The following is a 141,506-nucleotide window of genomic DNA, read 5'->3' on the forward strand; positions in this document are numbered from 1 at the left end:
AACACTATACAAGCGCTCAATCAAAATTGAAGATGTGTTGATCAAAATCCCAAGCTATAAGCAACCTCGCGGTCTGGATTGCTTGATGCATAATAGAATCAGCAGTAGCAGCTTTATGTTGGAAAATTCTCTGATATAACATACAAATTGTAGCTCCAGATTCAAGAAGTATATCCCGTTTGAATTGCTATCTTCTAGAAATTTTATTAAAAAAAATATTGTACTGATTTTATGTATGTGAAATATGAAATTGAGTGAAAAATGTAATCACGGATAAGAAGGTCACCAGACTGGATTTTCTCTAATGTGTTAAGAAAGCCACCAGACTGGAAAAAACCTGTCTACCAATCAAGTTCCTGCTTGCGTCCATACACGTCACTGTAGATCAAACAACACTCCACATATAAGGTGAAAAAGCACATTTGTAGTTTTTTTAAACAGTGTAATTTTTATTTTTTCACTAGACTGAAAAATCACATTTGTCAGATCAACTGTCCTTGAATAGTGTAATTTTTTTTAAACAGTTTGTAATTCTATGTGAATTACCGGTAATACTTCACAACATGCATGCAATTATTATGCATAGGATTCACATGAACACTAGCAAAATATCATATTTCTATTGTAAGGATGTATAAACTGACCACGAGAGTAGGCATGATTTAAAAAAAAAAAAAAAAAGGATGTACAAACTGTTAAGAAAAAATCACAATTTATACCGACAAAATGTTACACCATTCAAGAACGATTGACCTGACAATCCTCCCTGCTCCAAGTTCATCACCTGATTAGCCCATCTTTAGTAGCTAATCTAATCTTACACACTGGCCCCACAATGAAAGAAAGTCTGGGAGTACATCTTTTAAACCAAACCAGCTTATATCATGATACTTCAGAGTTCTATGTGGGATACGTAATTATGTATGTGCCAACGCGCGGACATTGTTGATTTCTGGTCTTTAGTTATCATGGAGGGCGATATTGCCGGATTCTCTAGAAATTGACTATACAAGGATGAAAGGATTCTTGACCGAGAAAATGAATGCACGAGATGTATTAATTGAAGATTGAAACTAATACTAGTGTAACAAATTTTTTCAAGATAAATTTTCTTCATATCCCACAATCCGAGGCTCCGTTTTGCTCCAACTGTGAATTGTGGAGTGTCGACACCTCGCTCTTGTTTATAGGCTTATCCAAAAGGTCAAAATTGCTTATTTCGATTTTCTCCAAAGATCAAACGCTTTGTACGAGTTTGACTTGAAAAAAAACACTATGGACAATTGAATACTTGAAAAAAAAAATTATGGACAATTATTTCGATGCGAGTACTGTATCGACTTGTGATTTTAGGAACATGTCCTAATTTATAGGGGTAATCGGGATCGAATTCATTCAAGCTTTGCGGTATAAAAAAGAATTACTTGAGTAAAGTAAGCATCTCATCTCTAGTGCCTTGAGGCCCGTAACATGGTGTTCTCGTCCATACGTGGCTTTGCGCAAAAGCTTCTGTAGAGAAAAATTTTCCAAAATCTATACTCATGTAGTATTATTGTTCAAATATTGTTTGATTTGTGTAGTATTTTATATTAAAAGAAGACCAATTTTTCCATTTTAAAAAAGGAGTCAAAATCAACTTATTTTGTTTTATTTTTTCTTTCGACAACGATAACAATTGTATAAAATATTATATTCTAATCTACAAGAGAGGAGGAGCCTAAGAGGCTTGTGTGTTAGAAATTAGTAGCTATGCAGACCTAATTAAATCAAAAAAGTGCTATGACACCACATTTAAATTTTTTTTGCTGCAGGTGAGATTTTAACATCCATCTACCGTCCAAGAAGGGACTTAAAGTCCCTGTTGGTGGCCACTGAGCTTACTTATTTTGTTTTAGTCTTTTTTTTTTTTTGCCAAATCCAACTAAATCAAAAGAGTGCTATAATACTACTTTTAGATTTTTTTTTTGTTACAGATAAGATTTTAACCCTCACTTACAGGCCATGGAGTGAGTTAAGCCCCTCCCCCGTGGCCAAGCTCAGTGGTTACTTATTTTGTTTTAGTCAAACAGAGAGAAGTTGTTCAATGCATCTTACGTACAAATCAGTGTCAGACAAAATAGCCAGTGATGCTGCTGGGCCACTAGTTCCAGCAGTCAACGGTCAAAATAGCTGCCAGTCAACAACATTTGGATTAGGGATAATTTCAAAAACCTCGCCTGAGGTTTTTAACCATTTAACTGGCCTCCCCTTAGATTTTAAAAATTATATTAACCTTCCTTAAGGTTTATTATCTTATAACATCTAGTTCCAATCAACTACTACATTGTTCAATTAATCTAATACCAACCCAAACATTAATAAAAAAAACATTGGGATTTGCTATTTGTTATCAGGATTTAAATTACATATGGCATCAAAAATAGTATATCATTTTATATATTTCACTTAATGCAAGATCCAGACTACTCTTTTCATTTATTAACCCAATGTCAAACATGATCAATAATAAATAATCAAAAAATCTACAAACAAAATATTACAAGGAGCGAACTTTATACCAGAAAAATCTCAATAACTAACTTTATTATATTGACAAGAATATTTATGATGTTAAAGTTTGTTCTCTGTAATATTTTAGTTGCAAACTTTTTCATTATTTGCAATTGATCATGTTTGATAATGAGTATGAAACTGAAAAAATTAATTTAGATCTTGTATTAAATGAAAAATACAAAATGATATACTATTTTTAAATGTTATATATGATTTGATCCCTAATAGTACTATTTTTGGTGCTATATTGAAACCTTGAAGGAAACCAGTGAAATAGTCAGAAACCTTAGGAGAGGTTTCTGAAATTATCCCTTTGGATTAACATAATATCTCCAAAAAAAAATTTATATTTCCTGTCAATACATTTTTCAATCACGTTTTTATCTTACAGACATCAAATCGTTACAATACTTTTTTTGTATATATATATATATATATATATATAAAAACTCGAAAAAGTAACAATCCAAAAGGTTGAAGAACCAAAAACTTGTAAGTGGATTTTTTATTTTTTTTTTAGCATTGTTTGATTTACATCACTGTACTAATGGTAGATTAAAGATGCACTAAAAATTACAAATCTGTAATCTATCAAATGCAATAGATTTGAAAAATTATCAATGTATTTGAAAAATATAAGAAATTTCACAACTGTCTTTTAATAGATAAATCACTATAACTCCCTTATGTGCAAGTTTCAATCGCTAGATCTGCTAATCAGTGATACTAACTTCAATAATGATGATGAGATTTGTCGAAATAGAGTCAAATCCCAAAAATTTTCAAATTTAATAACCAAATTTGAAATAAATTTAGATCTAACAATAAAATAAGGAAAAAAAACACAAAATATCTATAGGAATCCCTAAAAGAATAGAAAATTCTCAATTGGAATTTGTAGGAGAAACAGATTACAAAAATTAGGAGAGACTTTATTAGAAAAATAAAACAAATGAATGCTACTAGAAGTATAATGTGTACCAACACCAACTAGAGCTATATACCAATGCCAACTTTGCTGGAGGAATGCTACAAGTGTACAATAACACTAGATTAATGTTACTTTGGTCTTCATCATCAATCAACTTTGGGTCAAAATCAGCCAAGTTAAAATAACCCAAAATCTAGATTACTTTTTGCCATTCAACCACGGGGAAAAGGCAAAAACTTGGATAAGCTTGATCTTGTAGATTATATGATTTAAATTTTATTACACTATCAATTCTTGAATCATTGAGATGGTGTTGCAAAATGGAGGACACATCCTCTCAAGTGTTTGCGGAAGGAAAATTATCTCGACAACGCTATCGTTTTGGGAGTTCTTTGTCTATCTTGGGGCCAAATAAGTCACTTCGTCCAAAAAAATATCGTTGAATGCTGAAAAACCTGACAATTATCCTCCAATCTTGCAAATTGCGTTGGAATTTGGATAGCGAGTTAGTGACCTCGTTAAATCTTGGGCGTAAAAGTCGTCGAAATATTTCCTACGTCCACAAAATGTATTTGTCGAGAAACTTCAGACATAACCACTGAGTTTTGACTCTATTCCCATCAAATATCTTTGGTTTGTAGGTCGGAAATTCGAACCTCACCTACCTACCCTACTGACTTCATGTACACAATCTTTGTAGAGTGCTTGACATTAGATGTAAAAGTTCTTGACTAAGAGTTCATTTGGATTGTTATTTTTAAAATTTTTGTCGAAAAGTATATTATAGAACTTGATATATGTAAGATAAAAAAATAATTAATGTATTTACGAAAAATATAAAAAAAAATTTGGATAAAAACTACAAAAAAATTAATTTACAAAAAAAAAAAATTTTTTACTTGCATAACAAACACATTTTTCTACTAACTTTTTGTCTCACATACATCATCTCATAAACAAATATTACAATAATATTTTCAAATAATCTCCTATCCAGGCACACCCACATTATTGTTTACATGAAGGAAATGATTTACTCTTCGAGATTTTCACTGCCCAATAGAATACAAAATGATGCTGGTCTTTGTGTGTCGAGGTATAGATTTGTTTGGACTGTGATTTATTTGCTAATTTTTATTTGTTTGCATTATCAATGCATTTTTCAACCATATTTTTTATTTGGCATATATTATATCAAAAAAGTGTTACAATATTCTTTTCTCCAAAAAATTATTCTAAATAATCTACTATCCGAATACACTTCTGATTTGGATAGCTAAATTTTTTTTAAATGATATTTCATTCGCATTATAAACACATTTTTCTATCCAATTTTTCATATTCTCAATTATTTTTTAATCTCACATATATCACATTACAAAAAATATTATAATAATTATGTTAAATAATATTTCAAATAAACTCTATCCAAACAAATTCAAATTCGGGCATTCTTTATCTGTCATGGGGCCAAATAAGTAATAGCATTTCCAACAAAATATCGCTGAAAGTTGAAAATTATCCTCCGATTCTGTCACATTGAGTTGGGTAGTGAGTTAGTGACCGCTTAATTCTTGGGTGTAAAAGTCGTCGAAACATTTCCTACGTTAATATTAATGCATTTGTCTGACAAATATGACTATCTGAAAACTGTCAAGAACCCCTTTTATCGTTGAAATTTCAAAAGATAGAAGCTTCTTCTAGGTTTCTGTTAGAGGTGTCAAAATAGGTGACTTGAACGGAATTGATTTGGTTAAAATGGGTAATGAATATAAATGAGTCAATCCATTTATACCCATCTAATTAGATGAGTATAAATGGATAAATCAAAAAATGAATTGGGTAAGCTAATAGTAATAACCCATTTATAATCCATTTATTTTAACTTTTTATAAACTCATTTAATTTCATTTTTGCAAACTAAATTATCAATTTATACCACCCTTTGCACCCATCATTAATTTTAAATATTTATTTATAATGATCAATAAGTCTAATTACCAATTCTATGTCACAAAATTACATATTATTTACTAATGTTGCTAGGCGATCATAGTAAATTCAAGATGTCAGTGCTAAAGGGATAATTTCAAAAACCTCTCCCGAGATTTCTTATAATATCACTCAACTTCCTTAAAGTTTTTAAAATCTCACTTATCTTCCTTGGATTGACATTTTTTGTAACATTTTAACTCCTTTGGAGGAAATACAAGAAAGATAAAAACTTTTGTTCTAATGCTACACTTATATTATCCTACTGATGAAATTTATAACAACAATAAAAAAATAAAATAAGGTTAAATTTTTTATAAGGTGTAAATTTCTTGACTGTTTATTTTAAACAATTGACTAAATTGGCTGGTCTGTTTTAATCGACAAAATAGGGATAATTGCATAAACCTCCCCTGACTTTTATAGTAATAGCACTGACCTCCCCTATCAATTTTGAAATAGCACTGACCTCCCCTATCAAAAGTTGGAGGCAATTTAATAGGCAAAAGTGGATCAATTTACTAAAGTACCCCTGACATGATTTAATTTTACCAAATGAATGTGATGAGTATTTTCATCAAACCCAACAAAACATTTGTTAATAAAAATTACACTAAATTAACTATTTCTGCATAGTTTAACTAATCAACCAATTAACTAAATAACTAAATAACTAATAATCTAATTAATTAATAACTAATTATCTAATTAACTATTAACTAATTATCTAATTGTTAATAGTTATTAACTAATCAAACTATTTCTGCATAGTTAAACTAATTAACTATTAACTAATTATCTAATTAACTATTAACTAATTAACTAATTAATTAATTAACTAATTTCTATTTATCTAATTATCTAATTAACTAATTAACTAAAACTGTTGTCTGTCCGAAACTAACAAACTATTTGCATGTAAAACTAATTAATTGCTTAACTAATTAACTACCTAATTATCTAATTAATTAATTAACTAATTTTTGTTTATCTAATTAACTAATTAACTAAAGTTGTTGTCTATCCGAAACTAACAAACTATTTGTATGTTAAACTAATTAACTAATTAACTGCTTAACTACTTAACTAATTAACTAAAGCTGTTGTCTATCCGAAACTAACAAACTATTTGCATGTTAAACTAATTAACTGCTTAACTAATTAACTAACTAATTATCTAATTAATTAATTAACTAATTAACTAATTTCTATTTATCTAATTAACTAAAACTGTTGTCTATCCAAAACTAACAAACTGTTTGCATGTTAAACTAATTAACTAATTAACTAACTAACTAATTAACAAACTATTTGCATGTTAAACTATATGCAGTACGCATTATCTATTTAAAGTATCGGCTCTTTATGAGTATTTTACTTTCAAACATTTAATTTATGATAAAAAATCAATGTTTGTAAGTAAAATTCAAAAAGTGTTACTGTAACACTTTTTGTCAAGCAAATAATAATTGTCAAGCAAGTAAGGGCAAAATTGGAAGAAAATTCTTATCTCACTTCTACAAAAGCTGTCAGGGAGGTTTCTGCAACGAATTATTACTGTTCAGGGGAGGTGAATGCAATTTCTAAACCTAGAGGGGAGGTCAGTGCAAATGTCAGAAATCTCAGGGGAGGTTTCTGCAATTATCCCAAATAATAGCAAATCTTCGAATCCCAGAAGTAAAGATGACAAGAATATTCAGTACAAATTTGAGCCCTACTGGTTATGATCAAGATTGAAGGTGGTGAAAGTCTTTGAAATTGGAAGCAATAGCTATTAGAAAACTGAAGTGGCCGAAAGCACATCGATACCCGGGCCGAGCACGCAATATTCACTTAGTACTGCCTTTGTTCTTTCTTTGTTTTAGCCCAAAACTGATTGACAAAAAAAAGAATACATATGAACTGGCCCAGCCTGAGCAACACAAATCAATCTCTTGCCCACTGCTGAATTGTACATTTTATCAGCCTTAGCACGTTTTATCATTTCGAAGGAGGTTTTTACATGGGAAGCAACACTGCATGGCTATTATCTACATCAGATTAAAATGCTGCAATTATTCCTGCACGAAACAGGAAACAAATAATGCTGTGCTCTGGCACTGCATCAAGAAATTCAACAAATGAAACTACTATGACATGCCTACCAAGCCTAAACTCAGGGCATTCAGCTAAAGGTTAACACGCAAGTCATATATGCAAGAAAAAAGAAAAAACATAGCAACAAATAGAACTGGGTGTCCGAGCTAAAATCAATTTGAGAACTCGATCATCAAGAGATGATCATGGACCAACAAGCGAAGACCATGGATCATCAAGAGATGATCGGCCAAGCCACACAGGTCAGTTGTTCATTCTCCTTTCCTCCAAATCCTTGACTCTGTATCCTCAACCTTGATTGAGCTTGAATGCAAAACATATGGTCCTATTTAACGCATTGACATCAAAGTCCTAACTTTCTTTTCCCTCTCTGCCTTCTTTGCAATGGGAGTCCTTTTCAATTTGTGCAGTTCCTCCATTACCACTTTCTCAACTGTATCAATGGAGTTCAACAGCTTCTTTTCTGGAGTGAGAAAAGCTGTCTCTCCAGCATTCTGGTTGGTGATATCAAGCAATATCTTCGGCACTTTACCGACAGATACTGGACAGGCTCTACTTCTCATTGTTGGATATGGAGTGATCATAGAAATATCGTGCTCGAGTTGAGCACCTGATGTAGACACAGTAGGATCATGAACAGTCTGTTCCTGGGGGATAGGACTCTCAAGTTGATGGCCTTCACCTTCCCTCAAGCTAGCTCTTCTTCTTTCAATTGCCTGTAAAGAGGATCTTTACGAATTCAGCTCCATCCAATACAGTACCTTTTAATGGAGAACACCAGCTATTTGCAAATTGAACCACAAAAGGAAAAGAACCAAGTATTGATTTTTATACCCTTTCATCTAACTCAGAACTTGAAGAAGGTAACCCTAAATGATCACTTTCTAACTTAATAACTTGGTTGCCAAAAAGCACCTCAAAGTGAAAAACCAAAATACAACTGACATACAAGAGTTTCAGTAGTTGTAGCCTAGATTCTAACAGACAACATGAATACATACATTAGCTGAGCACTTGACAACAGGTCTGGACATGTTCAAGAGAACTTCAAGTTAGTTTAAGGTATTCAATCAGCATTTGGAAGGATGGAACTCGTCTCTACCCTTTCAGATACCACCACAGATATGCACATCAGGTGACTGGTAGCAGTTATTATTTAAAGAAACAGTAGAATCAATGGCATTTGCACTAGAATGAAGTCCAACATATGTAAAAGTTTAGGTTATCAATTCACATGAAAAAGCTTTAATCAAAGCAAATTCAGGAGCATTAAAAAACAAACCAGGGTACATAAATTGTAGGCAATGGGTATCGTCATGGAAAGTTGGCTAAATTAATGGAAATGCCAATGCCAATGAAAATTAGTTGGTTGACCAAGATAAGATTGAACCAGCAGATGCAGAACTATTTAAAACTGAGATAAGTTCATTTAAATAGTTTGGTATGCTAAAAAACTCGTTTGAGAGAAGTTAGTTTTCAGTAAAAGGACCAAAAGCCTATTGCTACAAAAAGGTCAGCAAAAGAGATGCATTTGATGTGATCTAATAAATTCAAGAAGCTCATTATATTCCATAGAAGATCTTACAGTCATACACCGGGGGTTTTACACCAAAAAAGATCATCTTACACTTATAACCATTCAGTCATCTAGTGGCATAGACGGTTATATGGTGCTACAAACAACTTAGTAAACCAAGTGTGATTTAACAAGATGCATACTTAAACAGCACAGATATGGATATGAATCATAGGAAACATAGAATGCCACTTCATCCAAGATTTTACCAAAACCCTCTAATAGATCAAAACTGAACAAGAGATAACAATAGTTGACTCATCAGACACCCTTTAAAATGGACCATTTTCTACATTTTGCACAATCAAATAAACCAAAATAAGCCTAATATATCTTGTTCAAGATTTTTCTATATCTTCCTTTTCAGTTTGTGACTGAGAAATTGGGCGACCGAAGCCTACAACGAAATAAACCAAATGCCAATTCCTAGGAGTAAAAGATACAGAAATAAGTAAAAACACATATTTAGCTCATATACTAGATAATTAATTTCATAATGAAACAAGTTCATAAAATACAATGTTTTATCGTAAATCCTTACTAAATCATCAAGGCTAGACAAACAATAAAAAATATAACAGCAATTTATATTCATTACAAGTAATACCAAGAATTCTCTCTCATATCAAGAAAAAGACGAATTACCCTCACAATAGCAGTGACATCCTGAAGGGGAGTTCTGGGGTACCAATTGGGCAAAACACTACCACCACGACCCCTGCCTCGACCTCTAACCCGGCCTCGGCTACCTCTGACCGTAGGAGACATGTTCTGCCTGCCAATAACTCTGACTGGAGACATCTGCAAATGCCTGCCACGCCAAATTCTTGGTGTTCCCAGACTACCCCTCTCAAATCCACCTCCAACAGAACCATCGGCCACTCCCATTCCTCCTCCACGAGTTGCCGTCATAGCCATCAACCCCCATCGGAACGGAGTCGTGGGACCCACATCCATTGCCTCATCAGGTAAAACACTGATTCTTCCGCCACTTAAATTGCCATTTCCGCTTCCACCTGAGATTATTGACTGTCGTCGACGAGTGTAAATGGCTGCCAAGTCCTCTGCCCTAGATATTCTGTCTCTGGCCTCCGGCATTGTACCAAAACCTTTCAATCAAGAATACAAATTAAGTAAATAAAAACAGGGGAACCCAAGATGAAACAATAAAATGGATGTTCTTTGATTTTCCAGAAACGAACTCCCGAAAACCTGTAGTTTCCGGCGACTCATTGATCAAATCTTGACCAAAGATGAATATTCTCAACGACCCAAATGAGAAATTAGGCAGAAAGGAGCAAATTCTTGGAGAACCCGGATGAAAAAACTTCATTTTCGGATAACCCAAGTAAAAAACAGTCATTTTCCGGCTACACAAACATCACATTTCAGGTATAAAGACGATTAAATGGAAAAATAACCACATTTTACATACATAAAATGAATTGCTTATTAAAAATAAAGTTGAAAAATGGAGCTACCTTCAGGAATCTTGTGGATTTTAGGGAAGTTCTGATGAAGATTCACAATGGTTATGATGATGATGATGATGAATGTGAGTGGCTTTGCTCTGTGGGGCTGTTTTCTTTTTCTTGGGTTAATAGAAGAGTGAAAGCTTTGAGATAGGGCAAATTGGCAATTTTTTCAAATGAAATTTGGGCGGTACTTTATACTGGTAACTGATAGTTTCTGGAAAAATTTTAAAAAAAGAAATTTTTGAGAAAATTATGGCGAAATTGAAAATGAAAATTTGAGGGTGAACACATGGGCTCGGGAAAAGTGAAATTTTCAAATTTCAAATTTTTGGTCATGGGAGGGAGGGTTGACCTCATTCTTTTTACGGTTTTGCTTGCTGGATTTAACTGCCTAAAAAAAGTTAGTATTTAGTAGCGCAATTAAACCTTTTCCAGAATTTTAAGCCCATAACAGCCTGAAAAGCTGTTGTGCTACTTGTTATTGGGCTTTCATGTTTTCTTTGCCTCTTCGGTTCTGAAGAATGGCAATTGGATATTGATACATGATCCATTCAAAGACAAATCCGAATCAGGTTGACGATGATTGATGAGAGCTAAAACGGTTTGTTCTAATGACATTGTATATAATTTTTGTTAATTTTGGTTACGCAGTTTTTTCTTGGAAGTGTCTTATGGGGGTTTCTTAGTGTCTGGTTAGCAATTCTAACCAACTCTGATTAGGGTGAGTTGGTCACCAGGTGAACCATAAGGTACATGTCTAGTTGCAAGTTAGGAGTTTAAACTTCTGTACTTGCACCAATATTCAAAAGGTGTACAGTAATGCATCCCTTTGATTTAGAATTGGACCCTCCTTTAATATAGGTTAGGGTAGAAGTAGGGCTGCAAACGAGTCGAGTTTTGACCTAATCGAATTAAACCTTGATTTAGTTTTATTGAACTCGAACTCGAGTTGAAACTTGACGAGCTGACAATTTAAAGAGCTCGAGCTCAAAAAAATAAAAAATAATTATTTTATTTTTTAAAAAAATAAATAAAATAATATTTTTTTCTTAATAAATAGTAAAATATTAAGGATATATATGTAATTTTACTATTAAAATAATATATATATATATATATATATATATATATATATATATATATATATATATATATATATATATATATATATATACTTGAGCTTAATATTTTGAGCTCGAGCTCAAGTCGAGCTTGACTCGAGCGGTTCGGTTCGTTTGCAACCCTAGGTAAGAGATGCCAATCGACCAAAAAAAAAAAAGGGGAAAAGAAGTTAACTGATGAAAATTTTTTGCCTCCGCCGAACCAATAATATTTTAGCCCTCCCAAGTGCTAACATTTACATACTATTGAAAGACAAAGAAATCAAAGCAAATTGTCCCATATTGTCCCACTGGGAGTGTTTGTATACCTCAATTATTTCAAATAATATTTTGCTTGCATCACAAACACATTTCCCAACCTGCCTTTTTATATTTCCAATCACTTTTTTATCTCACATACATCACATCACAAAAAGTGCTACAGTAATTATTCCAAATAATATTTCAAATAATACAAAATATGCATTAAGGCTTGTACCCTTGGTTAAAGAAAAAAAGGTAATTTTTTATGCATAATTATTCTTTTCCTTTTTTTTGGGTTCCTCTATTTTATAAAAGTCTGAATTTCCTTGTTAAAGTTTCTTCAATACCGGGGTTGATAATAATATCTAAAATTTATAGTGGATCCACCTCCCTATTTTGCATGCTTAGGACACAAGTTTAGAAAAATCTTTTTTTTTTAGTAATATGTGCAGTAACTTTGGATTGACACATTGCTTTACGTAGTGAATCAAGGAAAATATTATCATGTACGACACATACGACTAGATACAAATGAAACAACGTAAAATTGCTTCCTTGAGGTTTTTGAAGGTTTTTTTCAATACAAAAATTTTGGACGACTCCGCCCAAAACCTTCCATGATCTTGCGCCCAAGTTCTTGCACAAGAGCATCAATAGCTTCACAGTACTCGTGCATTATTTCCCTTCAACAAATCAAGAAAGTTAGTCCATCAAATACAACATAATTCAAAATTAATTGCAACCTCACATACATCGTATGTTAATATATTATTATCGTTCTACATCATATTTTAAAAAGTGTGACAGTATTATTTTTCTAAAATGCTTCAAAAGAGTACTAAAGATCGCAATCCAAACAAAGTGGTAAGTTTATGCGTCAATCCAAGAGTTTCTTAGGTCAAGTCCATTTTACATGCCAATTCCAGAGTTTCTTAGGTTTACCTCTGTACATTTTCAAGTGTCTTCCGTATAAAACTCGTAAATTCCTCTACTAGAGTCTCTTGAGGTTTTAATCATAGACTTGAAATTAATGATTTCTGCCAACTAAAGGTGGATATGGATTACCTTTGATGAGGAGAAGCATCAAGTTTATCACAGAATCGATCCACGGCCTCAGGTGGGAGCATGTCATACGCTCCAAGGGCTTCATAGAATGAATTGATAGTGTTCCTAGGAATGTACCCCATCAAACGTTGAGGATAAACATTCCTTTTCTTGATTTCAAGAGGAAGATCGAAAAGGGAAAGCGATACTGCCTTCATATCAGACATCAAAGTTGAGGGAATCCCATGATCAAAGAGTCTGAAGCATCCCCACCTCTATAATGCTTTTACAACTTTGTCAAGCTGCCCTGATATTCCTTGCATATCAAGAACCGGAATACAAGAATTAACCATGTTGTTTCATCTCTACAAAGATCTCGATTCTGTTATGTTTGCTGCTATTGAAGTCTCCTTTCCCTTTATATAACAGGAATTCGTCGCATTTCAGTTGTACTTATTTGCCACCAACAGTGACAGTTATGGTTAATTTAAGCTACTAGAATCAAATATGGAACTGCATTCTTTTTGTCCTTGTGCCTCATTATGTTGTGACTTGTGAGGATCTCCAGTTCCGTAGTTGACCTTCAAAGGGAATCTGGACTCTAGCCCCGGTTTAAGAGAAAAATTGAAAAATAATACCAAGAAAAAAGTATCAAGTTGAATCATGAATGGTTGCACATTGGTCTGACGTTAGATATTGCATCAGAACAGTTGCTTCATGAAGGTTAATTTGTATTTATGCCACTTGAGATGTGTTCATATCAGCTGTAATGGTGTAACCTGTCAACTGCAAGGGTCTAATTTATATGAAAGATTTGTAATACAAGCTTACAAATCATGCAAGAGAAGCTATTTTTACTCTCACAATAACAGAAAATACTCTCTAATTGGGCAAACTTCAGTAGAATTAGGTGTCAAAATTTATCTTAATGTGTTCCTCTTGTTCATCACCATATGTTGGGAGTTGAAAATCACAAGAGCTGATGCCCCGGAATGCTTGCAGATGAAAATAAATTACTTACGGCATAACACTATACTGTCTAGAGTCCATGGCACAGTCCTGGAAAAATGTGATCTTGATTGGTTGTTATTGATGCCTTCCCTAGGCAGTTAATTACTGTATACATAGAATTAGGCAGATCCAATTACTGCTACACTTTTCATCCTATGTGTTACTAAAATATCATTTTTACACCTTGACTTTCCAGTCAAAACAAGCTTTGCTACCTAAACAACTAAATCTGAAGCGGCAAGTGAAGAAAAGATAAAAGTTCAGCATTTCTAAGTATAACAATCATGAGGACCTGCAACAGCCGGCTTTTCTACCACCAGGATCTGAATCTTGGCCAGGAACAATGATCCTTGTTCCTTTCAAAGATGCTGACTTTTCATATTCAGAACCATCAGCTGCATTTAGTGTTTTCTTGCTTATGATGCGGTATATTTGGGTTAGGACTGTCATGAATGCACTTTCGACGTTTGTGGATTCAAGTGCTGATGTCTCCATAAAGCATAAGTTCTCTCTTTCAGCAAACTCTTGAGCATCCTCAGTTGGTACAGCTCTAAGAGACCCCAAATCGCATTTGTTACCAATAAGCATTATAACAATATTTTTATCAGCATGGCCTCTGAGTTCCTCAAGCCATCTAGCCATGTGGTCAAATGATTGCCGTTTTGTCATGTCATAAACTAACATTGCACCAACTGCTCCACGATAGTAGGCACTTGTCACCGCTCGGTACCTGAAGGAGAAGAATGCAGGATAACAACAGGTTAGATGCCCAGAAAACCATTTAACTGCATTTTTTAAACAATATAAAACAAATCTTGGCTGAACAATGAGTCACTGAGAACATGTAAAAAATGACAGTCAAAGGTGTTCTTTTGGTCCAATCCTTAGTTCATTTACCTACAGCTAGGACCTTAAAAAAAATACTGTTAATGAGGTAAAATCACTTCTTAACTTTCTCTGAGAGACACAAACTATAAGTCAATATCCCATAGACTCCCCCTTATCATTGGTAAATCGCATATCAGCTTGTCAATGAAGGGTAAACTGGGCATGAAAGTAGACTTTTAACAAATAATATGGTATGCACATCCTTGTACAACTAATAACTTGAGATGCTTTTGAGTCCTTTAGAAAATTCTCATCTTATTGATGCATTAATATGTGCAAAGATGGAAAGTATGCTATCGTAAATTGTGATAGAAGTTTGCTTCGTCGGAACATAGGATTCAATAACTTCCATCCAGCCCCAACCCCTAGGGTAGAATGAAATCATTTCAGAGAAGTTCACTTTCTGAAGTTTCAGCCGACTATGCACCTGTTACATTTGAAGAGGATCCTCACATTGAGCATCGTGCAGAAAAGTTCTGGCATAAGTTCAACCACAAATGTCAATGATAATGAGAACTAATCTTGACAAATCCATGCATCTAAGGCAGAGTTTCAAGGTAAAATGAACCTTGTAATGCCCATACTTTAACTGATACAGTATTACACGGTTCCCTCGCACTGAGCAGACCAACATAGGAACATTATGTTCACTCGTTACTCAGAACAGAGGTACTTTCTTTTGTCTTTAGTTTCAGGATCAGAGTACTAATTCATCATATAAAGCCACGCAGAAGGGAAAAGGTTTGTAAGTTCAAAAAATTTATAGAGGCTCTTAGGAAATCAAGGTCATTTGTTTCAACAGAAGCTGGAGATGATTGTATAGCATTTTATAGGATAATCCCCCAACACAAGTTTATGAGCAAATTATCTGTCTTAAAGTTGTCTTCTTATTTACACGTTTAGAATGTCAATCAGTCAACTGCTTTAAAAGCCGGCAAGACCTTCAAAGAGTAGTAGCATGATGACCATAAGCATGATAGAAGATTTTAAAGCTTCAGATTTTACACATCAGAGATTATGGTTGCAGCACCTCAGACAACCATGTCAAATCCTTACCAATGTAGCATGAGCATTTTCTCTTCAAAATCTTGGTGAAATAAATTAATACTAGATCACAACTTGATGCTCCATATCCAATAAGAATTTCCAAATCCAAAAGTTGTTAGTCACCTAAACTCAGCGCTTTTCATGATGATAATGTTCTTGAATGTGGTTGATTTCTCGACTTAAGAAAATCATTTATAATGATAGAAAGCCATTTGCAAGACACCAAGCTCTAAGCTGGAGCTTCTACTGACATTTTTAAAGGCTGTTACAATTCAGGGAAATGGACAACATTTTTATTAGTAATCTTTCATCATGTAATCCTAGTCTTGATCATAAGAAAACAAAATAACCCAATCCAACATCCTTAAGTGGATCACAGACAATAAAGGAAAAAGACAACCACAAGCCTATACAACATGCTGTTAGGCACACTAAATAATGTATAGGGTAAAACATGCTTCAAGCACTAACCAAGCAGAAACTTAAACTCACATGTTACAAGCACAAATAGTCTTCAAGAACCAGGCTGCTAAATTTTGCTTAAAATGAAATCAACTGCTTCATACACATTAATTGGTAACTACCAAAATAAACTGCTTCATATCCGTAATAAAAAAGTGGAAAAACAAAGATATGTCAAATCGTTTGATTTGCAGGGAGAGAAGCAGCATCAAGCTAACTCAAAGGACCTCCATTGGTTCCCTTTAAGCTTACTCCTAATTGCCATGATCAACATTTCACTCTATAGACCGAAGCTTAAACAGACTAATATAATACTAATCAAAACCAATCATCTACATCTATTTACTAGCCCTTTTTAACAAGATCTGCTTGCAACCTATATATCATTATCGGTTGATCGGTAAGTAGACAACAATTGACTCCACATTTCATGAATAACTAAGCTACAGCAGGTGATTATGTTAAAGTAAAAGAAAATATTAATAAGATGCATGTTTGCCAAATAAAGATGAAAAGCCAAGATGTAAAACACACCTTTCTTGGCCAGCAGTGTCCCAAATCTGTGCCTTGACGGTCTTTTGATCAACAATCAGAGTCTTTGTTTGAAATTCAACACCAATAGTTGCCTTTGAATCCAAACTAAATTCATTTCTTGCAAAACGAGCTAGCAGTTGAGATTTCCCTACTGCAGAATCTCCAATCAATACAATCTTGAAAACATAATCAATCTTTTGATTAAAATCTCCATACAAGTTCGACATCATTAGGAATTCCTAATCCAAATCTTGGCAGCCTCTCCTCTTCAAGCACAACCCTTCAATGTCGTACAGATTTTACACAGAAATCACTATTACATGAACCAAAATTCGTCAGAAAAAGGAAAAGTGGCATTCATTAGATCGTTATAAAAAAACAAATTTTATGACCCAAATCCTGATTTCTCGTGCACCCATACATTAGAGAAAAAGGCAATAACCATTTCTGATTAGAGACATTATGTAACGTGGGTTGATCAAGGGAACCAACAGATTTTGGCTAATAGTATAAGCTCATCGAGTTGTCCGGATTAAAGAAAAAGAGGAAGAAATTTTCGACATGGGATTGTTCGAAGGTAGTTTTCTGGGAGCTGGACGAATGAGAAAACTTAGGAAGGACAACGGTTAGTGTGGGACCCAATCAACAGTTTCGTTGGAGCATTAGAAAAGAAGAAATTTTCTCATTATTGCACGTGTAGCTCTGGGGAACTTCTTTTGGTACATTATTCACAGAGCTGTGGTGCTGTGGGGTGATCGATCCATTTCGAGCCTGAAGGCGTGGTTCAGCAGCAAAGTTTTCTTGATCTCTTGATAAAGGCGCTGTTGGAAGCTGTCAGGCGATCACGCCTTCCGTTCACGTCAATATGTGATTTTATACCTGATTCCCCTCCTCGCAATTATTTCAACTGCCTTACAGGCTAAAGGCTAAGGCTATATATTCACCGGATCAGCTAGCATTTAAAGGCTTTTATACTCCCTCCCTCAAGTTTTGGCTTTTCGATTTTGTGTTTAGTTTTTTCAACATAGTAAACTCAGTCGCCCACTGTTGTTAAAAGCGTGAACCTAAAAGTGAAGGGGAAAAATATAGAGGGATTAAGAAGCGTAGACTCTGAAGCAGCTATAAGAAGCGAAAATTGTTATATGTAGTTCATTTTTTAAAAGAAATAAAGAAAATTTAGAAATCCGTTTAGAAGTAAGATCGGGAATCTTTCTAATTTCTAATTGAACTTTTGTCCACTTCCATCTAGTTATATAATTCATACAACATTTGGTGTAGCATAATCGTGAAGTTTATCAAATTATACAAGAGCAAATTATCTGAATGGCCACCAAATTTTTTGGAATTATCAAGTTTTGATCATTGAATTATTAAAAGTCTAGTTTTGACCACTGAACTATCTAAATTTTAGATTTTAGGCGATTCCATTGAATTTTATCGGCAAATTTGACAAATCTGAGTGCTTGCACGATTCACGAGACAAAAGAAAAAGACATAATTAACAACTAAAATTGACGAAATGATCCGAAATCTAAATTTTAGATTGTCCAGTGGCCAAAATCAGATTTTTAATAGTTCAATAGCCAAAACTCGATGATTCCAAAAGTTCAATAGCCATCCGGATAATTTGCTTTTTATACAATTAATTTACAATTTATATTTTATCAACTCACACAACTAATTCGGTGGCCAAAAGTTGTATATTTTATCAACTCACACAACTGGACTTTAGATAGTTTAGTAGTCAAAATCAAACTTTTAATAGTTCAGTGGCCAAAACTCGATGATTTCAAAAGTTCAATGACCATCCGGATAATTTGCTTTTTGTACAATTAATTTACAATTTATATTTGATCAACTCACACAACTAATTCATGATTATATCAAAGTTGTATAAGTTTATGCCAAAAATTATTTTAAAAAAATTGAGCCAAATTAGACAGAATCAACTGATGAAGCCGATCCTTATAAGTAAATAAGTAATGCAATAGAAGTGCCAAAAGCTTGTACCAACAGGTTCCCTTTGCACAAGTTAATGAAAGAGTACCATCGTTGTCCCAAGTAGAAAGACAGTACACTTAAAAAGAAGGGATATTGATACAAGAATACGTAATTACCATATTCAATACTCATTTAAAAGCTTCCAATCGAATTATGGCACTTGACATTAAATTTTATACATTTTGTCCCTAAGTTTTCACTAAAGTAAATGATCTAAACATCCACATAACATTTTAACTCATAATCATTTTCTCAAATTTTTAACAAAAAAAAAAAAAAAATCTCAAACATGATGGCACTAACAAGAAATATTTTCTCAACGTACTAAATTTTTAAGGCAATTAAAGAAATCAATATTTTGGTTAAAGTGTAAATATCTATTTTTCAAGAATTAGGCAAGAAATTTATGTATGATAATTACATTTTTAATTGACTTTCAAATATAAATTATTTGATTTTTAAAAGTGCTACACATGCATAAAATGTAGTACCTTTTTACTTAAAGCCCCAAAGATGTTGTAAATCATATAGGCATTCACCTAAAAATAAATAGAATAAGGAAGGAACAGAGGATTGTTATTTTCTGAAGTTTTTGTTAGAAAATATACCGTAATGATTCGATATATATGAGGTAAAAAATTTATTGAAAAATGTGTCTACAGAAAACATAAACATTTTTCAAAAGAAAATGGCAATCCAAACAAAGCAAAGCATATATATGAACTTTTTTTTTAATTTAATTTCCGCGCTCTAAAAGTGGAAGAACCCGGTCCATTGCAACTCCAGCAGACACTAACTGCTGTGGACCAAATTCTGCTTTCTTGAAACTTCCTCAGAAACCAAACCCCACATGACTGCACAACTAGCCATTTCTTCCTCTTCTGCGATAAAAATACAGATGAACCGTTGAGAAAGAAAATATCTTTCTATGGGTGACGATGCCAACTTAAATAAGCAGAGGCAGAATAGGGAAGTAGATAAGGTTCCCATTATAGGAGGAACTGACACAAAATTCACCAGAAAGGATGTTGAAGCGTAACGAATCATGTGGGCTTTGGATTCCAGAGATATTTATTTGAACATTGCAGCAATCAAGCAACAAGAAATCTAACATCTATATCTTGGTTGGCCTAAACATAGACAAAAGAAGAAGAATCTAACCTCCAACATAGGAATAATACTGGTGCTTAATCATAGTAAGAATCTTCACATAGATTTGTTAATGAGAAACAAGATTATTACATTGAACAAGGATTGTAACTTTCACATGCCCTGTACAATTGATTTATACTTTTCTTTTTTTTTTCTCTTACCCAACTTTGCTGTAGGGAACCTTGGTTATACTAGTCTACAATATATCTGAATCTTAGAATTGAAAAATACTAGAAAATCACAGTAGTATCTGATACTCCTATCCTTGGTGCTTCAAAAGAAATTGAAAATTATTAGTTGATTGAACTGCTTCTCCATCCAGTCCCTTTGTAGTGTTTTTTACTGTACAGAAGCAATCAAACCATTTGATCTGGAACTGGCTTCTGCATGGCTGAGCATTTGCAATTTGCCCGAATATCGCTGAGTGTCTGCAGATAGATAAGATGGATGTCTCTAAAGTGTAGCATTGATGAATAGGAATGTTTGGTTTAGTACAGTATATTAGCATAATACTAGGTTCTATCCCTTGATACCTTGTACTGTTTTTGGAGATCTTTAATGTAGTCGACAGCCAAATCTAACATGTCAGCTGTGTTGGTTTGCTGCCAACAAGATATACCACAACTTTTATTTCTGCAACCAAATAGTGCTTGAAGACTATTGGATGAGGCGTACAAAATCTTACCTTGTCCATGTTTGGAACAAGATCCTGCAATTTCCTCATCCTTTCACTGATCCGGGTTCTTCTTACCTGAAAAAACAGTAGTATTTTTTTTAATTCATGCTTTAATCACATTATCCGATCAAAGGTATGTTAAACTTCTTGTGTGGTCTTGTGGGTTGTGGGGCACGTACTAAAGAATAACTGAAAAGAACCCAAAAAAAAAAAGAACTTTTGTTGCAGGATTAGGTTCAAGACAGTCCAAAAAAACAGTTTTTGAAAGTGAAGTTAAGATCAAAACCGAAATCAAATATGAGAACAAATTACCCTCTCTGCTATACTTCGTGGATGAGTAGCACAACCTCGTTTGGCACGGATTTTGCAAGGAACTGTGTCCTGGAATTGCATTAACTTGTCCATAGCAGCAAGTTCAGCTGTATTTGGTAAACTTAAGTGGTGGGACAAAATATTAGGCCGATTTCTAGGCTCTCCACCCTGGTTGCAGGCAAAAGTTCTAATACAAATCAAAACTATCGATGAAATATCACAATCAATGCACAACACAACAGAAATTGTTACCTGACTATCAGAAAATAAGTTCTGATCATAGTCAATTTCTCTCTTAAGGCCGGTTAAGTTCTCAGCGAATTTTGATGAATTGTTCCAAGATCCAAAACGGAAGCCAGAGCCATACAATTGAGTATCCCCATTGGTATTTCCTAGTTTGTCATCATTAGAGCCGTCAGCACCACCAGTCTCGTTCTCAACTTCTGATATTCTAGACAACATCCCTAACGTCGTCGGACTCCCGGATGAGAAGCTCATCGGTCCCTTGAACCTATTTGAAGATGGACTTAAATCTCCACTAGCTCCATTTGTCAGTCTATAATTTCCAACACCTCTCATTGTGGCATAGCCTGCATATTGCTGATAAAATTATAGTAGCTTGCTTTAGGAGTACAAAAATTCTTTAAGAAGCAGCAAGACGAAAACAGTAGCACTGAGATCACACAGTAGTAATTTTCATGAGGTGAAGCTCAATATGCCACCTTCCCCTTCAACTTCATTTTATTCAACCTGGTTTCCCCTCATCATTTATTTGATAACTAATCAGGAAACTGAGTGATAGATATTGATCAATCTTTCACCAATATTTTGATGAGCATTAACTTGAGATTTTGGTGTCAAGGTACAATCTTTAGGTGCAAACAATAGTAAGGGGGCTTGATAAATTTCATGAAAATTCCTTGAAGAAGAGGAAAAAGCCAAAGAAAAAGGGAAAACATCATCCAAACTAAACACTGAAACACGGACAACTAGAAAGGCCTGCTGGAATTGCCAATAAATCCCACAGAAAAGGCCTCATGAACTTATTTCACATCCATACACTTTTTGTTAAACAAATCATTTATGTCAGATAAATCCAAGAATTCAACATATAAGCATTACCAGATTGAGCAGTGAGGTGTGAGAACAATTCAGCAGGTGAACTATTTTGCCTAGTAAGAGTAGGACTCATTTTGGGCTGCCTTTGATGATCCATTGCCATTGAACCTGGAACTCTATACACTCCATTTACAGAGCCCAGTTGAGCAAGTGTTCCTCTTGATGCCCGCGGATACTGAGGTGGTAATTGTGATTTCAGAGTGTAACCATTAGTACTACTACTATGAGAGACTTGATTGCTCTGTGCTTCACAAGAACTATTGAATCTTGAGGTCAACCCTCGATTTTCAACACTGCTTTTCACAATCTTATCATCAGCACTTAAGCTCTCCAACAGAGAACTTGGAGCAGACCTAAATCTTAGTAGCCCAGAACTATTTTGATTAGCACTAGTATATTGGTTGTTGAACTCAAGACTATTATAGTTTGTACTACTAGCAGAGACAGAGTCCATGAATAACTCTCTGCTCTGTGCAAATAAGGCTTCTTTAGCATTCCAGCTTGAGTGAAATATAGAGCTGTCGTCAGAAGATAATGCTTGGGAATCGCCATACATTCCTTTAGCGTTTCTTCAAGAAAATTCTGGGGTCTTTTTCTTGAAATCTGCTTCGTTGTTAAGCAGTTTTTCAAGTTCAGTCTTGTAGTAGAAGCAACTGAGGATATATTGGTTCTTTTTCCTTATCACTTGTATGTGCAGAAGAGGCTTAGATACATAGATCTTTGGCCACTTTTGTGGGGCTTTTTGGCCTCAAAGGGGAAAAGAGAGGAGAGCGTGTAGGCCTGTTAGGATGATAATGGCGGCGAACGAGGGAAGGTGTGCTAATTAAGCGGGATCTTTGAGGGCCCTTTGTTATTAAGTAGAGAATGGAAAATAGGGAGTGACTCAATTTTGAAGTGATAATGACACCAGCTGCAGGTACATGTGTCCTCACTCTGTTCTATTGATATTTGAGGCAATGAACCAAGTGAAGCATCCCTGCCAAAAAGGCAAAAGGGATAATTTCAAGAAACTCCCCCAAGGTTTTTAGTAATTTCATGCCCTCATGAAATAGTGAAGTTCATTTTACTTTTTCATCAAAATCTTTAAAAATTTGGAACATAGACATCATAAGCCCATTTCAATTCTCATTTCTACCGTTTTAAATCTTTCATATTCTCATATCCCAAATCAGTACCACTATCTCCATGACCATCACCACAATTAGCCCCTCCATAACCATCTTTTCCTATTCATCTCCAAATGCTTCAACTAAAGCCAAAATTAATTTGTAATGTTAAAATTGTGTTTAGAACATAATTAGTTATTCTATGAGTGAATCTTGTTTCTATTTCATTAAAGTCTAATTGTGTAAAATGCATTTATACGCACAAGATTGGGAGTATATTGTTTAATTGTATGAAAAATATTGACGTGGTAAGGTTATTATGATTATAGGGTTGAGGGAGGCAAGTGTAATATTGAAAATTTCAAGAATATTGGATAAAATTGTCAAAAACTTCAAGGGAGGTTACTCAAAGTATCCGAGAGGAAAATGATGCAAATAGCCTCTAGCATATTGCATTTGTGTGTTTATAGTCCTTCACTTCTAAAATGATAGAAATTCGTCCCTTGCATATATAAATAGTACCATTTTGACACCTATATCCATTTCAAGTGACTTTTTAACAGGTAAAAGGCCACGTGCCACAATGAAATGGATATATTCATGTACCTCTTACTCATTTATGAGATGATCACGTATGGCAAAAATTATTCTGAGATTTGATTCACATAAGAATGGACATATTGTTGTTGTGAGAGTGCGTGTAAAAGAATATCAAACTTATACCTTTTTTTTTTTTGGTAAATGAGAGGATTTTAATCTAAAATATCTTAATTACAATCCCTCCCATCTTACCATCCAATTCAATCCTTCCCTATCAAATTTATACTAAGAACCTTTTTGTAGAACAACATTTAGATGTAAATCCTCTTCGATCTTCCATTCTCATGCATAGGGTGGGAAAAAAAAACCCCATAATCGTACTTAACTGAAGGTGGAATTGATCGGCCCTTTGTGTTAAATTTTTTTCTTCTAATTTTCTTTTTGAAAACTTTGAAAAGGAAAATATATACACACATACACACACACTAATTCTACTTTTTCTTCTACGATATTCTTGTTTTCTTCTTTATTTAATATTAGTGTCAAAGTTACCTTTTTCTCTAGAAGATCACATTGACAAAATCTTGAAAAATTATGGAGGTAGGTTGGAACAATTAGAAACTTTCTAATGGTGAAAGTTAACAAATCTAGTCTTTGAAGGGTTTGTTTATGCATAGAGTACCAAATTGACAAACTTATCATTAGATGGCTCATGGACAAACAAAAATTTTCATAGAGGGACATAACCTAAATAATTAACAGGAGCGGAGACAAAGTCAAGAAGAGATTGCATTATCCTCGTTATTCCCGTGGTACCTTATCTCCAGATTCCAAGTCCATCATGCATACGCCATACTTTTACAATACTTTTTTTCTGACAATTACTAGTAATTTAGCATTAATTCTTCCACTTTGCAGTCCAAAAAGACAGTTCAATGGAAGGCAATTTCAGTAATTGGTGTACTTGAATTTTGTCGTACGTGGATTAGAAAGTGTGTTTATTCGGGGCTAATGCCCCCAACAAATTAAGAATGAGGAGAATCTTGCACCTCTAAATTAATCCTGGGAGAATGTCTGATTCTGATATTCAGATTCGTTTTTTCTTCACATACATGTGGAATCTTACAAAGTGCAATTCTTATGGCGCATGCCCTCGAAATCCTCTTTCAAATTTATAGCTTTCTTGTCATAAAGAATAAAAATATTGTTGGAGGGGAATGAACAAATGGTTTTAGATAGACCGTAAAAGAGGAAACAAGAAATAAACGAACAAGTAGTTCTTGATCAAGGAATGGGATCGATTCATGTAGGAATTTGTGCTTAGATTCCCATATACATAGTTGACTTGTTAGGACATTTTCGAAGATGAAATCAAGAAGGATAAAGGCTAACTAAGGTAGTCAGGGACCATATCATCAAATAATATGTCAGTGTTCCAATTGGTAGACAAATTCCAGACGAGAATTGGATCAGGAGGATGAGAAGAAAAACAAGCGAATAAGGAGAGTACTTGAGTATAGAATCTATATTGATTGAGTGATTCCCCGGTGGATAAGCACAAATATTAGGCGAATAAGATAATTGTTCGACTAGAAACATGTGGTATCCAAATCGACTTGCAACTTCATTATGCACAAGTTGGGAAGTATTTGCTTGCAACTTCTTAAGCATTTGTTAATATTCAAATTAAGAATATCACAATTCAACCTTCCATTTCTTAGTTGAACTAGGGCCTATTTGGCACCCTAGTTTTTTACCAAGTTTTTTAGCTACTAGTTTTTTAACAACTTTTGCTACAGGAACCCCAAAAAACTTTTCAAAATTTTTTATCTACACACTTCAAAAATCTATACACAAAAAATTTCCCAAAAACTTTTCTTCCTCCCCCACCCAACCCACCACACCAGCCACTACCTCTCCCGGCGCCGGTCACCTATTCCGGCGCCGGTCACCCAAAAAATTTTTGTGTCTCTCACCCTCACCCCCTCTCCTCCCCTCCCCTTTTCCTCTCTCCCTCCCCTTTTCCTCTCTCCCTCCCCCGCCACCCTTCCCCTCCTGCTAGGTGCGATCTGGTCGCGCGACCAGATCTCAAAGGGGGAGGGGAGAGGGCTGCGATCTAGTTGTGGTCTGGTCCCAAATCGTAGAGCAGAGAGGGGGAGGGTGGCGGAGGAGGGAGAGAAAAAGCAAAAAAAAAAAAAAATAATGCACAGTTGCCTGCCTTCCTCGGGTGTCGGAGTGCGAGGGAGAGGGGAGAGGAGAGGGAGACGGAAGAGGGGAGGAAAGGGGGAGAGTGGGCAGAGGGGGTGACGGGGGAGGGAGAGAGAGGGGTAGCGAGCCTAGGGAGGTGGCGGGCAGAGGAGAGAGGAAAGGAATGGTAGAAAAGTTTGGAGGTGGTGGGGGAGAGGGGAGGAAAGGGTTGGCAGGGGAGGGACAGGGAGGAGGGAGAGGAGAAAAGCAAAAAAAAAAGAAAAGAAGAACAGAGGTGGTGCTGGCGAAGGTGCTGGAGGTGGGAGGCAGAGGAGAGGTAATGGGGAAGGGGGAGGGGGAAGGAAGAAGAAGAAGAAGAGGAGAGGAAAGAAAAGAAAAAGGAAAGAAAGAAAAAGAAAGAGAAAGAGAAAGAGAAAAAAAAAAATTTTCACCTTACAAAAACTTCTACAAAATTTTTTTCAAAAACTTCTACATTGCACTACAGTAAAGTTTTAAACAAATTTCCAAAAAACTCAGGTTTCAAACAGCCCCTATATATGGTACACATAATTCTCACAAAAAAAAAAAAAAAAAGAGAGCCGCGTTATTCAGATTTAATACGTGTCTATTAACTTACAGATTATTTGTCGAATTTTTTAAAATAAAAAGATGATTAAAAGAAGGGTCGATTGATCTCTTTTGCGGGAAACTCGCAATCCAAACAATGGCACATCTCCCCAGCATCCTAGTGTTTTTACCCCCCTTTGGATCTTTACAAAGTCGATATCATGCAGACATGCAGCACTAGCATTATAGAAGCATGAGGAACATGGCTGCGCCATCAGTCAAACGCATGATGATTAGGAGATGAAGCCGGGCGTGCACGGACATGGCTGCACCCGTCGATTGGGGTAACTTGCAAAAAGTTGCAAAAGGCCAAAAAGATCTCTTTCAAAGATGTAGAGAGTAGGAGGGCCTCAGCCTGTCAACACTTCAATTACAATACTCGTACATTATTAACCTTGAAATATTCTATTTGGGAATGTGATTTCAACATGTGGAAAATAATCGTCCTAGCGATTTATTTTTACGTAATTATTGAATCTTTAACTTGTATTAATTCAATCGATAAAGACGGATCATTTTTTTTAAAAAAAATTATAATTTTAAATTCCCAATTAGGTGAATTATGCTTGTGGATGGTGATCGAAGTCAAAATTAATCGAACTTTTAATTATTAAAATATTTTCTTGGTTGAGTCTTCAATTCTAGTGTGGAGTGGTCCCTGCAAAACAATCTTGCAGAATTAAGTCGGAGTGAATTACAAATACAGATAATATTAATAGTCCATTCGTCAGCATGGCAAAAGGAAAATAATAGTACGGGCTGGTAGTGAAAGATACTAGACAGAGGCATTCACATTACTCTAGCGATGTTAGTACTACATCCCTAATTAAAAGTGGTGCAGTGTTCGTGTGGTGGGAAACAAGTACACGTGAGGCAACATTTGGTTCAATGCCCTTGTTCTAACTTGTCTCTAACCAAGCTTGTCAATTGTCTAGTTTCTTCCTCACTCTTTCTCTCTTTCTTTTTTTTCCTTTCTGCATTTTTCGTTTTCTGATCTTATGCCGCATAATCATTCATTTGGAGATCGACATGCATAACGGATAGGACTGTCAATAAGATCGGGCCAGTCAAGCCAGATCCATTCGACTCGATAAAAACTTTGATGAGCCTAATAATATTAATGAGTCGGGCTGAGCTTGGATTTCAAAACTAGGCTCACATTCACATTAAATATGAGCCGAGTTTGGGCTTTATTAGATTCAAATCCAATATAGGCATGGTCCTATATATATATATATATATAATATTAATATAATATAATATAGGTAATATTTATAATATTTATATTTTGGTAATATAATTATATATATATATAGGTATTATATATAATATTTATGTTTTGGTATTATATTATATACAATTAATCAATTCTATATCCAATTATATAATATTTTCGTTGAGTAAATTTTTTGTTGAGTAAATTTTTTCTTATCGTTGAGTAAATTTTTGTGTTGGCATAATATTGATTGATTTCTTTTTGTGTTGGCATGTTTAGATTCAAGTCACAAGGCTATGAAGAAGTTTCAATACTTGAAAATATATTAGCTTATGATCACATATTTTATTACTATTTTCTATGTACTTTGAACGAATTAGATATAAATATTATTGAAAAAATTCTTGATTTATATACTTTTTAAGAACTATTACTCGTTCATATTTAGTTTTAATATTGTAGTCTTGTGAATGTTAAATTAGTTTTACAACTTAATAGTTATAACAATTATATTAAGAAGATTGAATAATAAGCGAGTTTAGATTAATCTCGAATAAGGCTCACAATTCGAATATTATATGAGTTGAGTATGAATTTCATATTTATTAACTTGAATCTCATATCCCGAAATTCGAAAGTGTTACAAATTAAATAAGTTGAATTTGAACCTATAAAATCTCGACTTATTAGGCCCGATTTGAGAGGCCTAATAACGGAAAAGGTCAAAAAGTATTTGACCTTCTATTTAGGGATGGCAATGGGGGCGGGTGACCCGCGGGAGGCTAATCGGGAAGGGGTTGGCGCGGGGGTTGGGGCGGGGGCGGGGGAAATTTTTTTCCCCCCGCTTAGAAACGGGGTGGGGGCGGGGGTACACCACCCGCTTTAAAAAAATAAATATATAAAATATATATATGTATATAATTATATATATAATTTAATTAGTTACAAACTTATGATAATGATATTATTAGTTATATGTATTATATAATGTCTATTAGTGTATATAATATAATTAATATTATTAATTATATTAATAATTATATATGTGTACTAATACAAATTATTAATTGGTTATACTAAATTTACTAATACATTTATACTAAATCCCTAATTACACTTAATACAATAACATTTTTTTCTTAAAAAAAGCACAAGCACAATAATGAATTAGTGATTGTGTTTGTGCCAAAAGTGAAAACTTGACTACTTTAGTTATATTTATTTCATCATGTTGGATTGTATTCAAATAATTTTTGTTTGATTGTTTTTATAAGTTTCAATTGTAAAATTACAATGAATAATAATTTGATGATATGTTGATATTTTAGTACTTGATTATTTGCTAAAATTTAACCATAATAAAATTATATAATAAATTTTTATTAACCCCGCAAGAAAACCCGCCAGAGAAGCGGGGCGGGGCGAGGACGGGGGATGGGGCGGGGGCGGGGATCCCGTTGCCATCCCCACTTCTATTTGAAGCTAAGAACCAACTCCCCGTAAATTGGCCACCAAGCAAAGTATGAAATGCTGACTTAACTACGGATCAGCGATTCAAATCTCTATACCTAATGAAAATTTAAAAGGTCGGCTGTAATATACCAGAAGGGATACGTGAAGGTATATCCAACGTACATGTGATGTGGATATGTGAAGCTAAGAAGACTTGGGAGAGTAGAGTATTAGGCGCTCCGCACTGAATTTCCTGCAGCCACTTTGTTTTTTTTCGGTGTGTCCGTAAGAAAGATGGGAATTGGGGACCAGAAAAGCAATAGAACTACTTTTAAAAAGCTTTTTTAATACGCTCTAATATTTGCTAGTGTATTTTTTCTTTTTGTGGTCCTTTTAAGACTTGAGCAATTGTCATTTCTTTTGTCTTCTTGCCTCTTGGGTATCTGTACATTTATAGCAACAATCTACTACCTAGATTTACTCCTCATTTAATGTGATTGTTCCTCTTGTTCCACTCCCGCGGGACTTGAAAATTTTTTTAAGGCTTCAATTGACAAAGGGGATTCCGTTTTTTAGGCTAAAATAGAGATCAGAGTAGGCCAATGATATACATATTATATTTAGTTTAGGTTGGTGTTATATTCTGAAAGATTTTATTTGCACTTCCTTTTTTATTATTTTTCACTCCCACCATTTATTTTAAGTATCATATAATATCATTATCATTACTATATAAAAAGTATAAATCTTGGTATTAGGGACTGAAAGTGTAAGCACTTTTTTATTTTAGTTTTTGTTATTTCTAAATTAACTTCATGTCTTTTAATTAGAATTATTGCATTTTAATGTGGCACTAATTAAAAGAAATAAAACACTCCAATTGATTACATCTTAATAGTATTGGTAATTATAATTAGAAATTGCTGTTTAAAAACTATTTACTTGCCTTTCGACTCCATCTCCAATTATTATACGTATCAAAATTTCTCAATTGAAGCATGAAAAATTTCTCAATAGTAAGTAGTTCAGATTGTAAAAAAAAAAAAATTAATTTCAAAAAATAGATACTCTCTAGAAAATGGAGAAATATACAAGGAGAAAAGAACTCTTATTCATATGTATATCTTCTTACAAATATCACGAGTATTTACAATTATGCACTTTTTACCAATATGAAGAATTTTTTCATGTTGCACCCGATGGAATTTCAATATACAAAAAATGATGACATTTTTATAACTGAAATAGCAGTATTAAATTGGAAAAAAAAGAAATCTGAAAAAGTACCATACAAACCACTATTATCATTAATAGCAACAGATCAAAATAAAAAAAATTGAAAAATTTTGAAAACTATTATAAAATGACATAAAGTATATAGCAAATGAATTAAAAAGGTAGAATGCAATTCAAATAATACCAAAGACAACATCCAAATTATTGATATCTAGGGAAAGACAAAAATTGTTATTGACAATAATATAGTAATGCTTCATTTGCATTGGTTTGAGCAAATCAAATCCATCCATCAAGTCAGAAGCAGTCTCCAATGATAAAATAAGAATTATAATAATAGTACATTTAAAATGAAATGAAGAATGATAAAATGAAAATGATATCCAAATTATTTTTTGTGATGTCCAAAATACCCTTATTCTTCTAATGATTACATATATTTATTGTATTGTAATATTAGTGAACAATGGAAACGGTTATGAAATGAAAAGATTTAAAATTAAGTACATTTCATTTATGGTGACAATTGTAATTAGATAGATTTAGTGCATTCCAATAATTGATAATAATAATAGTGGTTATGGATTAAAAGTTGAAAATTAAAAAATAAAACACTGCAATATACAAAAAATTAATATTAAATTGTTAATTAGCCACAATTCTCATTCCAATTCCATGATAAAAAAAACTGATACTAAAACCAAAAATATTGTAGACTTTTTGCTTTTGCTTTGCATTGGATATTTTGCTAATAATATGAATAAAAGAAAAGGAAAATAGAAAAATTCCAACTATCTCTATCTATAAAATTTTAATTGTCAGAATGTGCAAGCCAAAAAAATGTACCTGGTGGATCATTTATACTCCATTATTGACAAAAATAGAATTAACATAATACGAAGAATTTAAATTACACGTATGTTTATTTTTCTAACTTAATTATATTCTTCGTTTATAAAAAATTGTGATGATTGTGGTTTAAATATAATAGAATCATGAATATACAATAATTTTGATAAAACATGATATTATCAATATTTGATATATTAGAATTCAAACTATAAATCAAAAAGTGTTTGTTTCATGATTCCAAATTCAATCTTAAGGGACATGTCAACTACATTGGAATGTTTTCTATCTCTTTTCATTTAATAAAATTTTTAAAAGTAACTAGCTTAAAAAAATAAATAACATAAAAATACTATACTATGATGTTGATGATCAAAATTTCATAAAAAATTTTTAGTATTTGAAGAATAATATATTTTAAAATATTACAATCACATGCAAAGCAGGTGAACTGTTACTAGTAATAAATAAAAACTATATGATTAAAATGACAATGGAAGTATGATCAACAAAAATGAAAGTGCGAATAACATTTTTCTATATTTTCATGCCATAGTTATTTTCCATTCTTAATAACACATTATGCTTCAATCTGTTAGGGTGTTGGACGTGAAGCAACAAAGAGGAGAAGACAAACAATAATCTTGCCATCTTTGGACAATAACACATTATGGCGTATTTCAAGAACTGAGTTATGACCATTTAAAGTTTGTTATACATTTTAGACTTCTTTTCACCCAGCTCATCTTTGGACAATCCTACAATACTCAATTAAGTTTGGACAGTTTGTTCTACATTGGTGTGTAGATTTGCATTTACCATTGACCATTTAAAGTTGTTATGCATTTTAGACTTCTCACCGCAGCTGATCACCTTTGAACAATCTTGCAGCGTCTAACATGTTTCGACTGCTTGTTTCACATCGGTGTTTAGATTTGCATTCTTAATTAAAATGATTATAATCGGCCATAGAGGGTAAAATGAAAAAAAAAATCAGCCAAATTTCTAGTATAATTAAGCGTGTTTTAGTCAGGATGGGGATATATAAATAAATGGGGCAACCCATTTGGATTGCTATTGTTTAGAATTTTATTAGAAAAATATACAGTATCAATTTAATATATCTGAAATAAAAAAATTTATATGAGTGTTTGGATACAAAACTTATCCCAAATAATATTTTGCTTGCATCATAAACACATTTTTCAACCCACCTTTTTATATTCCCAACCACCTTTTTATCTCACATACATCACATCACAAAAAATGCTACAGTAATTATTTCAAATAATATTTCAAATAATACCCTATCCAAACAAAAAAATTTCCCGAAAAGCGTAAACAATCCAAAAAAGTTTGGGACCTAGGTATCTGAATAAGTTGTGTAAATAGATGCATATTCCTAAGTACACCCTAAGACTGTCCAACGCTAACCTAGACAAACCTGTCAGCTTTAGCTTAATGCCAGATCACCGAGCAATACTTCATACCAATTAACCACCAAGAAAATACTACTTAAAACCCCTGAATCCTGATCAAGGATAATCAGCAGGGAATTGATTTCTAGCTAATGGTCATCCAGAGGGGAGTTCGGCGGAGCCCCCTGGATATACCTTTAGATCAAAACCAATTATTTTGGTGGAATTGTCAGTATGAGTAGGGAAAGGACATTTTTAATTGCCTGTAGAATAGTAGTGGCATTTGGATTTGGTAGACCCATTCTTAGCAGTAAACTGGTACCTTTACTTTCCGGCAGGGACTATTATACCGATCATATGAATTTGACTACTACTTGAAAAGGGATTTTAGCAATTGCCGCACCAAGTTGTACGACTCAATCCCATGGTATCCAATCTGGTGGCTAAAAAAAGATAAATATGCGAAGCCACGGACCCCATAACAATGGAATTTGACAAATCAGGATTTGGGGTGTCACCTAGTCTGGCCTCATGATCTGGTAACCTATCAAGAAACAGCTACCACTCTCCAGTTTCCTACCTATCAGAATTCAAGAGCAAAAAATGTGTGTGTAATTTCCAAGTGTTTCTAATCTAATTGTGTGTGTGTGTGAGTTTATTCCGTTTCGAAAAAATGAGCAAACATATATGTTTGGCGAAGGTGTGCTCGGGGGGAGGGGATAGGGGGTGTCCGGACTTCCGTCCCACATCGCTTGTGTGTAGGTTCTTCAACCTGGACTTCAGTTCCACGGGGATCTTGTCCTGTCACCAATTGGCTGGACGTGAGTTCTCCGTGAGATCCGCTTAGATTTAACGGACGTAACTTCCGAGTGTTTCTAATCTAATTGTGTGTGTGTGCGAGTTTATTCCGTTTCGGAAAAAAGAATTCAAGAGCAAAAACTTCCAAGAGGCACAGTTATATTCACAAGGAATTAAAAACTATTCTACATCCTAGGAGATATTGCAACAATACACTAGCTACAAAGTTGAGATGACAGCAAAAATCTGTCCCTTTTTTGACTTTATGACAACTTGATCCGATCAAGACTATCGGAAACCATTCTCATCCTGGGCCGAAGTTCAGGATCTAGTTCTGTGCAATTGAGCGCAATATGAAAAGCTGCAAGTACTTGCTTTTTCGCATGAACCTCATGGAGAAGAGCAGGGTCTATAATCTCAGACAAGGGCCGTTCCTCGCGGAACACCTTCCTGACATTGCTCTCGAGCCCCTTGTCATCGTCATCCAGCCCACCATGTGGTAATTGACCAGTTAGAATCTCCAGAAGCAAAATTCCAAAGGAGTAGACATCGCATTTCTGTGTGAACTTGCTGCCTAGTACTCGAGCTTCAGGTGCTGTGTACATGACGGATGAGGGAGCTGAACTTGTTGGGCTCACCGTGATTTGGCTGGAGCTCTGCCTTCTGGAAGCAGCATTCAAGGATTTTGTCGTGCCCGATAACAGACGAGTCAGACCAAAACCAGAGAGATAAGGCTGCAGATCTTCGTCTAAAAGGACTTTTGAGGATTTTATGTTCCCGTGAACATATTTTCGAGGACTGCATTCATGAATGTACATTAGTCCCCTGGCTGCACCATGAGCAATTCTTAATCTTGCTGCCCATGACAATGGTGGCAGCAAATTGGCAGGCCCTCCTGAAATATCAAAAGCACAAAGAATTAAGTTTACTAGTTGCTGGTGCCACGCAACCAGAATAGTTACATGAAACAGTGAGGAAAAAAGGACAACCACTCATACCCTGAATGCGATTAGAGAAATGAAAGCAATGAGAGATGTCCTCACAATATGAAGATCTGCTCAATTAGCTTATATCATGTACAGATGCTTCAATTATTTGCACACTTTAATAGTTAGTTCCAAGTTGTAGACATTTCTGCTAAGAACGCAGTGAAATATAAAACAAGGGGCAACACAAAAACTTGGCAAATGACCAGTGAGAAGGCATATATATGGAGGATTCTAAGAAGATAAAACTTTTGTTTACCCAGAAAACATTTTTGAAAAACAAACTCATGTTGCTAACTTGTGTTAAAATTTCAAGCAGCTAACCACTGTTGAGTGAAGAAAGCTATAAACATCAAGTTCCAGAAATAGAAAGTGAAAATGTGTAAAATTTCATCAATTTACATACGTCACTACATCAGATTTTGAGTTCACGTCCATCAACTCTTTGTGATGCCAGACGCATTAAAATTATGGTTGCTTTTTGTGAATATAAGACAGACTGTGAAGGCTTGAAAATTGAGGAGAGAAATCAAACAATTAAAGAAGTAGGGTGGTAGAAGAAAAGAGATTGCTAAAGTGTTACTAATAAAACGCAACCCTTATGCATACAAAAAATAAAAGAGCAGATCACCTACATCATGACTGTAACAGATCAAATGGTACAAAAATGTGTCACAAAATAACTTAGCTCTTATTTAAATTACAATCCAAATGATTGAAACAGGCAAGACTTCAACTTTCATTTGCTGGCAACTTAGAAGGTCCACTTTTAAGAGCACCTGAAAGTTTTCTCCCCTGTTAAATGCAATTTAGTGAATCAAGTAGCTTTGAAGGCCTCAGCTTCAAATTGGTTGGAGAAAATCATTTATTAAAATTGCACGAATGCTTTCCGTAATCAAACTATTCAGCATACTAACCGCATGGTGAAAAGAAAACTGGAAAAATTTCAAGATGGATCAGAAGTTAGTGCTCAAAAGATTGGTGTCATGTATGCTGCTGCCTTTCTTTGATGGCAAAAGAAGGGTGTTGGTACTAGGAATGAGTGGTGTACTCCTCGTGTGTACATTGAAAGGAAAGTCGCAAAGCTGTTGGATCCCAGAGGTAGGTTGTCATGACTTAATACGCTAAAGAATCTTAATATGGGAAGAAAACTATGTCAGAGAGAGCTTAGAATTCGCACATACCACAATCCAAAAGCTACTAGTTTTTCTGGTATGTCCCTTGTAGTATTTCAATCATCTTCACTATGACCTTGTCCGAAAGGTAATTTTTTCTAAAGACGGTAGATCATATCTTATTTTGCATGCATGATCGCAATAGAATGTTTCTTGACAATTTATAAAAATAAATCAGAGTTGACTTAACATATAATGCCTCAACAACGGCGTACTTGCATTTAGGACATATGAAACTGTTTAGAACTTGAAGAGTAATCATTCTATAAAACACCAGTAAAACAGTGGGATACTAGGATGACCATCACTCGTGTGTTCACCAAATGCGTGATGCCATGTCAATAACGCCACAAAATGAGACGACGATACAAACTCATGGTTATACAAATCACCAGTGTCTGGTAACATAATTAGTATCCTCAAGTTTTAAGCTACATTCTTCATTTTTGTTTGACATACAAAATACACAAGCATGATTTCATGATTTTGCAAAACACATAAGCAAATTTTCTGAAATCAGCTAACACCTGAGTATAACTATGTCTAACATTTCTAACCAAATCCCTAAGCAAATTAGCTCCCCCTTCAGTCTTCACCAACAGTCACTTATGACTTATCTCTCCTACCAATTTTTGGTGTACTGTACCACTCTTGTCAGCAATTCTGTGTATCCAATCAATGTGACGTGCGAGCTCACTGTTAATCAAATCCTCAACCATTGTTCCACATTCCAAGCTCAACACATCTAATTATCTGATTAACTAATTAAAAGAAGATAGACTAGTTTGTGCCATGTACACATCCTAACATCGGTTTATTTAACTTTTCTTTTGCCACTAAGCAGGGATTTTGCACAATACACTAAGCAGGGATTTTGTAGTGAACCTTGGCTTTATGGTGGATACAAATTTTTACAAGATAGACAATACATGGTAGGTAATGTGCAGAACTGCCAAACAAGTTAATCAGTTAAAATAGTAACATAGTCAGCAATCACGTAGCATTACATAAAGGATTCCAAAAATTTGAAAACGAATTAAAAATCTAAGTTTACCATGAAGGGCATTGTGCAAGCTTCCATTGCAGATGAAATCAGAAACCAGCAATTTTTCATCACTAGCATAATAGTAAGCCCTCAACCTCACAATGTTGGGATGTTGAACCCTCCCTATAGCTTCCATCTCAGCTTCAAATTCCTTGAACTTCAATATACCATCTCCATCACTCAGCCTCCTCACAGCAACAACAGTAGAACCACCCACACCAGCTCTCCTCCCAGCACTCCCCCCTCCGACCACCTTATATACGATACCACTTCTGCTCTTCCCCACCACATAAGCAGATGCCCTTAACAAATCCTCTAATTCCAACCCAAGCCCTTCATCTAATTCCACAAATTTACCCTTTCGCCCCTCCTCAATACCACCTGCAAAACCAATATCCCTCTCCATCTCCTTCTCTTTCTCGAACTTTTCTCCTCCCGTTTTACCCTCCGCAAGATTCAACCTTTTCCTGAACACCCACATTGATACAAACACCACCCCAATCACCACTGAAACTCCAGAAATTAAGGGAATCACCATCGACCCACTTTTCGTTTTCCCTTTCGCCACTACCCCATCTGATAAAAGACTCGGTTTTTCCGGGTTCGGCAAAATTCTTGGATTTTCAGCAGCTTCAGGCTGAGTACTGCATGGAATCTCCAGTGGAAACCCACAAAGGGAAGGATTCCCAGAAAAAGCAGTGGGGCCCTGGTTTAACAATGACCCCACCTGAGGTATCTTTCCAGTCAGATTATTCTCCCGGAGGTCCAAGCTCAGAATCACCGGAAACCGGCCAAAACTCGCCGGAATCTCGCCGGAAAATCTGTTGCATGAGAAATTTAAAGTCCCTGAAAGCTTAGTCAAGCTGCTTAAGGCCTCAGGGAGGGACCCATTGAGCTGATTTGAGGAAAGATCAAGATGAGTGAGGTTCTTGAGGGAAATGATCTGGTGTGGCAGGGGTCCAGAGAGGTTGTTATGGGAGAGGTCAATCGAGCTCAGTGAGGTAGCATTGAAGAGGTGAAGAGGGATAATTTTGGAGAAGTTGTTGAAGGAAAGAGTGATGGAAGAAAGTGACGGCAGTGCACCAAGCTCAGAGGGAATGTAGCCGGTGAGGCCTTTGTTGGAGAGGGAAATGGAGGCAACATTTTGGTGGGTCTGATCACAGGTGATCCCAGCCCACCTGCATGGGGTGGAGTCTGATTCTTTCCAGGTGGAAAGAACATGTTTTGGATCTGTGGTTATGGCTGCTTTGAGAGCTAAGAGTGAAATACCATCTGAATTGAGTGAAGAAGTTAAAGAAATGGAAAATGTGAAGAAATAAACCAGCTTAAAGCCAATTACCAGCAGACTTCTACTAATTAGCTTCATGGTTTGGAGTCTACGGAATAATAATGGCAAAGTTTCAATCTTCACTTTCAAACAAGTATGCATGCATGGCATCTGCAAACACGAGTTGCAGAAGAAGTTTGTTTGTGAGGAAGAGGACTGGTGTTTTGAGTTTGATTTGAACTGTACTGGGGTTGTTTTTCCCAAGGAGGAGCTATGAATGGTGGACTAAATATAAAGTGGCTATACAAGTTTGAATTTTTTTTAATGGCTAATGTCGGTTTGGTAGGATTCTTAGGGAGTTGTTTGATGGATTATTTTATGGATGTAATTATTCTGGTTGACAGATCTCTGGATTTGAGATAACCAATGAGGATTACATTGGGATGGAGAATGGCAAAGGAGTAGTATGAGAGTATCTTTGATTTATTTGATTCATTGTTTGAACGTGGTTTGAACTTTGAACAACGTGGTTTGAACTTTGAGTCAAATTACCAAAGGAAGCTGGGTGCAATTTGAATTACGTATTTTTTGAAATTTTTTTTAGAAGACATGTATCCTCTACCTCACGATTTTGATATATATATATATATATATATATATATATATATATATATATATATAAAATAAAAAATCATTAAAAATATATTTATAAAAATGTAAAATTTTTTTTGTTAAAAATATTTCAATTCAAACAACACTAAAATGTAGAATACCTTTTCTTGTTTCAAACAAAAATTAGATAAGTGCTAATATAACTTTGAATCTCAAACACCTTTTTACTACTAGTCACCTTTTGTGGAACCAAGATACTGTGTAAATGTTTACTTAACTACAAAATAGTAAAAGCACCTGAATAAAAGCAGGCAGACCACTTGAATATGTGTAGGTTTATTGCAATGAGTTGAAAAAAAAAATTAAATGCTTTTCCTTTTTTTTTTTTTTTAAGAATAAGTGGAAGGATTCCACCTTTCATTTACAACAACTCACCCTATCGTTCCCCCTTTCTGTTAAATGCAATAGTAAAATTACTCCCTGTAAAAAGGAGACGATGGCATTTAAAAGTGATCACCTCTTTTGTGACTACTCTCTAAATTTAAGTAATGGTCTTTGTGAATGGCATTTTTCAAATAATTAATCTAGTCCTCAAAAAAATGAAAAATCCTTGCTTAATAACAAATTCTGAAAATAAAAAAGTCCCCACAAAACGAACCAGATAAAATAATTTACTTTTAAAACCAACTAAATAAAAAAATTCCAAAAATTTAGAAAAGATATAGCTTAAAGATTTCAACAATTTGAGAAGGTTTTCTCTAAGATAGTTGTACCATATATTTTTTCAATAAATCATCTTTTTATGAGACTTCTTAGATTGGTTAATCGTAGTTGTTAGCAGGATAATTTTCTATGTAACCATAAATATTTTTCGACACCAGCTTGTTTGGTTTGTTTTTTTTTAACAGTAAATTTTAATATTTTTCGTAAACACATTTTTCTAATATCCTTTCGTTACAGTACATTTTTCTATAAAAACTTCTAAAAATAACAATACAATCGAGCTTCTAAGCACTACTAATAATTATGACCACTTACTACAATTTCTAGTGGAGTTCCTTAGTAAACTTACAAGTCTAATTAGCACTACTATTGATTGAATTTCATTTTTTTTGAATTTTTTCTCTATTTAGCATGAGCAATTTCAAACTCATGTTGTGGCACGGAGATCAATTATTTTGACTGAAAATAGACAAAAGAATATGGAAGCATGCTTGCAAGAACTAGTTTGTCATTTACCATAAGAGACATCATATCTTAAAGCCACTTTCATATAAAGTTTGTCAGAAAATGATTCAAAGTAAAAGGACAAGACACATGCAGATCCTCTCTTTTTCAGAGTACCACCGGTTTCCACTTAGAGGGGTGTTTCGGTAAATCTGCCAAACATAAGCAAAATCCACCCAATAGGACAACTAGAATCATTACGCAGCATTTTCTCTCTGAAAAACTACTTCCGCCACTGTCTCGGCGTTTGGTTTCACTCTGTATCTTGACAAAGGACAAAAGAGAAACAAGCCCAAAAACTCTAGAGAAACAAATATGGAAAAAAACATTTTCCTTGCACTAAAATTAGAACTGCCAAAAAAAAACATACGATGCAGTATACTTTGTTTGGATTGCATTTTTCTAAACTTTTTGTAGAAAAAAATACTATAACGATTTGATACATGTGAAGTAAAAATGTGATTGAAAAATATATTTATAAAAAACGTGACAATTTGAAAAATTACAATCCAAACACCACGTAAGAATTCAAATATTTGTTCACAAGTGAGTTTAGAGGTGGGATTCAAATAATTGTTCAAAAGTGAGTCTCTTCTTTTGATCTTTCTTGACGCAGATAGGCCTGCTTTTAATGTATATTAGAATAAGAGTAGTGTGGATGTTACTGATTAACTAAAAATTTGTATTAGTATAATACATTCGGTTAAAAAAATGGAAGTAAAGAGTTAAAGAGTTTATTAGTGGCTGTTGAATTTTTGTTGTCCAATTATATAGACTTTCCTCAGACCTATTTATATTGCTATTTTTAGGAGTTTTTGTAGAATAATTTACTGTAACGATTTGATTTGTGTGAAGTAAAAATGATTGAGAAATATATTCACAGAACAAAACGTAAAAATTTTTCTCTGAAAAACTATAATCCAAACACGGCCTTAGTATCCAGGTTAAAACAGGTCATCTATAGATTAGAACTACAAGGCTTGTGTTTCTCTTTCAGTGGTTGCAGAAACAGCACAAGCCTCAGACAGTGGACCATGATGAGTGGTTGTGGTCCTGGTCCATTTAACCGCAGGGCCTCTTCATTTACCAATTTTAAGGCTCGCGACCATTAATGGCGACGCATGGGTCCAAAAACAGCACTGAATAGTTCTCTGCAAGCAACATGGGCCGAACTAATATTCAGTGAGGGGGATCATTGTCAAGCAAAATCCTACTACAGGGGTGTGAAATAACTGCACCTCTTTTATTTCTTGCTGCAGGCACCTGCAGCTGGACAATAAATTTGACTTTGACCATTCATCTACCTTCTTTCATCCTAGTTACTATATCCATATTTTTCTGTCACAATTATTTCATACGTCATTAGCTCTATACCATCACAAAACCAATAAACACCATATTACCTTTCTTGTTAATTTGTTATGATGAAAACTTTGTAGTCATGTTAATTAGTCACAATAAAGTGGTGATAGTTATGATTGGTACAGACATAGAGAAATGATCATCTTCACGGGTGATACCAAAAACCTTTGTTTGGTTCATGTGACTATGGGAGCAATTCATCTAGTTCATTTGGGACAGAAGCAATTCTGCAGATTAGAAGGGAAAATTAGGGTGTTTGAGAGTCAAACAAAAGACTTTAAAGTTACCTAATTAACGTCTTTGTCCCTATCAGCTGAATTGAATTTTGAGGGCGAATTCATCTTCTTCAAGAAGTGCATCTCTAACTGCTTATTAGCAAAGCAAAACCCCAGTCCCCTTGATCCTTTTTTTTTTTTTTTGGGCCGAAACGATAATATTCTTATAACCTAATCTATCCTATTATACAGGAAAGAAGAGTCTAAAGAGACTGTGTAAGAAGTTAGCAGCAGGTACACAAACCTGACTAGATCAAAGAGATGCTTTACCACCTCCTTTAGATTTTTTTTCACTGCAGGTGAATTCGAATCCCGACCTCCTTGATCTAAGGTTTGTTAAAAAGGAAACAGTGAGAAAAGGCAATCATTGCAGGCAACTTTGCCCTATTAAACATGATGGACCACCACTGGAGGACTTGAAAGATAGCAGATCATATAGGTGCCCCATTTATAATCCAGCATAGTGTTAGACATCCTCTATTATTGTTTTATTTTTTTTTTGGTCCTACTGACAAATCCTACACTCCTGAGAAACATGCTCCCACTATTACTATTCAATTCGCAATTATGACCCAAGCCCAGCTTACAGAGACATCTTAACATGTCTATCAAGTAGAGCAACTAGCAAGGACTATACATTGCATCCTATGTGATAAAAGTACACAATTTAATTGAGAATCCAATCATTTGCAATTAGTTGCTGGATATTTACTCATTGACCATAGTAAACCTTCTCGTGCAGTCTATATATACTGCTTAAAATTCAGAAGTTGATCTTGGAACAGCTTTGTAAAGAAGCATGGACTACTAACTTCACGAATAATTCAATTTAGTTTATGTAGATCCTGTGATCTCATTCCCCTCAACCTGGATCTCTACAAGTTTTGACGTACATCTACTTACCTGAGCATGCAAAGGAATAGATAAATACAGCCATATAACAGCAAAATCTCCTTAGCATGACTCCTCAGTATTGTTTTCAATGTCTAATTTCAGTCGATTTAACCAGAAAAATTCCAAATGAAAGCACCAATGGCAAAAAGCTTTATATGGTCACAAAGAATATGGTACAGATCATGACAGGCTGAACTCATTCATTTCTAGCAACAGTTAGAATGACAATATGGGAAAAACCTGCTCTAAAAAACCATCCAATTTTATGGCGTGAAGAAAAGGAAGTGCAATCGACCATGAACCAAATCTAATTTAATTAGTAGCATTTAGAAGAAGAGTTTAAAGTCTAGATCTTGCACCAGTCTTCCTAGGAATATGCAAAGCATCATAATGACCAAAGCCATGATACAGAACTTTAATGGGATCATCCTTCCCATATTCTTGCCCATACTCAGCAATGGATATCAAACCACCAGAGTCTTGGTCACGCATGTAGACCGTGATTGGCATCCTGAATTCATATGAAACATTCACCTCATAGCTATGGAAGAGCACTGGAAATTTTCAAACTCCTAAAGGCCTATACAAACTAAAAGAAGCTCATCTTATCTAAAGGTAGAAAAAACGTGTGAACAGGATTTCGCTTTGGAAGAAACTTAAAATAATCTCTGCTGTGAAGTTATTTACCCAAATATTGATATCTTTATTGGAAATTAAAGAAATATTGTTGGTTTTACTTGGGTTCCCAACATAGCGACATCTAACTTCTTCCTCTTCTTATTTATCCATTTTCTTCTGCTTCATTTGATCCCCTCCCTCTTCTCGTCTTCTCAGTAAATTCTCTATTGACATATGGAAAGGGAAGAATAAAGTAGAAGACCAGCCAAACAGCACATCTTGTGAGACACACCTCCCCCAGCATCTTTCACTGTTTGGTTGGAAGAACGGGAGAAAAGACTTGAGGAGGAGTGGAAGGAGTTTGAGAAGAAAAGGAAAAACAGTCACTCAAGAAAGGGGAAACAGAGAAAAAAAAGTAAAAACAAGAAGTAGATTTCTATAAGATCGACTTAAAAGTTGACTTCCTAGACGTTGATTTCTCAATTTTGGGAGCCCCAGTAAAACCCACAATATTTCTCTAATTTTGAAAGGTAAAAAAAAAAAAAAATTCAATACTCTTATAAGCCAAAAGGCATGCCAGACTTTCTAGAATAAGCACAAAACTCATTATTGCCGTAATTAAGAATCTCACAATGTGAACTGTGAAGGCCGACTAGATCTAACGCTAAAGATAAGTGGCAAATGAGATGCACAAAGAGACGCGCAGAGTTACATGGTACAACTAGAAAGAAAAATGTACTCACTGCAGAACATGAGCAGCCATCAACAATTCTGGTTCACCCCCCCATACATGAGGTTTCCTCATATTTGAAACATAGGTGTCAAAATCACCTTCTATGAACCTGAAAATAGAGTTATACAGTGATTAATCAGCTAAAAAATGCAGACACGAAGGATAAGAAGTAATACACTGTTGCTTGTAGATAGAATGATACAATCACGCAGAAGTAAATCCAATGATGTCTTTTTATCATAACAATTACTGCAGATATGGTTAAATACAGTCATGCAACTTCCGTGCCTGTAGTAGGTATGATCTCAACTGTAGGAAAATGGTATAACACACCCACATGGAAGGAAAAATCAGTCAAGTCTTATAATTAGAGTACAAATATTTTGCTCACCATTCTGTCTCCTTGCGTCTCTTGACAAACTCATCCGCCACCTACAACATCAGCAGATCCAAAATCATAAGAGTGTCCATGGAATGCGTTTGAAAAGTTCAACCTCGAAAGAGACAAGCAGATTGTAACTGATATAGTTCAACAAAATTTTAACCCCTAAGTCCTTCATCTATAAACAGGAACTAACAACCAACTTCCAATGAATACAAGCATGAGAGTGTTTACCCAAGGAGAGGTCAATGATCAAGAGAAATACAAGAAACACACAATATGATGTTAACCTGTTTTAAGCTATAAAATAGGCCAGTAGTATGTGGTTTTGTAGCTCTTAAATACTGATGTTGAGCTAATACACGTATTTGAACTCTTGTGCAAGATATGAACGGACATACATGCATTAGAGACAAGTTATAAAGATGAAAGCTCAAAGATGAACTACTCATACAGCCTAGGGTTACATCTTTTAGTGAAGACGGTTAATTGTTGGAGTTAATGAACCTTAAGGCTAAAATATAGTTTAATGTCCAGATCATGTCGAAAGCTTTCGAAAGTTCAACAGAATATGCATGCTGAAGTTTCAAGTTCACCAAACCACCTGCAGAATCTACTTACTACAGATGTCTTAACACAACACTCCCCTGAATAGCTTATATCAGAAATATCTCAGCAGCCGACAGTTTCCAGCAATAAAATAGGGTTTTTAAACTCATATTTAGTTAATCAAAAAGTGGATGAAATTTTTGGCATTTTTATCAGGAACAAGGTCAATAAGAAAAGCAGAAATCATCTCTTCCTCCAACTCAAGGGTTGACTTGGACACAACTACAGCTCTTAATCTGATTTTGGCAAAGAAATTCTACATCAATTATGCAGTCAAAAAGAGGAAAGAAAATATACTCCGGCTCGTAACTCGTCTGCTAGTTCCCTCTGACATTTCTCATCTGGAGCAGGCTTTCCTGCTCTTAAACAAGCCCCATGGACAACAGAACGAAACAAGCATCTCCCATCTCCAGGAATGCCTGCAAATTGTGGAGCATTTGTCTTATGACAGATCCAATGCAACTAACATCACCCTCTATAAGCTAGGCAATCAAATAACACAGAAAGGAAAACTACAACTTAATTCCTTATGTATTCCCAGAAAGTATCATTATGGGTCAGCAGACGGATCACTGCACAACTGAGATTTTATTTCACTTTCTATTCACTTGCAATTCGGAAATTGAGTTTAATCAAAGATGTAATTCAGATTCTCAGACTGAAATTACATGAAGAATCAACTACATGCACCCCTTAACTCTCTTGCAACCCACAATTCATGCCCGAGGATGTGGAAGAATCCCGGATGGAGCTCAACTAAATTTTCTGTACAAATTTTTACCAGATCTAGACAATCCTAACAGTGACACTTGGTAGTGCATCAACTTAGAAGTGAAAGAAGTGGTGCTCTTTCATACTATCTCAGCAATGCAGTATAAATCAGCCATTATTTTGCTCCATTGCAAAAAGTAAGATTTTGGGAAATTTCCAAGCCCAGTAATAAGGAGATTCTGCCAACCTGACCTACAATTTGAACTCTTATTGAGTAGTTTCAGAAGGAAGACAACAAGAGCTTGCAGCTCACCAATTACAGAATAGTCATTACAGACTATTTTCCCGTGAGAATAAGATGCTTCCTGGTGCTGCTTAGCCTCAGGTGCATCTGCATGAACAGGTTCAGAACTCGAACAACAAACCAATCCAATGAATAGCCCTGCAGATGCTAAGCGCTGTGACCACTGGATTCTGGTTCGACTAGGAGCCAAAAGCCGCACATTCAATTTTGGGGACCTGAGTGAAATTTCAAGGCATGATTTCACCAAAGATCCATGGTCATGCCTGCTTCTAACTGTTAAGGAATGGCCTTTGCTCAGCGGCTTGGAGATGCAAGACCCAAAACAGCTTCTTTGGGAGGCTTGGAATCCAACAGGAGACGAATATGAGCTTGTCCTTCGTAGAGGCATGATTGCTGATAATTTTAGTTTTGGATGCTTTGTAGAGACGTGCAAAAAGCACAAATTCGATGGTGCACGCAAGGTGACACTGCAATAACTGTTGCTTATCTGACTGTGGACACTCCCACTGGGAAGGACCATGTTTCTCACATACATGCTGATGGAAGAACGAGCCATGATGTTCACATGGGCAAACAAGCAAGCATGACAAGAAAGGCTGTATCAAAGACTTACACTACAGCCAATTTTCAGTCACCTGGAAAACAAAAGTTTAGTCACTCTTCTTGCTTAGCTTGCAACACTCTTCCCAACACACATAGAGTTTAAAATCGAAGTCTACTTCCCTGAGAAAGATACCATTTTCACTCTTTAAGAATTCAAAGTATTTCATTAGAAGCACCAAAGAGGCACATAGGAGAATACATTTGAAAACAATAAACTGTTGTAACAAAGTTTCATTTCAAGCACAGGTATGTATGCATGAAGTTGACAAGAACAGACATGTTTAGAGGATCTTCTTGCTATTGCAACCCTTTTCTGCAGTATAGCATCTCCAAGTTCCATGTAAGAAGAAGTAATCTAAGGTATTTTGCTTACAGCTAGTTTCTTGTTCATGAAAAGATGATTGCTAGAGTCAGCAGATACCCATACAGATCCACCTTTCAACATTAAAAGTTTTGCACTTCAGGTCATCAGTAAACTTTCCTAGATGACTATCAAATATAGCTAACAGTTGCATCTAGCGGCAGTGGAGCACTAAGCCCGGCTATGCATTAAATGACAGATCATCTGGGGAAATTAGCTCTTACTGGAGCCAAGATATCACTTACTATAATGACTTCCCATCAAAGCCAAAAGTAAGGAAGTTTGTTGAACACATTCAAAAGGCATGAAGTTAAAAGGACTTACCATACATATCCGTACCATACATCAGTACCATACATATCCGTACTAGGAATCTGCTAAAATACGGCCATTTAATTGGATGCAAGTCATTAAGAAACTTATATTTAAAAGGACTTACCACATTGTCTTATTATCTATGCTAATCAAACACCGCTTTAACCACTGCAACAATTTAGAGCTGAAAAGTGTTTATTCTCTAGAAAGTCAGGTTATCAGTTACCAGGAATACCAGAAAACCGGGAGATGAGTCGAATAATTCCAGCCTAGCCAAATGAACAACCAGGGGAATCAACCCAGGTATGAGATATATCATTGAGAAGTTACATACAAAACACCAACACCAAGACAAGAATTTCAAATGCATTAGTGTTTCATGACATCTAAACCTTAATCCCGAGAAGTAATGAACAATAGAAAACATCAAAGAAATCCACAAAATATTGAAAAACATCATTACACACTTATGCAAGGAAACAGGCAGAAGCCAACATAAGTATAGGAAACGAGCATGAGAAAAAAAAATAAAACACAAAACCTTCTCAAGAAACCAAGGAGAAGTCAGTTGTTAAAAGCAAAAGAAAATAGAGAAGAACCCACATCAGGAAATGCATATGAATTGAGTTTGCCAGCGTGATTGGAATAAAAGATAAGCTAAAGAAACAAAAAAGTGGAGAATAGAAGCATATCGAAGTAAAGGATTGCTGATTTATTACCAGTGAGTAGATACTTTGGACATTCCAGATTTTACTGAAGAAGAAGAAGAAAAGCATAACTAGAGGCTAGAGCATAAGTCAGGTTTCGGTTGAATTGTGATGAAAAGAAAATGGTCTAATTTGGAAGCTTCTTCAACCTTCTTCAAGTCTTTGCTCTGGAGTTGGGTGTCTGCCCAGAGCTTGGATGTTTTTGAAGCAAAATGACACGTATCAAACGTCGTCGTTGACTCGATCAGTTTGCGACGCGATTGGGCTCGGAGGATTTAGGTAGGTAGGTGGCCGTTTTACGCTTCTGTGGGATATAAACTGGAGTTAGGGGTGGTTACGGTTCAGTTTTGAACTGGAATTGATCATTTGATCCGGGAATTTGTTAAATCGGAATTGGAACAAATCGAAGTCATAATCATAACTAAAGGTTCAAACTCAGGTTTACCAAAATTTTGAGTCGAAACCGGAATCAGTGATTTATGGCCTGCTCAAATCATCTAAATAAAACATTTGCTACTTAAATTTATTTGCCAGTATAGAGTTTATTATCAATAATAAGCATCTAATAGGGACAGTTCCAGTCCAGACGCAACAATCTATTGTCTCATTCTGTTAGTAAGTCTATATCTCATAATTAATCTAAATTCAAGATCAATCTAATGTAATCAATAATAAGATTTTTTTCATAGAATTTGCATCATTTTTTACTTTTCCTTGCATATGATAATACAATTAAGTTTTTTTTTTTTTTTTTTTTTACATTCATCATCATTTTTTTTAAAACAATTTTATAAGAACAAGTATTTAAACATAACTAAAAGAATTGGACCGTAATTGAAAAAAATTGGAATCAAAATTAGAAATTCAAGAACCATAACTGTAACCGTCTCTATAAGATTCAATTTAAATTCCAACTTTCAAAAGAATTGAATCCATCGATTTTTAAACCAAAACCATCGGTTTTGTAGAACCGTGGTCATGTCTAGTCAAAGTTGTTTTTGTTTTATCTTTATATGTTTTCTTTCCTTTTTTTTTTTGTTTGTCTTGTCTTGGATATAACTATTTTTTGGACTTCAAGATTCCATTTTAGCTTTTGATCTTGTAATGAAGACAAAAACAGAAAGTTCTTGCATGATCATATTCTAGAATTCGTATATTTTTTTTTCGCCTTTAAAATTTTCAATATTATTTTTTTCTCACCGTGATTTCTACTCAATATATCTTCATACGGTAGGACGTGAAAATGTAAAATCTACACGTTGGCACAAAAATGAAGTCGTGGATGCTATCCGCTCTAAACCCCTAAAAAATGTTACTACCATTAATGACTGGGGTTCTCAAATCACAAAATTCCTCCCATCAACTCTTATACAAAGTTTCCTCATGCAAGAGAATAGAGTATCTTTTATTATCTCAAACAGTGGTGCATGAGAAAATTTTGAACTTAGGTTGGTTATTCTGAGGTCTTTTACTTGGTAAACATTCGTCCTATCTTTGGAGATCAAGATGACCCGAACTTCTGATGGTCATCCACAGGATTAGGATATGATGGCCTCTGCTTTTTCTGCTATAGTAGTGATAAAAATACCGGAGAAAAAAAATATAAAATCCTTCCAAGGACAGCAAAATGGATGATATGAACAACTGGAAACTGCAGGCCACTGGAGAGTTACTTCAATTATGCACTAGCATATTTATGAGTAACTTTCGAGAACAATTTCCCTTGAGCTGAATGCTATTATCTGGCATTGTTGGCAGAACTGTGGGATGGACGAACATCTCTGAGGATAACAAGCTGAGTTTTCTTTTCTATAGAATAGGTGTTCAAGAAGTTAGGAACTGGTCGCATGCATCTTTTGCAAGCAACCATAATACAATGTCCATTTGAAACCAATTCTTGAAATAGCATATACTTTTTACTCAGCCACACCTCAAGCAACCAAATCAAAGTAAACAAGAAGATATCACTCAACTTCCCAGCTTCGCATCCAAAATACTACTGACTCCGGTATCATCAATAGGCAGCTCAACAATTCTGAAATCTTAACTTTAGTCACTATATCAAGATCACTCTATCAGGGTCTCATCAACTTAATCTCAATTGCAAAAGTTCCTACAGTTGATCATAAAATATATTGGATTAATCTTCCGTACATTGACACTATACACGCTATTACCATTTGTTGCATGACATCCGAATTTATGTTTGAAATATAAATTTTGCATATGAATCACGCATCGAATGACAAAAGTGTATACGCTATCACCATGTAAATACACTTATGTAAATTAAATGTATTAATATAATTATCTAAATAATGTAAAATAATTAGAAGATAAAAAATATGCAAAACTTTTTTGTTAATTTGTGGGAGAGATAAACAGTGTGCTTGGATAGTAGATTATTTGGAAAAAAAATTACCCTAACACTTTTTTGATATAATATACGTGAGATAAAAAAAATTATTGAAAAATGTAAAAGTGGATAAAATTTTACAAATAATTGACAATCCAAACATAATATAATCAAAAATTAAGGATTAAGAAGTCACCTTTGCTACGTTAATGATTCTAATTTTACCTTTTCCCTTTAGGCACAGCCATTAGAAAAATGGAAATCACGCGGTAACCACCCAAACGGAAGAAATGAAAAAGGTAAGAATGGAAGCCTCCTAGTTCGATTCGTAACCTTTAAGGCTTAAACTGAGCTAGTGCCGAGTGATAACTCATAAACCCTTGCAAAGAATCCTCGAAAGCTTCCTTCATTTACTATATCAAACTTCTTCTATTTTTTTCAGCACAAGAGTGATTAGCTAGTTTTAGAAGAATCGATGGATTTGGAACCCCTTCTCTGGATTATCTTTTTCCTCATGAATATGGGTCTCATCGCATTGAATCTCTACCAGGTACCTTTTTTTTTTCTTTTGTTTTCCTTAATTTTTAAGGAAACCCCTTTATGTACCTTATGCTCATTCGCACTGTTTTCATGTAATATTACTGGAGAAATTTTTGTGGTTTTGGGAGGAAGGGCAATGCCATTGTTGCTTTTTCTACTTTCTTCTGCTTAACGATAAAGAATTCTCAACACTAATAAAAGGGGAAAAAGAGATCGATTCTGGGAAATTCTGATGCTCAAAAGCCTCTTTTTTTTTTGAATTTTTGTTTTGTTTTGGTGTAGCATTACTTTCTGTTTGTTTGGTAAAGAGATCAAGGGGAAAAAAATGAAAAATAGAAGAATAAGAAGAAGAATATAAAAATGTAAGTTATAGAAGATTGTACTTTGTCCCTGGCCCGGTTTTTGTTGCTTTTCTTCTCCTCCAAACGAATTTGATTCGAGAGAAAAAGGGAGAAGTTTTTTGGTTTTTGATGTGATCAGGTGTCCTTTTCAGCGATAAGTTTAAGGGAAAGTTAAAAATCTTGTGATTACGACAAATGCATGCGGGGTTAAAGCAGTTATAGAGAATAAACTAAAAGAAAGGGGAAGGCTGGATTTCTGTTAGTGCCTATTTACCTCTTATATACTGTACGTTGTCAATTGTCATGTTTTTGCTGAGAGAATTAAGGGACAAGAAGCCTTAAGTTAGTTAAAAGAAAAGCCTGATAGGAGCTAGTGATGCTGCCTTTTGTTATTACTACAAATCGGTATCCAAATCAAAAGACGTGTCAGTGGAGGACACACTTGCAAATTACCTCTTCAAACACTCTGCTATGAAGGCAATTTTTCATTTTATCCGCATTTTGTTTGTCTATATCTCGTGCTTAACTGGTTGAACATTTCTCATATGCTTGCCCGTTCTTGGACAGATTCCAGTTACATTCTTGTATATTCTTGCTATTAAGCATCTATGCCTGTATCTCAATATTGTAATGGGTTTCTGTAGATTGTGAGTTTATCAGATTTGGAGGCTGACTACTTAAACCCATATGAATCATCATCTCGCATCAACCATGTGGTGATTCCTGAGTATTTGCTGCATGGCGCATTCTCCATTCTATTTCTTCTGTCAGGGCACTGGTTCTTCTTCCTGGCTACTCTTCCAGCAGCTTACATCAATTTGAGGAAGTAAGGGTTTTAAACTATCAGGTTCTAGATTGGTTGATTGTCTGGCCCGTTTATGCATATGCTGGAGTTGTAACTTATAATCTGAACTGCACTCTCTGTAATTCTGCATTTATTCCATGCTATCCTGTTTTCTTTACGTGAACTGACTGTCTTTTTTTAACTTAGTCCCATGAAAGGTGTTCTCTGTTGAGCGAAATATGCTTTGTCATCATTTATTGTTTCATGAAGCCATTTAGATTTATGTGCAATGAACTCCAAATTTTTTCTTTGTTGTCATTTATGTTGTTTCTTGTGTTTCAGATTTATGAAGAGAGAACATCTTATTGATGTAACTGAAGTTTTCAGAGTCCTTAGTGTGGAGAAGAAGCTTCGGATTGTCAAGCTGGGATTCTATTTACTTCTCTTTGTACTCGTCATGACCAGGTTTGCCCCAAACTTTTTTTTTCATGGAAGCTGGGGATGCATGCATTTCTTGTTTTTAATTATGCTTAAAGACTTGGTGTTTGCTTGTAGAATATATGCTGCTGGGACATTTTCTGTTGTGATGTCCGTCTTCCATTCAGATAATGAAGAATTAGATATTCGCTCTTCCATTCTGGAATTTTGAGGAAAAAGTTGATATTATATTAGCTCAACATATTGTAATAATTCTTCTTAGAATGATTAGGGGACTGATGATTAACTGTTTGCGTGAAAATATTCTTTCAATGGATGTAAATATTAAATTTTGATGTAAACTGAGGACAAGTTACGCAAGTAGTTATTCTCATCTTGTATTCTTCTTTTTGGGACCTTTTTCATTTTCTATTTTCTTTTGCATAGTATGATTTTACTGGTATTACCCAGGAAACTTGAAGCGTATCTAGAGTAGACAGTGAGCTTTCTTATGTAACACTTTATGCAACATGTTTGCAAGCTAAATTTCAGAAGTATTATCATCTTGGGGATTAATTATAGCTTTGCCAGAGATACAATGGGTCTTAAAGTCTTTTATGATTTTCAAATCTGCCATACATATTCAAGAAGCCTAGTATATCCCCAGGCTAGGTTGACAAATGCTTTGGTTTAAATTTGGGTTGGAGAGTGGTGTAACTTCCGAAGGAATGGATTAAGAAAAGGTAAGCCAGAGGCTAAAGATGATGAAGGCAATTCTTAAGGTGAGAGAAGAGGAGAACCAAAGGAAAAAGAAATGCTAGTGAAGGACTTAGCACCGATAAGATGCATTGGATTATGAAGGAATTGTAATCTTTTCGGTGATGACCTAGAAATTACTGACCAAGTGAAGGAAAAAAAGAGAGAGATTCCTGAGAATGTCAATGGCCTTAAGAAGATACTAATTAGAGTAACAAGCAGAGTACGGAGAAGTTGGCTTCGTCTGTTGTTGGCACATTGGTATCATCAACTGGGTTTAAAGTGGTCTAAGTCGTCATAACTTTCAGCTTATTATCAGGCTTGTTGTTTTTGTCAAATTTAGGACCGAAGTAAAGATGGTGTATGTGCAACATAGGTACAGCGGTAATTGCTAAACGTTATCTGTGATCTTTGTTAGCTGTTGGTGCTTTATAATCGTGCCACCACATTCTTCCGAAGTTCTGGTGTTCATTGATAGAGTTTTTTAAGGTTTTCTGGGCGTGATGGTGTTTTGCTTTTCTAAACTTGGACTGATGCCCTTTAATTGCTGTTGCTTGACATGTGCATGCTTCAACTGAAGTAGACCTCTACCTTTTTCTGTGAGGATTCTAATTACTAAACTAATTTGCAGGCTTGTATTTGTTACTATCAATTCTGCAGTGGATGAAAGTGAAGCTACTCACCTTTTTGGCTTGTTCTGAACTCTTCCAGCTTTAGTGATGTGATTTATCTCTCTTCCTACTGGGCAGAAACATCTGTGAACCTGGATTTGGAGTCTGACCAACCAAACACATAACTCTCAAATCCAAGTTACTAACATAATTTTCTAGATGGCTGTGGAGTTATTAACCCTCTCGTATTACTATTTGCATGATGATGCATAACACGAAGCATGTATGATTAAGAACCGCCTATAGGTATTAGAGCTACCGATGTGGATTGCAACTTCAGCATAATCATTTCTTTTACCCATCTTGACTTTGAGTGGGTACACTTGATCTTATTAAAGTGCGTAACACAATGGTGTTTGCCTTGCCCTCTTTGCCGAAACGAACCTTTGCCATGCATTACAGAAGTTCAAAAACCAGTTACATACAGGAGGTCAATCTTAATGTACAGAACCATCTAATAAATCAATTTTTCTTTTCGTACTTTTGAGGGAGAATTGATTCCAAAATTGGTCAAAGCCCAAATCAAATTGTGATTTTTGGACAACTTGTTTCTATAGGATAGCCGTGAAATTGTTGCATTTGCCTCATCAGTCTGGTTTATTTGGTTTTGTTCTGATCTCACTCACTGTTTCTGCGGAGCTGAGAAACCATTACCATCTGGTTAATCCCTTATGCAGAAGCACAGCATGATAATTTTCAGTTTTCACTGATTTCCTGCAATACAACTGTCCTCGCAAAGTTGTAATTACGCAATTTCTTTCCAATGGAGCCTTATTCTCACGACCCCCCCCCCCCCCACAAAAAAAAAAAAAAAGAATTAGTGAGTCCTAGGGTTGTAAAAGAACCGAGTCCTTAATGAATAGTTCAGACTAGACGCATTAAGGGTTTAATTCGAGTTCGATTTTTGGTGAGGTTGAACTCAAACTTATTTATGCATGTTCAACTTATTTAGGCTCGATTTGATTCGATTAATTTCTTTATGTTTTTCAGAAATATGTATTTATTTATTATTTTGTTATATAAGGATTATGTATGTATTATTAATAAATTAATGATAAAAATAAGAAAATAAAAAATTTTGAGCAAGTTTGAACTTGTTGAATGCTATATCGAATCGAAGTCGAACTCAAATTTTAAATTCGTATAGGATTCAAGTTCAAAATTTCTAGTCGAGCCTAACAGTTCAAAACTTTGATTCGATTCGTTTACAATTCTATCGAGTTAGTATTTTAACTCTTAAAACTTAGGGTACATTTGATAAAATTAAAGTTTGAAAACTAAAATATAAAGTCTGAAACTAGAATTCATTAGGTTAATTACTAAATACTAAATTTGATACATTTGAATGTATATCACATTAAGTGATAAGTGAATAGTTTATCACTTATTGTTTGGAGCAAGTTTTGTTAGGAAATTTAGTGTCACTTAATTAATTTAAATGTTCTATTTTTTATTATTAAATACATTGGAATATGTTAAGATCTGAACACATTAAATTTAAATGCTAAACTAGATTATTAAACTAGGTCCTGGTGTCATTTTATCACAAAAAATTAATTATCCAACCTATATTTTGGAAACTTACCCAATAAATCTTCAAACTAATTAATATATTAGTTGAATCATTAACCATGGTCACCAAAACTCATTGTTTTGAAAACTGGACCGGACCGCCTAGTTTGATTGGTCGAATCGCAAACCGGTCATAGCTCCGATCCGATTCATATCTCGGGTTGATTGGATTTAAAAATCGGTAAGAACCGTTTGAACCGTTAAACCAGCGGTTTTTTTCGTTTTTATCTATTAAATTGAAATATATATATATATAAATATATATATATATAAAGAATAGATTTTCCTTAACCCTAAAGACTAATTATTAAATGCCACATCCACTCGCTTTCTTCTCATTTTTTGCCTTTTATCAAGTTTGCATCTCTATTTTCTATTTTCCTAACTGGAAAAATCGCCAATTTAGTCCTCAAACTATTTTACTAAAGCCAATTTGGTCCCACAACATTTTATCGCATGAATTAAGTTCCTTAACTAAAATTCTTGTGCCAATCGAGAACCTATACGGTGTCGCTACCCAAAACACATGTATCTGTACAGAAACCGACGGCGAGGCAGGGGCTTTTTTGGAAGTACACAATAGAATTTCTACGGGAAGCAAGACTGAATTTTTTATGGTGATTTAATTTGTTGTGGGTAAAAAATTTCCTTCCGAAAAAGAAATTCTTACAATGTTCGGATTCCACATACGAACTCGTTCCTTGGATTCTACAATTCCGGCGGGTTCGCCGAAACCAATAGTGGGAACTCCAAGATCCAGCAATGAAGGCTCTCCAAGAACTAAGGTGGGAGAGGTGGACACCAGCGCTCCATTTCAATCTGTCAAGGCCACGGTTAGCTTATTCGGGGATGCTGCAACCTCGCCTAGGTCCAACAACGACGACAACAACAAGAAGCAGCCCCTTCTATCTAGAAAGCCAAAAAATTCCTCTGCTGCTGATGAGGTATAATGTCCTAGTATTCTAAAGCAGCCCTTTTTTCTTTTTTTTGAACATAGAATCTATCGTAGTATCGAACAGCCAGCCACCATCACTTTTACCTCCATGGAATAGTGATTTTTTTTTTTTGTTAGGTGGGGAGCAGAGAGTGCTCGAGAAAGAATCCGTTCTTCACTTGGCCCTCAAGCAACTGGAGGACTTCAGGGCACGACTCAAATGCACAGAAACCACAAAAGCTCAAGCTTTCCGGGAACTGGAGAAAGCCAATAGAACGCTACAGGAACTGACAAACAAGCTCGAAATCATTAGTGAATCCAAGCAAGCGGCTATCGAGGAAACAGAAGCTGCAAAGCAAAGAGCCAAGGAGCTCGAGGAACACAAATCCAGCAGACAACACCTTGGGCATCGATGCTTGGAAACAGGACGTCAACAACGAAAGAGAACTATACAAGGCCTCCGCTGTTGAGCTCATTTCTGCTAAACAAGAGCTTACAACCCTCCGACAGGATTTTGATCAAGTCCTCGAAGCAAAACTAGCTGCATTTCAAGAGGCTGCGGACGCCCAGCACCTCACCCAAGTTTACCGAGACAGGCTAACTTGAATTTCCAGTGAAATCATCACCTTACGCGATACACTGGGAGAGGTCAAGTTGGCCACTCTTCAGGCGCAAGAAGAAGGAAATGAGCATCGTGAAGAAAAGCAGGCTCGCTTCCAATCTCACCAAACAACCAAGGAACAAGTAGAGCTGAAAATCAAATCCTTAAAAGAAGAATTTGATGCTAGCGAAATTCTCGAGGAAAAGCTCGAAGAAACAACGGAGGCAATCAAGCTTTTGCAAGAACAGCTGCAAAATGTTAGAGAATCAGATATGTTCTCTCTGAAAATCGCCACAGCAGAGCTTGATGATGCTACAAGGAAACTGCGAGAAATTGTGCAGGAACAAAACTTACAGAGAAGCTCAGTAGATTTCCTTAAGGAGGAGCTTGATAATGTCAAGAGGGACCATTCTGAATTGAAGGACAAGGCATCGGAAGCAGAATTAACAGTTGAAACTTTGCAAAGTGAATTGGAGAGATATAAAGCACAGCTCGACGCAGCTCTTGCAGGAGATCCCCAAGGAGAGTACGATGATATGTGCTTAAAACTCCAGCAGTTGGTGTCGGAGGCTGAAAATGCTAGGCAGGGAGCAGAAGAGATCAGGAAGGACATCTCATTACTTAAGCAAGATGCTGAAACAGCACGTGAACCAATTCCATCGGAATGGAATGGAAAACTGCTGCCATTCCTCGCTGCGGAATATTCATCCTCGAGCTTTTCCTTGCTCTGTTGTGCTGCCCGTGAACCAATTTCTCCATTCCACTCTGTTTTCGTCATCTTATCTCCCTCCATTGATGGCAATTTGCATCGGTGGAAAACCCCTAATTTCTTCCGCTATTTGGATGCAAAATGGGTTCTGTCTTGGAAAACCCCTAATTTCTCAGGTTTCCTCCAATTTGGATGCAAAATGGGTTCTCTGTCTTGCTTCCTGTAGAAATTCTATTGTGTACTTTCAAAAAAGCCCCTGCCTCGCCGTCGGTTTCTGTACAGATACATGTGTTTTGGGTGGCGATACCGTATAGGTCCTCGATTGGCACAAGAATTTTAGTTAAGAGACTTAATTCATGCGATAAAATGTTGAGGGACCAAATTGGCTTTAGTAAAATAGTTTGAGGACTAAATTGACGATTTTCCCTTCCTGACTTCCTCCAAACTTTTTTTTTTTTGTAAGTTGCAATTTCTAAATTCCAAAAACGTGAATTAAAAATTTAAACTCACAATGTCTAATTCCTATGGACGCGAATTTTGTATAATTTTAGAATATTGTGGTATTTTTGGGTTGGATTTAAGATTTTTTTTGATAGATACAATTGAAATTGAGATAAAATTTATTTGTTGCAACTTATAATTTAAAATGTTTGTTTATGAAAATCCAAGTTCTTTGAAAATATTAAACTTTTCATCATATAAAGTCTTAAATTAGTCCATTGCATATCTTATTTTGTACATATATATTTATATAAATTATTTTTAAAAAAAATTATTGAATCAGGATTGAACCAGTCCGACTGATTGACCCGAACACCTCGCTGGTTTCAAAACATTGCCTAAACTTTCTACTGAAACCGAAACAAACCAAACCATAGGCATTCAAAAAATGGAAACAGGGTGCTGTGCATTGCAACAGGTTGATTTTAAAGGACCAGATCCCATATTGGGCCCTTAGGTGACCTCCAAACCCTCCAAAATTGGACCCAAAAATCGTACAGGTCCACATTAACAGTGAAGATTCTCATTACTTGGGCCCACTCTATCTGACAACTGTCAAAAATGGCACATCCAGCCTGACCCGACAGAGGATGGGCTAACCCCCTCAAACACATTGGTACGGTGCCTTTCTCTTGGAAAGTCAAATTTCAGTGTCAATTGATAACGAATCCGATTGGGCCTATTTATCATCTCATAATGCTCAATGGACCCTACTAACACCCATTTGTTCGGGTTCAATTTGAAGAAGCCACAAACCATATAAAGGAATATTACTAAATCAACACACAAAGAAATCAATAGCCCACATTGGTCTATATGATCTAGTAATATTGGTAGGCACCACCCAAGATGGTGATTCTGCACTATGAAAACCATTAAGATCATTATGTAACCAATTTGCCATTATAAAGTTTGAAACTCGAAAACCTTACAACTAGAGTCGCCTCTTAAGGTAATGGGCTTGATCTTTACACGCCATAGCTATCCATGGTTTTAATGGTTTAAAGTAAGTTTTACTACGACTCGGGTGGTTCCACGCCATGTCTATCCATGGTTTTAATGGTTTAAAGTAAGAGGACGACAAGATGGTACTTATAGGCTAAACATTTGTACTTAATTGTAGGCCACGTAAATAGGGGAATGGGGCCTGTGATTGGATTTTTTTAATCCCACTTGATGTGTTTGGTCCTTGGCCCTCTCTACATCATGTTGGGTCATTGTCAGGGCCTGGACTGGACTGGAGTTGTCTTCCTGTTTGCAATGTGGGTCATAGTTGCCCAATATCATTAATTTCTGTTGGGTGTTCTAAACGTTGGTATCGTACTAGATGGGTCATAGTGTATGGGCCCCAACCGTTGGAACAATATCCATGAGATATCTTCCGATGTAATTGTACAGCTGTTGTTCATCGTTCATAATAGCGACTTTTAAAGGGTACAAAAAGCCATTTATATTTTGCAAATACATCTCCACGTATATATTTGCAAATACGTGGTCAAAATATACTACTTAAAAAATTATCGCGTCTTATTCACTAGAGCTGAAAAATGAAAAACAAATGAAGTTATTCAATGTTCGAATCTAACTTAGCTCTATTCGACTTCATTCGAACTACACGAACTCAGTTCGATAAAAATTTATTTGAATTCGAATTGATAAATGAACAAGTCAATCTTGAACACAATTTTAAGTTCGTTAAAAAAAATATGCAAGTTTGAACGCTCGAATGTTTAATTTGATTAGATTCAGTTATATTCCTACTGCTTGCAGTACTATATTTGTGACATATAAATAAATAACCTCTTCATAAGGATTACAAGCCAAATATTATACATGTATATATGTTTAAATAAATGAACTTGCTAGCATTAATTAAGACCCCAAAAAAAAAAATACTATACATCAATCGTTGGTAATTCAATAGTTTGTGGCAGGCGTAGTGGTGACTCTGCAATAATTAGTTGAATTTTAATTAATACAAGTATTTAAGCTCATTGGATTCAAATAAAATAGGTTCAGTATGCAATCACATTGTAAATTGTGCTGATCATTTAAGCACAATAATATAGAATATGGAATCATCCGATTACTTAAGTTAATCAAGATAATAAGCACTCTCTTGAATTAGTTTGCACCATAAAAATATGTCATGTGAAATTCGCTACTAATTAATATAAAAAGAAATGCTTAATTTATTTTTCTTCAAATTATTTCCTCAAAGTCAAGAACATTTAGAGTTATTTTGTTTCTATTCCATTTTTTCAGAATATATTCACAAAATATAAATTTTCCATTTTTGCCATCAATTATTTTATTTTCACAGTCTAGTAACAAATATCTTTTGCAATTAGTATCCTTAACATGCATAGCCAAGTACATGGTGCGATCTGGTCCATTTTAATCTTACCATGTTAATGAGTACCATATCGACTAGATCATTTTTCATTAGTGAAAGCTTTCAATTCCCTTTTAATTTTCTTTACTTTATCCATTAAAACATCCAAACATGATAATAGATTCTCCTTTCTCTCACTTTGCCTCCAAACTCCTCTTCCATACTAGGCGTACATATAAGTGTGAAATGTCATTTTTAATATAGTAGGAATTGTAATGAATTGTTGCGATTTTAGTTTCATTTGGTTTTGTATGGGAATGCCAAAGGGGAGAAGAAAAAGAGTAGCAAGAAGGAAAAAAAAAAAAAAAAAGGATCCTTTAGAACTATCATTTCGCTTCTCGAACGTTTAATTACTTTGTTCAAGGAGCAATTGACGACCAAAATCCTGATGTAAGCCCAAGAAATGACTGAATACCCTAGTATTATTGCTCAAGGACATGAACAAGATACAATTATTAAGAACCTAGCATATGAAGCTTTTACATACATACACATATATATATATTTGTGTGTATATATATGCACATATACATATGTATGTATATTTATTTATTTTGATATGGAAAAATTTTATAAATAGCTAGTTTTTACAATTAACGAGCTCGACACATTGCATGTATAGCCTATAATGAACTATGAAAAATCCTATACTGAGCAACAATACAACTTAAGCAATAGAAATAAATTAATAGATGGTTCACCTCCTTGATTTTAGAGATTCTATGTTTGTGTCTATCATTTAGAGTTAAAAGATGACTCACTTTTTTTATTTTAAGGATTCTATATTTGTGTTTATCATTTAAGAATGTTGTGATTTTAAATTGCATATATTTTGCAGCTAAACTCATGAAATATGTACTTCACATTGAGTTCGCCTATAAAAAGCGACTCTAAATCACAAATTATTCATTAGTTTATTTCTATCTCTTATGTCGTATCTCGCTTAATATATGATTTTTCTTTCACATTAGGAATCTAAATCCCCTTCCCAATTCATATTTTAAGAGGAGGATTACCCCAACCAATTACTACAAGTTTTTAGAAACATATCTCCTGATCAATAACACTTATCAATTTAAGAAGCAGTTGTGCAATAAGTGCATCAGGGAGACGTGTAATAGAAGAACCCAAGTCATTTGATCCTTAACAATTGATACTCAAAATGGGGTAACTACTCCAAGATATTGATTTTGTGCACTTTGGACTGCGGAAAAAATTTAAGATATCAGCAAAGAATTCTGCTGAAACCTGAAGACACACTCTTCAGGTTTCAGGCAGAAGTAACCACTGGGCCAATGGCTCAGTGGCCACTAGGGAGGGGCTTAAGTTCCTCCTTGAGCTGTAGGTGAAGTTGAAAAAAATCTAAGGGTTATGTCAGAACACTCCCTTGGTCTAGTTAGGTCTGTATGCCCACTAGCCCCCCATCACAACTTCCTTAGACTTCCCCTCCCCCTAGATTATGATAGAGTAGGTTATACAAATGTATCGTTGCTGACAAAAAAAAAAAAAAAAGATTTCAGGCAGAAGCCCTGATGTAAGGGTGAAGAGAAAAGAATCCTCTTATTGATGCCCCTGGTGAAGGAAGATCAGAATGGGTAATGGCTGTTGCCTGTTGGCCATACATATCGATGGAGGAAATTAAGAGGTCATTTTAAAGCATGCAATGCAATGAATAGTTGCACAGTAGAAAATACCATGTACGTCGACAATAGGGGCCATGCTCATGTGAAGGGCACAATCAAATGGGACCACTACTATGGCCAGCTCCCAAAACAAATTAAAAAAAAAACGAAAAACATATTTTCTGGTAGTATCTTTTATATTCATATCTTATTATGGGACAGAAAATGTGGGTTTCTGGTCCAACTACTTAAAACTTACGACCATAATTGAAAATTTAACTTAATCAAAAAATCCTTCATGATTTAAAAAATAAATAAATATGAAAAGAAATCCGCATTGTTAAATGCAGAATTTGTCATAACTTGGAAATCTTTTGAAAAATCTGCTGCTTTATATACCGATAAATGGGTTTTGTAATTTGGATAAAAGATTATTCAGAAACCCTTTTTTTTAAAATTAATATGTAATACTTTTTTCTGATGTGATATATGAAAGATGAAAATACAGTCATAAAGATGACACTTTTTCTGATGTGATATATAAAAGGTAACTAACAACACATTTATATGTAATAGCAAAACCTTTGCAAAAAAAATATATCGTATGTGCAAATCATTCTTGTTTATCTGTCCACTTAACTACAATTATCTGGTACATAAGCTGATCAAATTTATGATTAACAATATATAACATTTATTTTTTCACATCATTTAGTAGGTTCTCTTTTTTTTTTTTTTTTTTGTCGACACTGGGGTGTCCGGGTCAAGACCCGAAGGCGGCCCGACTAATCCCCAGCGGCCTGAGAGGAGAGACCCCATCCCCCCAAGCACGGTAACCCTGCACGACTCGAACCCCTGGCAAGCGCTCCTAAGGAAGCGTGCGCTGCCAGATGAGCTGCCCAGGATTTAGTAGGATCTCAAGAATATGAAGTTTTGCTTGATAAATTCTTTTTACCATAACCATCATTGTGCGGGACAGCATGACTTGCGTTTAACTTGCTAGTGTTTGATGTCAACTTGGAAGTCCTATTCCAGAATTTGTACTTTCTTTTGTTTGGCCACTTTGCTAAATGAATATATACCTCAAGAAAAAAAAAAAAAAAGAAGAAATGTATACCACAAGAAGTGGGCTAAAAGATTTTATTCTGAAATTTTTGTCACAATTCGGAGAAAAAAAAGAAGAAAAGCACACTTGGAGACAGAGAGCCTCATTAAATTTGCAGCAAGGGATGAGACAAAAAGGCATTCAATACATCAAAGTAATATGAATGGAAATTGTGAACCCTTTTTATTTGAAGTCGGACGATAAATGCTTCATCCTTTTGGCTAGCTAATGTATTTAAAAAAAAGATGAAAAATACTTGGGTGGAAAATTGTAAAAGCACAAAAGTCAAAGAAATATATGATTGTTTCACATTGAGAGCTGCCACAAAATCAATTGTGGATTTGACTTGAACTTTTAGGTCCACAAACACCCAAAAAAAAAAAAACAATTAATCTTTGTAACGGATTTTTAAGTATCATTCCCTCTATTTCATTGAAAATACCATGCTTTTCATTTTCGAATATTTCAAAATATTTAATATTCTATTAAAGTCAAAATTAATTTTGATCCCTTTTCCCAATGTAATCAACACATTATTTATATTTCATACTGAATTCATATTTAAAATTTGAATTTTCAAGAATAATCTTAAAAATAAGTTTATTGACATCACCGTCGAGTTACTATTTTTAAAGAGTTAAAATTCTGCAATGCGACAGATAATTTGGGACGGACAGACGGAGTAATTAATTAAACAGTTGCCCCGTCTGAGTTTTCAATTCGGGCAACAGTTCTCCATTAACTTTTGCCATTTTTTAAGTTCACTTTTCTTCGCCTTTTGTCAACCAGCAATATGAATCATGGCCAACTCATGCTCTTCCCAGAAAGGACTTGGCAAACCGGATATGATAGGTGTCAATTGGGCATCTCATGAATCATGATTAGTTAGTTATTTATATGCATAGTAGAATTGGTATGGGTTGGCCCCCATTCATCATCAATGGAGCAACTGCTTGTCTCCCAAACTATATGTTCAGTGGTTTGTTGGATACGACAGCGTTACTATATCATCATCTTCTCCTGCCTCCTTCGATTCCCAAAAAATTTCAGAAAAGGCGTCATTTCCCGCCTCATAATTGGAGCTAAAATCATTCCTAAAAGTATTTTAGTAGTATTATATTCCCAGGATTCTAATATCCATAATGACACTCATTAATGAGAAAAGACAGGAAAAAATGAGGTGGGGCTTAGCGGAATTTAAACTAGCTCCGCTGAAAGTATTCTTGGCAAAAATCAAACTGAAATTTCAGTCGAGATGTGTATTAAATAAGGAAAGCCTACCAAAGATATTTGATCCATGTCGTGGACGTTTGTGTGTTTTTCAATTTCTTTTTCATTGGTTAGAGTTAAAGATTTGTCTAGAGAGATTAAGAAGTTAGTTCTCCTTAATTGAAAAAAAAAAATTCAAGGGGAACCATCCACTGAAAAAAGATAATTTGAAAAAAGAATATTTAGAATAATACCATAATATATTATTATTTTTTGTAATGCGATGTATGTCAGATGAAAAAATGATTAGAAATAGAGAAAATTGATTGAAAAATATGCAGACGGTACTATCAAAAAAATTAAAGAAAAAAAAAATCTAAATAGATTGCGGTAGAAAGTGCAGTTGTCACAGGCGCGGCCCATCACCTTGGCTAAGAAAATCTAATGAGTTTCTTTGCCTAAAAAATAATTCAACATGCTCCCGCTACAGCCTGAGTTTTTTTTAAAAAAAAGGAAATTTAAAAATCAAATTGATTCGTTCAAGATTTGGGACAAAGTACATTTTCAAATTAGAAGTTAAAGAATACTCGAACAATTTTCCCCAAAGCGAAACTAGTATGATTCAGCTTCAGGGAATTTTCATGTGAGTACCCAAACGTATAATTTTACCTCCAAAATAACTAAATTTTCAAAGAAAAAATTAGTCTCTGTAAAAAGTTTTTTACATGAATAGGTGGTTTGAATACACGTCATACGTGCTACAAAAACAAAGTGGAATTCCAAAAAAAAAAAAAAAAAAGAGAAGAGCTTATATGTCTTTTACATCCGAATTTACTAATAAAGAAAATTACAAGCACGTCAATGTAAAAAAAAAAAAAGAAAAGATTAATCTATTTTTTGATGACATTTGTATACAAAATAAATGGGTAACAAACCATTTGAAGTTGGAGATTTGAAAATGTTGATTACAATCTACTTTACAGTAAATACAATTACTGCGACTTATCTATGCTAGTTGGCACATTTTCTCCCGGTTAACTAAACTTCCAACATTTAAATTGTTAAAGCATTGGGCTATAAGCTCAAAGGAGGACACAAAAAAAATTATATGGTTTGCTGACAAGTTTGCACGATAGTTTATCTCAATTATCTTTTTATTTTACATATATCATATTACAAAATATAGGTATAAATTGTAATTAGGGTTTGGTTTTAGTTTACCTCACCGTATTCACAAAATAGACAAAGTACACTCTAAAGTGTAACACCTGTTTGTGAAATAATATTTCGCTTATATTATAAATACATTTTTCAACCACTTTTTTTTTATTTTACATACATCGTACCATAAAAAGTATTACAGTAATTATTCTAAATAATATTTCAAATAATACCTATCCAAACATCTCTGTGAATTACGAAAAGACCATTATACCACTAAAATTACCCTAGTTTTACTTTGCAACTCTAATTACTTGCTTATTTGACTGTGTTGGACATTGGACGTTGATATTGCTGCAATTTGGCATGCTGGACATCTATTGCATGTTCAGAATTTAAACTAATGACTCGCATTTAGAATTACAAATATGCAATTTTGACTATGGTAATTTAATTTCAATGACATTTGCTCCATATATAGTTTCTTCGGTACGCAAAACATTTATATAAACTTGGTTTAGAGGTTCACCTGTAGACTATATAGTGTGTACAGTGTATCATTATACATCATTATACATGTTCACCTGTATACATCATTATGCAGGTTCGCCTATAGTGTGTACACAGATAGATCTTGTTACATCATTATACATTATTCATCATCGCCTTTGTTACATATACCACATAATCGACAAGTAAATTGACAAACCAAGGACCCATTTGATAAATGAGTTTTTTTGGTGTTTGTGTAAAACTTTACTATAATTTACTGTAGAAGTTGTAGAAAATTTTTTTTAAGTGTGTAAATTTTTGGATATTTTGAAATGCATAGTTTAAAACTATGAGAAATTTTTAGAGGTTACTGTAGTTAAAGTTGTTAAAAAAATTGTAGCAGATAAACTTGGCCAAAAACTTGTTTGCCAAACAAGGCCCAAGTCAGCACAACTATTTTCCCTTTTAGCAACTAAAAACAAGAACAGTTTATGTGGGTGACACTAGACATGCATCTAGGAATAGTGTTGTGTGACATAATATGAAACCTCAAAAATATCAGTACTAGCTTTGTTTGGATAGAGCTTTATTCCAAATAATTATTTGGAATAATTACTGTAGCATTTTTTGTGATGTGATGTATGTGAGATAAAAAAGTAAATTGAAAAATGTGTTTATGATACAACTGAAAATTTTTTTTAAAAAAATTTGCTATCCAAACCTTAGGGGATGTTATTGCAATTTACCCTTGATAATTTACTTCAGTTCTTCCCGAAGGAAAAAAAAAAATCCTCTCCTTCACCCCCCACGCCAAAAGAAAAAGAGGAAAAAAGACAGAGAAAAATTCCAAGTCAAAGATCTTGTAAATCTCAGCAAACAAGAACAGGTCCGTCCGGTTAAGCATAATTGCAGACTGTGATCGCATGAGCATAAAGAGGTCGAAGCTCAAGATTCCAGACGCTCAGTCTCAAAAATGGCAGAGACCGGTTTAAATGAACAGGAACCTGGTCAATACGGCTTCATGCAATTAATTCAAGCAGAACAAAATTGGATCAGAGGGTCTTGATCGTTTATCGGGAAGCATGGCAAGTGTTTCTAAATTTTAGTACGTACTGTTTGTTTCCTACCCGAGTGGAAACTCCAAAAATCGGCTGTACTCTATTCAGGTATTCAATCCATTCATGCTTAAAAACTTTTGTACAACATGCAATTATCAATCTGCCAGCTTCTGCTTCGTCTGCCTTCTTGTTCCCCTTTCTCTCCGTCACTGTCATTTGAACGTCTGAAGCTTAAGGCCAAAGTTGTGGCAGAATCCATTTATTTATTTTTACTGTGTTAAATATAGTTCATAAACCAAAAGGTAAGAAAAGCAAAAAATCTGTTCAAGCAAATTAGGTAATTATTTTTTAAATCCTTATAGCTTGACTGTCTTGGCTCTCTAACCTCCTTTGTCCATTTTATGAATTTGGTGCTGTCAACATTCAGATTTATATAATGTGCAGATTTAAGATCACGGGAATTGTGATTTTGGCTTTTTACCATCGATTGGATAAGTAAGATTCGAGTCAGAGAGCAATGTTAACGGAGAAAATGTACCCAAAAAGTAATAATAATGGACAATGGCAATATATATAATCGACAAGTTTGATTACACATATTTTTCTTACATAATCAAACTTTTAAATTTGATACAACTATTGAGATATATCAATAACCAATGATGATTTGTAGTTTATTGATAATATTGACTTCTATTTTATCCAAAAAAAAAAAAGATTAAGTAGTTGGTTGATTGGTAATCTTAATTAGCTACCATTTATATGTTTTATATAATAATTCTTTTATGCTTATAAATAGTCCACTTTTGTATCGCTTGAATGCACATGATGTTTCTCATGTTGTATTCTCTATTAAAAACACAAAAAAAAAAATACATACATATATATAAGTGTTCAAACAAACTTGTCATATACAATGACAAGTTTGTATGCATAGTTTTCACCCCTTTAAGTTTGAATGATACAAAGTTGAAAGAGTGAAACAATGGTCATATTTTTTCAAAGAAAGAATTGCAACTTTGGTCCCACATATCTCAGGAATGAGCAATTCTAGGTGAAAAGTAAATGTAGTTTTAAATTTTTTAATTTGTAAGCACATTTAGGGTATGTTTGATAAAATTAAAATACGAAGTCTGAAGTTTAAAATCTGAAATCTGAAATTTGAATTCATTAAATTATTAATTGTTAAATACTTAATCCTAATATTTAAGCGCATTCTGCATTAAATGATAAGTGAATAACTTATCACTTATTTTTTGTAGTAAGCTTTACCTACACAATTCAAACCGATTTAATTAATGAAAATATACTATTTTTTTTTTATTATCAAACACATCTGGACATGTTAAGATCTGAATTCATTAAATTTAAGTACTGAATTGTGTTATCAAACATGATCACATTGAATGATTTTTGTCAATTATTACCAAAATCCAGTCACTTATTATCACGTATTGATATATAATTTTTTAAAAATATTTTAAAAACATAAAAAAAATTGTTAAGCTAAGCACTTGCATGTGTTCGATCACGTGAGTAATTAGTATTCAGCCCATATTAAAATAAATTCACTTGACAATAAAACTTCTGGGGCAAAAAAACTAATTATTCACGTGATCGACATGTGGCATAAACAGAAAATGGCAATACTAACTGTTAAGTACTTCCAGATTTGGCAAGCAAAGTGGTATACATTTGCCCAGTGTTTGCTCAAGGCCGGGCCTTTTCTTTTGTTGTGCTGTTTGACTGTGACCGCTCCTCCATTCTCAAACAATAGAGTACGCTGAGGATACCTAATCATGATTAAATACCCACTTAAGCGATGTAATTGAAATAATTTCCCTGCATAATCCGTATTAGACGCTGGTTAATGCATATCTTTCGAACTTACGGGTGATTTTCATAAGAATCAAATAGGTAAAATTTGCGTGGGCGGTTGAATGCAAATTATAGGCATTTTGCTTACTTTGGCGTTTAGCTTTAGGCACCTTACTCGATTTTTGCTTCATCAATTAAAACTAATAGCAACTCTTGACACGAAAATGTGTTAATGCTATGACATTGATACAATATTAATCACTATTATAGTATGAACTTTAGTTGTTAAAGAGTAAAGCGAAAAAATAAAAGAAAGTTAGAACAACTTGAATTTTAAAGCCTCGAGGAGAAGTGATTTTTCGAGTTGGGTAACTAACTCTTTCTCACTTTTGATTAAAGATAATTTGTATTGAGGAATAGATAAAAACACGGGAAGTTAAAAAATAACAGAAAGTAAAATAATAAATGAGAGAGAGACAATATATTTTATCTGACAGCAAAACAAAATAAAAATGAGGAAGTTTCCTTCTTAGTTTTTCTTATTCGCTGAAAGGAAGATTTTGAAATGTTCTCAAAATTAAAAAAGAAGTTAATCTTATATCAATGTATACAATACTGTAGTCAGGTGCACGATATCTATGAAAAATTTGAATTTCAAATTTATATTAAAATTAATTATCATGCATCTAATGGCGATTATATATCCATTGTCAGTGTATAAAAAATTAATTTAAAAAAAAAAGATGATCGTTGTTTGTAATCTACAACAACGATATTTTTTTGTTAATTTTCTTCCAAAAATTGCAATCCATATAATCTCTAAAATATGCTATGGGGTCAATCCAACAACACTAGAAATGAAAACTAACATTTAGTTAGAAATGAACAAGGTGTTAGTCGTCATATTAACACTCTTCTTTGTTTTTTTTTAACTTCGTATTGTTAAGTAAATGCAAGTAGTACAAGGAGAGAACACGGAAAATGGAATCTAGATAACCGTTCCACTTAAAAATGCCTAATTAAAATTTGGTCCATCGAAATATATTTTCGGTTTGTTGGCCATAATTTCTTTTAGTTTAAATAAATAACTATTGAAATAACTTCAAAACCCTTTCAGATAATCTGTGACTTATTAAGAGTTTTATTAGAGATTTTGAGTTCAAATCTCGCTGAACTTGACTTTATCCTAAACTAATACTAGTTTTCATCTTACTATTTGTGGGTTACTAGTTCTATTGTTCTTTAGTTATAATCAATATGAATTAGTCCCACAAACATGGGGCACTTATAATCATATAAAGAATTAAAACTTTTTGTGTAACTTATAAAGAATTAATTATTTTTATGCAACTTATCGATTCTTTGCTTATTTAAACACGTCAATCTATGACGTCAGAGGAGCTAAAATTCCCATACCAGTCGAGAGTCAAGAAACAGTAGTCTAATCCAAATAAGAGCTGCTGCTAAAGGTTAAGACATGAGTGTGTGATAAAAGCATGAATCATTTTATTAAAACTAGTACATTTTCCAAACAAATTTAAGAAGATGAAAGATCACTTAAAAATTTCTACTTTTTTCGTGAATACATTTTTTTGTTACCTTTATACTTTACATATATCAAATCACTATACTACATTTTCTACAAAAACTCTAGAAAATTGCAATCCAAACAGTACCGCTACTTGTGCAAGGGGCCAAAATCTACTTGATTTGCCGGGCAACTGGTTATTAGAAGAAGCCGAGTCTCCAACAATACATTCCAAGGCTTGAACAATTTGCTCCTACAATGAGAACTTTTGCTACATGCTTGAGATAATCATATGTATGTTTAAAAAAGGTGCTGAGCAAGTGATCATTGACAATAGGGGTTAATTCTTACCTTGTTGAATGGTGATCCTCGAAAAACTTCAGCCATACGAGTAGACCACAGCATAAGTTTCCCTGTTGACCATCCTATCTTTGATTATTTTGAGGGTTTTACAAATTTGGAGGATGAAGTAGTAACCGTTGAACTGTGATTTCTTCACTGGTGGCCTTGGTTTTACGACCCTAGGTTTGTGCTCTTTTGAGCTACCATACGTAGCAGTGCCCAAGTCTAAGAGATTTGAGGAAGACTGTACACCTGTAGGGCATTTTATGGACTGGAAAAGAATGTCTAGCCATGCAGCAGAGCTGTTTAAGAGACCTAATTTTGGTTTAGTGCTGGTCCAGGGTCAATTCTACAACCTGTTCTAGGCTCCAATTTCACCTCGGGCTATAATCCAGTTGGAAACTTTGAATTGCCTTTTTTTTTTATAATAATTTTTACATTTTCGTTAATACATTTCTCAATTACTTTTTTATTTCATATACAAAAAATCGCTGCATTTTTTTTTTTTTTAACAAAAACACCAGAAATAACAATTTAAACAGAAAATTTGCAGGTTTGAGCCTGGATTGGATTACTACTAGAGTGCAATTTGGAATTTATCGAATTCTTGCTTCCTTTTTGGAGTATAGCGTTTCTCAATTACTTTTTTATTTCATATACAAAAAATCGCTGCATTTTTTTTTTTTTTAACAAAAACACCAGAAATAACAATTTAAACAGAAAATTTGCAGGTTTGAGCCTGGATTGGATTACTACTAGAGTGCAATTTGGAATTTATCGAATTCTTGCTTCCTTTTTGGAGTATAGCGTTTCTCAATTACTTTTTTATTTCATATACAAAAAATCGCTGCATTTTTTTTTTTTTTAACAAAAACACCAGAAATAACAATTTAAACAGAAAATTTGCAGGTTTGAGCCTGGATTGGATTACTACTAGAGTGCAATTTGGAATTTATCGAATTCTTGCTTCCTTTTTGGAGTATAGCGTGCCAAGTGATGGTCGCTGCTAATAACTTCAAACTTAAAATCATAGTGATTTAGGATTGACTATGTTTGTGATATTAAACTTTGCATGATGACAAGTTCAACTTGAAAAACTCAAAAACCATGGTCGAATAAATTTTTTAAAAATTTCTATTCAATAACTAAATAATTTATATCTCAAAGTATAGTCGTAAATACATGCACTACAGCTTAATGAGTAAAAGAATTATTTGTGCCAAATAGACTTTAGTGTAGTAATCAAGATTAATGTCCCACACATTAGAGAATCTGAGTTCAAATCTCAGCGTACTTGAATTGTTCATAACTGTATGTTAGTATTCATTCAACTATTTGTGGGTTAATTTGTAATAGTAGTATTAAGTTTTAATGTCACACGCGTTGTGGTTTCTTCATGTAATATCATCAAAAAATTGCAAAAAGTAAATGACTTACTTGTAGGTGTTATTGTACAATTTTAACATTGAAGTCCTCTCTTTTCCTTCCTCGTGAAAAGTTCTATGTGAACTTGGGCAGACTTTGTTCATTTTAATTTTGGGATAATTTCAGAAACCTCCCTTGAGGTTTCTGACAATTTTACTCGGCTCTCCTTAGGTTTAAGAAATTATACTTACCTCCCTTAGCATAGTAAAATACCTATACTACCCTCTACTTGGTAGACAATTATAAATTTAAGGTAATAGATTTACAAAACCCAAAAAAAGTTTTTTTTTTGTCTCTCATCTATTTTTGCTCCTCTTTTTTCTAGTTAATATATTGTTATACCCTCTTTTTATTATTTTTAGTTTCATGGGTATTAGCAAATTAAAATTACAAAATCAATAGAAGGAGTAGATTGTGTGTCAAACTAAAAGGAAATGAAGAGGCTCGTAGTGATAGAGAGATAAATAATGAAATTGATGATTAAAATAGGAATAAGAACTAAAGATGTGAAATTTGTCATATTCTGTTTGTTTTCAAGAAAAACATTTACAAATTGTCAATAATTACAGAAGGATTTCTTTCATTGAATTATAAATTTTTTGTTATGATTTTATTATGGAGGTAGAATTTATTATTTACTTTTGAAATATTAAGGCCATAGGAGGGTTGTAATGATAGTTATTGGTTATATTAACTTGTATTGAAAAGGTATTTGAGTATTGAGATTTAATTTTAGGGTATAAAATGGGTTGTCAATGAGGGGTTGTGTGTGTGTGTGTGTGTGTGCATTTTTTTTTTTGCGTGGCAACTATTAATGTTGTATTTGCAATTTGGGATCTTTAAGATGACTACTCTTATGCTTGGATTGTTGTTAGGGATTAGGCTTATTGATTTGTACAAAGTGTGGAAGAAAATAATTGAGTATATTATATTTTTCTTTCTTAATTTTGTACAAAAGGATAATTTAGAATTTTTGAGAGAAAATCTAACTCTTTGGACCTACATTGTTACATAAATAATAAAAGTGAGGGAGGTATGCGTAATTTTTAAAACTTGAAAGGAGTTCTCTGTAAATGTTAAAAACCTTTGGGAAGGTTTGTGAAATTATCCCTTTAATTTTTTAAATTGGTCTCCGTTTTTTCTTAATATTTTGCATAGGGAGTAAGAGCGTAAGACCCCACAAACTTCTACAAGGAATTAGAATAACCCAAACTATACTGTTCGCAAATGGGAAAAGTTTCCCAAGACAAATAAAAACTAAATTTTAGCAAAAGAAAGAACCAAAAACTCGTTTTGGGCTTGGTTTCTGGGGGTTTTTTTTTTTTTTTGGGGTTGGGGGGGGGGGGGGGTGGAGGAGGATGAAAAGGCAGAAGAGATTCTAGGAGTACGCAAGCCACACTCGGAAAATGAAAAACAGCTAAAAAAGGAGTAAATGCGAAGAAAAAGACACATCATCCGCTGCGATAAAAAAAAACAGAGGTGTGGCTGAATGGGGTCCCCGCCAGTTCCCGTTCCCCACCACCCAGTCCCCACTGGGCTATTCCTGTCCCTCTGCTGTTTACTACGCGCCTCCTCCTTTCTACGCATTAGTTCTTGGTGCGATGCAGTATGACGTATACGGCTGAAAGATCAACTTCAAACTCAATAAAGAATTATTGGAATGTTTCCTAATAAAAACACTCGACAAACAATTCACTTAATTATAAGACAATGATAGAAAAAGATTTCTTGTTGTAGTTAACTTTATAATATAGGCCACATCACACCTAAATAATACATAAAATCTTGAAATTAACATATGAAAGAACGCAATTAATCAAGTTTAGCTCCATAAAAACTTGTATGATTTTCACTTGAAGGGTATCAAGCCCAAATTTAATTTTTTTTTATCTCATCTGATTTTTTGATTGAATACTAGTCAAATCGAGATTGTAATTCATTTATAGGTAAACACATAATTTCTAAAACTCGGCCAAAACTGAATTAACATAAAATTCGAAGTGATAAACGAATAAAAGAGGTCACCGGAAAACCGGTGTGACAAAACGTCCAATAAACTTGCTATGCATTACAATCAAGTAAAACTTGATCACAAGAAGAAAGTGGGAGGATTCAAATATCTTCCAAGTGTTGGATTAGTTTTTAAGTGGCTATTAATTGCTAAAGTACTAGACTCAAAATTCATATGTTATTAAGAAAAACAGACTCAATATTTAGAAATAAAGTTAAAATTGCTAAAAAAATAGATAAATTATTATTTATTTGCATTACAAACACGTTTTTAAATATATTTTTTATTTTTTAATTATTTTTTTATCTCACATTCACCATACTATTAAGATAAAAAATATTACAATAATTATTTTAAATAATTTCCTATTCAAACACACGTGATATTACCATCTAGCATGACTGGACTATCCTCTCCAATTCCAAGTAAAATTTGTGATGACATTTTACTTAACTTACAAAGATTATTTCAACAAAGTGATTACAATCACATTTTATTCTCACAATCAAATTTGAAAATTTGATCATAGTATCAGTCAAAAAAAGAAAAAAGAAAAAAGAAATCAAACTAAAATGTGAACCAATTTATTAGTTTTGACCGGCTTCCTTGCATCTTCAAGTAAGACTCGCATAAATCAGTGTACTTGTATGAAGGATGATATCATTTTTTTTTTTTTTTGTTTTTTTGTCATCACTGGGGTATCCGGGCCTACACCCGACTAATCCCACAGCGCCCCAGCAGAGCGGGCCCGACCGATGCTGAAGAATTTAACAGCTGGGTGGCTGCCCGAGATCGAACCCAGGTGGAACTCAACCAAGGGGCGTCCTTCCACCAGCAGACCACCCAGCGCGGGCATATGAAGGATGATATCATGCTGTGCCCTTCTCAGATACGTCCTATTTCCTTTCCAAATCCCAATAAGCATCTGCCCAATAATACCCTTTCCCAGTACCCTTGCCTCTATGTAAGTATGTTATTGTTATTGAGTACGTAGTATTAATGGCGTGCATGAGAGAGAGAGAGAGAGGGGAAGATGTTACAGTGAACAAACAGGGGACCAGACCAGACCAACTTACGTTTCTTTCTTTCCACTATTTACTTCTTCTTCATTCTCGTTTCGCTACCTTTTAGCCCGTCTCCTTTCACCCACTTTCTCTTCTCAATAATACTCCCCCACTATAAGCTCGAAAGCAGGGGCACCCCTGCAGCAGCGGAAGAAGAAATAGCTAGAGATTGACCGCCATTGAACCAGAACAAGAAACAAGAACCCATTTTCCACAAACCCACCAAAAAAAAAAAAAGAAGACATTTTCAAGGAGCACAAAGAATAACGTATAGAGGGTAGAGGGAGAAAAGGAAGCCGGGAAAGTTTCTTTTCTTTTTCTTCCAAAATTCTCTCTGCCATTGGAAAAGCTTTTTGAGTACTTTTTCTGCTTCTAAGTTTTGTACTTTCTTTCTACGTAGCACTGAAAAAAAAGTCCATTTTTTTTAAAAAGTATTTCTTGGAAAAGCGTTTCCCTCTTTTTTTGAGCTCTTTTGCGGAACAGTTAAGGTGTCTGTTAGCAATTGGGTCGGGTCGGGCTAATTTCCGGGGGCTGGACTAGTGCAATTCGGAACTTGGAAATGGACTCAATGGAAGCTATTCAAGCTAGATCCGCTACCTGTGAAGTCATCGGAGGGGAGTTTAGCCACCAGGTCGGGGAAGAAATTCACCGGCTAATGTCTGTGCAGCCGGATTCTGGGAGTTCATTCACCGCACTGCTTGAACTTCCCGCAAATCAAGCCGTGGAGCTCTTAGTGCACTCGCCGGAGGCCGCCATAGCTGAAAGTCCTTCCGTGACACGACCCCTAGAGCAATTCAGTCAATGTCCTCCTCCTCCGCCGGCTTCGACGCTTATTTTCCCTTCCGACACCGCTCTCGTGGACCGAGCTGCCAAATTCTCGACCTTAGTAAATTCAGATGACAACTCAAGGGCAAAATTGGAAAGTGTGAAGCAAGAGCCAGCGGACTCCGATTCCAACCCGACCTCCAACTCATCTCCAGCTGTTTCGCACCCCGCCGTTGAGCAGAATCCGAATTCTGCAAAGCGAAAGGAGAGGGAGAAAAAGGTAATTCACGAAATTAGGGTTTTCTCCTTGGTAATTTAACTAATTAACGTGATCATTGTGCAGTTAACTCCAAATTTTGTTACAATTAGGGCAAAGAATCTAACAAGAAGGGCAAAAAAGCTGCAAATGAAACCTCCGAAGACGGCCGCGAGAAGCTTCCTTACGTTCACGTCCGAGCTCGCCGAGGACAGGCCACGGATAGCCATAGTTTAGCAGAAAGAGTAATAATTAATCTCTTCCTCGTATAATTCATGTAATTAAGCTCTAATCATATCGTCATTAGTCATTAATCATGTTTTTAGGTTGGAAATGATGGAGACTGAGCTCTAATTGTGTTTGTTCAATCATTAATTCTGTTTTAAGGAGTTGTACTTTGTTCTGTAAAAGTTGGACTTTGATGGGATTTATGGGATTTTGTTGTTCTGAAGTGAATTTTGATATATTTCTTTTTTTTTTTTTGGTCTTGGGTAATTGATCTCTGTAGGCAAGGAGAGAGAAGATTAATGCAAGGATGAAGCTGTTACAAGAGCTGGTTCCCGGATGTAACAAGGTTGGACGTCGTTTTCTTCACAAAGAAATGTCGTTTCGTCATTTAGTTAATGGTTGGTTTTCATGATGATTAGATTTTGGATTACGTGATGGGAAAATCTAGTTACCAATTTTATAGTTGCTGATTATGATTTGTGCCTTTTTGTTTGGGGTCATTAGTACTATTGGCTAATTTTAATTAATTTATTTTTTCCTGCCTAACGTGATGTTTTGTGTCGCTGTCACCTTTTTAACGGGAATAAAGGTAGTGGCTTTTTCACCAACAAAAGTGGCTGAGTCTGTTGCTGATGTTGAAGTGTCTCTCTCATAAATCTTACATATTTTTGCTTTACCTTTTACAGGGTTTGTTTGTTGAAGGGTCCTTTCTTCTTAGGTCACTTCTGTTATTTTGTTAAACTACCTTTTCTTTTTGAGCGTTGGGAGGTTGGATTTCTGGCAATATGTAGAAGTCGGTTCGGACTTCCTCTCCCTTTATTGATTTTCTCTCTTAATGGTCCAGTTGGTGGGGAAGCTATTCCATTTGTTTAAGTTGGCAACTTGGCTATGTGATATTATGGTGACTTTTTGAGTGGGGAGTAAGGGGATGGTTTGGGGTAGGCCTTACCATTCAATTTGCTGCTCTTGCATAGTTATGATACTTTATGTTGGCATTTAATCTTGAAAGCTAATAAGGGTCTTTATAAGATGATAAGGAAATAAGGGAACTATAGGAAATAGCTAACTACTTTTGATGCTATTATTGTAATCTTGAAAACTTTTTAGGCCCTTCCAAAGATGATTAAATGCAACAACTTCCACTAGTGATCATTTATTGCTGTTCTTATTGAGTTTCGAACTGATACAAAGCTCTTCAGGCGATCTTATAATTTTGCTGTTCTTATCTGTGATGGGGTTTCTTCCATTTCGTGAAATTGAGTAGAATTTTGAGAAGTCTTTAAATGATTTTGTCCAAGTTAGAGGACAACTTTAATAGAAGGATATAGAACTTGTGTACTCAAAGGACCTGAAGAAACTTAGTATAAGATATGATGGCTGGGAAAAGTGAATGAATAGACTTACAGTGCAATCAGGTTATCCTTCAATTAAGCCCTGTACCTTGTATGAAAACAGAGTTTTTGACATAAACCGCCCAAAGCTTCTTAAATGAATACTACCGAGGGGTAATATTCAATGAATGCTTCCCCGGCTCTATTAACATTTCCAATCCAAAGAATCGCTGAGCTTTCAGGGCTGAAATTTTTGGTTGATATAATTGCTGTGAGGCCCCAAACTTGAAAGGATGAAAGGACAAATTTAGTTGCTGCAACTTTAGTTTGAGAGTACTTTATTTTGTTTAGCACACGTAGATCGCATATAGGTTGGGATGTACCTGGATGAGAAAAGCATAAATAGGTAAGTTGAAGTTGGGTCTGCTATTATGAATTATCTGTTTCCAACTGCTTTGCTTTCCATCATTGCAATCATTACTCCTTTATAGACTAATTTTTACCCATTTGTGCTTACATGGGTGGTCATATCTTAAACAATCAGTTCATGAGACTAAAATCCAAATGCTCATCTATGTCAGCATATTTTAGTTCTATTTTAATCTCAAAGGCAGTTTTTGCTGTTATCCTGCAATGTGTTTTTCTATGTTCCCATTTCCAATAGTGATAGTTGATAGTGCTGCACTTGAAAATGATTAATTAAGACTAACATAATATTTGGTCTTAAACGCTCCAAAGGAATCTGAATCTTTAGCCAAGACAGAGATGGTTATTGTTTAAACAGGTTTTCAATGTGAAACACCATCAATTAGTTGATAACTTGAGCTAAGAATCACATTAGTAGAGAAATCAGATCCTCCTTTTGCTTTTTAATACTTTGTCACCCGACAACTCAGTTGTGTATTGTCTCTTTCCAGATTTCAGGCACTGCAATGGTGCTGGATGAGATCATTAACCATGTTCAGTGCCTACAACGTCAAGTGGAGGTCATGCTTCAAGTCCTTTATTCTTTTTTTGTATATGTCATCTGGTGATTTTACGGTTATGGGTGCTAAATCGATTTCCTGTTGGTTTCTTAATTGGCTTTCAGTTTCTCTCAATGAGACTTGCTACTGTCAATCCCAGAGTTGATTTCAATCTTGACACACTTCTTGCAGCAGAGGTATGTGTATTTATTTCCTGCATCTCTGTCAGTGTCTTGAATTCAATGGTCTATAAGATTACCCGCTAAAACATATCTGTTCGAATCATCCTGATTGCTGTGATGAAAATATCCAGTGATATGAAATACGGGGGTGAGTAAACAGAGAATTGAGGAGGTATATCTGGAGTGTCAAATATGAACCACCCGTGCTATCTGTCATCTCTGCACTGCTACTAAAGCTTAAGCAGCTGATAAATATGCCTTCAGTTAAAGCAATCTGTATAAGGATGCTCTGTCTATTTCTAACAAGGGAATTGCATTTTTCTGAATCCAAAAAAAAAAATAAAAATCAATCAGCAATGCCAGAAGGGTTTTGCTTTTTTGCTTACAGTATCTATTCCACTCATGGAAAGCTAAATCTTCTCACATCCTTTTGGATTTGTTGCATAGTTGCATTTATCTGAGTTGCTAAGTGTACAATAGGCAATAGCACCATTGAATGTGTGAAAAGCAATCCTTCCTGGAATCCTTCATTTTCCTTGTGTTGTTTAATGGGGAGTTTGAGTTGCCATGAATGTGTGCCACTCATTGAACTTGTATAAAAACATGAAGTTATGCTGACTTTCTAGTGATGATTTTTCTTGCTATTATATTCCCAGAGACCATTTTATATATTTTCAACTCTAGAATGGAAAATTTATAAATTTTCTGAACATTGCAGAGTGGATCCCCAATAGAAACGAATTTCCAGGGCATGGTTATGCCATCAATGTGGCCTGAAGAACAGGTACACGGGAACAGACAGCAGTATCAGCAGCTGTGGCATTTAGATGGACTGCATCAGCCAATCTGGGGTCGGGAAGAAGACAATTCTAACTTTATTACTCCAGAAAACTCGCTGTTGAGTTATGACTCTTCAGCAAATTCAGGTAATGCGAATCTTCTTGTGATTCTAAAAACTATGTATGGATTGGATTGTGTCCTTTAGTACCTATAGTACTCCCAAGTAGTTTCTATTTTCGCACCCGTCTCAACTGTAATGGCGGGTGGGTTATTTCAGTCTGCATACAGCATCATACTCTAGAAATTAAAATGTGTAACCAGTGGTTCAAAATTATATATATGATATTTTACCCAGTTGGGCTCCCATTTCTGCTCCGTTGAAGCTAGTAAACCCCACCATTCGCTTCATCCAAAAAGATCCAAGTAAAAGAACCAATGGAAGCAAAGAAAAAGGAAAAAAGTGCTTCAAAGAAAATACATAATATTACTTGCTAGCCCATCCAAGAAGCTACTGACTCTACATAATATTAATTGTTTTTGTGTTATTGCAGCTTCTTTGCACTCAAATCAGCTGAAAATGGAGCTGCTTTGAAGGTGGTGGTGGTCCTGAAGCTGCTATACATTAATACTTGCTAGCTAGCTGTATATAAATCACATATAGTAGTGTTATGTTAGTAAATAGCAGGAAGGCGTAGAGAGGATGCCTCGGCCAATTCATTTGGTTCCTCATTGGGTTCCTACATTCTCTAGTTAACCAGCTGGCAGAATATCCATCCATAATGCAATCATCTTCTTATCTCAGCTTTTGAGTGTAGTAGGACTGCAGTTTATTTTGTTGTTATTCCTCCTATATATATATATAATACTCCTACATGTCAATAGTCCCTTTTTAATAGAGAGTCATTCAATCCCATTCTTCACGTTTGAGCTCTGATTGATTGATTGATTCGTAATGTAAAATGAAGATCCAGAACCAGAAGCAGCATTTATGCCTTAACTTTCGTCTGAAAGATGCCCCTCTTTCTTTTCTCACCATCAATTCTCTGTTTTTTTTAGCCGTTTGTACTTTTGGAGCTAATTCTATGAAAATCCTAAGAATGATTTAATCATTCAGGGTTCACTGTTCCAAGTAAGCGTTGCGTGAAGGGCTCTTTTTGTACAACAACAAAGACGCTACTGCCGTAATCGAATTGGTCAAATTATACATATCCCAAAGGAATCATTATCCACTCCACTACCTTGGAGATGCTGATCCCATTTTTCTTCTACCACCTAATAACACTCCGCACACACGCCGCCACCATCCTGTCCCATGCCGCCGCATCGCCACTCTCCTTCTCCGTCAAAGACTTCGGGGCCAGGGGGAACGGCGTCCACTACGACACCCTTCCAATCCAATCCACCATCGACGCCTGCTCCGCCGCCGTCTCGACCTCCCCCCACATCCCATCATGCCACGTGGAGTTCCCTCCGGGGAAGTACTTAACAGCCACTGTACACTTAAAATCCCGCGTGATTTTGCGCGTTCACAAGAACGCCACCATATTGGGGGGCACGAAGATCGAAGACTACCCGAGGGAGCAGGAAAGGTGGTACGTGGTGCTGGCGGAGGATGCAGCAGACGTGGGGATCACCGGCGGCGGAGAGATAAACGGACAGGGGTTGAAGTTCGTGAAGAGGTTTGAGGAGAGGAAGAATGTGATGGTGAGCTGGAACGAGACGGGGGCGTGTCTGGGGGACGAGTGCAGGCCAAGATTGGTGGGGTTCATCGGTTGTAGGAACGTCAGAGTGTGGGACGTCAATCTTATCGAGCCCGCTTATTGGTGGTATGTCTACGCGCGTCCCACTTCTCTAACTCTTTTTCAGTTTTCTTCGTCCTTCATTGGCTCCTCATCTTTTATTTGGACATTCGCAACACTTCACTTCAGCTGTAGGCACGCAAGGACCCCCACTTTGGATTGTGATTTCTTTTTGCGAGATTTTTTTTTGGGGGCATAAAACACACTCTAACTCTTCTCTTCTTCTTCTTCTTTTTTTTTTTTTTTTTAAAACAAGTACTACATCTTTTTTTTTTCAAATGTACATTTATGAAATTAAAAAAAGAATTAATCTTTCTAGTATATATTTACTGTTACTTTTGGATGAATGACAATTATATATATTTAAAATTTAAAATTTAATTTTTATATATGTATCATTAGTATATTTATTGTCAGTGTATGTAAACTTTACTCTTAAAAAAAGTTAAAATGTGTCAAAGAATATTTTCGCGAAAACTCAAAAAAAATTTTATTCCACCAAAAAATACAATTCAATCAAGGAATCTATGACATCAATCTCACTGAGCCGGCCTTATATATATATATAACTTTTTGAAGTTCAGTAATAGGCCAGAATTTCTTTTTTGACCTCTTTGTCGCTTTACTCTTTAGTATGGAATATGAAGTACTCAACCATTGAGCCAAACACCAACAAGGAATTAAATCCCGCTTTAGACTGTAGGTCGGATGTTTGAACCTCACTTATAGTGAAAAAATTCAAAAGTGGTGTCGAGCTTTCCTTTGATTTAATCGAATCTGTATAACTATTTGCCTCTTATGCAGTCTCTTTAGACTTCTCTCGGTGTAAAATAGAATAGATTAGATAAGTACAAAGTACTCATTTTACTTGGTGGCTACTTATGACCTTTTAGACTGGGGAATGGGATGGAAAAAGGAGAACAGGCAGGTAAAATATAGCTTCAAAATGAAGCATTTTCTCTAGCACAAGAGGCAAAGAGATGCATGCTAATTGTAGATAAGTTGTCTGGAGATAATCATCACAGTAAAACTACCACACTAATCAGCCAAGGAGGATCTTCAACCTTGTCTAGTATGTGATGCATCTTATTCTATACATGTTTCTTTCTTCTTTTTCTCTTTTTATTTTTTCTAATGTATATGTGATTCACAAATAAGGTGGATTTTTTAGTTATATTTTGTGCATTGCATGATTAAACACATAATTTGGGATTTTTGTTAATACTTTGAAGTTAGCGCCCATTTTAGGTATTGCTAATTTTAGTCCTATGGTGCAGTCTAATATGGATGCTAATTTATTGGTGAGTTTTTCAACTGCAATGTACGCCAAGGTTTTACGGCACACAGGATTTTAAGTTATCATAAGCACAAGTCTGATTACAGTTTATCTAATTTAATTTTCAAGAAGAAAAATAAAATCTTATCTATTAGCATACAGTCTAATGGAAAAGAAAATTTCCGAATTGTTTATGGGATTGTAAGTTGTAACAACTATTTTCTTTATTTTATCATGTCCATGCAGTAATTAGTAGTAGATTCTCGTTATTGAAGGTTACTAAACATGAAGTTATATTTTTCAAACTGGAGACTACCAAAATTTTTGTCTAATACTGTTGGACCAATCAATAATTGATGGTATGCTATTGCAATACATCATAATTGAAGGTGTAAATTACCATTGTAGTATCATTTTTTTTATTTTTAAATGCAATCTTTAAAAAGTTTAAAACCTAAAGAATATTATCCATTTTTGATGAAAAAGAAAAGTTTTATCCATTTCCGTGACGCAAAGACCAAGAATAATGACCCCACTTCCGGATATCCTGTCGGTATTTTATTCGTGTCTGCTTCAATTATCAAATTCTGGTCACTGGTCGATTCACGTCCAAATCCAAATTGGACCAGGGCCTAACGGCTGTCAGAAAAACCAAGTGGGCAGGTTTGAACTTCAAACGTACGTGATGTAATTTCATTTGTTCAAAACGTGACTTACTTTCAATATAACGTACATATATAAAATAAAATTTTGTAAAAATCACACATGATGTTAATATCTACGTGCAAAAATGTGATTTGGATCCCATATTTTTTTTGGCCACCTCATGATCGTCAACCTTTCTGAATAGTTACTACTTGCAACCGTTCCTGCCTCATTACCATCCAAACTATATGTCACGTAAGCAGTAGTTGGGTCTCTTATATTATATAGTTGTGTGGTTGTTTATATATATATATATATAGTCTGACAAACTTGTTCATGGGAGGAATGTCAGTTCTTTATTTAGTAAAAACAGCGAAATAAGTAGAAGGTGGAGGGGGATGAGTGCCTGGCCTCCAAGAAATAAAAAGTAGTAAACGAGGAGTTACGACTCTCTCACAAAATGGTATTATATAGTTGTGTGGTGAATGGTAGTTTTTCTTTTTCGATGTATGTATGAAAGAGCATGCATCATTTACTTGAGCGCTGCCGTGTTTGTACATGCAATCTGAAGTACATTTCGTAATGTTGCAGTTTGCACCTTGTCCGCTCGCAAAACACATCAGTGGAAGATGTTACAATATATGGGAACTTCAATTCGCCTAACAATGATGGGATAGATATAGAGGATTCCAATAACACATTCATCACAAGATGCAGAATTGATACAGGAGATGATGCTATTTGTCCAAAGTCATCCACAGGACCTGTCTATAACCTTACTGCAACCAACTCCTGGATTCGAACAAAATCTTCAGCAATCAAGCTTGGCAGTGCTAGTTGGTATGATTTCAAGGGATTTTTGTTTGACAATATTACTATTTATCAGTCCCACAGAGGGCTTGGCTTCCAAATAAGAGATGGAGGTAAGACATCATTATCACATGGAAAGTGAATCTTAGCTGTATCTGAGTCGAAATTTAGTCTGATAAATGCTGGTACTTGTCCTTTCGCTGCAGGGAATGTTAGTGACATTAAATTTTCTAACATAAATATCAGCACAAGATATTATGATCCTTTGTGGTGGGGAAGAGCTGAGCCTATTTATGTAACTACCTGCCCGAGAGACTCCACTTCAAAAGAGGGTTCAATCTCCAATTTACAGTTCATTAACATCACGGCAACTTCAGAAAATGGCATCTTTTTATCAGGTTCCAAACATGGAATCTTGAGCAGTTTGAAGTTCATTAACGTAAATCTCACGTACAGACGACGGACAAAATTTGCGGGTGGTGTGTTCGACTACCGTCCAGGATGTGAAGGACTTGTGAAGCACAGCACAGCAGGGTTCATGATGGAACACATAGATGGTTTGGTTGTTCAAAATGTGAACATGAGGTGGTTTGAGGATAACTCAGCCAGGTGGAATAATCCTCTTGAATTCAGGCCTTCAACTGTGAATAACATCTCTTTCCTGAACTTCCATTCAGGTTTCCATTCTCGTGAAGTAGCTACTATCTAGGCAGCAACAATAAGCTTGGAGGCCTATCGATCAATTTCGATGTACTCTCAGAAATTCACATCACAGACCTGTATACACATTACTAGGGGTTGCATTTCCACAGCAGATACTGAAATGCTTAATAATGCCTAAATGGTTTTCTTTGCCTGTTTTCATACTTGCAGACTGAAAAATGAACGTTCAGAGCTTTCTTGTAGACTATGTGATATGCTGAAACTGAATGACTCATTTGGCTTCATTAGGTGCCATTACTAGATCACATACCCTGATGGTGCGAAGTGAAGTGAAAGAGTGAAATTTCCAGTGCTAATAGATTTTCCATCTAATGTTCAACTACCAAATAATCAGTAAGCTTTTGCAAATCAAAAATATGAGTTGGAATACTCTGACCTATGAACTGGTATTTATATATTAAAAAGTTTTCTTCTGCAAAGTGCAAACCAGAAAAGAAAGGTAAAAAGGGAAAGAAAAACATGTTTTATATACCTCATAATCTCTATTCTTCATAAAAATGAAAATCAAATGTGTTTCTTACCTCTGAATCACTACCTTTTAGAAGTTTCTGTCTTAAACTCCAGCAGAATAAAATTATTGAAAACACAACAGTCTCATTCTATAGAAGAAAATCCAACATTTATTATCTCATCATCACAAAAGGGAAAAACAAAATCATTCCAAGAATCCCCTTGCTACCATTAAGTCACTACCTCAAGTTTTCACTTTGTCTACCTCTTTTCAGACAGTTTCAATATAGAAAAAGGTGTGAAATTCAATCCGACTTTCTATCACTGATTCACCACCACCACCACCTGCATGGTTGTGTAGTGTTGTATCTCTCTCAAAATCTTCTTTTTTCATGCTCTCAAGTTTTCAACGTGAAAAATGCTTAGGAGCAGAGTATCCTTTGTTTGCCACCGTAGAGAACAAAGACTTTCCTCTATAACAAACAAGGCATTGTCTAACCTCCAAAAGCTAACTTTATCTTTCTTACCGACAAATTCAACCAATCTAATAACTCTCTGCGCTAGCGGTCACATAAAGGAAGCCTTAACAGAGATGGGTAAACAAGGCCTTGAGGTGAAGTTAAGAGACTGCAAGGAACTTCTGAACCAATGTGTGAGCCAAAGGGCCTTGAAAGAAGGCCAAAGGGTCCATGCCCACATGATCAAAACCCATTATGAACCACCCATGTATCTCAGGACGAAGTTGATGGGGCTGTATGTGAAGTGTGAGTGTTTGAGTGATGCGAGGCGTGTGTTCGATGAAATGCCAGAAAGGGATGTTGTTTCATGGACTGCGCTGATCTCTGGGTATGCTCAAAGAGGGTATGCCTCTGAAGCGCTCGATCTTTTTGTACAGATGTTAAGATCAGGTAATTGTTTCGATACACACACACGCACGCACGCACACTCATATATACACATAGAAGTGTATAAACATGAATGTGGGAGCGGGCGTACGAGTATGTGGAATGATGCTTTTAGGTCCTTGGTTATACATGCATAAAAATAAAGCTGCTGCTTTTGATCACATGCTATGCTAATAGGTGCTGTTCGGAAGTCTGACTCATTGACAATATATTCTAAATGGGCTCCCGTCTGATATATATATATATATATATATATATATATATATATATATATGGTTATGTGCTTGTTTTAGTAATAGAAAAAGTAAACTTACAAATGCAAAAGTGGCAGAGATATGAAAGAATAGAAGTTGCATTCTAGAAGATGGTTTTTATATCAATTGATGCAGATTGTGGCTTCTAATATAGTACCACACTTGACACTTGAGAACATAAATCTAAAACAAGATGACACTTTGAAAGGAGTAACTTTCGTTGCATTTGGCCACTCGATGTAGCATGACACGATTGGAGTAATTGCGGTGACTGTTGTAATTGCAGTGTTTCAATTTTGACAAGTGAGCTTAAACAAGAGAGAAGAACCACGTGTTTCCTGATCAAAAATTGTTTAACTAAAATGAAGTTGCATATCTAACTAATTTGGTGCTTGGGTTTTAATAATTTGCTTGATCTTTAATGCAGCTGCTGAGCCAAATGAGTTCACTTTCTTAACAGTACTTGCATCTTGTACCGGTGCTTTTGGCTTTGTCCACGGGAGGCAAATTCATTCTCTTCTAATTAAGCACCCTTTTGAATCCCATGTATTTGTTGGAAGTTCACTTTTGGACGTATGCAAAAGCTGGTAAAATCCAGGAAGCTCGAGATATTTTTGAGAGCTTGCCAGTAAAGGATATAGTTTCTTGTACTGCGATTATATCAGGTTATGCCCAACAAGGTCTTGATGAAGAGACCTTAGACCTGTTTAGAAGATTGCAGATGGAAGGAATGAGATTTGATTATGTAACTTATGCTAGCCTGTTAACTGCATTATCTAGGCTTGCTGCAATTGAACATGGGAGACAAGTTCACGGCCATGCTCTTCGGTTGCAACTACCATTTGACATAGTGCTTCAGAATACTTTGATTGATATGTACTCAAAATGTGGAAATCTTGCTTACGCAAGGAGGATCTTTGATGACATGAGTGAAAGAACTATCATCTCTTGGAATGCTATGCTTGTGGGCTATGGCAGACATGGATTGTGGAAAGAGGTGGTTGAACTTTATGAATTGCTGAAAGCAGAAAGCACAATTAGACCCAACAATGTATCCTTTTTGGTTGTATTATCTGGTTGCAGCCATGGGGGGATGGAGCATAGAGGGTTGGAGATTTTTTATGAGATCCTGAGTGAAACTGATGGAGTTGAACTTGGAATTGAGCACTATGCTTGTGTTGTTGATTTGCTAGGGCGTTCTGGACAATTAGAAAGCGCCTTTCAGTTCATCAAGCAGATGCCTTTTGAACCAAATGCTGCCATATGGGGATCACTTTTAGTTGCTTGCAGGTTTCACCAAAATGCCAAGATTGGCGAGATGGCAGGCAATCGGCTTCTGGAGATTGAGCCTGAAAGTGTGGGGAACTATGTTATTTTTGCTAATTTGTATGCATCTGCAGGAAGGTGGGAAGAGGTAAGAAGAGTAAGGGAGTTGATGCAGCAAAAAGCGATGGGAAATGTGCCAGCAAAAAGCTGGATTGAGGTCGAGCAAACCCTCCATACCTTTCATGCTAGTGATAGATCACATCCAAGAATTGAAGAGATATTAGGAAAGGTAAGAGAATTGTCAGCCAGGATCAAGGGAGCTGGATATGTTCCCGAATAAGGGCTGTGTTTTACATGATGTTGATGATGAGCAGAGAGAGAAGTTGCTGCTTGGTCACAGTGAAAAACTAGCTTTGGCATTCGGTATAATTGCTATTCCTCAAGGAAAGCCTATTCGGGTTATAAAAAATCTACGGATTTGTGTTGATTGTCATATCTTTGCCAAGTTTGTTTCCCAGGTTTATCGAAGAGAAGTATCTCTGAGGGACAAAGGACGATATCATAATATTGTTGATGGAAAGTGTTCGTGTGGAGACTACTGGTGAATGGTGTAAGATAATCATACAAAAGGTGGATTTATACCATTTTGTCTCTAGAGTATATGCTTGGATAATGTAGAGACCCTGTGAAATGGTAACAGTTATGTGGGAACCTGGGTAAGCACAGATTTAGTCACCACTCAGCATGAAGAAAAGATACACTTTGATTTGTGGGGATGGGAGGAGAGAGTTGCTCAAAAGTTATCTTATGTAGTGCTGTTTTCCATTAGGAAAGCAGCTATGGTCAAAGAAGATAGAAAGAAGCGACTAGCAGCGTGAACTTTGTTGCTTTTTAATGACTTTCAAGTACATGCAGAAAGAAGTTGGTCGAGGAGTTTCAAAGGACATGTTAACCACTTAAAAAAGCTGAGGAGGATGTCCTGACAGCATAATCTCATAGTTATTGCATCTGATGGTTGTATCATTTCCGGCGGAGGAGTTCCTTGTTCTCTATGAAGCGCAGATACTGATCCTTGACACTGGACCGCATAACATTTCTCTTGAACTATCATATGTGATAAAAAATTAAGATGCAAAATTTCAATCAACTGTTCTTGGCAGACAACAGCATGAAGACTGTTCATTGTGTGGAGTTGCTGAGACGAATACAAGCCAGCTTCACATATGCAGGAGGTTGGACTTCTATGGAAGCACCCCTGTTAGCTCAGCTTATTTGAAGTTGAGATGAGCAATTGTTTATATTTTATTGGGAGAACTGCACAAATAGTCCCTCATATATTGCAAATGTGAAAATTTAGTCCCTCAGATCGAAAATGATCAATTTTAGTCCTTATCAAATAAAAAAGGATCAATTTGAGTCCCTTTTCACTTTTCCGACTGATTTTTGCCCGGAATATCTCACGTGCATACCACGTGGCCAACTTTTCAAGGGTAAAAATGTCAAACCACTTATATGTTGACCAAAACCAAAATGTAAAGGGCCAAAACCACTTTTCCGGTTCTGATTGAACTAGTTGAAATCAGAAGGAATTTCCACTACAGGAGTAGAAAACTATCACTTTATTACAACTCCAGATAGAGATCATCATATTGCATTAAGAACATACAAAGATTTCCCCATCAGAACACGATATACTATGCTGCACCAAGTTTGGAATATTCAAGAATGTATAATAGTGCTATGTCATTTACTAGTCACTGCTTCTTCATTAGCAGAGGCCCAACATTGTCTCCAGTAGCCTTATTGTGCTTCACATGGCTTCCATCGCATAAAGGGAAAGTCCCAGACCGCCAACACCTGCTCCAACAAGTCAACCAATCCGTCACCGCTCAAAAGAATGTTTACTTCTACTGTGTCATCAAAAACCCCTGGCTATGGCCTGAATTCGCACTTAACATAATTAAATATTAGGCATTCACGATAAAATTGACTTCTATCAGTGTTTTAGGCTTAATGCCTAGAGGGTAGTGTCTGAATACAAAGGCCTGTTAAGTTCATATTTTACTTTGAGCAAAGAATGAATTTACAAGGCTTCCAGACAGATTAATTCCCAAAACAAGGGAAAAAGAAAACACGTTTCCCTTCCATGATCCAACAAGGTAATCAGAAAAGTTGGAAGTGATCAAGTACGCAAGAGATGGTAAATGAAAAACCTGAAATAAGCAGTGAGAGGCTTGTTCAGTTCGGCGATAACAACAGAGTCCACCACTTTGTCTTCGGTCTTCCTGATACCTGGGTTTATGGCTTCAGCCCTCACCACCACCGTTCTCCTCGACTTCTCTGAAGCAGAAAATGGAGGCCTGCCGTATGAGAATCGAGCAGGAGCTACGCTTGCACTAGCCATGGAAACCATAGCTACGCAGAGCTTTTCTTCTTCTTCCTTATCTCAATTTTAGTCCTTACCAAAATGCCAAACCACTTATCTGGGGTCCTTGGATGGTTGCCTTTGCTTGTTTCCTAAAGAATTTCCTCTTCCTTCTTCTCTTGCTTCTTTTAGTGCGGGGATTTGGGTAATGAAGGACTACGGAATAGAGGATTCTTGGACTCAGTCAAGTCTTCGAGCATCAAGAATTTTGGGAAGTATTCGCCCTTTACATTTTGGTTTTGGTCAACATATAAGTGGTTTGGCATTTTTACCCTTAAAAAGTTGGTCACGTGGTGTGCGCGTGAGATATTCCGGGCAAAAATCAGTCGGAAAAGTGAAAAGGGACTCAAATTGATCCTTTTTTATTTGATAAGGACTAAAATTGATCATTTTCGATCTGAGGGACTAAATTTTCACATTTGCAATATGTGAGGGATTATTTGTGCAGTTCTCCCTATTTTATTTAAGCCTATCTTTTGTAGCTATAAAGCTTTTCAGGAAGTGATACTTTTGGATTTTTTCCAATAGTTCAATTTCCTTTACTAAGCATTTCTGTTCACCGTGAAAGGCTTAATAAGGATCTACAAATTGTCTCACGTAATATGCTTTAATTTTGTAAACCCCTGCTTTTCAGACTCGGTTTATGGAACATGGAGGTTGAAATTTTCCATAAATTCGAAGCCACATTTCAAGACATTTGAGGTAAATTTTCTGTTTAGCCTATCTGAACTGGTCAAGTTTAAAAAGCTTTTAACAGTTGCAGATATCATGAAAAGAATTTTATATAGGCATAAGGTGACGGAATAATAATAAAAAAAAACAATGAACATGATGCGATTGCCGAAGTGAAGGTCCGACCGGACCGGGTGCCTAGGGAGCGAGCTGAATCGTCCGACCTGCACGCGGGCGAGCTGCGGGGCTGAGTCCCCTGTAGCAACTCCGACGATCAAGTCAGAGGAAGATCTTGTAAGTGAAAGAGTAGAGATTGTGCTATGAATAGCGTACCTTGTGCCTCTCTTTTGTGTAGTATTTATAGATGCTCAGGTAGTAGCTTCCTGGTAGGACAAGGAGTCCTTACTGGAGTGAATGACTCCTAGGGCTCCATGACACGAGCCTAAGGATGCGGACCTCGCAGCCCATCAGGCCCCTACGCCTGAGAGGCGGCGCCCGCATGGGCCGACCTGAAACCGTAGCCCAGCACCTCCAGTCCGAGCTCGTGGGTCGGACTGGGCTGTTCGTGGCCCGGGCCGATGTGCGTCTGGGCCCCACTACACTAGCCCCCCCTCTAGTCTAGAGTCATCGACCGTGCGCGTGAGTCTAGCCGTCTTTCTGGCCTCGCGTCAGCTCGGTGTGGGGCCCCTGTCTAAGAGTGGTGCACGCAACCGTCGCGTCGGTTCGCGTCAGTCACCTCGATCGTCACGTCCGCCAGCTACGACGGTTAGGAACGGTTCCCCATAATGGTTCAAATAAATGCACGTCCCTTCATCTTCCCGCCTTGTGAGTTGTCTATAAATAGGCTTCTTGGGCGTCATTTTCACACCCCTTCCTTCATTTTGTCAGTTCGCTCCTCCCCTCCTTAGTTCGCTGTTTCACTTTCTTTCTTCCGAGAGCACGTCGGATCGCCCAGCTTTAGGAGTCCAGAGTCAGTTCGCGCTATCCTTAGATCAGCCTTTCATCCGATCTCCTCCCATCAGTAAGTTCCCCTTTTCCTTTTTATGTCTTCTTATAGTTCTGATAGTTCTGACGTCACCAGCTCAGCCCCTAGGCATAGGACGTCTAGCCCCATACTCTTAGATAGCAGCTCCTCCGATTCCTTTAGTTCTTCCCCTTCAATTTCATTTGGGCCAATACCCGCGCCTTCTTCCGTCCAACCTCCTGCTAGAGACATGAGCCCAGTGGAGCGACCTGCCCAGCCCCTAGTTGGAGCTGCTGAACAGGCAGCTCCGATCCAGGCGGCAGCAGGGACCTCGGGAGGACCTAGTGGCGACTTCGGAGAGGTCGACACTATCCCCCCAGCCCTGGAGCAAAAGGACGTAGACGTGCTGGTAGAAAAGTACGAAATCCCAGCCCATTTTGAACCTAGGGCTGCCCACCCAGGAGAGGTCGCCAGCCGACCTCCTCCCGGGTTCGTGGCGATCTACAGGGACCAGCTGATGGCTGGCCTTCGCTTGCCTATCCCTGATTTCCTTTTCTTTATCCTCACTTTCTGGGGCATCCGCATAACCCAGGTCATTCCCAATGGCGTCCGCTCCATCATAGGTTTCTTTATCCTATGTCGTGCCTTAGAAATCCCATTTTCTCCCGACCTGTTCCAAGCCTTCTTCCAGATGAAGGTCAGCGGGAAGGTGCCTGGGTGGTTCTATTTTGCCCGCAGAAGTGGAGCAAAAACCCCCACCCGTGAACTGTTCACGGGAGCACCTTCCTCAATTAAAGACTGGAAGCGTTACTTCTTCTTTGTGAAGAACCTGGGCTTCCCCCCCCCTGACCTGGAGGGCGGAGACTCAGGTCTCGGATCCACTTCCGTCCCCGCTCCCTGTGAACGAGCTCAACCGGCTACTCAGCTCGGAAGAGAAACTGGAGGTGAAAGAGTTCAGCAATGCCCAGCTTTGGGCGGCGGGGCTGATCCGAGCTAATCCCTCAGATCCCTCGCCTGAAAATAAATCTTTATCGTTGGACGAGCTGATAGCCTGTAATCGACCTGGACCTCAGTCTTTCCTTTCTTCGTCTTTTTTTTTTTTTTTTTTTTTTGCATCTACTGACCTTCTGATCTTCTTCATGTGCAGTGAAGAGATTTTCTTCACTTCTGACCATCGGAGGCGCCAGCACTCCGGGCACCACCCCGCAGCCCTCCGCAGCCATCCCGGCCAGCTCGGCTCCGGTTCCACCGCTCCAGCCAGCTCCTGCCCAGTCCTCTAAGCCCGTAGAGGCTGAAAAAAAAGAAGAAGAAGAAAACGACCGCCAAGAGAGCCAGGGTGGAGATGACCTCGTCCCCAGCTCAGGAAGAGAGGCCGACGCCTGAGCCCGGTCAGGACGTCCACTACGATGTGAACACCGCCGAGGAGCAAGCCCGGGCCGGAGCTCCTCCTAACCTGTGGCAACACCGGAGCTCTACCCTGCTGTTCGACCCGCAGACGCGGTTGGTCACGCACCAACATCCAATGCACTTCTGTCCCCAGTGGAGGCTCTCCATAAACGATCGAGCCCAATTTCCACATGTAGCCAGGGAGCTCGCCCACGGGGCGATCCTACCGCGAGACTTCAACTTGGTTAAGGCCATGGAGCCGTCCGACCTCCTCGACTACTATTACACAGGCGCGGCTCAGGTGAATGTGGTCAGGTCCGAGCTGGCAAAGCGCTACGAGAGCCTGCTCCCCCTGATGAGCGAAACAAAGGCTGCCAACGAGAAACTGCTAAGCCAAAACGAAGCAGCCGTGGTCGAAACTGAAGGTCTGAAAAAGCAGCTCGCCCAGGCGCACTCAAGCTTCGAACTGGAGCTGAAGAAAAACTCCGAACTGTCCTCCCAGCTGAAGGAGGAGCAGAGAAAGAGCGCCGAGTTGTCTGCTCAGATCGAGGCGGCCAGGGCCGAAGGTCGCCAAGAGGGAGTGCGGACCTATCTCAGGTCGACAAACTTTACGAATGACCTGGCTGCCCTGAACACCCCCGTGCTCCAACATGGGTACTCCCTGGCCCTGAAGGAGGTGCAAGAGCTGGGCCTGCCTGGATTCGACCTGGGAAAATTCACAAGCTACAACCCCCAGGCTATCGAGCAAGTGGACCGTCTGGTAGAGGGCTACACGCGCGGGCGCAAGCTGGCCGACCTGGTGGCGGACCCCCTATTGCCTGTGACCACCCCCGAATCCGAGCAGGAGGAAGAAGAGGGGGAGAACTAGAGTAGGTCGTAAAATAGGTCCCGAACTGTTGGCAGGCAGTTCTTTTTGTACGAGCCTTGCTCTGCCCCCGCTCAATTTCTTTTGTGTGAGCTCGGCTCCCTTTTGAACAGTCTTGATGAATTCAATGAAAAGCCTTTTGCATAATTTTGCTTCATACTTAGTTTTATTCGACAAACTTTGTCACAAGATACACCCGTTCGGCCCGATACCGACCTAAACGAGCTACTCTAAGACAGAATAGCTTGTTAACGAAATACATCAACATTAATCAAAGTTTTGACCTTTAACCGAACTGTCATGTGCGAGCCTAACGAAAAATCCTCAGGTTGGAATTGTGCCAAGTACGAGGGACCTCTTCCCCGCTGAGGTGAGCTAACCTGCAGTATCCAGCTCGGTCTGCTTCTTTCACCACATAGGGTCCTTCCCAATTTGGACCCAGCTTGCCAGTGCCCTGAAGCCGACTTACGCTGTTCTTCCTCAGGACCAGGTCCCCTGGCTTAAAAGCCAGAGGCTTTACCCTAGCATTGTAGTGTCGCGCGATCTGTCCCTTATACTTGGCCATGCGTAGAGCTGCTTCTTCTCTCCGTCCTTCCAGCAAGTCCAGGTTAAGACGCAGCTCCTCTTCATTGTCCTGAGCTATGAAGTTCTGAACCCTGTTCGAAGGAACACCTATCTCCGCCGGGATCACAGCCTCTGCTCCATAGGTCAGCACGAAAGGAGTCTCCTGAGTAGCAGTTCGGGGAGTGGTTCGGTAAGCCCACAGTATGGTCGGCAGTTCGTCCAACCACCCAGTTCGGGCGGACTCCATCCGCGTCTTTAAGCCGTGCAGTATGGTCCTGTTGACGTTTTCGACCTGGCCGTTTGCCTGAGGGTGGCCTACCGAGGTGAAGTGCTGCCGGATTCCGAGCTCCGTGCACCAACCTTGAAGAGCAACGTCAGCGAACTGGCGTCCGTTGTCTGAGACCAGGACATGGGGTATACCAAATCGGCAAACGATGTTTTTCCAGAGGAACTTCTGCACCGACCTGCTGCTAATGGTGATAAGGGGCTCGGCCTCCACCCATTTGGTGAAATAGTCTACAGCCACAACCACATGCTCATAACCCCCTGGAGCTCGGGGAAATGGACCCAACAGGTCGATTCCCCATTGGAAAAAAGGCCAAGGGCTCTGAAGAGGGATCATCTCCTGAGTCGGGGCGTGATGGATCGGCGCATGCAGCTGGCAGGACTTGCACCGAGTTACCAGCTCAGTCGAATCCAAGAACATGGTCGGCCAGTAGTAACCAGACAGCATTCCTTTCTTGGCCAAAACCCTCGGGCCGACGTGGTTTCCACAGATGCCCTCGTGCAGCTCACGCAGGATGTAGTTTCCCTCTTCCGGAGTAATGCACCTCAGCCACGGGCGTAGGTAGGATTTCCTGTAAAGTACCCCATTTGAGAGCTCGTATCCCCGCGACCTGAGGAGGACCCTTCGCGCCTCCACCCGGTCTTGAGGGAGCTCTCCACTAGCTAAATACCGTACAATGGGATCCATCCATGAGCTCACTACTTGAATAACAGACAAGTCCACTTGGTCATACGCCCGATTTCTGACGACTTCCACCAAGACTTCTTTGTTCAGCGTGCCGACCGAGGTGGAAGCTAGCTTGGACAGGGCATCCGCCCTCTTATTTTGGTTCCGAGGGACCTGCTTGAGCGCGAATACTTTGAACTGGGCCCTTAGCTCATGCACTTTGGCGACGTACCTTTTTAGGGGCTCCTCCTTAACTTCGTAACTTCCCCCTACCTGGTTGACTATCAGCTGTGAGTCGCTGTAGACTTCTATTGACTCGGCCCCCAACTTCCGAGCTATCACCATCCCTGCGACCAGGGCCTCATATTCGGACTCGTTGTTAGAGGCCCTGAAATCAAACCTCAGGGCATAGGCCAACTCATCCCCCAGAGGGCTAGTCAGGAGGAGCCCTGCTCCGCATCCTTCCTTGCTTGACGACCCATCCACGAACAGGGTCCAGACTGGAATGATCTGATCAACTTCGCCAGTGGCCTGTTCGATCTCGACAGCCTCTTCGGCATGTTCAGCCTCCGCTGCGTCTCTGATCTGTCCGGCCTGAGCTCCCTTTGTGGCCTGTCCGACCTTGACATGTCCCTCCGCCTGCTCGGCCTTGAAAGCCTTGGTGGCTCGCTCGACCTGGGCAGCTTTTTCGGCCTGCCTGGCCTCTGCCACGCCTTGGGTCGTTCGGGACTGGGTGGTCTGCGTGGCCTCGACAGCTTCTCCGACCTGCGGGGCCTCGGCTGCGTCTCTGGTCCGTTTGACCTGTGGTTCCGGTTGTCCGAAGGAGACCCCTTCGGCTATAAAATCTGCCAATGCTTGGGCCTTAATGGCCGTGCGAGGTTGGTAGCCGAGGTCGTATCCGGACAGCTCCACGGCCCACCTCACCATTCTCCCTGAGGCGTCAGGCCTTGAAAGAATTTGCTTGAGTGGCTGGTCGGTCATAACCACCACAGGGTGAGCTTGGAAATATGACCTGAGCTTCCGAGCCGCGTGAACTAACGCCAAGACATATCGCTCAATCGAGGTGTACCATGTCTCCGCGCCTTGCAGAGCTCGGCTGACATAGTATACAGGCTTCTGGACTTTTCCTTCTTCCCGAACTAGTACCGCACTGATCGCCTCCTCCCCTACTGCTAGATAGATAAATAAGGTTTCTCCATGCGCAGGAGAGGTCAAGGACGGCAATCGCGCGATGTGGGCTTTCAGCTCGTCAAACGCTTGCTGACACTCGGGGGTCCACTCGAACTGAGGGCCTCTTCGCAGGGCCCTGAAGAAAGGGAAACCCCGAACTACAGATTTTGACAAGAACCTGTTCAAGGCCGCCATCCTGCCAGCTAGCCGTTGAACCTCTTTTATGCTTCGGGGAGGAGCCATGTCCATGATGGCTTTTACCTTGTCGGGGTTAGCCCTTACTCCGTCTTTTGATATCATGTATCCAAGGAACTTGCCCGACCTGACCCCGAAGGTGCACTTCTTGGGATTTAGTCGCATCCGCGAGCTCCGTAGGACGTCAAAGATCTCCCTGAGGTCGTCGACGAACTGCTCCTGAGTTCGGCTTTTCACCAGCATGTCATCCACGTATACCTCCATGTTTCGGTCGATCTGGTTTTTGAACAGCTTGTTGACCAGCCGCTGATAGGTCGCGCCTGCATTTTTCAAGCCAAATGGCATGGTGGTATAACAATACGTACCGTATTCGGTGATGAAGGCAGTCTTCTCTTGATCCTCCTCATCCAGAACTATCTGGTGATACCCTTTGAAAGCATCCAGAAAGCAGAAGATCTCGTACCCAGTTGTTGAGTCGACCAGCTGGTCGATGCGAGGGAGAGGGTAGCAATCCTTCGTGCAAGCCTTATTCAGGTCGGTGAAGTCCACGCACATCCGCCAAGCCTTGTCCTCCTTTTTGACCAGCACCGGGTTGGCCAGCCAGGTCGGATAGTGGATCTCTTTCACAATTCTAGCCTCCAACAGCTTGCCCACCTCTTCTTTAACGACCTCGTTGCGTTCGGGTGCAAAGTTTCTCTTCTTCTGTTTCACTGGCCGGATGCTCGGATCCACATGCAGCTTGTGGACTGCCAGTTCGGGAGGAACTCCTGGCATGTCATCGGCACTCCAAGCAAAGATCTCGGCGTACTCCTCCAGGAGGGACTCCAGGGCCCTCCTTACCTGCTCGTTTAGTCCAGATCCCGCCTTAACCACACGATCAGGTCGCTCGGGGTTGACAAGCAATTCAAGCAGATTTTCGTCCGTCTCCAACCTCTCCTCCTTCTCAGTAGGCTCCCAGGGCTCCAGAAGGACTGTCTGCGCCACCAGCTTCTCCTTACCCTTGAGGGTTGCAATATAGCAGGCTCGAGCTACCTCCGGGTCCCCCTGCACCTCGGCCACTCCCTCGGGAGTGGGGAATTTCATGCTGAGGTGTAAGGTCGAACAGACAGCTCGGAGTGCGTTTAGGGTTGGACGTCCCAATATCATGTTGTAGGAGGACGGCTCCTTTACCACCGCGAAATTTATCTGAACAGTTCGGCACCTTGGTGACTCCCCTATAGTGACCTGGAGGGTTATCATTCCCTCAGGCCTTACCGGTGGACCTGCAAACCCTATCAAGGGGGTACGAACTGGGATGAGCTGTTTATCTTCCAGCTGCAGTTCTCTGAAGGCCTTGTAGTACAACACATCGATGGCGCTCCCATTGTCTATGTACACCTTTTTTACCTTATAGTTACACGTGACGACCTCTATCACAATTGCCTCGTGGTTATTGGAAGCTAGGGGTACCGCATCCTCCGGCCCATAGATGATTTCCTCGTACATCTTTAAGCGCTTGTTTGAGCTCTCCCCACTGGGGGGAGGTCTGTTATTTCGCCGAGCCGAATGGCTATCCCCTCCAGCAGGTCCCCCTGCAATAGTGTTGATCACCCCCGCCAGAGCCTGCTCCCCGCGTACCGGAGTCCGCTCCCGAGGACCCCGAGGTCGGTCGTGCGAGTTGAGCGCCCGATCTCGCTTGAATCCTCCTTGCTTCTGATCAGTTCGCCCTTCGCGGACGAACTGGCCAAGATGACCCCTCCGGATCAGCTTCTCAATTTCCTTCTTAACGTGGCGACAGTCTTCAGTGTCGTGGCCCACATCCCTGTGGTACGCACAGTACAGGTCCTGATCCCTCCTGCTTCTATCCCCGGCCAAGGGCCGGGGAGGTCGGGATAGCCCTTCCTGCTCCATCACCGCGAGGACCCGAGCTCGGGGGGCGGTGAGGGAAGTCCAAGGCTTGTCTGCCCCTAAGGGTTGGCTTCTAGGCGGGTGGTCATAGGTACTTTTCCGCCCTTGGTCACGTCGCACGTCCCCCTGGTCAGTTGTCCTTCTGCGCTTGTCATCCCTCTGCCTCTCCTGGGCGCTCTTCAGGCGATTGGCCTCCTCAGCATTGGCCTTCTCATGAGCTCGATCCAACATCTCCCGAACTGACTTGGGTGGTCGCTCCACGAGCTCGGTGTATAACTTCTGCTTCCGTAACCCGTTAATGAAGGCAGCCATGACCACCTTGTCATCTCGGTCGCGGACCTGGAGGGATTCGTTATTGAACCGCACCATGTATTCACGCAGTGACTCCTCGACCCTTTGTTGAATGGTCATAAGGTGAGCGGTGCTTTTGGAGAAGGCTCGTGAAGAAACGAACTGTGCTGAGAACAGTCGCGCGAGCTGAGTGAAAGAACTAATCGATCTGGGGGGAAGTCCCTGGAACCACTGCCGAGCCCTTCCTTCTAGGAACATCGGGAAGGTCTTGCACCTGACCGCATCTGCGGCCGTTTGTAAGCGCATCTGCGTCATGAACACGAACATGTGGTCTTCCGGATCCGTAGTAGCGTCGTAAGGTTTCATGGTTGGAATTTTAAACTTCGCGGGCAGTTGGTATTCCTCGATGTCAAGCGCAAAGGGGGAAGCAATGTACCTGTCCGCCTCCGGGTCAAGCATCAGGTCCAGCTCGTCCCGTACCTGTTGTCGCTCCCTCCGGGGGGAGAGCCCCCGGACGGGCTCCGGATGTTCAGTTCGGGAGTTCTTGTGAGATGGCTCCACGACCTCGACCTGCTCTAGCGTGAGTTCCCGACGCGCCCGCTTGGCCCCGTGATTGGGGCTCCCAGTTCGGGACTCTGACAGGTCGGCTCCTTGGACCTTAGGCTCCTTGTCGAACTGACCTCCCGACTGCCCTTTGAGGTAGTCCACGATCGCTTCGAAGGTGGGCAGGTTTGCCGCCACCGTTTGCACCAGCTGTTCAGGCGGAATCCGTGAAGGCCCCGCCCCTGCTCCTTCAGGTGTCGGATCCCGATGAGAATTTAGGGGGGCGCTTCGCTCCTTCCCCTTAGATGCACCAGCGTTCCTCTGAGACCTTGTTTTCGGCATGATTCGCGAAGAAGAGTAACGTGTTCCCACAGACGGCGCCAATTGATGCGATTGCCGAAGTGAAGGTCCGACCGGACCGGGTGCCTAGGGAGCGAGCTGAATCGTCCGACCTGCACGCGGGCGAGCTGCGGGGCTGAGTCCCCTGTAGCAACTCCGACGATCAAGTCAGAGGAAGATCTTGTAAGTGAAAGAGTAGAGATTGTGCTATGAATAGCGTACCTTGTGCCTCTCTTTTGTGTAGTATTTATAGATGCTCAGGTAGTAGCTTCCTGGTAGGACAAGGAGTCCTTACTGGAGTGAATGACTCCTAGGGCTCCATGACACGAGCCTAAGGATGCGGACCTCGCAGCCCATCAGGCCCCTACGCCTGAGAGGTGGCGCCCGCATGGGCCGACCTGAAACCGTAGCCCAGCACCTCCAGTCCGAGCTCGTGGGTCGGACTGGGCTGTTCGTGGCCCGGACCGATGTGCGTCTGGGCCCCACTACAGAACACATTTTTACTTCAACTTATTCTGTAATCAGGATTTTTTTTTTCTCATGGTTAATTCAAAAGCCAACATTGTACAATTTTTATATAAATGTACATGTAGTTTCACATAAACCGTTCATAAATTATCGTAATAAAATGATCCAATTTTAGTCGTAAATTATGTCCAATAATAAAGTTCGTGACATAAATTTCAAAGTAAGATTACTTATAAATCTTTTAAGGTACTATCGACTACTTCTTCTTTATTTTTAATTAATCAAGAAAAAATTTATTATACTATTTTAGTGCTCTTACCAAAGAAAATTCGACATAAAAAAAAACAAAATAAAATTCATATTAGAAAATTCAGAAAAATAAAAAGGTAAACGACTTGAGAGCCACAACGACGCCGTATGGTGTTACGGATCTCTGCCCGCTTCAGTCTAAGATCCATCCTAAGGGTACAAAAGTGGATTAGTCACTGAAGAGCTCAGTCTTCGTTCCCAAACGCGACATCGCAGTGGAAAAATGCCGTCCCCGAAACCCTTGGCCACAGCGGCAGGCATGTTGCGGGCGCGATTGAGCCCAGCCCTTCGAACAAGAGGAGGAGACGCCCACGGGCCGAGTCGATGGGCTACACCGGGCCACCAAGAGAGACCCAACGGCTACTTATTCAACCGGACGCCGCCGCCGCCCGGACAGTCTCGTAAATGGGAAGACTGGGAGCTGCCGTGTTACATCACCAGCTTCCTCACTATCGTCATACTCGGCGTCGGGCTTAACGCTAAGCCCGATCTCACTCTCGAGACTTGGGCACACCAGAAAGCCCTAGAACGCCTCGAGCTTGAATCCGCTGCTTCGCAGGAGTCTGATTAATCTGGAGGATGATGATGAAGAAATAGTCATTTTGGGGTTTGGTTCTTCTGTTGATATGTTTTCATGGTGTAGTTGAAAATAAGGGTTTTTGGTTGACTTCTGGAGCTGGGACTCTGGGAGATATGAAATCTTTTGAGATTTTAAATTTACTTTACTGCGTTTTTATTTACTGGAATTTTGACTATGTTAACCTTATGATCTTGCAATCAGAATATGTTAATTTTACATAAAAGCTTATGTTTTTTGTAATTTAATCATAAGTTTTTGGTTATTGGAATTTAATCTTTGTTATGGTGGTTGATTCACTGAAATGTTAATTTTGGAGTAGCAGTTATTGTGTATCCATAGTTTCAAATATTTATGTGAATTGTATTTCAGTGGCGGTGTTTTGTAGTAAATGTCTTGGAACCTGGTAGACTTAGCATGAAATACCGTGCAAATTTCTGGTTGATGTTGTATTGGACCTTAGGTGGTTCTGTGGATAATTAGGCTTTTCGGTTGCTGCTCTTTTTGGAACCTTGGTTATATTTACTCATCCATTCATAAGGATGTCTTCATACCATAATGGTTAAGGAACTTCCAGATCCCAACTAGATATGTATTTCTTGCGTCTTGATGCAGTTTACTCGAACTTCTGTGGTTCATGTAGGATTTACGGGTGATTGAACCCGTATGTTGGTAACCTTAACTATAGTTGATTAGAAGGTAAGTTTAGATGTTTGTTATCTGTAGTTTAGTTGATGGTCCACTCCTTATGTGGTTTGCATATATCATAACAATTTCACCAACATTCACAAGCACTGTAAAGTGGTCTTTTCAAGATAATTGGAATGCTTATACTTTAAGCTCATCTGTTGGAATCCCTGCTGTTTGCTCTTTGAAGAAGAAATGTAAGCGGCTGTCTCCTTTGCTCCCATGCATTTTGTTGAGCACTCTGGAGGAGGTGTCCATACACTTTTTTCGGTTATCTGTTCAGATGTTTGTTTTTCTTCTTTTGGGGATAAAGAAGGAAGTGAGGAGGAGGGGCTTCTGATTTTCACTCAATAAAAATGTGTCTGCTTCCTGCATATATGAAGCAGTGTATAGTTCTCTATGTTTCAAGATATTGTTTCATAAACAGAGGCTACTTGGGTTGCTAGAATATTGTTAAATGTTGTTGAACCACGGACACAAACATTTTGTGATTCACTACATTTAGTTAGTCTATTTTGGGAATGGGTTTAACTTGACATTTAGGTCTAAAGTACTTCTGTCTGTTTGATGTGTGACTCACTGCGATTACTCAGTCTAATGAAGTAATCTGTTTTGGAGGTGCCTATGAAATTGATTTGCAAGAAAACAATGCCACCTTAAACAGAGATCTTAATGAGCTCCAGAAACTTTTGACCAGCTAGCCAACTATTACTTGTGGTAGACTTGGGCCTTGTTTCTTGTAAGGGTTGAATCACGTATTTCAAACAGTGATGGAGGTGCTACCCATGTTTGATTATTGTTATTGGAGAGTTCTGTTTGTGGTGTATGGTGTAAATAAACAAGAATACTTAGATGTGACCTGTACTCTGAGCATGTGGCAGAAGAAAACTAGCGCATTATGGCCTTTTGATCCTTTTCTTTTTAGTTTTTGCAAGCTTGCTAGTTTTTGGAGTTGAGAGGCATGATAGATTTCTTCATCAGCAAGGCAAATAGAAAGTACCTTGACCAATCAGAACGTGTTTTAACATATCAGTTGGCTTATATGCAAACAATGAACTTGACATCATAGCTTCTGAAGCTGGTGTTACCTTCAGTAGGTTCAACCAAAATTTCTCTATGAAGGTGATGATCCTTGAATCTGTGAATTCTGGGCAATCCTATTTTTGTTTTTATTTTAATCTCCCTTATTCTTGGATGCTTTTAGAGATTGAAGTTTCTCTTGTTACATGAAATTGACGGCATGCTCAGTAGTTCATTCGTGAAGCCTTCATTGAGTACCTTTGAAGCATAAATTGGGATTTGTTGTGGTTTGATACCAAAATCCACCTGGTTGCTTGTCAAACTTGCTGAACGAGAATATGCAAGTACTTTCAGTTGGTATCCTCAGCGGATGGAAGTAGGTCATTTGGCAAAACATGCTGCGGGAGTAGGAACATGGAAATGATGATCAGATGCTTAGGAGATCGTCTGAGGACAATACATTCCACCTGCAGCTTCCAAGAATGTGTGGTTTTTCTGTTTTTTTTTTTTTTGTTGTCCTTTTCAACTGTTTAATCAATGGTCTGCCAGTAATTCATATGACGAATATTCAGATGCTACCATTGAGTGAGTGACTACCGCCATTTGATGCTTGTGTTCCTGTTGGCCACACACACTTCCTTTTTTTTTTGTCATTTTATTTTATGTAATGCCAAAGATGCCTTTCTTCCACCCGCATTTCAAACACCCCACTTTCTTCTTTTACTGCTCCCTTCCATTTGCCAGAGGCCGATGGGATGTTTTTCGTGGTTTTTTGAGTGCTGAAGGGCCCACAACGACAGAGAACCGAACGGAGGCCCGCCAAAGTTATAAGTTGGCGGGTAGTGGGCAGGACCCATTGGACACTGCTTGTGGCGGAAAATGACTGTTAGACATTGGAATTATATGTCCATCGACTTCATCAAATGAGCCCAAAGGCTCACGCACAGCCAGATTTCTCAAACCAATTAAGGAACATTGAAATGATGATCAACAACTACATGGAAGAGAGAAAGGTTCCGATTAAGGAACAAGACGTGTTCTTCCCTCTATTGCCGAGTTCCTTGACAATTTAAAGAATCGTTCTTGACTTTGAATCCCTATCGTTCCTCTTAACATTTTGTAAATCACTTCCATTTCAGTAGCTGAAAGACAGGTGAGAAATAGTACGAGTGTGTTCGGACAGGAAATTATTTAAAATATCACTTGAACTAATTATGGTAACAGTTTCTGTGATGTGATGCATATGCAATAAAAATATTTTTTGTAAAGATATTTGAAATATGATCTAAAATGAAATAATTTATTATAACACTTTTTATAATGTGATGTATAGAAGATTTTGAAAAAAAAAAGTTGTTGTAAAGATTAAAAAAAAAATCGATTAAAAATTGTAATTATGATGCAAGTAAAATAATATTTGAAAGAAATAATCAGTTAAGGCCAACTAACCCGTTCACTAGCTTAAGGCCCAAAACAAGCCCAAAGCCAGGTTTGATCTGTTGGTACTGCTGTTTCATGGACTGACATTTGACAGATAATCGCGGCACTTATATTATTTAATAAGAAAAGAAAACAAAAATGAATTTGGCCCTAATTGATTCGAGTCCATAGCATGGACTAGGTGCACGGGGAGACCGTGAGATAGGTCTGGGATTAACGTTCGTCCCATGACTTTTGATCACGGGGACTCAGATCTAAAGCTGCATCATCATGCATTGGAAGCTTTGCCAGCGAATTTGCAATCATATTGTATCATGGTCAACCTTAAAAAAAAAAAAAAAAAGTGTTTATCTGTACTTTCGAGCAAACAAATGCGAGCAACAATCTATAAACTAAGGAAGAACTAAGAGTAATAGCTCAAGAAAGAAAGATAAAAGAAAGAGATCTGCACGTTTGGATTGCTATTTTATGAAAATTTTATAGAAACATATATTGCAGTGATTTGACATATATGAAGTGAAAGAGTAATTGACAAATATGTTTACGAGAAAAACGTAAAAAGCCATGCTCCGCTTCTTTAGTTGGCGTTCATCCTAAATGTCATTTTGACTTTAATTATTGCACAATTTAATTAGTTACCAAGTGAGTGCAGTGCGTAAATGGATTCAGACGAATTTGGTTAGTGCCTTTGGATCTCACTCACCTGCTTGCTATAAATGGGAGAATAAGAGAGAGAGAGAGAGATTTCTCCCTTCAAAGTTTTGAAAAGAGTTCACACCTTCCTCTTTTTAATTACGTAAAAGTAAACTTTGTCAACATTCTACAAGTTCATGCATGTGGGATTCACTTAATACTTCTTGATTTGGCTTTGTGACGAAGTTGAGTAATGCTCTACCCCCCAAAGCCAAAGGGGCAATTTCATGGTTGGCATCTGACAACATTGTCTTCCTTTTCAATCTAGAAAGATTAGAGAAACATATCTGCCTGCTTTGATCCCGAAACAATGACTGAATTGGGACATAATATAATCAGGCAAGAACTTCCAAAATTCTCTTATCTTAGTAAAAACACGCGACGTTGCATCTACTTATAGTATGCCAAGATTAAATTTGTACGTACTAGTAGTTCATGGTTCATGATGAGATCGCCAAGTACTTTTGCTTCTAGCAGTTCTTGTGTCCTATGTTTTGCCTTATGAAATTAAATCTCAATTGATTGTGAGAGTCAAAATCGTTTTGAGATCTAAGAGCCCGTTTGAATTGCATTTTTTGCGAGTTCTTAGGAAAAGAATTACTCTAACACTTCTTTGAGATACGTTATACGTGAGGTAAAAAGGGATTGAAAATTATGCAGAAGGAATATTTACAAAAAATATGAAAACTTTCTTTAAAAAATGATAATCTATACAAGGCCTAAATTTATCATTCATCCTCTGAATTAAACTTCAGTTTGAGTTTGACTAGTAATTGCTTTAATCAATATTCGTGTTGAAGTAATTAATAAATCTTCATGGTTCATGCAGTTCATATGAATACGATATGGTACAGTGTACATAAACCATTCTTACGAAGTTCTCATGTCACCTGCAAATGACATGTTTCATACGAATGATGCAGAGGGTATAATGTAAATCTTTATTTTAATATGTTTTGTCTTCAATAATGCTATTTTACAGTTCTTAAGCTTGATACTCTGTGCAAAAAGGTATTCTATAATTGAATATTATTGAAAGGGTAAATGCACCTTACACTTCTTTTTTCGTACCATCTAATCAATCTCTCCTCCTTGGAATGTTGATTTAAGTAGCAGTATGACAAAACTAAAGCAAAAGCATATTCAAATTATTCTAATGTATCACTAGTATTTGCAAATAAAGTAGCGGTACTAACTTTAAAAAGGCGAATTTCTACCAATAGGGGATCTCGTTTATGAAAATGCGGCAACTGTGAAATATTTTTTCTTTTCGATTTTTCTTCTTTGATGTCGGAACATTAGGGGAATTTTTGTATTTGTGTCCTAGTCGCCACATGCGGTGACTGCCAGGTATTACGTATAATTAGTTAGTTAACTAAAAATAGGCAACTGCGGCATCCAAACTCAATAAAATTGGATAGTTAACATTTACAGCATACTACTATGGTATGAATAATAAATTTTTGGATTTGTAGGTATTATTAATGTACGTGTATTTGGGTAATTTGAATATTCAGTTAATAGCTTTTAGTTGTGTTTAATATATATTTTTTTAAATAAATCAATAAGTAATTATTTTAATTACAGATAATCTATGCTAAATATAAAGCTTGAGTAAGGGGTTCGTAGTTAATATTGAGGTTAACATTTATGTCACTTTATGAACTTCCTTTTTTTGCACTTATAAAAATTACTTTTACTTTAACTACCTATAACTATTCATGACGATTTTTACTTTTAACTATTTAAATATATGTTTTCAAGATAACTATTCCTAAACATTATAACTACCCAGATAAAATTATTTTATGAAAAATATTTAAAAGACAGTAATAAAAATTTTATTTAAAATATATGACCTTAAATATTATGTATTTTTTTGATTGCACACACATTAGGTGTGCACTGAGCACTATTAATGATTATGGTAATAAATTTAGTTGTGCAGGTAACATATATAGTTAAATATGATTATGTGTTATGAAAAATTACTTTTTGGGTTTATAGTTTATTAGTTTATTGACCAATTTTTTATGCGTATGATTATTTAGTTAATCTGTGTACTGAGTTAACTTTTTTTGCAATTAACGAATGCTCATTTTATTAAATAAATGATTAATTATTTTATTTGTAGATAATTATGATTATGTTAATTAAGTTAGTTGTGAAAGTCGGTAAAAATGAAAATTTTTAACAACTGGCTTATTAAAAATTTTCAGTTATAGTTAATAATTAATTTTATACATTTGTAGTTATATATGATTATTCTTAGTTAATTCGACATTATATTGCGAATAGTGTGTTATTTTCAAAATTAAAGATTGCTTTAATAGAACGTGCAAAGGTGAATGTTTGGAATAATTATATTTACGTAATCAATATATAAGAAAATTCATAGCATCTGATTAGAAAATATGAAAGCAAACACCAAAATTGTGATGATTTTCAATTAATCGTTGTGTGTTTGGATGCGAGATTATTTGAAATAATTACTGTAGCACTTTTTGTGATGTGGTGTATGTGAGATAAAAAAATAATTGAAAAGATAAAAAAATATATTAAAAATTATAATGATGATGTAAGCAAATAAATTTGGACAAATAATCTTCGGTCCAAACACTAGAAATTCGCCTTTAGACAGTGCAGATAAATCTTAAACTAACGGAATGCAACGTCTTTTTTGCATCATGTCATTCCACTTTTGGGACAGGATACTGCTAAAATCCCCACACACTAGCATTTGGCACAAAAATATTTTTTTTTTTTTTTTTCAAAAAGTTCTTCTAGTCAGTCACCGAATCCGAGATGAGATGCGACCACTGACCAGTACTTAAAAAAAATAATAAATAACAATTCGTGTTCATTTCAATTCCAATCAACGGCTAAGAAACTATACTTTTTGGACACTTGGCAATCGCTGCGTTCGATTTTAGATGCCACAACAGCAGCAATTTTCTTTTTTTAAAAAATATTTTTTTCCCAAAAAATTTTTTCCGACACATTACAAAAATAAAATAATACTTCATGATCGTAGTATGTCTGAAATGCGACAATTCTACGTGAAAAAGAAATTCTAATAAAACATAAAAAAATGTGAATTTTTGAATTGAGCATTATTTTAAGAAATTTGCCCTTTGAAAATGAAGCACCAAACCGAAACCACAACCTAAAAGGGACCGTCACTCGTGCCCCACCACCGTCGTCCAGAAGCCGGAAGAAACAACGCCAAGTTGGCCAAAAAGGGCATCTGAAACCCTGCTTTGCCCAAGGTTGGAGTTCATTTCCCCTCTTGCGCAAGTCAGCAATTGTTTGTCACCTCCATGCTCGGGAGGAAAAGAGAAAAAACGAACAAACAAAATGAAGCTCTTTGCAAAGCTTGTGGTGATTGGACAATTCAAGCAAGAAGTTCAATTCTATGGGTGTAGTCTTAATTAAATGGTGAATGCGGAGGTACACAAATGGCCCAAAATTATCCATTTGGATTAGCTATTTTTAGGGGTGTTTTTGAAAAAATTTACTATAACAGTGTATATAAAAATTTTTTACTATAAATATTTGATATTATATAGATGAAATATTTTTGAGTTATTTTTATTTGTGTATTACTATATCATTGTATTTGAAAAACTTGTTTTTGAAAAAATAGCCAATCCAAACGGAGCTAGTAGCATTCAAAAATGGATGTTTCTTCAACAATGGATCCTTTATTCTTAATAAGTTTTACTATGTACTACCGCCTAGGTAAATTTTCATGACCAAACAAAGGACTATGAAGGGAATCCATTCAAATGCAGCGGATCTTGATTCCATTTTTTTTTTCCGGGTTCTTGCAACAATACCAAATTGTTGTGCTCAAATCATTGGCCCTAATTCAAAATCTAGAGGATAAGATATCATGCAGATAAAATGTCACAATTGGGGACCTGGTATTATTAAGTTTTCGAGAATTATTACTTGGCCTATTAGGGGAAGTGGAACCCATTACGTGTATAACATCCATCAAAATCTTGAGTTTGCCATGGCTGCTGTGAACCTCACTCTAACAACTGGATGCCACAGCCAGTAAGTCTAAAGCTAGCTTCTTGACAAAACATTACTAGTGTTCAGCGGCTGATGCTTATTTTTCGTTGTTTATATGTTTATCTCGGAGGCAATTGGCAATTTCTTAAAACTAGGTACCTTGCAGAGAATCCAATGAATGTTTTGTCAGTATTGGATCTAATGGATGCCAACAACACAGGACGAAATTGGACGACACTGGATCTAATGGTCAGTGCATAACCAACTACACGTAAAGTAATAATTGGTTACCAAAAGAGTTTTAAAACTTTACTTGAGTATAGGTCAAGGGATCGAATCTCTTGTCCTACATTAGAATTTTTTAAAATATTCCGTTAGCAGGTGCATAGGCACCCGTTTGAGTCGGTAGTGATTTAGTACCCGTCGGATTACCCCTTGATCGTAGAAAGTACATAAGAATGTGTTAATTCTGTGACAAATCTCTTACAAAAAATTAACCTAAATTGCTATACATAGGACCATGCATGAGGCCGTATCCGTTGGCTAGCTACGAGAACACAAATATGAAATTCATAAAATAGCGATTTTGATCTTCATCATCTGAGATTCACGAGAACTTACAACTATTAGCTTGCAATTTTCCACGTTAACATCATAGATCTGTAATATACTAGAATGTTTTCGGAACATGTTATTCACGACATATAGATGTAAAAGTGAATGTGTGATACTCCCATTCTACGTTAAAAAAGTAGAGTGTTATAGATAAATACTTATAAAATCTGAGTACTCATAACTTAACATATCCATTTTGGATTAAGAGAACGGAATTCAAATAATTGCTAAAACTCCGATCGTGTCTTGGACCTGTAGACCTGAAGCACGATGGAAGGACAAAGGCAAAATTAATTTTTACTAAGTACATTGAGAACATAAACATTTTGATGGTATAGCTTAGTAAAATGACGAAGTCCCTAGTTTAAAAACGAAAAATAACCATTTTTACAAAAAACAAAAAGAACCAAAAGAAAAAAAGGTCATCTTCACACCAAATAGTACAATAAAAAATTTGGAGAGCAAATTATTCGGATGGCCACTAAATTTTTGGAATCGTCGAGTTTTGATTACTGATCTATTAAAAGTCTGTTTTTGACTGGTGAACTATCTAAAATTTATGTTTCTGACCATTTCATCAAATTTAATCGTTAACTTTGCCTCTTTCTTTTATCTTGTGAATCGCGCTAGCACTCGGATCTATCATAGTTAACAATAAAAGCTAACGAAATGGCTCGAAATTTAAACTTTAAATAGTTTAGTGATCAAAACCAGACTTTTAATAATTCAATAATCAAAATTTAACAATTCTAAAAGTTTTAATGGCCATTGGATAATTTGCTCAGATTTGGATTTTGGACCATACCTCAACTTGCCTTTTGTTGTTGGCCAAAATGAAGTACAGCCAATTATTGAACAATGGGAATACATCACATCATCTTACACAAAAAAAAGAAAAAATTGCAGTAGGTAGCCTCACGCATACAAGATTAATTACAAGTCATGTCATTAACCTAATGCACTCTCAACAATGCAAAACTACTACACTCCCAATTCTGTCGCAATAAATGAAAATTAGGATTAGACTCCTAGAAATAAACCTAATCCTACCCCCAACATATGATTCATATATATGCTCTATATATAGTAATTTTAGATTGCTCGGACAAATTACAAATTTTTAACTCGCAATCTCATGGATGATGATTTAATGACTTGTCATTTCCTAAAGTGTTTGGTTAGAAATTGATTAAAGATGCAGTAATGTGTCTTAGTTCATCTTTAGAATGAACGAAACATTTGTGACTTGACTATTTTTGGTAGTGTGTTAGGATATAAGATAAACAAAAAGTATTAGCTAGAAGATCTAAATCATAGTCTAGCCAAAACAAATGCATAAGATCAATCATACCAAAAACTCCAGAAGTTAGATTACATCCTATTTACGCACATTGACCTAGTTATATCATTAATTAATACGTTTACTAATCACTTTTTTATGTTGCATGTATCACATCGAAAAAATATTATAATATTTTTAAAAAATAAATATCCCAAATAATCTCCTATCCAAACACACACAAAGTTAATAACAAAACGGTGCATCTACCTAAAGACTTTTCTTGATGGTAAATCTACGCTTTTAAGTTCCTTGAGATATTGTCCATATGCAAGAACTTGAACGGTTCCTTGAACCCTCTTTTGTCCAGTTGTTGCTTTCTATAGGTAAATAATGATAGAGGAAAAATAAAGGTAATTTTACACACACATGAAAATAATGAAACATATGGCACGGAAGCAAGAAGCCAAAGCTTGGGTCCCCATCCATCAAAATTTCTTCTGGTTTGTCTACTATTTGAGTGGCGGTCTTCGTCGGTGACTCCCACCGGCTTCTTATTTATTTCATCTCCGTCTCACCCGTTAGAGCAGCACTATTCCTCTTAATGTATGTATTGTCCCTGTCACCTTTCTTATAGTGTGCAGTTGAGCTCATAGGCCATTAAGACCGCGACTTGCTATTGACAACTTCATTTTTTTAGCCAAAAGAAAAAGTTTGGATAAGTTCCACTTTTATCACCAACATATGATGGGATGTATTTTCAGAATCATAGATTACTTATAAATGTTCGTACAGATTGCCCACTAAAATTACATTTGCATAAACAATGACGATTGGAACACAATCATTTGGTATGCCTCGCCATCATAATTACATTCATATCTTTTTAATTATAACGACAACCATCCAATTTCTCTTGGGTTCCAGTTTGTCCTTTCAATTTGTTTGCCAATCTTCAAAATGGGGATGCACATTTTCCTCTGGCGTTGCAGTCTCGGAATACCAAAGTTTTAGTATACTTATTCGGATATATTCATTCGTGAGGAGTGGAAGAATATGTATTCAATTGCGTAAAAGCTTCACAAAAGCATGTTTAGAGAGAGCGAGAGAGAGCTAATTCCTTCAAGTTTACAAGACGTGGTTATCTTGACTTAACGTTTGAAAATTACTTGATTCTTTCGTTCTCTTGCTAAACCCAGAGAAATGAACACTACTCTTTCTGGGACCTCCATTAATCATTTTGCAATTATTTGATTGATTTCTTGTTTTTGTGTTTCTTTTCTTGCATAAGACTGAGGCAGTCTAGTTTTTTATTTCTCCAAATTGGCTGGCAGTTGTTTATCTTGTTGTTTCCGTTTGTTTTCAATATCATTCGATCCTTCCAAAATATATATATATATATATCATTCGATGAAATCAGAGTGATAGATTGAATTTATTCAGTGAACATGTTATACTGCAAGTAATGGAGAAATGCCAAAAATAATGCATAGCGTTTCTAATTTCTTGTTGCTTTCTAATTGGTAACACAATTTGATCAAACCGTAGTTGTGCCTTTGAGACCTATAATATTTAGGGTTTGTTTAACGGGTGCTTTGTTAAAGATATATTTCAAATGATTATATATTGAAAATGTAAAATTAATTAGAAAAAGTAAATAAATACAAGAGAGGGTAGGTAAAATTAAACAAGGAAAGTATATAAATACAAGGGAGTATAATAATTATTAGTACGTATATTTATATGGCAAATTAGGTAAATGTTAAGTGCGTTAACGAGTGTCAATATGGATACCCATTAGAAAAACCCTTATATTTAAGCCAAACAATTTGCAGTCTCATCTTTGAAAAATATAATATGACATAAATTTGGTAAAAATATTTTGCCTATTTTTCACATGTGCAGGATATTTATGATTCAAGTTTATTGGCAATAATAGTTTCAATTGGGTTATAGATGTAGTTGAGGACTGCTGAGGAGGTATCCAGTTTTCGGTCATTGTTTGGATTGTAATTTTTTAGATCTTTTTTAAAAAATATATTATAACGATTTAATATATATGAAATAAAAAAATAATAAAAAAAATATGTACAACGTAATCATTTTTTTTGTTGAAAAATTAATTGCTTTCCAAATAAAAAAGGGCCAATGTTTCCCCACGTTGTCCGTCCCCATATGAGACTGTCTGATGATCTGATCCATACGCTCGTATTCAATTTACCATATTTATCCATCAGTCCCTAACGTTCAATTAATCAGGAATAATAAAAAAAAAAGGTTCAATTAGTGCCCTCACTCGTCACTTTGTCTGCGGGGGATAGTACGTGGTTTAGGTGGTGGGTCAATAAACCTACGGACAGCCATTTAATGCCAACAAAAGAAACTATTTTGATCTTAAATTGGCACTCCATTATTTTGTAGTATCACACTATCTTTATTATTTTCATCATATGGACTAATAAATAAATAAGAGTCTAAAAAATGCAAAAAAGGGATAATAAAGGTGCTATCGGAAACAAATAGAGTTTTTCATTAACAATTGCCTAATTTAACCATCTCTCCAAAAGTTTTATTCAATCAATTATATATGTGCACAGACACCCCTCCTGCTCCTCCCTTCCCATCCTCAACTGCTATATCTATAAATTAAATCTTGAATCCAATCTAACACTAATGGCTAAAAGAACTCTAAACGCCCTTCCCTGACCATTGGGTCAAGTTTAGTAGTTACTTTTGATAGTTCATTTATAAAGAATTAGTGGTATATGTTTCATATAATTAAATGTTGCTATTTTTATTATTTCACCCTTAAAATTTCTTTTCAATGACCTTTGTCCTCTTTCTTTGATTTGTTAGTACCAGTCATGGAATCTTGAATCAAAGCAAAACCATATTCTACGAAATCTTTTTAATTAATAAAATAGCTCAAGGAATGTTTCAAGAATAATTACTAGTCGTTATTTATAACCGTCCCCATCTTTGATCGACTTTAAAACTACCCTTTCTATAAAATTTTGTTATAAGAAAAAAGAGAAAGGTTCCGTTTGATAAAACTGAATCTGAATTCTGAAGTCTGAATTCTGAAATCTGAATACTGAAACAATTAATTTGCTGAATTTTAAGTACTGAAAAGAAATATATGAATGTCTGAATTTTAATGCTAAACTTCTTTATACTGTTTGATAAATTTTTATAACTGAATGCTTAATAAATTTAATTTGACAATTTAGCCCTTATATCTTTTCATTCAAAAAAGAAATACTAGAACCTATAATTTAATTAACTTAAAATTATTAGGTATGAAAATGACAATATTTATTTTTAAATCAAATTAATATAAAAGATGAAATATATTATATGAGGAGTATGGCAAAGATGTGAAAGTCATTAAAAAAGAAGAAAATTGAAACTAAAAACCGTTAGATAGAGAATATCAAATTGTTTAATTAGATAAGAATTTTGAACATAATTAACAAACAATGGTAGATTTGGTAGATAAGATAAAGTAATTGAAGTAATTCTATTGATTCTTATCAGAATTAAGCATTTAGTTAGGATTTTTGTGCTGAAAAAAATACGCACAAGTTTAGCACTGCTTAACGAATTCAGCAGATGGATTTTCATTTATCAAACACTCAAAACATTTGAATATCTGAAAAGATTCAGTTTCAGCACTTTTGTATGTTATCAAATAGACCCTAATGGTTTCATTTTAGATCGGTGAAAAAAAATAAGGAAGAATGTTAACAACAAAATTAGATTACAAGGGAATAAAAAGGGAATTAATGACTTTTTAAATATGTTTTTTCAATGACTTTTTTTTTGTTAAATATGTTTTTTCAATGACATTTTTTTATTACCAGCAAATGTTGGTGCAAGTAGAAGTAGTTTGCATCCCTTAACTATACTTTCCCTAAGTGATTTGATCTAACTCGAATAGGATTAGTTGTGATACCTGTGGTTTCTTTATTTACAAATATACTTATAAAAAATGAGATGAAAAATTTTAAAAAATCAACCACCCAAATTATCCATACAGTAATTCACCAACCCATGAGAAAGAAGTCAAAGAACAAAGAATCCATCCATAAAGAGTCAAGACGAATAAACGCGTAGCGTAACCGGTCATTCCCGGTGACTCTCTCCCCACCGACATCAACGTAACCGGTCAATCCCCATCTTTATCATCATCATCATCATCATTAAATGATTCCAGCAATCTAAACAGCTTTCTTTCTCCATACACCAGCACCAGCACCAGCACCAGCACCAGTACTCTGCTAGCAGTAAGCAGTCTTCGCCTCGCACTTATTCATCTGCATCATTATTTCTTCTCCCTTCATAATTCAGCAACGCCGAAAATTCTGCTTATTACGTTGAAATTACGCAGTAATATCATGCCATTTGCGATTTTTCAAGTCTGAGAAGATCCTCCCGCCCGCTGCTTCTTCCTCACGAAACTTGAAATTCTTCGTCATTTTTCCTTTTTGTGATATTCTCTTCTCCATCCGAAGCTCTGGAGCTAAAGAAGCAAACTTGAATTTTGGGTGAGTCTCTGTTTTTTTTAGTGTTTTACTGTATTCTTCACGGCATTTTACGTATGAACTTTGAGTTATACTCTTTCTCTTTTCATCTACTAGAGAAGAAAAAGGAGGAGATTGTATTGGATCAAATGAAATATGATGTCATTTTTTTTTTCTCCCATTCCGGAAAGTCTGTGTAGTGATATGGAGGAATTTTGACTTTTTTAGTAGCCGGGCGTCTGCCGTTGGTTTCAGAATATTTTTCCTGGGAAATGCTACCAGTAAATTTGTACCTTTTTTCTTAAAATAAAAAAAGAAAAAAAGTAATCTATTACTATCTCTATGTTTTCCTCCTCCTCTCGCTCCTTATCTACTTTTTTTTTTTTAATTCTTTTTTTTCCTTTTCTTTTATTTCGTTGGTTTGATATTGAACTGATTGAAAAATAGACCTCTCTCAATGTATGGATATGGGTTTGGAATTTTGGAAAATTGCGACTTTTGAGATTTGACGGTTATGCTCCACAATCCCCACTTCCCAGGCTGTAACCGCCATGTACCTCCCCTGAATTCGGCTTTCTTCATTTTACCGAATTTTCTCTGCTCTCTTTTTATTCATTTCTTATGGGATGATGGTATAATGATCAGCATTGCTTGAAATGGAGGTGAGGAAACAATATAAGTAAACTTATGCACAGGGTCGTAAACAACTGTCTGCTCTGTATTTTTTTTAAAAAAAATTTATGAATATGTTTTGTTTAAGTTTCTTGTTCGTATGGAAAATTTAATTATTTGCTGTCGCCATAATTTAAGCAATTGTGAATTAGTATCTGTCATCGTAAACATATGCTTTTAGTACAGCTGTATTATGTCCCAATCATGTTGCTTAATAATTATGCTACAGGGTTGCAACTTGTTCTCCCCATCAGAATATTCAGTTGGGATGATTTTGTTGCTTCTTGAGGAGCGGTAAATTAGATTAGCAAATTGGTGAAACTATGTACACTGTAAATTCTTCAATTGTACATCGCTAGCTGTCTATCTAGCAGGGAATTCAGTACCATCTTGTCCTGTTTTCACATTTTGTCTGTTGTTTTAAGTGGGTTCGCTTTAGTGATAAGATGCCAGTTAAGACTCCTGGAGATTTAGGTCCTACTAGGTGGCTTAACTATTGTAGTTGGCTCCACTAAACAGTTTTGTGAAGCAACAATTAACATAAAGTTTTATTAGATGGCTCGACTAAGCAATTAAATTGGCGGTTTAACTATAGTAATTGGCTCCGCTAAGCAGTTTTGTGCTGGAGCGATTAACACAAAAGATTTCTTAGATGGGGGAGAAATTGTTCATAAAACATTGTGATTTTGACTCACAGTTTGAGTTGGACTTTTATGAATGACCATCCTCTGAAAGAAAGAGTCAGTTCTTTGTGCCCGAGTCTATCCTGTGGCTGCATATCTTGGATGTTGTATCTCCGTTTAAATAGATTTGTGCTCAAAAAAGAAAAAAGAAGCTGGAATAGTGCTGCATAATTTTCTATCCCAGAAGTTGTAGTGCTTCGCTTTTCTTTTTGTTCTTTTGTCATTCAAAAATACTGTTCTTTTTTGGTAATTGAAAAATAGCAGTATTCTTGTTTTGATTTATGCCCATTTACATTCTTGTAAACGCTTGTACTCACATGAGAGTAACTCAAGGATCCACATTTTCTCTACTTCATTGCTTTTTCTCCTAAAAAATACACACAGTCATTGTCTAGCTATAGAGAATTTCAAATAGGGCAAGAATATAAGGTTTCTTTAACTGCTACAAGAAGATCTAGTTAAATGAGTATCTGCTTGGTAAAAACAAAACACCAAGTCTTAACAAGTGCAATGACTTGATTGTTGTTTATGCATGACAGCTTGCTAAGGAAACATAGTGTTATTGGTGAAACTCACTTTTTGCCAATAACACTTGATTCTTTTTGTCATGTTGTTGCATAGTGTACAACTCCATAGTTGGTTTGTGTAAGCTACTGTATATAGTAAATACAGTTTCTCTGGAGTGGAGTCCTGTTCAAGTGGTGTCAGGAAGGCTGTATCCAGAACCATATACTTTTGGCCAGCCCTAATTATTTGCCTGTCTCTCATTGTAGCTGCTTTCCTATGGCATGCTCCAAGTTTGTAATTTAACTTTTTAAGTACAACTACCCTCATCCCCTCTTTTTTCTCTACCATGATTTTAAATGTAATAATTTCTTAAATAAAAAAGAGTAGCTTATAGATTTCTGGAAAAAAAAAATCATACATGCTCTAACATGATTCTACATACGATAACTTATTGTAAAAAAATTAATTAATTATATATTTTTGAAATAAGCACACAAGTATTGTGTGCCAAAAGTACTAGTTTCTTATAATTCCTCTGAAATTTAATGCAATTTCGGGATGTCATTCGTTCATCATTTCTCTTTACATGATCAGGTTTTTCAAAAAACATTTAAAACGAATTCCCCGCTCCTTTCTCCTGCATTTGAGTGTGTTACAAATTCCTTCCTGAGCTTTGGCTCCCTGAGATTGGTTAGAGAGACTTGTAAAGCCACTGTCATGTCATGATATTTAGGCTGCTGCAGACATTCTTGATTGAACTTTTTCTTATGAATGGTTGTTCCTCTTTTTCAGTTGTAGCTGCTTGTTGGAATGCAGTTAAAAAAGTGAATATAAAGCATGAAAGAGGTTGACAGGAAGAAAGTTCTGAAAAATAATCAAAGGAAATTTTCTGCAAAACCCGAGAAAAGAGATCAGAATTTTCAACAGAAGAGTGACAGAAATGCTTTGAAACGAGAAGGAAATAAAGTGAAAGCTTCATCTGCTAAAGCTGACAGTGGTACATTAGTGGGTGACCCAAACACAGGCACAGAGCCATCTGAAGTTTATCAAAATATGGTGATAGATTACGTGGATGATGTCCACAAGTCTGAAGCAGCATCTCCTGATGTAAAAACACTTGAAATAGTTGATAAAGATACCAATTCCAAAGTAAGTGATCCTTCTCATGATGTGGGTAATGAGCCTAATGAAGACTCAGAGCAAGAATCAGATAGTGACACGACTAATGATTCAGTGTCATCCCAAGGAGATATTGCGGCAGTTGATGATGAGAAGATAGAAAGAGCTTCAAGGGTTTCTAAAACTCCAGTAAAAAATGATCTACCTGCTGGTAGTTCTCAGCCTGGAAGAGCAAAATCTGATCAGAGTTCGGATAATACGCGATCCAAAGCATCAAAAAGTACTATCAATGAGCCCATAACATCCAACAGAGAGTTTTCTAAAGGGACAGGGAAAAACATATCTGATGACTTGAAGACTATCAAAGTGCATCCAAAACCTTCAGCAGAATTTTCAGGAGTCGTTGACAAACCACTTGAAGAGGCAAAGGATGTTGATATACAGGATGAGACTTCAGTTAGTGCTAACAGTGTTGGAAGTGATGATGAACCAGTAAAAACTGAGGAAAATGGTGAGAATGAAGACAAGACAGCTTCAGATCAAAAGATTCAGGACATGGAAACAAGAATTGAGAAACTTGAAGAAGAGCTTAGGGAGGTAGCTGCTTTAGAAGTTGCACTTTATTCTGTGGTTCCTGAGCATGGTAGCTCTGCGCATAAGGTGCATACGCCTGCTAGACGCTTGTGTAGGCTCTATATTCACGCCTGCAAACACTGGTCTCCAGCCAAGCGTGCTACTGTTTCTAGAAATACTGTTTCTGGACTAGTTTTGATTGCAAAGTCTTGTGGCCATGATGTCTCAAGGTGTGTAGTAATTTTGTCTTTTATATGGTCCTGAATTTACTCCTTTTTTCCTTATCTAACAAATTTTTCCTTTTGGTCCTTTGAGTAAGGCTGACATTCTGGCTGTCAAACACGGTTGTGTTGAGAGAAATTATCTCTCAGACATTTGGAAGTGCATGTCAATCAAGTCCTGTTGCAAAAGCATTTGAGTCAAATGGAGGAAAGATTGGTGAAGCAAAGTTCTCGTCGCTTAAATGGAAGAGTAATTCAGGCAGCAAACTACCAAACAAGCAGAGTTTCATGCAGCTGATGGATGATTGGCAAGAAACAAGGACATTTACTGCTGCCTTAGAGAAAGTTGAGTCGTGGATGTTCTCCCGAATAGTTGAGTCAATATGGTGGCAGGTGATCACTCTATGCTGTTCAGTTTATAAATGCATTTTTCTATACATTTTTTGCGTGAAACTAAAATCGTTTTGTTAGAATAACAAAAACATACATATTTATGTTATGTTAACCAATTATTTTCACATTGTGCCTGGCAAGAAGACAACTATCATTGTGACATATTCGTATAGCTAATACTCAATCTGTACATAGAGCAAATTTTGTCAAATTGAATTGTCGGAAAATAGAAGTGTCTCGTATTGATTGTTCACAAGCCGTGTAGGTGGTGTACTAATTTATGTAGTTTGTCTACTTAGGTTTTGTTTATATGTGTATCTTTTCTTTGGTACAAGTCTAACTTCTTATGTTTCAGACCTTAACTCCGAATATGCAATCTCCCAATGATGACCACACAAAGAACAAAGTTCTTGGTAGAATATTGGGCCCTCCTTTGGGTGATCAGCAGCAAGGCAGTTTTTCCATTAACTTATGGAAAAATGCTTTCCAGGATGCTTTTGGGAGACTTTGTCCTGTTCGAGCAGGAGGCCATGAATGTGGGTGCTTGCCTGTGTTGGCGAGGAAGGTGTGTATGTTTATGTTTGCCTGGCAGCCTGCAACCACCCCCCACCGCCCCCCGCCCCCCCCCCCCCCCCCCCCACCCAAAAAAAATCCCCACCCCAAAAGAAAATCCCTTCCAGCTACCACTTTCTTTTCTTGTCAGGTTCTTTATCTCTCTCTCTCTCTCTCTCTCTGTTTTTTTTTAAGCCATTGTAGTTTTTCTTATATCTTCTTCTTATATTGACTAGGTTGTATTGGTGGAGCTTGGTTTTGCAAAATTAGCTTCAACTGTTGTAGCTTTTAAATCTTTTGGGTTTTCATGTGCTGAACCTCCATATTTGTTTATATTTGTCATATCTTTCACTAGATGCTGCATTTTTCATTAGGTCATGGAACAATGTCTTGCCAGACTAGATGTGGCCATGTTCAACGCTATTCTTAGGGAGTCAGAACATGAAATCCCAACTGATCCAGTATCGGATCCCATAGTTGACTGCAGGGTTTTGCCTATTCCTGCTGGAGACTTAAGTTTTGGCTCTGGTGCACAGCTCAAAAATTCTGTAAGTTTTTTCTCACTAATTCTGAATAAATTCTAACCTCATACAGATTGCATTTTTTGAAACTCAGGCAAAGAGAATCCATTTGCATCTGTCCATATGCCAAGATATTTGCTACTTTATCTATTGGTTGCATGAAATTAGTCCGTCCCCTTGACTCTGGAGGCTTCTGGAGAGTCTGACTGAAATGTGGAAAAGTAGCTGTTTTAAGACTCATATCTTATAAAAGTACATTTCATCTGCTATTTTGTACGTTGTACAGGTTATAACAATGAGGATATATTACCTTTGCAGATTGGCAATTGGACAAGATGGCTAACTGATTTGTTTGGCATGGGTGCTGGTGATTCGATCAAAGATGATCAGAACATTTGTGAGGATGATGGTCAGGGAGGTGCAGATGAACCCAAGTGTTTCTATCTTCTTAGTGCTTTGAGTGATCTTTTAATGCTTCCAAAAGACATGCTTATGGATCGAACAATTCGAATGGAGGTCCATGTTTTGTTTATATTGATGAATTCCACTTGTTACCTTCTATCTTATTTTAGGAGGACCTCTTAGGGAAGTTTATTGTTGTGTCTTGTAATATGCAGGTATGCCCACAAATCAGTCTTCCATTGGTTAAACGGATACTTTGCAATTTTACCCCTGATGAGTTCTGCCCTGATTCTGTTCCAGGAGCTGTATTAGAGGCTCTTAACGCTGAGGTACTAACATACCTTTTGACAAACAGAGAAGTAGAGAATTGATAATGATAAAAAGAATTCATAATGACTTGATTTATTATAGAACACAATTTTGCAGAATTTCTAACATGAGAGAGTCATGCAGAAACGTGATCTTAATCTGTGGACAGAACCTTCATGTTACATGGACATATTTAGCAGGTTCTGGCATTACATAGCAAAAGATGCTTACATGCTTGTGGTGTTTTGAAGCTACAGCCATGTTTTATGATTACATTATGTGATTCAGTGTTAGAGATGTCTTTGGTAGTATATTAAGCTGTTGACTAGCTAAATGGTTAGAAGTCCTGTGTCCTCGTCGTACCACACCTCCAAACTTAGTTGTAGATAATCTGAATGGTTGTCTGCATGATGACGACCTTTTCCAACTATTAAAATTCTGGAATTGTTTCACTTACTTTTTCCACTTTGAAATGCAGTGCATCATAGAGAGGAGGTTTTCAGGAGACGCTGCTAGTACATTTCCTTATCCTGCGGCTTCTGTTGTCTATACACCCCCATCCTCCTCTGATGTGGCAGAAAAAGTTGCCGAGGCCGGTAGTAAATCACAGCTGTCGAGGAATGCATCTACCATACAGAGTAAGGGGTATACCAGTGATGAGGACCTGGTGGAATTGGATTCTCCCCTGGCAATTATCGTTGACAAGTCTTCGTCTTCTCCAAAGCATCTAATTCCAAATGGAAGTCAGAAAAACGAGCAGGATACAAGTCATGTTGGAGTGAATGCAAGGTACGAACTGCTTCGCGAGGTTTGGCAAGCAACATAGGGTGCATGCTTGCTGGGATTATGGTTCCCCTCGGCTGCAAAATTTATTCTTTTTTCCTTTTACGGTCAAAAAGCGTTGTCTGTGTGATCAAGAAAGCTTCAGCGGAAAGCAATACTTAGCAGCTGAATTGGCAGATGTTTTGTATATTTTTCATGCAGTTGATAATTGGCAGCATCACACTGAGATTGAATTCATGTTGTAAACGCTTCCGGAAGGACCTTGCGTCAGCTTTTTAGTGTAGATTAATAAATTGGGAATCTGAAACCATTATACAGTTGCATTCTCACATGATGTTCGCCTGAGGTCCGGCTTTTTGTTAATGACCATTCATGACATAATTGGAAAAGGATTAGGGAGAAAGCAATCAGAAAAGTCAGGACTTTCAAATGAAGTTCAGATGTGAACCAAAACCAAAGTTTTTGTTGATTATATTTGACAAAGTCCTCCAATTTCCTTGCAGCACAATCTTCACCACTTGATGTAAACTTCTCCAATGCTTCATTCGCTTCAATCATCACCATCATTTAACTCATCCTCAACAAGCCTCGAAAGGGAAAAGAAAACCAATTTCCGAATATCAGATTTTTTATGGTCTCAATGTCCAAAAGCAAGAAGGAAAACAACTAAGTGGCCAATAATGAATATTTCACATTCTTTGAAGCTGGGACAGAGGTTCACCTTGGAATTTGATTCAACACTATTCAAGGGGTGAAGGGAGGAACGTGTAGGGGTGACAAAGAAGAGAGGAGTTTCAATACTAAGTAGATAAGTAGGTTACAAGCCGGTAAAATATCAACAAATTCCATCCAAAAACAACAGTGAAAAGCTGCAATCCTCTAGTTTAGTTTCTCTTCCAGGTTGCGTTTCTTTGTCGTTTGAGAAGAAGGATTTGATTGCATCTCCTGTAAGACCTTGGAAATCAAATCTGTGAGCTTTATAATTTTGAGAATCAGACCGAAACTAGGCTTTCAGTAAAGAGAAAAGCACAATGAATTGTCTCCGAGTAATAAACCACTCCTTTTTTGTTTCTTGTGTCCAGCAAAGTTAAATCTTGCGACAGAATCCGCAACAGAATCTTACCTTCAGCTGACACAAACAATGGTGAAGCACAATTGTTTAATATCGCAGAATTTGGTATTGAAGCCACTTTAGTCCATGACTCTAACACACTATATTCTTTCATAATCCAGATTTCCATTGTACCATCATCGAAGGTGCAAACTATGCAAAGATATCCATCTACAACCCTCAACTTCCAATCAAACTTACCACGTAGATTATCCGGCACTGCAATTTTCCCATATTTCTCTGCCTCCAAGTTCAGTGACATGATCACGGGGGTACTCCTTGAGCCATCTTCGTATGATCTCCAATGAAGAGCGCCATTCACAAGAGCATAAGAATCCCAGGAACTAAAGCCATCTGGTATGTCATCAATCAACTTCCAAGAATCAGATTTCCAACTATAAACTCCCAAGGCATACACGTATTGTTCTTCTACTTTTGGAAAACTGTAAGTAAGAGTACTATACAGTTTGACAACCTTGTAATCATTATTAGAGTCATCATAACCAAAGGCATGAGTCGCACAATAACTGCGATCCGTTGCAGCCCTAACCCTGTCAGAAATATTCGTCCCAGTGTAAAGTATCTCAACCTCATGATAATCATATGGCAAAGTTCTCGATTTTTTTGTACAAGGGTTCCAAAGAGTCAGAACTCCAGGTATGCTACTTAAGCAAACCAATCCATTGCAAGAACCCACGATGTCATATGGATCTTCTTTAATAGTAGAATCAAGCACAAGCTGCTCAACAACTTCAATAGAGGAGATGCCATTGAGCAAAGAGTGAAGAGAAAAAGTTGAAAGGATATCAGGATTGTCTTCAGTGGCCTGTAAAACCAGTTTAGTCAGAGCATGTTTGGGATGTCTAGATGAATATTTTTGATGGTTTTTGATGAAGTTGGAGCTTGAGATCAGAGAAAACCATGATTTACAAACACATTGCAATTGTCCCAGTGACTTTACAGGCAACCAGGAGAGGATTTCAGTGATGATTTCTTGGGGAAAATGAGGCACTGGCACAGAGAAAATAGACTGGACGGAATCCTGTTCTGGTGGATGAGCCATGGATTGGCCTTCAGTGGCCATGGGCGGTATCATGGGATGTTTTCTACTTTGATATTCCAGGCTTTTATTAACAAGATAGTACCCCTTTTATCAAACAATCTTTTAAACGTTTAGTTTATGAGCTAATTGCAATTTAACCCCCTAACCACTCACTCAGTGATCAATACACCTTTTGTTCTTTTATAAGCATCATAATCTTGTTAAATCTAGACTAATAGCAGAAATCAAATCACATAAATTGTACATAGATATAACAGATCGAAGGACCAATATCTAAATAATTAATAAAATAATACAAGCTATATATAGGTCATTACTGAGTGACCAATACACTTACAAATTTTCAATTTTCTTTTTACATTTTGCTATACTATTAATATTTGGTACATTATCTAAACAATTGTATAATTTCTATTAATTTTATGACAATTTCAAGAAAATGTTTAATTGGCAAATTACCAACATATGTCAATTTAATAAATATACCGTACAGGGAAACTTAATATTTGTTATTAGAAAATAAAACATATCATAAAGAGATCTTTTGCAGAAGTGGTACAAATTATTGGCCGATTAAAGGAAAAAAAAAATTAAAATTTCCCTTTGGTTTTGTCATGGATGGTTCAAAGACTTTTTTTTTTTTTTTTTGGTCAATTGTCACGTTATCTATAATATCCTACACTTGGTGGGATAGGAGGCAAGAGTTCAAATCTTGCCTCCCACCAATTGCTACATTAAATGGTTTCTTAAAAAATCTAGACGGGTGCATATATAGTACATCCATATGATCCAATGATGATTTAATCTCCACTAACCCCTAAAGGAAAAAAAAAAAATTAAAATAGGGGTTTTCCCTTTGGTTTTGTCATGGATGATGATGGTTCAAAGACTAGTGTAGAAAAATAGGCAGTCAAAGATGCTCTCTTTCTCTGTTACAGCTTTGACGTTCTACTCTTTCATTATTATCATTATTCTTTTTTGGTTTTCAACGAAAAAGACACAATAATTATTTGTCCTACTGGGGACATCTACATGGTAGGTTGGCATTTTTGGCATGTTTGACATAATGTTGGAGAATCCACTCGCAATTGTCTGCCACAATAACACTCGTGGAACATCCATTTGAACCTTTAAATGAAAATTGCTCAATTACTCCTTCAACTTTTTTATCAAATAAATTTAGTCTCTATATTTTTATTTTAGTCAATTTAACAATTTTACCGGCATTTTAGTTGGACTATACCTTTTACACAAAGTAAACCACATAGAATTTTTTCGGCCCCAGCAAGGGGCAGTTTTAGAAATTAGGGAAAATCTTTCAAAACATCCTTTACATTTTATAAAATGACTTTTTTCGTTCCTCACTTTTAAAAGTGTAATTTTATGTCCCTTACAAATTCATATTGGTCAAATTTGATCCTTACTTAAGTTTCTGAATAGTTTTTACTCGGAATGCATCACGTGTCTTACACGTGATCATTTTCTAAGGGCAAAATTGTCAAATTAATTTTACACAATTCAATCCATAGTCCCTCATATTTCACAAAATGAATTTTTTTGTCCCTCACATTTCATAAAATGATTTTTTTTGTTCCTCACATTTCACAAAATGAATTGTTTCATTCCTCACATTTTATAAAATAAATTTTTTTCATCCCTCATTAATCATGTGTATGAATAGTTTTTTTAAAAATCCATATATGTATCTATTTAATTTCACTTCAACAATACAAATAGCATGCGTACAACTACAATTAGCCTATTTAGATGAAATCAAATAATTTGGACATTGTCGAGTGTTTATATCGAATTAAATTTGGATTAAAAAAATCAAAGAAAAAGTATGACAAAAAAAAAGTAATTGGCACTTTTAAATTTTAAGACAATCACAAGATAAGTAATTCAATTGTTGGTCTTAAAGGTGGTGAGTAGAAACTTCAAATTTAAACTGCAATTCGTTAGCATGACTACAGAATTCGATTTAGGACCCATTAATTAGATAACCTTATTATACAACTAAATAAATGAATTATTACTAAAAGAGAAAAGGCTATAAATATTGAACAAATTCACATGGTAAAATCAAATAAATATATTCATGACTTTAAAATAAAATTGTTAGTGTTAAACCCAAGTATATATCTATTGAATAGCATGTGTACAATTACAATTAACTTGTTTAGGTGAAATCAAATAGAGATATATTACATGCTATTCGTATTATTCAGATGAAATCAAATAGATATATATGTGGATTAAAAAAAAACTATTCATACACATAGTCAATGAGGGATAAAAAAAATTCATTTTGTGAAATGTGAGGGACGAAAAAATTCATTTTGCAAAATATGAGGGACTATGGATCCGATTATGTAAAATTTAATTTGACAATTTTGCCCCTTAAAAATAATCACGTGCAAGACACGTAATGGATTCCAACTAAACTCTAGTCAGAAACCTAGGTAGGGACCAAATTTGATCAATATGAATTTGTAAGAGACGTAAAATTACACTTTTAAAAGTGAGGGACGAAAAAAGTTATTTTAAAAATATGAGGAATGTTTTGAACGATTTTCCCTAGAAATTAACCTCCTACAGAACTACAGGGGGCAGGGAGGGGCCGCTCCCCCCATCCCAAAAAAGAATTGTAAAATTCTTTTGATGTAATTAGTATTCAGAGTGAAGAAATTTCTTTGGTTTTAGTTCCCTGGTGCCCACAACAAAAAGGACTTTTTTTTTTTTTGGATAAAATTCCCCCACAAACTTCGTGAAATGCATAAAATGGTAATACAGAAATAGTGGCCCAAGTCCAAATTACAAATTATGATATGGATGGAATGACAGTACAAAGTAATTGCACAGGTCTAAATTAGACTGATGTTTTTTCACTCTACAGACGAACAGCATGGACAATTTAGAATGCCTAGATTTCGTGGATTATAATGAAGCAAGTTAATACCTATTTTGCTAGATGTAAATATTTTATATTGAATATTATGCTATAATTGATTAACCTTTTGAGAATTTGTTACTGTATCAATTACATGCTTTGCTTTATGCTAAACTCTTTAATAAGCGATTATGATTTTTATTAGACTTTATTCAATCGTTTTACATTTCACCTTTGCCACTGACGGGTTTTTACTTTAAGTGCAAGTTTAATTCCGAATTTACACCCGTTGGACTGCAAGTATACAGGTCGCAATTGTAGTACGAGATGTGTATCGGGTCGATCCCACGAGGAGCAATTAAAACAATTATTAGATACTAATTTACTCTATTATTTAGACTCACAATAAAATTAAGCAGAAAATTTAGAATTAAATTCAACTACAAGAGTTCTTAACTAGAAAATTGCAATATCTCAAGGGGAGTAGAATTCACTAAATATTAAGATCTAGGGATGTAGATTCCACTTATGACACAAAAGATCTAAAATGAATTAATTCAACACTTGTTACTGCTCTTGTTTAACCAAGGATTCATTTCCAGAAATACCAAAATCACATTCTCATGATAATAATGGGTTAAAACAGATTGGTTTGTCCTAATCTCTTGGTAAATACTAAATCTGTTCTTATTCACACATGAAATGCAGATTTCATCCACTTGAATGTATTTCTATTCTCATGAATATACAACTCAAGTTCTACTTGTGTCATTCCATTATTTTTACCATTTCTTAATGAATAAAAACAACTATAAACCTGTTATTGGTGATCAAACAACAACAAGTAATCAAGCATACACAAGTAGACAAGTTAATACAACATATAACAAGAATGAATAACAATCAATTCATATCATTTGGCCATAAGTTTCATCTACTCCCTAGATAAAGAAAATTAGCTACTCATGAATGATAAAACACTCATAACTTCATTAATGTAAATCATCATGAATTACAAAATACAAGAGGAGTAAAGAAAGCCTTAGCCAAGATATGGTGAAGCCTTCAAAAATCTTCTTTGTTCTTCAACTTAGATGATTACACAATGAAATCCCAATTTTTCTTGCAATTCCTAGGTAGAGAGAATATGTTTTTCTGTAAGAAGCTAAGCTCACAAATGGATGTCCAGACCTCTCCCTATATCTCTGCATAAAAAACACTCAAAGGCTTATTTTTCCAAGTCAAATTCCAACTTTTGATTCCCCAAATCTAACTTTGTTATAATTGTCAATAACCAATGTTTTTGACTTGAAAATAAGCCACCTTTCTTGCCCTTTTGTCTTCTGAAGCATGTGCACCGAATTCCCTTGCATCTTATAGCTGGAAAGTGGTATGAACACAAGAGAATTGGCTGAGTCAAATTGCAGAATTTCGCCTATAAAACGCGCCTACACAAAACGCGTCAAAAACTCGCGTTTTATCTACTCGCGTTTTCACGCTGGCCTTATTTCAACTGCGATTTTCTCATTGATAAAGGCCAAACTAGCTTTTGTACAAAACACAAAAGTTGTAGCCCTTTGAGTTAGCTTTCCAATGCTTCAAGAATCATCCAAATCGGAGCTTTGTAGCCTGAGATATGATCGAAATACTGTCACCTGTTCAAACCTCTGTTTTAACTTCCGACCACAGAATGCAGCTTCTGTATTCCAACGTTTTGCCCATGAAGATGGCAGAAATGGATTTCGATGTCTTCATACGAATTGTAGGTCTCTTTCTTAGCTTTAAAATGGTATAAAGATCACCTCAATCCGATAAGTGTAGCTCCAGATATGGTCAAAATACTGAAGAGTGTCAAAACTGACTTGTATTGCATTTCCTCACTTGAACGTTTTTCACTTCATTCTTCTTGTTGCCACTTGAATTCATCACCAAATCTCTATTTTTTACCTCATTTGACATCCTTTGGTGATTGAATCATCATTCCTGCATAAAAATGAAGTTTTTACCATTAAAATCAATAGAAATGCAATATTATCCACTTTTACCAAAAATATATAATTTTACCAAAAACCTCTTTATTTTATTTATAAAACTAAATAATCAACTCAAAATTAACTAATAAAATGCACTTAAAAATACGTAAAATAAACTCTTATCAGCCACTTTTCTACAAATCCTGGTTTCGTTCCCAGTAAGAATAAGAGTAAGTTATTAGAGTGACAGCATTAAGTTTAGTATAAACGAGAACTGTAACCACTTTCCATTGTGGTCAGAGTTAGGGTTATAATGTTTTGCACTCGAACCCCCAATTCGTGGTCTTAAATAGTAGTAAAAGGCTTTAACTTTGTTTGCAAGATCTAATTGCTAATTGAAACGTGTTATACTTGGGCAGAAATTGTGCAATTGGGTATATAGTTAGATCATTAGCTAGAGAAACATCACCATCTCCTATTATCTAGCATTAGCATACTACTTAGGTCAGTAATTTATGCGAAGGAATTTATCGTCCATTATCATTTGAGTCGTTGTGGCAAAAAAATAAAAATTTGAGTACTAAACGTTCACATTATTCTATAGTCGAAACTACAATGTGCAGTAAATTGGGTGCAAAACCATACCAGTCCTGAGCTCTATTTGTATGTTATTGTGGACTTGGGGGCTCAATTAGAGTTTGTTACTAAGAATTCTTTTTTAAAATGTGTCTTGTATATTTTAACCAACTCAAATACATAGACGGTACAAAGTCAAGCACACATTGTAAATTTGACACACAAAATGTAATTCAAATGTTATTTCACCATGTAGAGAAGTAAATAAAACATCTGTCCGTCTGTCTATCTATCTATCTATTTGTTATCTATTACTATGTTAAAAGTATGTTAAAAATATGATGAGTTTTGGCATTATAGAGTGTAAGAACTATTTTATCTTAGTTTTTGTTGTGTTTATAGTACCCTCTTGTCTTTCAGTTAAAGTTGTGGCATTTAATTGGGGTAATAACTCCAAATATAAAACATTCCAAATGATTAAATCTCAATAATGTTAGTAATTAAAATAAAAAAACTCTCTAATAAAACTATCTAGTGACCATTGCACTCATCTCTAATTCTTATGTGCGTGAAAGTTTCTTATCTAAAGCAATTTCTTATTAGAAATAGTGTGACCAATTACGTTAGCCATAATTTTGAAATTATAAAAAATACCAGTATCAAAGAAATAGATGCTTTTAGAACAAAAGAGAAATATATAAGAAAAAAAGAGTCCATATTCATTGTAGAATTTTGTTGTGAATATATATCACAAGACAAATGCATAATTATGTACCTTTTATCAATATGAAGAGCTACAAAAATAAAAGAATCCAACTATTGCTATCAATTGAATTTCAATGGACAACTAAATAGTCAATATAAGATAATTTGAGCAGTATAAATCATTTACATTCTTTATAAATCTCAACAACACTTAGAAAAAAATGTAAAAAATCCAAATTCAACAATGCACCTTAGATTATTCAATTCAAATTCATAAAAAAGCATTGAAATGTTCAACTGGAAAGATATAAATTAGAATAATTAAATGTTCATGTGAAGTTGGACACGAGCACATTTCATATATTTTATTTTCAAATAACTAATTCATTCTAATTGTGTAATGACATTTCGTTTGTCTTAGAAAGAACAAGAAAATAACATTCAAAATGTTGATAGAAATTGTTCATTTGTTAACATTTGCTGATTTCATCAGAAATTAAACCATTGGTTTAATTCATTGGTTAATGCGGTCGCAAGAAGACTAGGTGTTGCCTTATTATATGATGGATTATTTTCTTTGTATCCAGGGGTGCCTGGACTTGCAACTTGATGTTCTCTTTTGGGTTGGCCGTCACCATCTTTTCTCCTTTGACATGGACACTTGGCCAGATTCTGTTTCAACAAGTCTATGATCTTTAGGGAACCTTGTCCCTTTGATTGGTTGCTTCTGAGGATGGTTCTACCATCAGCATACCATCAGTAGAGGTTCATATAGGAATTATAATTGTAAAATTATATTTCGTTTGTCTACGCAAGAACAAAAATAACGTTCAAAATGTTGATTGAAAATTTTTCATTTGTTAAAATTTGTTGATTTCATCATAAACTTAACCATGGATTTTATTCTAAGAGATGTTATATTTGGATTAATTTAATCACGTGCAAAATACGTGAATTATTACAAGTGCAGAAAAAATAGTATAATAAGTGAAGTTTCAAAATGTTATTGCAAACAACATTCAAAATGTTGATAGAAAATTTTTCATTTGTTAAAATTTGCTGATTTCATAAGAAATTGAGCAATGGATTTTATTCTAAGAGATGTTATATTTGGGGGAATATAATCACGTGCAAAGTACGTGAATTATTACTGGAGCAGAAAAAAATTGTATAATCAGTGAAGTTTCAAAATATTATCGCAAGTAACATTCAAAATGTGGATAGAAAATTTTTCATTTGTTAAAATTTCCTGATTTCATTGGAAACTTAACCATGGATTTTATACTAAGAGATGTTATATTTGAGTTCATATAATCACGTGCAAAGTATGTGAATTATTATTAGTGTAGAAAAAAATATATAATAAGTGAAGTTTTATGTCTATCTTAAGCACTAGTCGTCTAGAAGAAATCCCAACCTTGAGATGGTTCCAGCAGCTTGAATGCATGTACGTGTAGAAATACCCATAAGGAAACATAAATATTTGCACCAAATTATGCAGCTTCGTACGTTCAGGAACAAGAGAAAAGTTAAACCATAGCAAAAATAGAAGTTTGCGTATTGTTAGCAAAAATAGAAGTTTGCATATTGTTTGCCACTAAATAAACGTCTAAAGCTTAAAGCAGATAGGAGCTGGAATGCGAAAACGTGTTGTGCACTGGAATTAAACGCATTGTGAGCTTGGGAATTCGGATGTGCAGATAGGAAGTGCATCACAGTCTGCGAGTATCTGAAGAGCGGTATCTGATCTTGATGCACCAAGGAATGGTGTCCAGACGAACTGTTGCCTTGATCTTCTCCCGAAGACCTGCACATTGTTGCCGGCTGAAGGTACTTGGCAACTTCTTCAGTGATTGGTGGATTGCGGTTCCAGCACGAATTCCGGCGACATCATACAGAGCTAGGCTGAAGTTTGTTCGTGCATTCCAGCCTTTCTCTTTGGTTGTCTCAATGTCATATCCCATTGCAGCTTCTTCCTCAGAGCCTAACAGTCGCAGAAGACGAATAGTAGGTACGTAATGGAAAACAACTAACTATGGAGTCACTTTGTTGGCAACCAAACAAAAAAAAAAAAAAAATTGTACAGCGAAAAATATTTTAATACATAAAATATACGTGGAAAGGAAAAAAGAGAAAAAAAAAAGACTCATGAACAAATAATTAAAATTTTTCTTAACTCAAAATTCACTCTTGCCTTGTTTTAACTCACATCAAAATATTCTAAGAGATGTTATATATGGATTAATATAATCATGTGCAAAGTACATGAATATTACTAGTGCAGAAAAAAATAGTATAATAAGTGAAGTTTCAAAATGTTATCGCAAATAACATTCAAAATGTTGATAGAAAATTTTTCATTTGTTAAAATTTGCTGATGAAATTAGAAACTGAACCATGGATTTTATTCTAAGAAATGTTATATTTGGATTAATATAATCATGTGCAAAGTACGTGAATTATTACTAGTGTAGAAAAAATAGTATAATAAGTGAAGTTTCAAAATATTATCACAAATAAAATTCAAAATGTTGATAGAAAATTTTTCATTTGTTAAAATTTCCTGATTTCATCATAAACTTAACCATGGATTTTATTCTAAGAGATGTTATATTTGGGTTAATATAATCACGTACAAAGTACATGAATTATTACTAGTGTAGAAAAAGAAAAAAGTATAAGAAGTGAAGTTTTATGCCTATCTTAAGCACTAATCGTCTAGAAGAAATCCCAACCTTGAGATGTTTCCAGCGGCTGGAATGCACGTACGTGTAGAACTACCCATAAGGAAACACAAATATTTGCACCAAATTATGCAGCTTCATAAGTTCAGGAAAAACAGAAAAATTAAACCATAGCAAAAATAGAAGTTTGCATGTTGTTTGCTACTAAATAAACGTCTAAAGCTTAGAACACAGCTAGCATGCATAAACTTCAGAAGTACTAATCCCAAAAAAGAAAAATGAAAAAGAAAAACACAGTTTAGCTGTCAACATTGGAGTTAACCACTCCAAATCTGAAAGCACTACATCTTTACCAATCTGAATATCATATCAGAATCAGCTCATGTGTAGTGCTTTTAGCCCTAGCTTAAGTCAGTTTTTGACGTAGGGCTTGAAGGGGCTGGAGCTGGAATGCGAAAACACGTGTTGTGCACTGGAATCAAACGCATTGTGAGCTTGGGAATTCGGATGTGCGGATAGGAGGTGCATCACAGTCTGCGAGTATCTGAAGAGCGGCATCCGATCCTGATGCACCAAGGAATGGTATCCAGAGAACCACCCGCCGGTTTGAAAGTACCTGCTATTCAATAACTATCGATTATACACGAATCCCAGAGAAAACGAGAGCAAGACTAATATAGTGATTAATTGACGTATATGCAAAAAATTCTAACAAAAATTGAGAATAAAGAGAGAGAAGATTTTAAGAATGAATACGGACCTAGTGACTCCACGATAATTGGAGTCTGCCCTTGCAAATCGGCTGCCAGACCTGGAAGTAAATGAAAAATACATTCACAATGTCATGATTCATAAATTGAACAGTGAACATTTTTCCAAGCAAGCACATATAATTTGAGCAGAAAATGGCAGAAGTATGAACTTTTTGGTTTTGTAGGCTTGGGTTGTTATGGATGAAATTGATCGTTAGCTATCACCAAATTAAGAAGAATGATACTCATTATCATGAAGTTGATCCTAGGCTGTTGTTGAATATGAGAGGTGTACTCTAAAATAAAAGACTCAAAAGACTAATAAGTTTTATAGATAACATTTAGAGGGAACTTGGAAATGTTACCGGAAAATTGTAGTTTTAGCAACAAAAGTTTGGGGCATCGGCAATTTGAGTTCCTAAAATTTGGATGAAAGCAAATTTAGCACCAAATGTTTCAATTTTTAAGTACATTTAGACCAATTGATTGGTTTTGAAAAATTATTGCCGGAATTTGGTCATGTGAGTAGCACGTGCCAATGGCTGAATTTTGAAAAAAAAAAGAAGAAAGAAAGATAAAAATGTTGGTGGGCATAATTTATAATTAATGGGCACTAATTAGTCATATGCTGAGTAATTAGTCTAATTAAAGGGCACTAATTTTTAAGACTAATTACTCAGAGTATGACTAATTAGTACCCTTTAATTACATATTATGGCGACCAAAAAATTTTAAAAATTTTATTTAAATTTAGCCGCTGGTACATGCTACTCACACAACCATATTCCGGTAACAATTTACCAGAACCGGACAATTGGACTAAATGTATTAACAATTGAAACATTTGGTACTAAATTTGTTTTCATCCAAACTTTAAAAACTAAAACTGCCGATATTCAAAATATTTGGTACCAAAACTGTAATTTTCTCTAAAAACTAATAAAATCAAGCTTAACTTTATGGCAGAAGTAAGCTGCTTTTTTTTTAATTACCAAAAAAAAAGTAAGCTTTTTTCTTTTCTTTTTTTTGGAAGGTGTACTTACCTTCTAACATGAGCGAGCACCTCCTCATCATCCATGTCTCTCATCATTCTCATTATGTCCTGGTAATGACTTGCCTACAATATATACCACAAGATTTGAAGGAAAGACCTAATTCCAAGAGTTTCAAACCAAGAATTCTGATGCAAAGCAGACACACGAAATCTGCACAAAACAAACACATGCAGAAACAATTGAGAAAGAGCTGCATATATAAATATACCGGGAAATTCAATCTTGCTCTTGCTCCGGAGCACTTTAGAGTGACAATGTCATGAACCCTTGCAGCCTCCTCTTCATCAGCATATCTACCTGCTCAAGATAAACTCTAGCCAGTATGAGCAACTAGTAATGATAAAACAGGCCCATTATTAAACAAAAAGAAAAGGAAAAACAAGAAATGAAGTTCAATTAATCCCTTGGCAGTTGGAGACTATAAATTGCTTTCACTCACCCAAATACACTGCAAAAAGACAGACAGGAAAAAGGGGTGAAAATGTTAGTATATAGGATATATATTTCTTGGCAATGCCAGCTAACATAATCTTCTTGTAACTGCATATTAGTCACAAGTCTCAAACTTTACCTGAGCGACCTCTCGTTTTGACATAGGCAAAGGAGGTATACACATGATCTTTGCCTCTGACCCTACATTTTGGATTTCAAGTGTCAATAATGCCATCAAAATTTATCCTAAATCCATTTTTTACCTAAATTTTTGTCTTAAGTTAAAAAAAATTATGGATTTAGGATAAATCCATAGCTATTGTTCGTAATTAGCAGCTAGAATGAAAGATAATATATATGGCACTAACTTGTTCACTCCAATATAAGCTGAAGTAGGTCCCTTGACCAATGATGGTTTTGAACTTTCTCCCTGAGTTGATGCAACTACTGGGGCAATACTCTTCACTGAATTCTCAGCAGCAGCAGCAGCAGCAGCAGATTGATTAGCCAAAGGGCTCCCATTAGCAGTTGAACTTGAAGCCATGACCCTAATTCATTTGGACAACATTGTTCAAAATGTCAAAATAAAAGCATATATCTTTACCGTAGTGGAATATCGGATATATGGTTTTAAGAAATTGGAACTATTCATAGTATTGACATAGAATCTATCTTTACTAGTTACTATTATTTCATTTCTGAACGGTAAATGTTGGTTAACTAATTTATGGTACATAAGAAAAGTGCTAAATCGTGTTACTGAATAAAAGGTATTTAATTAATTTCTGTTTTCTCATAAAGACCTCAATAAGAATCATTGGAATATCGTTAGCCCTATGTACTCAATCTATGGTGGAGAAACAACAAACTAAAGTTTAGTTTTCACATTTAAAAGGAAAAAAGAACAAAAATCTTTAAAAGAGGGAAGTTGTGAATCAACAAAACTTTCTTCAGAGGAATGAAGATAGTAAAACTCGAATGTCGTCACAAATTTTACATCACTGGGTTGGAATATCTAGATCCAAAACCTTTTCTTTCAATTATTTTTTTTTCAAAATAATCAATTACAAATGAGATATTTTGCCTCTAAATTACAAAATTTCCTTACCGATATACCTCTAGGGTGTTACAGAGATAAACCAGACGTAGGCAAATATGCAGAAAGATTGGACCTGTAAAAAAAGATAAACAATGAAATGAATCAAATGAAATTGGAGATACCTCTATAAAGAAAGTTCCCAAGATATGATAAGAAACTAATTCAATCATGATTCCAAAATAATTAATAGGCCATCGAAGGTAACCGAACCTGCAAAAAATTTTAGACTGAACACTCACAAATTTTGAAGTATTAATGCTTGAAATAAAAAATTAGAAAATCTATCATACCTTAGATTTTGCAACAGGGAAAACTGTGCAATAAGTTGTTTATCTTCCTCCCTTAAACTAAAAACTCCTAAAAGATTTAAGCTAATAACTTCAAGGAGTGTTTGTAAATTGTCAGTATCTATAGTTTGCTACAAATTCAATAGCATCGCATTAAATGTAAATAATGACAGTTAGCTTATTTGGAAAAGAATTAATTACTTTACTTAGAAGCAGAAAAAGTGATTATGCTGACATATGTGCGGTATAGAAAATAGATGAAACTTTAATATATTTCAAGTGCACATTCGTGCCAGTTTCTGAAGAATATTGTAATGCGATCCCTCAAAATTTTTGTTTCGAAATTGAACTACTAGGATTCCAAGTTATGATGGAAATAGGTCTTACTCCAGGGAGAAATTTGGCTCTAACTACAGCCAAGTATTTACAACCTATTAAAACCAAACTAAGCCACTTGTTATTTACGTACCAAGCATAAAACATTTGACAAGGATTTTGTCAAAAAAAAAAAAAAAAAAGAAATTGAAAAGAATTGGTTGAAGGGACTTTGATTTCATCTCTTTGATATAAAATAAGCAAATATGCGTTCCTCCCAAAACTCAACATTTCAATTTTCAGATTTAACGAGCACATTTATGGTCAATTTGCAAGACCGGCTTGTTCTAATACTTCATTTTCTTGCGAACGTACTTCCAAGATAGGATGTGTGAAGCATGATTTTGATGTTTATAACCTTTTGTTCACTTAGTGTTACTGGTTTTTTGTTTGTATTTCCAAACCTGACATTTACTTGTGTGATTTTCCGTTTCCAAATTTTACGCCCTTTCCCAAAATTCTTTTTACTGATTTTTTGTTTGTTCTTCGAAAATGTTTACATTTATCTATGTTTTTTTTAGTTTCTTATTTTTTTTAAGATTACTATCTAATCCTAAGAAAACCTTAGACACTCCAACCTTTCTTTTGCTTTAAAAAGGAGGATAGATTCCCTAAACTTTTCTTGGAATACTAATACCATCTGCCTTTCTAAATCTATAAATAAACTTTTTTGTACATAGATGCATTTGAATTTTGCAATGCAAATACATAGATGCATGATGGGTCTTACGTCCCATAATCTGTTACTCTTAAAATACATAGATGCTATGCTTTTGAAATTAATTTGGTGCTTTGAAGAGGAGGCTGGTGTTGTGGATGCAGGAAGCTGGGAAGCACAAGTTAAAATGAGCTCACTAAACCTATGTCCGCAGCCAGAAACACCACATACTTGTCAAAAACAATTTTACATACAATCAAATTATAAGATAATCTGATATCTTTATAAGATATATAGTCCATAATCAAAGACTTTAACGTCATGAGTTTCTTTTTCTTCGTGATCTGAATTCTTTAGCTGGGGGGAGGGGAAGGAAAAGCGGGAAAGGGAAGAAGGGGATTGTAGACGATAAAAACACGTACCATGTTGCGGAAACAAAGAGCAACGACCATTTTTGACAAGCATACATTTCAAACGTCAAATCCAAATCGATCGGTTCCCATCAAACAATGCTCCGGCCAGTTGACCATAGTTTCGAATTCCTTCTCTCCTAACTCCAGATTTGCAGCGTTACATGTATCTATTTTGGTTCCCAGATTTTCCATTGCGTGATGATCAACTTGCTTAGTCTGCTGGCATTCCCAACAGTCAAAAGTCACTGGTGCTTTGATCAGCTTAGAGTTACCATATTCCCTCCAAAAGAATTTCCACTGGGATTTGGTTCGTTAGAACTTTCATTGATACCATACTCACTTTTCTGGCCCTCATCGAAAAAGGAAGGGTTAACTGAAGACCCGGGGATGATATTGCAGCCTGGAGAAAAAGATGAGGTGGAGTTTTGATATGGGACTTGCTTGTAAAAGACTTTTTCTGGAGATTGCTGGGATGGCTGTACTGACAGAAGCTGTTCAGGTTGCCGATTTTGGCCAGTACTACTATTAATCTGGCTTTGCCGAGTTGATTTCATCAGACCGTTTGCCACTATTTCAGTGGCCACTGAAGGGGAGAGCTAAGCTGTTGATCACCTACCCGTGTGTTGTACAAAATCAAAGAATATTGGGAAGCCAACAACACCACATTCTCACCAACAACAATTTTACATGCAATCATATTATAAAGATCACCAGCGGCCACTGAAGGGGAGAGCTAAGCTGTTGATCACCTACCCGTGTGTTGTACAAAATCAAAGAATATTGGGAAGCCAACAACACCACATTCACACCAACAACAATTTTACATGCAATCATATTATAAAGATCACCTGATATCTTTTTTATATAGTCGACAATCAAAGACTAACATCATGACATTCTTTTTCTTTATGACCTGAGTTCTTTAGCTGGGGAACGAAAAGCAGGAAAGGGAAGAAGGGGATTGTAGGCCATAAAAACATGAACCATGTTACAAAAACAAGGAACAAAGACCATTTTTGCCAAGCATATCATTGTCAAACGTCAAATCCAAATCGATCTGTTCCCATCAAATGATGCTCCGGCCAGTTGACCATAGTTTTGAATTCCTTCTCTCCTAACTCCAGACTTACAGCATTACTTGTATCTATTTTGGTTCCCTGGTTTTCCATTGCGTGATGATCAACTTGCTTAGTCTTCTGGCATTCCCCACTATCAAAAGTCGCAGGTGCGTCGATCAGCTTAGAGTTTACCATGTTCCCTTCAAAAGAATTTCCACTGAGATTTAACCTACGTTGTCTAATACAAGTAAAAAGAAAAGGCCTAGCAGAATTAGTTAACTATGAGAAATTAATAAGTTGTACCTTCCACATTACTGCTCCCCGATAGATTTTGCCATTTTTGGCTTTCAGACCCCGGATTGTATCCTGATGGAATGGTTTGCCAGTTACTATTGGAGCCAAGTGCAGAACCGCTTCTTGAGAGCCTGAAAATCAGTTGTTATATGAGATTCAATGAAAATTAAATGCAAATAGGCATTTTGACATGTATTAAGGGAGAGAAACTGTTTATTTAGTGTGTGTCTGTATGTAATCGTATGTGAGGGGAGAAAAAGGAAGCCCTATGATAAAGAGGGGTGGCACTAGATATGCCTCCATACCTCCTGAAAGGTTACAATTTTTTAACCGTCACCAAAAAATGAAGAAAAAAATGAATTGATTGATAAATAGAATACTCTCTAGGCAAACAAGACTGCAGATTCTCAATGTAAAACCGATTTAAAAGAAGAGATGCAAACAAGTTCCAATTGAAGCGCCTGTTGCTTGAGCTCCCATGAGAAGTCTCCCCATAAAGCTTCACCGGGAATGTTCTCGCTCGCGACCTTATAGGACCTCCAGTTCCCCTACAATTATCATTTGATTAACATTAGTTCACTAGATAATTCCTATATATAGCAAAGATTCTGATTATATTAATTTCTTTAGGACTAACCTAGTTACACTTGGTGGAGAAACCGAACTTGGTAGGGGAGTATGCGATCTCTCCGAGCAATTTTCATCGGTCCTGCTGACTAATGCGGTGGCAAGAAGAAGACTAGCTGTTGCCTTATTATTTTCTTTGTATCCAGGGGTGCCTGGACTTGCAACTTGAAGTTTTCTTTTGGGTTGGCCGTCACCTTCTTTTCTCCTTTGACTTGGACAGTTGGGCAGATTCTGTTTCAACAAGTCTATGATCTTCAGGGAACCCTTGTCCCTTTGATTGGTTGCTTCTGAGGATGGTTCTACCATCAGTAGACCACCAGTGAAATTTTCTTCCTTGGAGAGGTTCCTGGTGGTTTGTTGCCTTTCGTTGACATCCCTGGTACAGTGCTTCATCCCTTCTTGGAACACAAATGCCAGTGAATAGTCATCTTTTGCTGGGAAAATTTCATCGATAGCTTGTGATGTTGTTTGACTTGGAGGGTCATCTTCTTTGGGGTTCTCAATTGGGCTTTTTAGAAGTTGTTCAGATTGTAACTCTTTTGGAACGTTGGGAGCCGAAAGATTTTCAGTTACCTTGTTTGGCAAAAGTAGGCTAGGGGAAGAAAAATGGTTTGCACTGTCTGAACCGTTTTGCCCCTGTTTAGGAGCAAAATTGTTCAAAAGTTGCGAACACCCAAGATTTTCTGCCGGCGTTTGCATTGGGTTTACAACGTTAGAACCCGCATACAGCTGTTTTGCTGGATTCTGTAGCAAAGAGTACTGTCCAGGGACAGAATTGCCCTGATCTTTTGAACCTGTAACATTTTCCATTGGCGATTGCAACAGGTTTACTGATTTTGATGAACTGGAATACATCTCTGTTGCAGAATTCCGCAGGAAAGATTGTTGTGGTCGAAAACTGTTCAAAAGTTTTGAAGCACCAGGATTTTCTTTTGAGGT

General features: G+C 36.3%; 12 protein-coding genes and 1 pseudogene across 19 annotated transcripts; 5 read left to right on the top strand and 8 right to left on the bottom strand.

Annotated features, from left to right (window-relative positions):
• Positions 1–7,754: 7,754 nt before the first annotated feature.
• On the bottom strand, positions 7,755–10,763 carry LOC140009541 (protein POLYCHOME-like). Its single transcript, XM_072055400.1, has 3 exons — positions 10,631–10,763; positions 9,795–10,258; positions 7,755–8,289 (listed from the first exon to the last, which is right to left on the bottom strand). Exons 2-3 carry the CDS (start codon positions 10,245–10,247, stop codon positions 7,903–7,905), a joined length of 840 nt encoding a protein of 279 aa, XP_071911501.1. The 5' UTR covers positions 10,248–10,258; positions 10,631–10,763; the 3' UTR covers positions 7,755–7,902.
• A 3,325-nt stretch (positions 10,764–14,088) lies between these two features.
• Positions 14,089–17,642, bottom strand: LOC113696443 (ras-related protein RABA4d-like). Its single transcript, XM_072055402.1, has 2 exons — positions 16,975–17,642; positions 14,089–14,773 (listed from the first exon to the last, which is right to left on the bottom strand). The coding sequence occupies exons 1-2, from the start codon at positions 17,202–17,204 to the stop codon at positions 14,326–14,328; spliced, it is 678 nt and encodes a 225-aa protein (XP_071911503.1). The 5' UTR covers positions 17,205–17,642; the 3' UTR covers positions 14,089–14,325.
• Positions 17,643–20,132: 2,490 nt separating this feature from the next.
• Positions 20,133–23,103, bottom strand: LOC113695486 (transcription factor bHLH130-like). Of its 2 annotated transcripts, XM_027214605.2 has the most exons (6): positions 22,238–23,101; positions 21,368–21,705; positions 21,116–21,283; positions 20,813–20,878; positions 20,661–20,729; positions 20,133–20,555 (listed from the first exon to the last, which is right to left on the bottom strand). In XM_027214605.2, exons 1-6 carry the CDS (start codon positions 22,788–22,790, stop codon positions 20,484–20,486), a joined length of 1,266 nt encoding a protein of 421 aa, XP_027070406.1. In that variant the 5' UTR covers positions 22,791–23,101; the 3' UTR covers positions 20,133–20,483. The 2 variants fall into 2 exon arrangements, with proteins under 2 accessions (XP_027070406.1, XP_071911504.1); XM_072055403.1 differs by lacking the exon at positions 20,661–20,729 and having other exon boundaries at positions 22,238–23,103.
• Positions 23,104–33,775: 10,672 nt separating this feature from the next.
• Positions 33,776–38,590, bottom strand: LOC113697445 (probable LRR receptor-like serine/threonine-protein kinase At4g37250). The gene is made up of 2 exons (XM_027217060.2): positions 36,879–38,590; positions 33,776–34,558 (listed from the first exon to the last, which is right to left on the bottom strand). The coding sequence occupies exons 1-2, from the start codon at positions 38,305–38,307 to the stop codon at positions 33,927–33,929; spliced, it is 2,061 nt and encodes a 686-aa protein (XP_027072861.1). The 5' UTR covers positions 38,308–38,590; the 3' UTR covers positions 33,776–33,926.
• A 4,036-nt stretch (positions 38,591–42,626) lies between these two features.
• LOC113694583 (OVARIAN TUMOR DOMAIN-containing deubiquitinating enzyme 4) lies at positions 42,627–48,481 on the bottom strand. 4 transcript variants are annotated; one of them, XM_027213423.2, is made up of 6 exons: positions 47,862–48,481; positions 45,873–46,498; positions 45,146–45,267; positions 44,249–44,289; positions 43,868–43,966; positions 42,627–43,017 (listed from the first exon to the last, which is right to left on the bottom strand). In XM_027213423.2, the coding sequence occupies exons 2-6, from the start codon at positions 46,417–46,419 to the stop codon at positions 42,846–42,848; spliced, it is 981 nt and encodes a 326-aa protein (XP_027069224.1). In that variant the 5' UTR covers positions 46,420–46,498; positions 47,862–48,481; the 3' UTR covers positions 42,627–42,845. The 4 variants fall into 4 exon arrangements, with proteins under 4 accessions (XP_027069224.1, XP_071911507.1, XP_071911506.1 ...); XM_072055406.1 differs by having other exon boundaries at positions 45,807–46,586; positions 47,862–48,375; XM_072055405.1 differs by having other exon boundaries at positions 45,807–46,498; positions 47,862–48,374.
• A 1,928-nt stretch (positions 48,482–50,409) lies between these two features.
• LOC113695396 (protein cornichon homolog 1) lies at positions 50,410–54,093 on the top strand. 3 transcript variants are annotated; one of them, XM_027214479.2, is made up of 5 exons: positions 50,410–50,504; positions 50,648–50,755; positions 51,731–51,912; positions 52,213–52,335; positions 52,426–52,694. In XM_027214479.2, exons 2-5 carry the CDS (start codon positions 50,681–50,683, stop codon positions 52,517–52,519), a joined length of 474 nt encoding a protein of 157 aa, XP_027070280.1. In that variant the 5' UTR covers positions 50,410–50,504; positions 50,648–50,680; the 3' UTR covers positions 52,520–52,694. The 3 variants fall into 3 exon arrangements, with proteins under 3 accessions (XP_027070280.1, XP_027070279.1, XP_027070281.1); XM_027214478.2 differs by having other exon boundaries at positions 50,436–50,755; XM_027214480.2 differs by lacking the exon at positions 52,426–52,694 and adding an exon at positions 53,675–54,093 and having other exon boundaries at positions 50,441–50,755.
• A 1,778-nt stretch (positions 54,094–55,871) lies between these two features.
• On the bottom strand, positions 55,872–57,747 carry LOC113695321 (uncharacterized). Its single transcript, XM_027214362.2, has 2 exons — positions 57,176–57,747; positions 55,872–57,069 (listed from the first exon to the last, which is right to left on the bottom strand). The coding sequence occupies exons 1-2, from the start codon at positions 57,612–57,614 to the stop codon at positions 57,050–57,052; spliced, it is 459 nt and encodes a 152-aa protein (XP_027070163.1). The 5' UTR covers positions 57,615–57,747; the 3' UTR covers positions 55,872–57,049.
• A 17,264-nt stretch (positions 57,748–75,011) lies between these two features.
• On the top strand, positions 75,012–80,569 carry LOC113695626 (transcription factor bHLH48). Its single transcript, XM_027214751.2, has 7 exons — positions 75,012–76,306; positions 76,396–76,527; positions 76,791–76,856; positions 78,759–78,827; positions 78,932–79,003; positions 79,707–79,914; positions 80,320–80,569. Exons 1-7 carry the CDS (start codon positions 75,821–75,823, stop codon positions 80,358–80,360), a joined length of 1,074 nt encoding a protein of 357 aa, XP_027070552.1. The 5' UTR covers positions 75,012–75,820; the 3' UTR covers positions 80,361–80,569.
• A 266-nt stretch (positions 80,570–80,835) lies between these two features.
• LOC113695624 (putative pentatricopeptide repeat-containing protein At3g13770, mitochondrial) lies at positions 80,836–89,327 on the top strand (annotated as a pseudogene).
• A 173-nt stretch (positions 89,328–89,500) lies between these two features.
• Positions 89,501–90,451, bottom strand: LOC113694726 (CDGSH iron-sulfur domain-containing protein NEET-like). The gene is made up of 2 exons (XM_027213581.2): positions 90,110–90,451; positions 89,501–89,753 (listed from the first exon to the last, which is right to left on the bottom strand). The coding sequence occupies exons 1-2, from the start codon at positions 90,307–90,309 to the stop codon at positions 89,651–89,653; spliced, it is 303 nt and encodes a 100-aa protein (XP_027069382.1). The 5' UTR covers positions 90,310–90,451; the 3' UTR covers positions 89,501–89,650.
• Positions 90,452–101,071: 10,620 nt separating this feature from the next.
• LOC113694581 (uncharacterized) lies at positions 101,072–101,729 on the top strand. The gene has a single exon (XM_027213422.2). The coding sequence runs from the start codon at positions 101,150–101,152 to the stop codon at positions 101,495–101,497; it is 348 nt and encodes a 115-aa protein (XP_027069223.1). The 5' UTR covers positions 101,072–101,149; the 3' UTR covers positions 101,498–101,729.
• A 13,694-nt stretch (positions 101,730–115,423) lies between these two features.
• On the top strand, positions 115,424–122,832 carry LOC113696292 (uncharacterized). Of its 2 annotated transcripts, XM_027215728.2 has the most exons (9): positions 115,424–115,543; positions 115,648–115,804; positions 118,435–119,564; positions 119,654–119,948; positions 120,304–120,513; positions 120,875–121,048; positions 121,340–121,537; positions 121,639–121,752; positions 122,211–122,832. In XM_027215728.2, the coding sequence occupies exons 3-9, from the start codon at positions 118,480–118,482 to the stop codon at positions 122,556–122,558; spliced, it is 2,424 nt and encodes an 807-aa protein (XP_027071529.1). In that variant the 5' UTR covers positions 115,424–115,543; positions 115,648–115,804; positions 118,435–118,479; the 3' UTR covers positions 122,559–122,832. The 2 variants fall into 2 exon arrangements, with proteins under 2 accessions (XP_027071529.1, XP_071911510.1); XM_072055409.1 differs by lacking the exons at positions 115,424–115,543; positions 115,648–115,804 and adding an exon at positions 116,337–116,442.
• Positions 122,833–123,289: 457 nt separating this feature from the next.
• On the bottom strand, positions 123,290–124,738 carry LOC113696293 (F-box/kelch-repeat protein At3g23880-like). The gene has a single exon (XM_027215729.2). It carries the CDS (start codon positions 124,720–124,722, stop codon positions 123,508–123,510), a length of 1,215 nt encoding a protein of 404 aa, XP_027071530.2. The 5' UTR covers positions 124,723–124,738; the 3' UTR covers positions 123,290–123,507.
• Between the last annotated feature and the right edge of the window lie 16,768 nt (positions 124,739–141,506).

Source organism: Coffea arabica, chromosome 6e, assembly GCF_036785885.1.
Source record: "Coffea arabica cultivar ET-39 chromosome 6e, Coffea Arabica ET-39 HiFi, whole genome shotgun sequence".
In the NCBI taxonomy this organism is placed as follows: Eukaryota; Viridiplantae; Streptophyta; class Magnoliopsida; order Gentianales; family Rubiaceae; genus Coffea; species Coffea arabica.

Coding starts and splice junctions, on each gene's coding strand:
- LOC140009541 (XM_072055400.1), bottom strand. CDS start 10,247: ATGCCGGAGGCCAGAGACAGAATATCTAGGGCAGAGGACTTGGCAGCC. Junction 8,290..9,794: donor ATGTCACTGCTATTGTGAGG/GTAATTCGTCTT, acceptor TCCTCTTTACAG/GCAATTGAAAGAAGAAGAGC.
- LOC113696443 (XM_072055402.1), bottom strand. CDS start 17,204: ATGATGTCGAACTTGTATGGAGATTTTAATCAAAAGATTGATTATGTT. Junction 14,774..16,974: donor GACACTGCTGGCCAAGAAAG/GTGTGTTTTACA, acceptor CTTCTCCTTCAG/GTACCGAGCGGTGACAAGTG.
- LOC113695486 (XM_027214605.2), bottom strand. CDS start 22,790: ATGTATGGCGATTCCCAAGCATTATCTTCTGACGACAGCTCTATATTT. Junction 21,284..21,367: donor ACTTATTTTCTGATAGTCAG/GTAACAATTTCT, acceptor GCCTGCAACCAG/GGTGGAGAGCCTAGAAATCG. Junction 20,879..21,115: donor CACGAAGTATAGCAGAGAGG/GTAATTTGTTCT, acceptor CTGTTTTTTCAG/GTAAGAAGAACCCGGATCAG.
- LOC113697445 (XM_027217060.2), bottom strand. CDS start 38,307: ATGCCATGCATGCATACTTGTTTGAAAGTGAAGATTGAAACTTTGCCA. Junction 34,559..36,878: donor CTTGCACAATGCCCTTCATG/GTAAACTTAGAT, acceptor TTGATATTTCAG/GAGGGCCTGCCAATTTGCTG.
- LOC113694583 (XM_072055406.1), bottom strand. CDS start 46,419: ATGGCTCGTTCTTCCATCAGCATGTATGTGAGAAACATGGTCCTTCCC. Junction 45,268..45,806: donor GAGTTCAAATTGTAGGTCAG/GTTGGCAGAATC, acceptor CACAATTTGCAG/GCATTCCTGGAGATGGGAGA. Junction 43,967..44,248: donor AGACGCAAGGAGACAGAATG/GTGAGCAAAATA, acceptor CTCTATTTTCAG/GTTCATAGAAGGTGATTTTG.
- LOC113695396 (XM_027214479.2), top strand. CDS start 50,681: ATGGATTTGGAACCCCTTCTCTGGATTATCTTTTTCCTCATGAATATG. Junction 51,913..52,212: donor GCTTACATCAATTTGAGGAA/GTAAGGGTTTTA, acceptor CTTGTGTTTCAG/ATTTATGAAGAGAGAACATC. Junction 52,336..52,425: donor TTTGTACTCGTCATGACCAG/GTTTGCCCCAAA, acceptor GTTTGCTTGTAG/AATATATGCTGCTGGGACAT.
- LOC113695321 (XM_027214362.2), bottom strand. CDS start 57,614: ATGGAGGGAGATAAGATGACGAAAACAGAGTGGAATGGAGAAATTGGT. Junction 57,070..57,175: donor GAAATCTACTGAGCTTCTCT/GTAAGTTTTGTT, acceptor AACATTTTGCAG/CTGTTCTTGCAAAAGCTTGA.
- LOC113695626 (XM_027214751.2), top strand. CDS start 75,821: ATGGACTCAATGGAAGCTATTCAAGCTAGATCCGCTACCTGTGAAGTC. Junction 76,528..76,790: donor GCCATAGTTTAGCAGAAAGA/GTAATAATTAAT, acceptor TGATCTCTGTAG/GCAAGGAGAGAGAAGATTAA. Junction 78,828..78,931: donor GCCTACAACGTCAAGTGGAG/GTCATGCTTCAA, acceptor ATTGGCTTTCAG/TTTCTCTCAATGAGACTTGC.
- LOC113694726 (XM_027213581.2), bottom strand. CDS start 90,309: ATGGTTTCCATGGCTAGTGCAAGCGTAGCTCCTGCTCGATTCTCATAC. Junction 89,754..90,109: donor CCTCTCACTGCTTATTTCAG/GTTTTTCATTTA, acceptor TTGTTGGAGCAG/GTGTTGGCGGTCTGGGACTT.
- LOC113694581 (XM_027213422.2), top strand. CDS start 101,150: ATGCCGTCCCCGAAACCCTTGGCCACAGCGGCAGGCATGTTGCGGGCG.
- LOC113696292 (XM_027215728.2), top strand. CDS start 118,480: ATGAAAGAGGTTGACAGGAAGAAAGTTCTGAAAAATAATCAAAGGAAA. Junction 120,514..120,874: donor TGCCTGTGTTGGCGAGGAAG/GTGTGTATGTTT, acceptor ATTTTTCATTAG/GTCATGGAACAATGTCTTGC. Junction 121,049..121,339: donor GTGCACAGCTCAAAAATTCT/GTAAGTTTTTTC, acceptor TTACCTTTGCAG/ATTGGCAATTGGACAAGATG.
- LOC113696293 (XM_027215729.2), bottom strand. CDS start 124,722: ATGATACCGCCCATGGCCACTGAAGGCCAATCCATGGCTCATCCACCA.